Below are 125,617 nucleotides of genomic sequence, written 5' to 3'. Positions count from 1 at the left end.
CCCCACCAAGTCAAAAGTCGATCTTGTGTTCGAGATTACCTTGCAGTTGTATCATGAACTACTGATGAAGAATTAAAACACTAAAATTTTAAATTTCGCGTATATGTAAAATTAATGTGCAATAGGGTTCTGTTGTGAAGAAAATCTAACTACTATTCTAACAGCTGCTCTGATTAGTCGAAAATAAAAATTACTAGTATAAATCAAAGTGTACCAGTATATTTTACCGTAATAAGTTGAGTAATAAGAGATAATTGCCATCTATAAATTTTATTAATATTGTAATTTAGATTTATATTTTAATAAATGTGTTACATTATTTTAAATTTATACGATTTTTACAATATTGGACAACTGCGGCACTTCGCTTAAGCCGTCTTAATTTTTCGATAACATGAGGTGAACGACTTATCGAAGTTTTATTGTATCTTTGCTTTCGAGAACAAATTATTTTTCTTGTCCTTCATTTCATACCTTACCTTGTGGCGTTTTCTTTCTGACGTGGGGGAGTTAGTGGATTTGGTGCACTAGACCAGTGGTTCTCAACCTTTTTTTGTACATGGCCCCCTTTCAACCATTTCTCATTCCTGTGGCCCCCCCTCTTGCGAACTTTTTTTTCCATAAAAACATAAATAAAACATAATTTTATAACTCCCCCCCCCCCCTGTTATCCCATTAGAAGATAGTTATTAAAAAATTGTCTGAAGTATATAAATATGTTTGAATTTAATTTGATTAGTTTTTAATTTATGAAAATAACGAAAGAACAAAATAAACGTAATAAAAAATAAAAAAATAAAAATTATTTTCAATCAATGTAAATTCTGCGCTTGAAGACGACACAAAGTCATCAAGTTACTGTGCTGGATGAAAAATTTGTATTATTTCAAATTAGTTTATTTTTGTGTAAATGATTATGGTTTCGTTTCAGAAAATGTCAGTTGTAGCTTCCAAAATACACATTCCTGTAGTGATAAAAATCGCAAAAAGTGGTAGCAAGCAGTTTTATTAATTTTATTCTCTTCATGCGGATAAAAGTAGTTAAGAGTAGCCACACAGAAATGAATCACAATTGTAAAGTTCAACCTTTCACATCGTTTTCAACAATAATACATGTATCAAGGATATAGGTTCATGTTGTAGCCCCACTATAAACTTAAAAAAATAAACTAAAATACGTGTGAAAAATATTTAAATATTTGTTTGAAACATTCATTCCAGAGAAATCATATGCGCAGTCAGGGTCGGATCAACCATTAAGCAAAATAAGCATGTGCTTAGGGCATCAGTACTGAAGGGGCACCACCAAAAAGATATCATATGGTATTTTCTTTTTAATGCACGATTTTTTTTCAACATCCATCATCCGATGAAGATCCTAAAATTTAAAGAACACTTGATTGTATAGTTGAAGATCATTATCACAAGAATGTCACGAAAGATGAGAATCTAATAACATTGCAAACTAGACTTCACACACATTATTGCTAAGTTTTTCGATTACTTTTTCACAATTTCCATAAAGTACGCCCAGGGCTGTCTTAACATTATCACGCGCCCAAATACAAAGCTATTTTTCTGAGAGAGGCACTACAACCTAGCTAAAAATTCCTACCTACCTATTTGCATATTTACTCTTGAAAATCGGAACCAGGTCTAATTGTCACTTGACACCCCGGAGAAGTGCCCGGATGGGCCCGTGCAGTAGACCAAGTCCTACAGAATACAGGACGTGATTTTTTGTGGGTCATTAATAGATCAACTGTGTAGTTTGATCTATAGAAGTAAAAGAAATGCTACCAGGTGTAAATTACAAATTTGAGAATGTATCTAAGGGGCCGTTCAAGTATTACGTCGTCGTCGATATGGGGGGGGGGGTTTCCGATTTGCTGACTTTTGATGACAAGGGGAGAGGGGAGTGGGTTCGAATAATGTTAACGTCATCAACCACCCTTTATGAAAATATGCGTTAGGATTCAGAGGGGTAGAGCTGATGACGAAATTTTGCTGACGGGGGGGGGGGCAAAAATGGCTAAAAATTTGCTTACGTAATACTTGAACGGCTCCTAAAAAGAAAAAAATACCCAATATATAACGGTGATTCGTCAGAAATAAGATACCTACTGGCAGGGCAACTGGATACTTGGTTAGCCGGGGCAACTACTCATTTAGGCACCCCCCCCCCCCGTAATGCTGAAGGATAGGTTGAATGGTTATATTTGCGCCCCCTTTTGCGATGCGCCGGGGTACCAGACCAACCCGCTCCCCCCACTACTTGCGGGCCTGCCTGTTGATAATATTATGGCCATTATAAGATTCAATGGTTTCTCCTTGGAGTGTTGGTACAGCCTTTATTCATCAACCGTTCGTCGTAGTGGTATGGTTATGACTTTAAAAATTCTCAAAATGTGACCAAAATTTACCCTGTACGAGGTAACCTCCCTATAAAACTTTTTTTATGTAGTTGCTCCCCGACTTACAAACTTTTCGAGTTACGGAAGTAAATCTTGAAGGGGAATTTTTTTTTTCTATTACTCTCATTTTTTCATTATTTCAGGAACGCGTTGATGGTCTGGATCGTAATCAAACACGATCCATTGAGAGGGAATGACATTTAAATTAATTTTATAAAATTCATAAATTATTAATAATAATTAGTGCGTGGTCCACCTGCTGACACTTCATCGTGGCTCGAACCATATTGAACAGACATCAGTTTTTTGCCATATTTAAAGCGCTTCGTCATCATCTCTTTATCAAATATACATTGCAATTCAATAACTTTGATCATTTTTCGAATTTTTTATTGCTGTTTTTGTTTAATTAATGTAAATTAATAGAAGTAAAGGAACCAAGTACTGGAATTCCATGACCCCCCACGAGAGTGGGGCTGACAGGCAGGATCGTCGTGATAGCATCATAGGCCCCCGAGCCAAAGGATTTTTTGGAGGCCCTACCTGAAAAATTCACGAAAAATTCAACTACGTCTCGTTTTTCTGAGGTACCTCTTTTCTTGATGACCTTCGGGCACGGGCCGGGGTGGGGGAAAGCATGCGTTAAGACGGCACTGCTTAAGGTTCGTTTTCAGTTTTGAATCTGGTAACCCTATCTGAAGACCACATAATCCGTGTTTTCACTTATTTGTTCGATCATACATATTGTCCGAATGTTTTTGTGGAAAGAAATAATTATTTTTTCTACATAAAATCGATTGTTGCAAATTTACAATTTTTGTTACCAAAATTTTCGTCTCATAAAAGAATTTTATGCCAAAAAATAACAATGAACTTTTTCCATCTCTCTTTCATCATCGCATGAGTTGCCTGAAATTTCGAGATTAAATGGCAGCACCAATAGTATATAAATCAAGCCTCCGGAGAGAGTATGACGTCAACGGTCTCCGCCTTGGCAGTACTGTGAGAACGGTGTCCTCGAACATCTTTCGTCGGAACATCACGTGACTCGGTGAAAATAAACACGATCCCCCTTTATTTTCTTATGGCATAAATAGGAGTTTAAAACAATGAATTAAAAAATAATTTCAGCATGGACGAGATAATTCCAAAATTAATGAAAGTTATAATTTCAGCATGGACGAGATAATTCCAAAATTAATGAAAGTTATAATTTCAGCATTAAAGAAAGATAATTTCAACATTAATCGAAGAAAATATTCTAGAATTAATGTAAGAGATAATTGCAGCATTGATAAAAGTGATAATTCCAAAATGAATGAAAGAATTAATGAAAGATATAATAATGAAATTAATGAAAGAGAAAATAATAAAATTAATGAAAGAATTAATGAAAGATATAATAATGAAATTAATGAAAGAGAAAATATAAAATTAATGAAAGTAATTTCAGAATCAATGACAGAAATAATTCCAGCATTAATAAAAGAAATAATTTCAGCATTAATGAAAGAAATAATTTCAGCATTAATGAAAGAAATAATTTCAGCATTAATGAAAGAAATAATTTCAGCATTAATGAAAGAAACAAATCCAGAATTGATGAAAGAAATAATTTCAGCATTAATGAAAGAAACAAATCCAGAATTGATGAAAGAAATAATAATTAATAAAGAAAATAATTCCAGAATTAATGAAAGAAAATTCAAGAAATAATGAAGGAAAATTCCAGAATATTAATGAAGGAAAATCCAGAATTGATGAAGGAAAATTCCAGAATATTAATGAAGGAAAATCCAGAATTGATGAAGGAAAACTCAAGCAACTATAAAAGAAATGATTCTCCAGTATTAATGAAATAAATAATTTAATCTTTTTTCATCTCTCTTTAGATGAGTTCTTCTCTCTATCTTTATTTTTATATCTTTAAAACCCAATGTTTAGAGACCGAACTGTACATTTCTATGGACAAATCGACAGGCGGGAAGTTTGTTTTCACCGAGTCCCGTAATTTCTTCGCATTTGATGTCGCTGCAGTCGCGGTGGCTCGATGCTCCCTCCGGTAATATATAATCTCTGTTGTCTGCTTCTCTCCAGGTTACTCGTTTTTGGCGTCTCCTTGAGTCCTGCAAAAATAACTGGACTGGCAGTTCAAACTTCCAGTTCTGTTTGTGAGCTTAGCTTGCAGGGAACCGAACAAACCGTCTGTCGTCTGCTCAATAAGAGGCTCTTAGTTTTGGACGTCTCCTTATGCTCAAATAAAATAACCGACCTTATAGTTTAAATTTACAGTTCAGTTCACGAGCTTTGTTTATAAGGAACTGAGCGGAATAGAGAATATAGTTTTTTTACTTTAAACTTCATAATCACTACGTGAGTCGCTTTTAAATTTGACATTAGATGGCAGCACATTACTATAAAGTGGAGTGTGGAAAAATCACTGAGCTATAAGTAAAGTTTACTTATAGCTCAGTGGGAAAAATTCACTTTTTACGATCTTACCTGTCGTCTGCTTGTGTGGAGGTCCTTGGTTTTGGATGTCTCCTTATGTCGTGAAATTACTGAACTGGAAGTTTGATCCTTCAGGTCAGTTTATAAAGCCAGGTTTCCCTAGGAATAGGTTTGTTGCGCAGCGTGAACCGAATTAGACTATTTCGCGCCGACTGAAACGAGTTACATAATCACGCTACGCGTTTGTGTTTTCCTAGCGAGGCGCATCAGATCAGGGCGGCTATATAAAGTATATGGCTTTGGCATCAGCTACCCTGTCGTCTGCATGCTCCGGTTTGAAGGGAAGGGAAATAAAACACACAAGAGTGAAGAGAATATCGGCAAAACCGCGGCGCAAGACGCATTTGACTCCTCCAGAAGGAGTCAGCCAATAACGCTCAACGTAAAGCGCTGTCGTGAGCCGTATTGTGCTCTGTAGGAAAACAGTGATGCTGCTTTTCTTACTGGTGAGTGGACGGCGTGTCGCGCTGTGCGAATCACGTTGCGCTCGGCACAGGAAACCTGCTCTTAGGAAAACCCGGCTTTAGTAAAATTCTCAAATTACTAGATAGATGACAGCAAAAAACCCTCTTGAACTTCGAATTTCATTAGCACTATGTTGACCATATGGAAATTCAAATATTTTGATCTTTTCGGCTACTTTTGACTCAAAAATTTCCAGGAAGATTTTGTTTGGAAATTTTTTGTAAAGATCTGGCAACAAGTCTGCATAGTTTGTTTACATTTTCGAAATGATCGTGCGACGGTCGGCTTTTTTAAATAGTTCGTTTTCTAGGTATTGTGAAACATAATTATTCAATAAAAATGTATAATAAGCAACTGGTTTTATTGATATCAACCCAATACAATGTAGTTAGTGAGAAGCTGTGGCTCTTGAAAATAATTAATGTAAACAAAAAAATTGAGCTGCTCAATATACCCTTTTTTTTAAATGTAAAGTTGATAAGTTTTTCATTATATAATTGAATAAGCTGTATTTCTTATTTGCGTGATAATATTTCATAATCCGTGTTGACACAGATTTGTACCATTTCGGAAATCACTAATGGAAAACTTAACTAATTACATGTTGATAAACCTTAGTGGTTGGTGATATAAGGCCAGTGTTGATACTGGAACTCGCCACGTTTAATTCGGAATGGCGGGAACAGCTTCGGTATAAGAGGCAGCTTGGCGATTTTCGGCGACTTTTTTTTTTTCGGTGCCAAACATGTCTCCGACGACCCGATCAAAAGTCGCCAAGGCAGTCAGACACATTAAGGGCGCCGAAAAAAAAATCCAATCCACGCATTACATTGTGAAAATCAAGCTCTCAATCTTGAAAAGTATCTGATCTACCAATGGTTTTCAAAATGATGCGGCTATAGGGTGACATCATTTGGAAGAAAAGAGAGGGAGAGAGAATCAGTTAAGACAAAATGGCAGTTGGAAGTTCCCAAAGACGCGCTGGAAACAAGGGAAAACAACAACCAGTGCCATCTGGCTGTATTTTTTTTTATCAGAAAGAACATTCTAGAACAACGACAACCCTGCAGGCAAGGGCAACGTAGTGTACCAGCGCTGGAGACTTATCGTCGGAAAAAAGTCGCCAAATCGGTGTGTCCCTTATACCAAAGCTGTTCCGGCAGTTGAGAAACTGCCCTAGAGAGAGGGACTAGGTCGCTAAGTGAACAAAAGAGTGCCAGAGGGACCAGGTCAGTGAATGACCTATAGAGTTTGAGCATTAGAGTGACTGTCTTGGATAGGGTTACTAGATTTGAAAACTGGGAAAGGAGGATACCTTTGCACACACCTTTAGTAACGTCACCTTTTCCAATTTTCACCACCTACACCACCACTATTCTGACAAACAAAACTAGTCGCAACTGTAATTTTTCCCAATTAAAACAAAACCGCTAAAAAAAGAAAATTCTGGGAATTTTAATGTCTATTGGAATAAAAAGTGATAGGAAAATTATCAGTGAAGGAAAACTACAAAAACGTTGATATCAATAAAGAGATATATGTTTCAAAGTGGAACAGAAATTTCCCTCGGGGAAAGAACCATTAATTCTGGAAACCTGAAAACAAATTTTCGAAGAAAGGCATTTCGAAATTTTTAAAAAAGGTAAATTTTCGAAAAACATAGGAAAATGCTCAAAATGACATAAAAAAAGGTGGACGTCTGTCAACCCCAGTCTTGGAGGTGTTGGCATGCACCAGTTTGTGCTGATTCACGTGACATGTCACTCTAGCGAACCGAAAACTTCTAACGAATTGATATGAAATAACTTGCTGCTGATGTATAAAATAAAAAGCTAACCTTATGGGTTAGACTTGTGGTCTTCAACCTCTCTAGAGCTGCGAGCACTGTTTATGGTCAGCATCAGAAAAAGAGCTCCTGTATGGCACAACACGTGCTTAAACTTTTACCAACATGATGCAGATTCTTGAATGATATGGACTAATTAAGTTGTTTATCGAAGAACTTGCAAGAACTCTTGGGTGGTTTAGCAAGCAAGCACCATATGCAGTTTGTGAGCAATAGATTGAAGATGTATGGGCTAAAACCCTATCATAAGTCCTTGTAAGGGAAGGGAGAAGGCATGTATATAGATATTGCATAGAACCGCTGAACTATATTTTCACACTAATGCAATATGTCGAATTTCGGCCCTGCACCTCATAAACACTCCTCCCAAGACTTTGTAACAAATTCAGGTGCATGCAGGGCCTATCTCAACATCGTCACTGAACATCCGCCCCCCCATAAAAGCTTGATAAATTGATGTTATTTGCTATATAAGATTATCAGAGGCTCCCTGGGAGAAACCATGTGTTAGGTTGGTCTTAAGAAGATGGTCTTTGATAGAAATTACTGTTTTCATGTGAGTGCTTCCCTAAGACAGGTCTGCCAAGACTTTGAAACTTGTTAATATTTGCTCCTCATAGCTGAAAAATCACAATTAAGTACTCTAAAACAATAGGCCTATTTCTCAACCTATGGTCTGCGACAGTGACACAGGTGGACTTGATAATTTAATTCTAAATGAATACAAAATTATTCAATTGTTGTAATTGATACAAGTTATATCTTTATGGATTCGAATGAAAAGTTCATACTTAGGGTGACAACATACTTCATTGAGAAAAGTACAGGATATAGTTAGTTTACAGCACTGTTTTTCACGGGGGGGGGGGGGTGAATATTTTGTAAAAGATCTGCAAGATAATTTTCATTCGCTACTGTTGTGTGAATGACATATTTTGTGTTCTGAAATTGTAATTTATTCATATTTTAATGATATGCTAATTATTAAAAAACAATACATTTTGGATTCTGTGGAGGATAGGCCTATTCACCTTCATGGGGAGGCTACATGGGGAGGGGTTCCACGACATCAAGAGGTTAGGGAAACACTGGTTTACAGTATTACAGTGATTATGTCAGATTACAGTAGCCAAAGAATGTAATTTCGGTCAAATTTGCTGAAATTGTTGGATTGGGAGGAATTAATAAAGAGCTGTTATACAAATTACATAGTGCACAAAAATGTGTATCAAGAAAAAAAGTCATTCATTATGGCTAATGATCATGTTTTATTAAGAAAAATATGTGGAAAATTGAAAGGCGAAATGTGTGTGTGTGTGGTTGCCACCAAAAAACATTGCCATAAATCAACCAAATAACCAACTGTTAAAATTACTGAAAAAATTACTGAAGTGGTGGGCACAAATAATAAAGGGCTTTTGGAAATCACGGTGAATTGAAAATTGAATCATATTTAACTGAAAAAAAAATGCTGAACATGACAAATATATGAGATAAAAACTTATAAACTATAGCTTAATAATCATAATATAATTTATAAATAACAAAAACGATCTTTGTTAAAAGTTTTAGTAAAGATTATACATTTAAATAAGTTTCACATTTAAAAAATGGGATATTTGTATAAAAAATGTCGGAAATGTGTGAAGATACAGGTGTCTCACATAGAGATGTAAAATTCTCGACAATCTTTCGGAGAATATTCTCTGGTAGAAATACTATTATAAATAACTTGAGAATATTCTTATAAGTTCTTGATGAGAATATTCTCCTGTTGTTTATAATATAGTTACATATAATATCCTTGAGAATATTCTCTGGAAGGACTGCTTTCATAAATTACTGGAGAATATTCTTATAGAAAATAATAAGAATTATTCTGAAGTTATTAATAATAGTCCTCCCAGAGAATATTCTCGAATATTCTCCTCGATGAGAATATTTTTCAGTTACCAAAACCAAAATCTTTCCAGAGAGCATTATTAAGAATATATGTAATAACATGTATTATAATAAATAATCTTGATAAATAACTTGAGAATAATAATTATTTTTGATAACAATATTCTCTAGTAATTTATAATAGTAGTCCTTTGAGAGAATATTCTCTGTCTCCGTCTCTCTTCCCATCAAGAAGATGGGAATATTGAAGTTTGTAGACCACAATATTAAAGTTTGGAAGCAAGAAAATTAAACCAACAGGGCTAAATTGCATAACTTTTAAAGAAATGTGAATGATACAAAATTTAAGTATATGTGCATTGAAGAAAACAACAGCTCTGTATCTTAGAATGAAAGTGGTTGTATAAGAATAGCTTCCTTTATCAATCAACTTTTGTTTAATTTCTTTTGTAGTGAACTTATTTCTGAAAATTTATCTAATTTTAAAATAGTTTTTTAAGGTTTTTAATCTAAAAGTTTCTAAAATTTTTATAACCAAACTTTTAAAACCTCTCATCATGACCTGGAGAATAGGTCATGATGAGTTCATGAGAATAGGTTCAAACTAAAGTTGTCATTGGGGGTGATTATACCAAAAATTATTTTGTTGCAAATGTTTCAGGAAATAAAACTGATTTATTTCACAATATAAACAAAATTAGTAAAAAATTTTAAGTTATTTAAAAGAAAAATGAATATTCTCCATTATTCTCCAATTTTTACATCCAGGAGAATATTCTCACCTCACATATTCTCACATCAAATACTGCACATGTGGTCACACTAGTCATGTAAATTAATGGCCCATCGAATTGTTTCAAAAATTTTACTGGTCTTTGGATGTAAAAAAGGTTGAGAAACGCTGCTCTGAAATATACTTATTGTATTGCTTAGGCAAGTTATGGTCCAATAAAGTGTGTTCCTGCATAATTTGATGTGTTCCTGCCTCTTAGTGAAAACAACCTCTATTGCTGATAACAAACAAATTAATATTTGTATTATTATACAATTACATGAATATTTATCTTACAGGATCGCAGTTCTAAGATTATGTAGCATTGAAGCAAAAATCAAAGAGGATGTTTTTACTGGTACGTGAAGTTTATTGCGTAATGTCATAATTAAATTAATATTACTAAACGACATATATCCATTTTGAAAACAGAATTGGTGCATGCTGAAAAATGTGTTTGACATTAACATGAAGTATTCTGTTATTACAGTGATCTCTCACTTACGCGTCTGAACAAGAAAAAAATGATGTATAAGTGAGATGGGTGTATAAGTGAAAAGGAGGACAAAAATGCACTTAAACAATATATAGCATGAAAATTGTGATTTTTCCAAGTACCAAAATAAGACATAAGTATTGGCTTTATTCTTGAAACGTGAGAAAATAACAGTCACCACTCATTTTTACGAACCCACATGAACTTAACAATTGGTTTGTGAAATCGGAACTTTTTGTAAAACAGTGCAGGAAATGAAAAATGGGAGTCACCCACCTTTATGTATGATTTACATAAAATCACTTATTTTTGTTTGTCTCATCGCATCATTTTAGTAAATATAAGACTCCATGGAGTTGATGTAGGATAACTTTCCACGCAAATCTTGCTTCTCTGAAGTATGTTCAGGATGGTGGAACCCCATAAAAATGATCTTTTGCTGGTCTTTCATTAGAGGACTCTATGTAATTTTTTGTAATCCCATACTTTTTGCCATTTCTGTCTTTGTAAGAAGTTTGTGCATTTTCTTAAATTTTTTTTTTTTTTTAATTCATTGTCGGGTACAATCTTTTCGGTTTTGTTGACATTGCCAAGAGGAAAGTAGATGAACAGCAGTTGTCTGAAATAGTGGTTAATCGATTCTCGACTTAGAAATGGCCTATCAATAATCTAATGTATCAGACCATTTCTGAAACCGCTAGTTTATTCTATAATAATGCACAAAAAGTGATTTACGTTATCACAACACATCTTCAATTCATGGTCACCCCCCCCCCTCCCCGTCAACAATCAAACCCTCCTTCCTGTCGCATGCGAAACACCTGCATGTTGATGATGACAAAGTGGTGAACTCTCTATACCTTCCCCCTCTTCTTTTATTTTATTAAATGCCCAATTCAAAGTTTGCTTTTGATTACAACGAACTCGTAGCTGGCTGGAAGAATAAAAATAACTGGGAAAAAAAATAGCAGAAAGAAAGCAAAGTTTGTAAAATATAGATTTGATGGAAATGAGAGTTCGTAAAATAGAGCAGATTTTAACATTAACTCTGGAATACTGTTCAGGACAGAGAACCAGTTCGTAAATTGGAGGTTCATAAAACCGAGCATCAACTGAATTTCTTCATTGAAATCTACATGCCTTGCAATTTAATTGTTACCTTGTTACATTTTAATTTTTTTAAATAATATGAAATTGAAGTAACTTGAAAAACCATTTTTGCTGTTACCAGAAAACTGCTCATGCAATTGGAAGCAAATCGTATCAGTTTCTGCAGTTGTATGTAATGACGAAGAATTTCTAGGGCTTCTCTAAAGCTTTTGCAAATGTGTCATGAACATTTTTTGAAAAAATAAATCTTCTGCATAGATTTCTTCATCTATATCATCCTGCATTTTCTTCAGTGTAGTTCTCAGTTATCATCAAACTTTTATGCTCTCATACCCATTCTGAGATGTAGCAAAGTGAAATAAGCTGGAATGGCTAGGCTAACTCTAAACTGCAGTCTGTAGCCAAAACAAGTAAAACACTTGCTAGGCTGCAATGTCTTATCCCTATAACCATTCTTTCATCGCATCAATTCAACTCGCCCTTTCAGTTGAAATTCCCAGTAGATATTAAGGTCCATATTGTCTCTCATGCAGCGGTATGGTTTGTTAATGCTGATAAGCCTCATAGGACAGAGTGTCATCACCTTGTCCTATGAGACTGTCTATGGATACCAGAATCTCACCTTGAGTTGTACAGAGTCCTGAAGAACTGCTAAAAAAAGGGATTCCAAAAAGAACTCTGTCTGATTGGTCTCAGTCATAAACAGCGATGCAGTCGATGTGTAGAAGGAAGCGAATAGGCTACCCTGTTTAGTACAAATATAAGATATGTAGTTAACACCATAATAACTTTTTCACTAGAAATCTTTTTAGATTCTTTGTAAAAGCCTTTTTTGGGAAAAAAAACCAAAATCCAAATTTTCTGTGACTTGTAATTGAGGGGTACACCATAAAATGAGTCACATAAATGTCCCATAAATGAAAGTTGTATAAATGAATTTTAAAAAAAAAATTATTATTCTCCCATTTCTTTCACCGGAGTGCAGAAAATTGTCTTATAACTGAGAAAGGTCCATTGAACTTCAGGACCCGCTGTATGTCTCTAGGGGCGGGACAGCAATATATATGATTGATTATAACTGAGAAAAATGTATTAAGTGAGAGGGCGTGTAAGAGAGATTACTGTATCAATTTTTATCAGAATTGCATGTGCTCGAGGGTTTAGAAATAAGCATAATACATAATCAAAAATTATACAATGTATGAAATTTTTTCTTTCCAGGTGGAAAAGAAGAAATCTCTATTCCTTATAGGATACAAAGGTAATATTAGTTGTTAATTAATTAGTGACACAGACTTTAAAAAAACTTCTAATCTGGGGATTACATGAATTAATTAGGTTTTTTGTGGTGCTGATGACTAAAATAATATTGATTTTACCTTACCATATGCAATCGTAATGGTTCTTTACCAGTCATCTACATATAAATCTGTATGCTATATAAATTAAAGCAAATTATAAATAACTAAAAGAAAGGAAGAAAAGTTTGTCTTGACAAAATATAAGTTGCTCTTTCTTCCAAACAAATGTTTGATGCCTTTTCTGTGCATGGCAATGGATGTAATGGAAATTTAAAAAAAGTAACAGTAATATCTACTGTTATGTTCTGATTCTAGTGCCTTCATAATCGCTTCAACACATGTATATACATTGTTATATCTTGGTGGGAATTTCTCCCCTTGTTCTCTACTGAACTCACCAAGTTTTTCTAGAAAATTATTGAGTGAGTTCAGAAAACTATTTCAAGCTAAATTATTGCAACCCAGATTCTCGGATTGTATCATAGTTCCCATTCAAATCATGCTAAGAAAACCCTTCTGATTGGCAGAAAGGGATTGACGATTTCATGAAGCCGTGGAATTGAGAATTTCAATTCCTTGGTCTGTTATTGCTCATAATGTGAAGTTTTTTATGATGAAAATTTTTTCTTAAAGAATACAAATATATGTTGTTGAAATTGTGATCTCTTATTATAACAGACTTTCACTGTAGTTGTAAACCAGTAGAAAAATTTCTTTGGCATGAAGTTAGAGTTAGTGATGTTAGAAAATGGATGCGTAAAAACCTTTAATTTTTATTCAATATTTCAGAGGACCTACAGATATCCTGAAAGCTTTGGCTTCGACAGTGAAGAAAGTAAGGCTTGCAACATCATAAGCCTTGTTTTATGTTATTGTGATTTTAATACAAAAGTTTAAAATGTACTTACTTTGTATTAATAAGAAAGTTAAAAACTATATGAATATCTGTGAAAAAATTGTAATCTATTTTATGGCCTGTTTAATGACACCTATCTCGTATGAAGAAATCGATACACACACCTATTAATGTTTTCAGTCTTTTTATTCACTCTATTATGAATGAATTCTGCATTAATGAATGTGTATGTACTATTTGGTCACATTACAATTACATGTTTAATTATTTTATTTTTCATTTTTATTACTTACTGTCATGAGCTAAAAATTTCATCTTTTCAGGATCCTTTAGCTCCACATTTCAAATATGAAGATGATCCATATTTAATTCCTTCTAGTAATGTTTCAAAGGTAAGTTAATGGAGAAAATACTTATATATATATAAGTTACACAGAATCGACCAGTATACCAAGTTTTGGTATACTGGCAACCACAAATTTGTGATGAAAAACCCACAACGTCTAATGTGGGATTGTTTTTAGGTAAAAAAAAAGTCGCTTCTCTCTCTCTCTTAAATCAAACTGAATAGGAGTGCCAATCTACCATCAAATGAGCTCTAAATCTTGCTGATGCTCCAATAACTGAACTGTACCTAATTTCTTAATACCCTTTCATTTATTTGTTTTTTTTCTGGTCAGTGAAGATTCATAAACATGTAAGAATCTCAGTTTTTTGCGTAAATGGATATATTTCATATAAAAACCTTATAACGGTAACTCATGTAGAAAACTGTATAATTAGCATAAGTCGAAACATAACTATTGAAAACATGACTTAAAAAAACATAAAATTATTGATTTTATGTACAGAGTATCAAAATTTATAAAAACAATAAATAACTGAGCTCTATTAAAATAACGCTTTCATTTTTATTGTACTGTGATAAAAATGAAACTAAGATTACACAACTTTTTAAACATGGTATTCATACTGTAATTGTTAACATGATTGCTGGGGGTAAAATATAACTATAACACTCAGCTTGCTTACCATGCCTGATTATTTAAAATTATTTATGAAATAAATAGAGACAAAATTTGTTATCCAAAAGTTCCAGGGTAACTTCATGACAAGTCTTTTTTTATACTCTTAAAGCCATTTAGTACTCTTGTCACCCTAATACTGGCCTGTAGAAATTCTACAGGAGGAGGTTTACAACAAAAAAAATTGCCATTTTTATAGTTTGTTAAATTTCTTTTTCTTCTTTTAAAGTTTAAGAACTGGAAATTTAGTTTTTATGCAGCTTTCAACAATTAAGTAAAAAAATAATTGTAAAAAAAAATATAAAAAAAAATAACTGAAATAAAAATAAATCATTTTATAAGCTGATTTTTCTTCAAATACAGGCGATGGGGGGGGGGGGACCTATTTCTTCATGCCAATTAAAAACAAATCACCTTTAATTTTTTTGATGTAGGAATTTCTTTTATCAAATTTGTACAGCTATGTCCTAATGTTACCCCGTAAAATGTAATATGTTTACATTTTAAAAATTACTGGAAAAACTACATAATTAAAAACTAAATAATTCAATTCGAATAATTACTTTTTTGTTTCCACTTGACATACAATTTTGACTGAGGAACGTTTTAAGAGGTTTCACAGTTATGATTACCACTAAATAGAAGAAATAAGGCGCCAACAATCAAGAGCATCACTCAGAAAATATTTAAGCACCTTAGCTACGACCACATTCTGCCTCAATTACATCACAACATAATTACACCACATTCTGCTAATTGTTGTGAACAATTCTAGATCAAGAACTTGACGATTGCATGAAAACTCAGCCCGCCAAATAATTTCAAACATGAAAATAATGCTAGTTGTAAATTTTTTTTTGCCAGTCATAGTTACCAGAGTTTATGGTATTCATTTATTGTTTAAACATTTGTTTGTTGCATTATTATTGTGTTCCACATTTCAGAGATCCTATGCACTTTCTAAGGAAGCAGGTAAAAAAGCAGCTCGGTATTTTCTGGAGAAGTATCCAGAATTGTTCAAGTGTCATAAATCCGATCCTCATATAAAAGTGAGTGATTAGCTCAATTAGTTATTTCGTATTAGCCAAACTTGCTGTTTGAGTACTTGTAAAAAACATTTTTTGAAATAAAATGATGGTTTACTAAAGATTGTTTTAGAAATGTTTGTATTACAGCCCTTATTATAACATATACATTTAGATATTTTGTGTCTTTTATTGAAGCCATTGTGAAAACTTAACTAAAATTATAATTCAAAGATCTATCATTATCATGCTTTCAGTATAACATGATTTTTTGTCTCTAAAATAGTTTTTATAAACATGGGGATATTATATTGGCCAGTAATCTCATGTTAAGCACTGTGTTTGTATCAATTAAGTTCAATAATAATGTATTTTTTAGGTATAAATGAGAATGTGAATAAATTATTTAATTACTTCATTTCATGAAACCTCATTTGTTCGAGATCATTTTGTTCTAACAATTTTCCAGTTGTGCTTTGTGATTGCCCAAACATTTTGCAATCTAACATTCGTCTATTGAGGAAGCATTTACAGTAATTGGAATTTAGTTGCTTTTCCTGAGTTGGTTAGAATCATCTCGAACTTATACTCTTTCCCTGGAATATGTTTTTTCCGGAAGTTTCTACGGTACCTATATAAAGGGATGCCATCACAAGAGACGAGTCATTGTCATTGAGACTTTATCCTCAATGCGAGATTGTGAATAATTGTAAATAGCAGTTTTCGGTGAATAAATCTGTGACTTCCTGAAAATTGTTTCATCCTCTGATCATTTCAAGGACTTGTGAGAAATTATCCGGAATAATATACACTTTGATGTATCATTATTGCTGAATTTTTTTTTTGGTGTGTGTATCACTCCTTTTTATCTCATGAGTTTTGTATCACCCTGCACATATTTTGTGGTACAAAGAATTACAAAAATAATTTTAGTTATGGAACACACTCAACAATGTGAAGATAAATGTAAAAAAGATAAAAATTACTTTTGGGTGCTATGGGGGTGGGGGAAGGAATATTTCCTTTTATTGCCAGGCCAATATGACATCACTTAAACAATTTTAATGGGTTGACATGAGCATTTATATATTGTATCCTTGTGATTTAGTGAATTTATTTTGATTTGATTATAGCTTATAGTATCATATTTATGTGAATGCAGTTTTATGTTCTTGTTTCTGATCAGGCATATGACCCACCAGTTACTTATACAGAAAAAGATGAAGTGACGGAAGACATTTTGAAATCATGCATAGAAGAAGTAGAACTGGAAAATTCCCTGACTGTGTATAAGCTTCTGAAAGAAAGAAGTATGTGTGCATACTAATGTATAAATAATGAAAGATTCATGCAAAATTGTAAATTGGAACTTCTGCATACGAAGGTATACTTTCTAAGATCTCATCTTATGAATATCGAAGTTGAGAGCGAAACTGCAACGAGTGACAATATGACATATAGCTGCCAAGACTTCCAAATTTTTACCGCAATTGCAAAGAATTCCTACTTTCCTAGAATAAATTATTCTCAAGGAATTAATCTGGAAAAATTTTGTTTCCCCTAATTCAGCTGCTCCAAATGATTTCAAATGTATGATGCTAGTTATCATTGTGCAGAATCACAATGAAATGCTTCATTTTGGTAAGGAAAAGAAGTTTGCCGAATAGCCACTTCGATTCAGTCGAATCATTGAGATAAATTATGCTGGTGATTGTTTGCGCTAAATGATGATAGCTGGTACAATGCTCCATTGTTTTGTGATCAGCCAGCGTGGGAATTATGTTTCAGGATAATTTTTTTGGCCAATTAATAGCAGTAAATTCAGCTTATCTTTTCCCCCATTTGGCATTAATTTTTCACATCCGGTTCTATTTCATACATTTCTTTGATGTGTTTTCTTTTGATCATCATCAGATTTTTTTAGGAGGGTGGAGCATTATCATTGAAAAAGTTTACCTCAACTCACGTCTTATAATGAATTACTTATAATGAATTGAATTTATGTTTACTCCATATCAAGCTGCCTCCTCCTTATTCGGAAACGGGCTATCAATTATAAGCCTGGTGATTATTATAATATCCTCCAGTTTGATTTTTCTGGGCCTAAATGTTTCTCAGTGGGCATGAAAGATGATTTTTTTAAAATTATCTTTAGGTCTTAGTTTAATTATCTCTCTCGTGTGACGAAACAAACTCATCTTTTTTTTTTTTATGTGATACCATTGTAAATATCTTCTACTACTATGGTGAAAAGCATTACTTGAATTTTTGTGATAAAAGAAATTTTATTGAACTCACTGAATAAAATTTTCATTTCATTTTTACAGATTTACCATGCAGTAAGGAAACTCAACAAGCCCTGCTGGAGTTGCTTTGCTTTTATAATAGCACTCAACCACCTAGGGCGGAATATGCTGAGGTGAAGCTCAAACATATTGACATGACATAAAAAATTTATCACTTTTGTCAATTTTTTTCCGTAATTTTATCTCGTCAGTAAAAAGATGTGTAATTTTTTTCTGTTGTTTGTAAATTTTTCTTTTAAATTATGATTTATAGGAGAGGTGGTATAGTCTCAAGGAACGTCCAAAAAATACTTGGAAGTAAGCTTTTATTTTTTTAAAAATAAATTTAGTTTGCAAGTTTTTTTTTTCTTTAGAGACAAAATATTTAGGTTATGCTTAGAATTTCTAAAGATAAACAGTGGAAATGTCTACTTCAGATTGGGACCATTTACTTCTCACATTTTTTTTTGTAACCTTATTTTCTAGAAATTTTACAAATGAGTCTCAACACTAAAATCACCGCCCTAAAATGAAACATGGATTTTCTGCTATAACAATTGGTGCTTTATTAGGCTGAAACATGGGAACAAAAAATATTTATCTGATTTAGGTAAAAAGTATACGTCCTTATGGCACTTGATGCTTAGGGGAAAAACATTTCTGAAGCAATGCTGCATCACATTGTTTGCAAAAATGACATTGAAAGTACATAAAGGTAAATTAAATGGGGGCGATCAAAGTGGTTTGTTTTTACTCAACTCTGTACATTGTCTGCATGTGTGTAAGTGTGCTATTCGTTTTAATTGTTGTAAAATTTTGAGATCTTCAATTGCACACATGAACTTGTCAAGTATTTCTGATTAAACAGTGTTATAGTTATTGTATTTTTATATTTTATCGTTGTATATAATTTTCTTGACTTCTCATATCTTGGCTAGTTTCAAACTTTTACTTTCAGATTATTTTCTGGTTTATTTGTTTTTACTTTGCTGATGCTATAAGGTTCAACTTTATCTTGTGCGATATATTAGATTATCATACATACTTAGTTTTTTTTTTTCTGAGAAAAAGGGTTTCTTCGATCCTTTTTAGTGAATTCACAACAGTACTTAAGAAGTGCTGAATACTTTATGTAAAGAATAAGAGAAAAAATAGACTAGAATGTGGTTCTTTTTGCCTAGTGGTATTTTTCAGAAAAAATTAACAATCTTTATTCATTTTCTTCAACAGGAATAATGGAGAAGCTGATAAGTTGTTCCAGGAGATGGAAAAAGATGCAGATGCATATTCTGCAATGATTAAGGGGAATGCTAAAGTGAGCACTTGTTTGGGATATTTTGCATTCATCATTCATTTTGTATTACTTGCAGACCCCCCCCCCCCCCCAAAATCAGAACGCTGATTGTTCAGCAATAAGCCCTCAGCTGACGACAGAAAATGTTCTTCACTAAAAATTTCCATAATAGTGTTTTCAATATAGTAGAGTTATTTCGCTTTGTTTCCTCAAAAATTTTTCCCAAAATTGCTCTACAGCAACACTGATAGATCTGCAATGTACGTCATAGATTTTGGTACATTTTTCTTTCAGGCCCACAGATTAATCATAATATTGTGATATGCACTGTTGATAAAAGAAAACTTTTCTAATTTAAAATTTTATCCAGAATTTGATGTGTCTGAACTTGAAAATAGAGCTTGAATACATTATTAAATTAAAAAAGCCCACAGATGATTGAGGTATTCATTCAAAATTTAATCATTAGTCAAGCAGAGCTTTGTAAAAAAAAGAGGTTACATCTTTTGGGAAGGTGGTTGTCAGTGTGTGGTAAAGACATGAAAATAGTGTGTTATGTCAGTATACACAGCTGAAATTGTTACTCAGTAATAAATGATTTCAAAATGTTAAACATTCTTTATTAATAAAATTTATACATTAAAATCTCGATAATCCGTCCCGTCCAGTAATCCAGCATTTTCAGGCAGGTTTTCTTTGAGCATAAAAACATGTCAAAGTATGTTTTTGCATAAAAGTTTGTTATTTAAATGGGCTTTGCAATTGACTTCCAGTATCCGGCACACACCCAGGTCTGATATGTGTTGGATTAGCAAGAGTCTACTGTACATTCAGAAAAAAGATCACTTGACACTGGATTTTTAACATTTATTAACCTGTATGATCCCACCCCCATAAAAACATAGAAATTTAAAGAAACATATGGATGGAAATTGGCGTGCTGATGTATTGTGTGCCAATTAAAAATGTATACATTTTTAATTGACACACAATACATCAGCACGCCAATTTCATTAATTAGAGTGGATTTTTAATTAGCTAAAATGGTTAATTGTGGTGAAAATATGCAGTGTTTACTTTGATTTTAATGCTATTTTTAAATAGATGAAATCTTACTCAGCAAAGTTGAATAAGTGTTTTTTTGAATTTTTTATTTCCAATTCCCTCAATTAAGTGCAATTTTATAAAACTCTTAACATGAAAAATTTTAGCAACTCTCAAAAAATGCCACCAACAAGGAATCAAATCTTTCTAGACAAAAAAATATATTTACATAATTGTATTTTGTGCTAGAATGACACTAAAAGATGCACTTTCTAAAATATAAAAAAAAATTGAGGAAAGAAATAGGTATAGTGGGTTTATTGATAATGTATTTGTCATTCATATATTCAAATATGCCATTGAGTGTTAACTGACATTTTTAAATACATGAAAGTCCATTATAACAATAGTTCACAATCACAAAGCAAATTGTTTATAACAGACTTCTCATTATATTATAAGCAAATTTCAATTCATTGCCCGGACAGGTTATAAATTTTTGAAATTTGTTGCTTTATTTTTATTAAAAGGTCTTTTAGATCATTTTGTTCTAATATTAGGGAATTAACAGAATTAAGGGTCGCGCGCGTGAAATAGGTTTTTGGTTTCACAACAGTTGATTCTCTAAAGACATTTCTGCATAAAGTTTCTTTTATTAAAGCAATTTAACCAACCAACTAAAAACAATTAAAATTCTGATGTATTTATTTTTATTATTTATTTGTTTTGAATCACTGCTCACTGACTGTAGGAACTTGATAACATTTTTCTCTTAATGAGAAAGTTTTTTCAGCACATATGTTCAGCCATTCCGAAATGACTTCAAACTGTAAGTTCTGCTGAAATAAGCCCTGTCTGACCATGGTCACTTATTCGTGAAAAAGCCTAAAAATGAGAAAAGGGAGTAAAGAAATTTGCCTTTTTGTGTGAATTCTCTATTAAAAGTAACTCAAATTAATGTTTATGAGGAGCATATGCAAACATAAGCGTCATCCATAATTTCTGACACATTGATAAAGAGAAAGCAAAACTTTCATTTTCTAATTTTTTTGAGGTTATAGTGAAAACTGTCATTTTCAATGCACTAAAACAAAATATCTTTTTTTTGTCTTTTACACTACTCTGACATGACAATCACTTATAAACCACTTGTTATAGCAAGACTTTCATTATAAGCCGTTCTTGTTATATCAGAGTTTCAATGTATTTTTGATGATAATGTAAGGAATTTCTTAATTAGCACTTATGAAACCGTTTTATGATTCATTTGTAATGCTTAAACTATGCAAATAATCTTAGATATATCACTCAATTTATGTAGAGAAATATTCCTTTTTTCTCATACATTATAAATCATTGATAAGCGATTCAGCAGCCAACTAAGCTCATGTTGAAAACAATGATGAGAGCAATTTAAGGGTCAGAAATATTATAGTGTGTGCAGAAAATATTTTCTCCTGTCATCTATTCATATGCATTTTTACAGCCTTGTGAACATAAAAAAGAAATTCCAATTCATTGTTAAAATCTTCATTAGGTTCTTGTAGATTATTTTAGTTTTTTTATTGTATTATATATTCTTGAAAATTATTTTTTGCAGTTCCTGAATGTGGAAAAAGTTGTTAGCTTGTATGAAGAGATGCGTAGCAAAGAATATCAAGGTATATTTTATGAGAAACAAGTTTGTTGGGGAAATACACGGGGGGAAAAAGTTGAATCAGAGATGCAATATAGAATAAGCTGATTTAAAAAATGTTCTTTTAAAATTGTACAAGCTGCATTTTTATTATGAGAAATAATGGTATACAGTCAAACCTCTCTATCTCGAAACTGATGGGGCCGAAATTTTTTTTGAGATAGAGAGTTTCCAGAAAAATAGAGTTTTTTGTAAGAAAGGAAAAGCATGCCAAAAATGGTGAAAACTTTGATTATAAACTAAAAAATTTGTACTGTATTTTACTTCATACTGATGAAATTTATTCGTTGAGTTACACAATCAATGTTTAATCACAACTATATGCAAATACACTAAAATACATTCAAAAAAAAAATTTCGCATGTTTTTTAGTAATGCCCTAATGTTCTGAAATTCCATTTTCAACATTCTTCTGAGATTCTTCGAAATTTGAGTGGTTCATCAGATCTGATTCCTTCACCACTGAGATGATTGGTTCAAAACCCATAGTTTTCTTGAAGCAACTTTGAATTATCAGTTGGCTGACTTTTCGCCATGCTGAACAAGCAATCCACACATGGGGCATCCACCCCTCAGTCAATCACAGTATCCGCCTATGAGCGACAAAATCCATCAACACAATGGGTCATAATACGAACAATCCTTTCTTGTCAGTTTCTTTCACCTCCAGGAAAAGCAAGAAAAGGAATTTTTGTGTTTTCTTTTTATTATCATTGGGTTTGGCCTTCGAGATAGTTTTTCGAAAATTACTTTGAGACAGAGGTGAAAATGCATTGATTTAGTACAGTAAATACAATGATTTTTCATTTTTAGATATGTAGAGTTTTGGGGAAAGAGAGGTTGTTTTAACTGTATATGTTACAGTAAATGTGTGATAAATTGATAATTATGCATAATAACTGGCGATTACAGATAATCACCAATCTTGGCAATTTTGATGAATTTTCTTACATTTATCATCTTTATTGGTGATTACGCATAATTCTGGAATAAAGTTGGCAAGTATGATAAATATAGAAGAAATCTGTGGAAATATCACTTAAATTCAACCACTTTTCAGTTTCTCCTATACTTGATGGGGGCACTACACATATTTTACCATAAAAATTAAATGAAAATAAGAGATATAAAAACATATAAATTATTATCTTGTAATATTAGCTTTCTTAACTTTTATGAACATTTTTCAACATAACATCACCGATTGAATCCATCATCCTAGACTGAAGTTTCAATAAAATGTCTGGTAAATTTAAGTGACTGATGATTTATCAAATTTACCAAATGGTTGGTGATTATGCATAATCATTGAATTTATCACATTTACAAAATAATATTTGTACACCCCTAGAGAAAAGGGAAAAATTATCTTCACTTTCATCACAACATATACGGTCAATGTTTATTTTTATGAATCCATACGGACAGGAAAAAGTAGACCATAAGATCGAAAGTTTGTAAATTGGAGAGACATTTTAAGGAATTGTATATTGTTTGAGACAGGAAAATTAGTTCGTAAAAATGTACAGTTTGTAAATCAGAGGTTTGTAAAATTGAGGGTTGACTGTATATAGGGTTTCCACTCACCCTTTGTGCATTCATGCATAGAACTGACACTACTGTGGTTGCATTATTGAAGTTTGATCGTAATGGTGTCATTTTTCTTGCTTTTGGCCACTCTGGTAGTATAAAAGAAAAACGCAGCAATGGCCCACTTTCTTTGATTTGAAAGTTTACCAAGGGTTGAAATTCATAGGCGTACAATACAATGATATGAGGGGGGGGGGGAGAAGATAATAAGCATCCTCCATACATATAATGATGTAACATGCTCTCTGCTGATTAGTCATTATTCTGCCCACGAAGGCTCTTCATTTGTGCAAATAAATTAAAAAAAAAATGCAGTGCAGATAATTTTTAGCTTTCTTCCTCCCATATGAAAAATTTCATTAAAATTTGTCCCCTGACCCATTTAGTGTCAAAAAAAATTATTGAAGAAATTTGTGTATTAAATGTTTGGTAAATCTGCTAAACGTTTGAAAGAGCCGCCTGGCAGTCCAGTGGTTAGAGCGCTATCTTCTGACTGTGCGGGACTGGGTTCGAATCCTGGTTCGGGCATGGATGGTTTGGTATACCAAATATAACAAATTCCCTGGACAGATTGTAAAGATCTCTTGGGAATACGTGCTGATCACACATTATTAAAAAGTCTCTACAGCGGCTATCATCATCAATTAGTTTCCAAGCTAAACAAGCTGTAGTTTTTTTGATAAAACCTGTTTCTGTTTGATTATTCTAACCAACTATTTTGCTATTGTTCTCCCCCCCAGCCCATTACAATTAACTTGATATTGTGTGAGCTATATAACCATTTTAACACCATCACATCTCCATCTCTAATTTTAGTCATTGCTGGACAGCTAAGAAAATTTCATGAACCCTGTTCTCATCTCTATGTAAGATATACACAAAAGTTGCAGATGTTTTGAATACATTTTTTTTTAGATCAAGCAACGTAGAACTATCTAAGCTGTACATATGCATAACTGCTCCAGGCTGAAAATGTTTTAATGCACACAGAGTTGTTGCTGTGCAGAAGAAATTCACAATATTGTAGATGGTAGCATGATTTTTTTGCCATTGCCATTAATGTGAATTATGTATTTTAATTATGTCAAAATTCTGGGGGCACAGAAAAAATAGATCTGTGCAGATACAAAGAAAGTTAGAGAGCATGTTAATTCCAAGTATACTCTAGCCTAGAATCAAATTACTATAACAATTTTTTATTTATGTAATGAAATTTCATACAGATTATATTACTACCCAGGATTAACTTATTTCTTTTTCATGCTTTTCAATTTTTACTTTCTTTAGGTTCACAAACCTTGTATAATAGTTTATTGAGTGTTGTTCCATTCATGAAACAAGATGGTGATATGCGATGGCAATATGCAATGGTAAGCAGACATTTGTAAAATTATTCTAAATTTTTATTTTTTAAATCTGTGATGCCTAATATTACAGTGAAACCTCAGTATAATGATGCTCTGCGGACGCAGAAAAAATATTGTTGTGGAATTATCATTATATCGAGAGCCAACATTGTCATCACGTGCCACCAAATTTATGCTGTTGTTGATATCTTTTCTAAATCTAAATGTTAGTACCATCAGGAAATGTGCTTTAAAGTATTTATTTATTGTGAAAAACTAATTGATTAGTTGATTAATAAAATTCATCCAGATGCATTGCTCCTGTAAAGAAGATTACCATGTTGCTCACTTTTGTGTCTTACACAGAAAGTAGCAATACTAACTTCAACACATTCGGTGATCATGTAGTACAAAACACCAATTCTATTTGATGCCCTTGGAAGAACTGAAACAAGTGAAGTTAGAATTAAATTCAAGATGATTTTTTTGAGTGCAAACAAAAAAAAAACTGCTGTCATAGAACGGTTTCAAAATTGTATTAAAAATATCATTATAGAGGGGTTTATAGAAGGGTATTGTTATAGCAAGAGAGTTTAACATTAGACTATAGGCAATTCCAAACAATATTTGAAAAAATATCCTTGTAGGATATATCATTATATCGAGTATCGCTGTAGCGAGGTTTCACTGTACATGCTAAAATGTTACATCTAATTTTAATCATTTGAATAATAGAAGCCATTTAATCATTTGTTAAAAGCAGTTTTGCTATTTGTAACAAATTACCTCTCTGGATGATCATTTTTTTATAGCCCGATTTTTTTCTACGACCCTGTTCTCACAATATTAATGTTGATTTTGGCATTTTGACTTTCTTACATCCTGTAGAATCTGGTTTATGGTGATAGGCATTATAGGAAATGTATCTATTAATGGCACAGTAGCTGGGCTACCCTTATACCAGATACGGGGCGTGGTGCAAAAGTAATAGCAGGGCCAGTGGCATCTTTAAAATTTTGGGGCCCTTACCCCTGATTTTATATATTGTGTAGAAAAGGCACATCCAAAGTGCTGAAAAATTTCCATGCAAAAAAATGCAGGCACAATTAAGTTTAAACTAACAAAAAAATTTAATAAAAATTTCGTCCTGAAAAAATTTTATGAAAGAAATAACTTCAAAACCAATTAAAGTAAATGAAAGAAATTGTCTGAGAACTAATCTAATTTCAGAAATGATGAATCGAAAATGAGAGCAATAATTAACAGAGATAATCCCGGCACCCATGAACATTCAGAAAAAATGGAAGAAATATTTCCAGATCTGATGGAAATTTTTTCAGAATAAATGAAGTACTTGACTCCTGACCTGATAAAAATTCAGCATAAACAGAACAAATGAAATATTTCCAGAATTGATGAAAATTCAGAATAAACAGAATAAGTGAAAGAAATACTTCCACAATTTGAAGACATTTAGGAATTCCAGAGTTCACAAAAATTCTGAATTTATTAAAGAAATTATTGCTGTAAGTGTGGGCCCCTAAAATACCACATTGCACATCCCCTAAGGGCAGCTATGCTCAGTAGACTTCATTTTATTCGACTCTCATGAAACATGGATATGCTAGGTTACTTGGAAGACATATCAGTGGCAGTTTTTACATATACTAAATTAGATCATAAGGATTTATACTATAAATAATCAGTCTGACCAAACAAAAGCAAACTCGGTTCATATAAACCTTTGTATCAGGAGTTTGGCAGGATCTGCCTTTGCAGTAGGAGAAGGCATACTGGTGAATTGGGAAGAAAAATAGAGGGGGGAAGTGTGTGACCATACAAGGAATGCCTTCCAGGGAAATTTAGAGTCACTTAGCCTAGAGAGTCACTAGCCCTTCAAAAACTAACATTTAAATTGAAAGAAATTTATTAAAACAGCATATAAAGATATTTTACTTAAGTTTTTGATTCTATTGGGAGGAACAGCATCCCCTTCACATGGTCCCCATGCAAATGCCTCTGTTTTGGCTACAACAAGCGAAATGTTTGATCCCATCCTGTAGGATATCCTGTTCTTATAGTTTGAGTAAATGCATATTTTAGTGTTTGTACAATTGATACACTTTCATTTGTTGTTTGCTGGTTTTTCATTTTTATTTACACAACACATTGGATACATCTACTCAAAGATGAATAATCAAATTCATTTAGGAATTGGTTCAATGCATGAACAGAGATGGCATAACACCTGATTTGAGGACCATGAACGCTCTTTTGAATATAGCGTCTAAGAGCAGAAGATGGCACAAGGCAAAAGCCATAACCATGCAGATATTAGCTGAAATGAAGAAATTGAATATAGGTGAATTTATGCTCAGTATAGTGATACGTAAATGTCAGTAATGTAAATATACAGGGTGCATAGCAAACGGGGTATGGCATGTAACTGGCAAACCGTTGATCCTAGAGTTATACTTTCAATTAGAAAAAGTTTCCAAATAACGTGTAGTAGCTTACTCAGATGTCAATCCTGTTGCAAGGAATTTTATAGTTATTAAACTAAAAAACTTAACTTTTGTACACTCCCTGTGTGCCACAAAACCCAATTAGAAAGTTGTTGCCCCTGTTTCTCTTGATGCCAACCAAAGAAAAATTCCATGTTTCTAAGTGCAATATTCGCTGAGACATTCAAATTCGAAAAATTGAGGAAATTGGGAAAAAGCAGCATTGTTTTTCCGCATTTAATGCTGTGCTTTCCCAAATTTCTCCCATTTTGAATTAAAATATCTCATTGAATATTGCACTTATAAACATCAAACTTTTTTTGTTGGCATCGGGAGACATGGGACAATTACTTTCTAATTGGGGTTGGGGCACACTGAGTCTGCATAAAAAGTTATTTTTTTTTATTTGAATAACTATTCAACCCCCTGAAACATGAATATCATATCTGAGTACTACACAATATTTGGAAATTTTTTCTAACTGGAAGTATACCTCTAGGATCAACAATTCACCAATGAAATGCCATATCTCCTGTTTGCTATGCACTCTGTATATGGGAAATATTTATTGCTATTTTGTGTTTATAAGTCTTTATCGTAACATAATATGAATGAGTGGCATTGTGACCTACAAGTTTTTTCTTCTACTTGAATACAATTCAATTTCTATAGACATAAATGTGTGATCAAAGAATAACATTGATATTTATATATCATGTTTATAACATTCAAATCTTAAGGTAATGAGGAACATGCTGATGAACATTTCTAATGCTATATCTGTGTGAACTTCAATTTATTCTGTTTCTATTCAGAGCCAAGTTTGGGTTCCTATTATCATCTACTGACAGTCTTCTGTGTCAACTGTAAGTTCTCAAACACTTAAGCTTATTCCATTTAGTTTTTTAATCAAATTGGCGTATGGACCATTTATTGTTCAAAAATGAGATTTACCTTTAGTATTTCAAAACCTAAATTCTTCTATGATTTTGAGATCAGTAAAAATTTATAATTAAATTCATTTTTTGTTCAAATTGAAGATTCTTTTAGTCAATTATATTTTCCATGATCTATCTTCTCCATAGCCAGGGATAAAAATAATGCCTTGTCACAGATCTTGCAAAAGATAAAAGGAAAAGAATTTTCCATGGAACATCCAGATGATAGTAAGTTTCATTGGAACAAGTTTTGATCATTTTAAAATGATAGTTACTTTGATTGTTTAACAATGTTTCATGTTAAACGTGAAATTTATTTTAAAAATTGTTTCAGTTTTAAACATACGTTTATGGGTGTGTGCTTCAAACATTGGTAACTTTCATGGGTATTGTTTGTGCAACTTCAGTCCAAGAAATTTTAGTATTTTTTTAATAAAGTCCGAATTTTAAAATTATGAAGGTTTCATGATAATTTTTTTAATAAAGTTTTTGAACTCAACTTACAAATTTATAATATGAAATTACAAGTAATATATAGTGAAAGGGCTCGACAAATCTCAGGTGCCAGTTCGCCATAGCAGCTATAAAATTGGTATTGGCATCTAAAATTTTCTGTATGTGATTGCTAAATTGGAGTACAGGAATGACACAAAATTGTCTGATTTCATGACAGTGTCTCTTTTAACCTATGAAAAGATATAAAAAGAGTACCAGAAAAGTCGAAAAAGCATTATTTAGGACAGTTTCTCTTGAGATTTAAATCGTTCTTGTCTCCTGAGAAATTTGGTTGGTGCCTAAAAATTTTTGCATATAAATTAATCTTTATGAAAGTTTTATCACAATTGATGGAATGTATCATACTATGGAAAGTGCAGCAGGACCAAGGAGTAATATCATTATACAGGGTGCACATAGTTAACTTCTCACACCGCAAATTACTGGCCAGCCGTTAAACCAAGAGGCATAATTCCAATTAGAAAGATTTATCCAAGTAAAGTGTAGAACTCAGATACATCATTTATGTTGGTTATTAAAATATAAAAATTAACTTTTATTGCTGACACCCTGTGCTCAAAAACCAAATTAGAAAGTTGTTAAGCTGTCTCTCCTGATGCCAACAAAAAGTTTCATGTTTTTAAGTGCAGTATTCAATGAGATATTTAGAATTTGAAAAATGGAGAAAAAGTTTGGAAAAAATATCAAAAACAAATACAAAATGCTTTTTACCCTCATTTATGCTGGGTTTTTTTTTCCAACTTTTCTCTGTTTTCTAAAATTCAAATATATCAGTGAATATTGCACTTAAGAATGTGAAAATATTTTTTAGGCATCAGGGGAGACAGTGCAACAACTTTCTAATTGGGGTTTTGATACAGTTTGTATAAGTTAATTTTTATATTTTCATAACTATACAGAACCCCCTTGCAACATTAATGACGTATCAGAGTTCTAAATGTTATTTGGATAATTTTTAATCTGAAGTATGTGTCTAGGATCAATGGTCTCTAGGAGTAATTTGCAGTGCAAGGAGTTAGTTATGCATCCTTTATAGGCAGTTATGAAGGATTTTCACTGTATAGTGATTTAGATAACGAAGATAATTTGCTCAAAAATCACATTAATTAGCCAAAACATGATTTTCTGTCAATTTTTATGGTAGTATCGTGTTTTATTTATTAATTTTTACATTTTTATTCTGCCATCCCTTTTATAAGCGAATGGTGGTTTATTCCTTTTTTGTAAAAAATGAGTTTAATTGGTATGCATCCCAAAAAATGCTCATTCATAGTGAGGTTAATTGCATTCTAAGATTCTGTTTAAAACTTATTTCTTTTTTCAGTACATTTTTTCTCCACAGCCATGGAAATTGTAAGTAGTTTGCTTCTTGGTTTTTAGTATAGGCTCTCTCTCTTCGCGTAATTTTAAAGACATTGCACTCAGCAAAATTTCACTTGGAGTTCAACTTTAACTGTTTTAATCCTGGAAATGAGCAGGCAAATTAATGATATGGCAAAGTTAAATAGACAAAATCGGTTAGATTGACAGGTGCAAATGAATCAAATGTGGATGAAAGGCTCAAACCCCTCTCACCAGAGTTCACTAGTGAACTTTAATGTTTTTTTCTTAACAATTGAGTCTCCATATTTGCAGAATCTAATTCTTCTGAAAGCTGATTTTGCTGTAGTTGGTGGTACTCCATAAATCAGTATATTAAAGTATATTTTTAGTATATCCAAACACATTTCTCTTGCATTGTGAATAGTATATTTTTTCATTCCGTTCCTCAAATCTAAAATTCCTGGATCATCTAAATTTTACTGAGTCATATCAATAGATAATTTCAGATAATGCAATGTATATTTGATTACATTGCATTGATTACTTTGATTTTTGTTTTTTTACTATTATATGTTATTTATAACTGTTGTTACAACACTTTTATATGTATACTGTATTATTATGAGCTTTTTTCCTCCAGTGTAATAAGGTATATGCTAGTAAAGAACTGGCTTACAAACTAAATGACCTTCTGGAACATGGTCAAAACTGTTCATTTTTGGGGAATGCTTTGAACGAGTCCATATATTTGTAAGTATGCATCCTACTTTTTGTATCCTTTGCATGATTTATAAATTTTGGACACAGGTCTTTGTTACATTAAAAACTAGATCTAATCAAAAATTTGATTTTATTATTTCTTGGATGCCATCTCTTCATTTTTCAAGTTTTATGCCTTGAAACAATTTGTAGTTAATTACAATTTGCATGATTGTAAATTAATTTACTTAAATACTAATTTATTAAAAATTAAGTTATTAAATTTTTCAATCTACTATATCACACATAGACGTTCAAGCTGAAGTCACCATGCCCAAAAAAAACTTTTGACAGATTACTGCAGTGGATTAGGATTTCCAATTAATTATTTCATGATATGAACAATTATGAACCGTGAACCCCTGATGATATCTAAACATCAATAAACCTACTGTAGGAGTAGGAAATCTGTAAAATAATTTTTCATAATTGCTCAAACGTTTAAATTAACAAAATTTCAAAATTGGCCTCGTTGACGACTTCTATTGGAACTCCAACAATATAGAACTTATATCAACTTTTAATCATCTTTTATTCACTTTTTCCTTATTAATCTCCTGGAAAATGTTAATTAAAGGGTTTTACTGCAATGAATGACATTTATGAAAAAAAAAATATATATATAAAATTTTTAAAAACTGAATGTTTGAATTTTCTTAAATTAGTAGCTCCCAACCTGCACCTCCCAGGGACTCTGTGGCTGATCCTGAAAATTAATAAAATCTGTAAATTTATTTTAAAAAAACCTAAACGGCTCCACCAAAAAAAATCTAACATGGATAGAAACCTAACAAGGGCTTGTGTCAAAATGGTTTGGAATAGCTGCCTTAAATGAAACATTACTGGTGAAAATAATAACCATACCTCGTACTGCGGCCTACTGTTTGATCAACTTGTATTATTTATGTATATTTATGATGCTGTGTATTATGTTTCAATAGCCTGTGTTTGCCAATCGATAAAATTATTTGTGGTTTGACCCTGGCCAGATCATATATAGATCTCTTGAGTCTATTATGGATATTTGCTTTTGATTCCCCCTCACCATCCCACTGTAATATGTTTGTCTTCCCCCCCCCCCTGTTTTGTATGGTTTGTGTCAATAAATTCTATTCTAATTTTTTTTAAAGAATTTTTGGAATAGATTTTTCCCAAAATCTCCTACCAAACTTGTTTTATTTTAGTCGCCATCTCTTTTTGCTCCTGTGTGCCACAGAAGATATGGAAAAGTTTATGGAAATATATGAAAGATACATACCTAATGTAAGTTTAAATGCCAAAAAAAAAATCATGAATGCATTTATTTATTAATGATTTAAAGATTACTCTTTGTTTGAATTTCAAAACTGGACTCAGTTTTCCAGGTTTAAGACTAGTTGTATTTATGCCTTTTGCCCATTTCAGACATATATCCCAGAACCCAATGTGATGCTTGAGATAATTAAAGCAATTGACTTTTGTGGGTGTTACCAATATCTTCCTCAGATTTCATCAGGTAACTTTCATCTATCCTACAAAATATTTTGCATTTCAACTATTTTTTTGTTAGAAAAATTATTTTCTGGATGTTATGCCGATAAGAAACTGTAGAAAATTTTTTTTGTCTCCTCCAGTAATCAAACCTGGGTCTTCTTGCATTGTCCTCTGGTGTATTGGTTAGTGCATCTGCCCAGTTGTAAGAAGATTCAGGTGTGATTCCTGGCAGAGACAACAAAATTTTCTGTCCAAAGATTTGTATCAGCATAACATTAAAAAACTCTCCTAATGTTCCATATTTTTATGAGCATCTTTTTCTCAGCCACCTCGTTGGGCATTTTGCCTGTTGTGGCATTGTATTTGTACTGCAGGCCGAAAAAACATAATCTGTGTGTGTGTGTGTATATATATATGTTTTCTTAATTTACGAATGTGAATGTTTAAAATAGAGATACTTAACCTTTCATGTTCCACAGGTTACCTTGTGCTAATAAAATGGAGACCATATACCCCTTTACAAACTGATATTCAATATAAAATAATGTAAAAATAAGTTGATCCTTTTTCCTTCAAGCTCACAGACTTCCTGAAACCTCATTAATAGAGCTTGGAAGTTTAGGCACTAAAAATAATTGAAATAGGCAGGCAAAAGACACTAAAAATGCCTAAAATAGGCACTAAAAAGGCATTTATAATTTATGAAGAAAGAAAAAAAAATAAACTAAGGTATTTTAAGGGTACAAAAAATTAGCTGAAAAATTGGTTGCATTTAATCCCTCTACTGCTTTAATTATGGTTTCTAATAACTGCATTATTATTCAAGTTAAACTGATTTCAAGCCCAACATAAAATATTAGTAGATTCTCAGGATTAGGTTCATAACAGGGTAACAGGGCCACCATTACCTACCGGTTGCAGAACCCGTAGAGAAAATGGACTCCTTCAAGTTCTGAATAATTTGCTTTTTTATTGTATTATTTGAAATAATCATTTCTATAGTTGAAACATAGCTACCTTGTTATAAAAATGTAAATTTTTTTACTACTTTTGTATATTATCACATGTATAAGACTCCTTCAAGCGTGGGGCCCTGTGTGACCACATCTGCTGCTCATCTCTGAATGCGACCCTGGTCAGCTTAATCAAATACTAAATATGTATGTAAAATAAGTAGCTGTGGCTGTTTGCTCCTACCCCGCATACGTGATCCGTGACGGATTGATAACCTCTTGGGACAGTCATCGGTCAGCTATACAATGCCTAAGTGAGAGCACATGTTATGTGAAACATGAGGAAAAAATTTCAAATTTTGCTTTTCTTTTTCTAACATTGGCTGCATTCATCTGAAACAAAATCATTCACATCTAACACTATCTGGTCAAAAGTCTTGCCATACTCTAGCAAATTAACTGAAGTAGAAACGACTGACAGACATATCTTTCTGAAAAAATCACCAAGAATCATTGCCTCCCCTTTTTACTTCTTCAGTATAAAGCACATACAAACGAGATGTCTAAAAAACAAAAGTTTATGGTTTGTGTTATTCATGAATTTTTCACATTCACGGCTACTTCTGGAATGTATCCCCACAAATACAGAGGGGATAACTGTATTGATATGATTAACCAAACAAATATATATAATTAGTGTATAAAGATACAAGGTTTTTTTATACTAGTATGAATGCTTTCATAGTTTTAAAGGTATTGTATCAAAATTCTTTAGAATATTAAAAGATCTCATGGTATCAAAACTTCTATTTCACTGATATTTTATGCATAAAGAAATGCTTGTAGAAAACATATAAATTACGTTCCATCACAATTTATGACAATTTTTCATAATATTTAAAAAGTTATTTTTACCCTAGATGTTCTCATGTTTGAACAAACTGAACGTGAAGACGTTTTAAGTGAACTTTTGAAAGTTTCTGCTGGTGCAAAGATGGAAGAAAAAGTGAGTACAATATTTTATTTTGCTATATCAACCTGATTTCTCATTCCTGGTTAGTAGTTATTCTTATAGAAAGAGAATTTATCGTGATAGAATATGGTTGGTCAATGTCTGGCATACCATCATGCTGAGAGGCTCTTTTAAATGTTTGCTACAAAAATTTTCAAAATGGTAGAAAGTATTTAAAAATTGAGAAAGTTTTGTGAAATTGTGCTAAAATAAATAATTTTTATTTTTGAATGAAGACTAACCTTGTAATGCCAATGAAGCCTGAAATGTATAGCCAAGTTTCAAGCCCATATAACAAATCGGACACTTTTCAGTCTCTGAAAAATATTTCAGAAAAACAATTTTCAAAGAAGAAAAAATTCATATTTTCTAATTTTATTGAATTTTTTTTGTGGGGGGAGGAGTCTCTTTAAAATACTGTATATAATTTGTGATAACACAGAGAAACCCCAAATGAAAAGAATGGTAAGAATTGAGCGGTACATGCCAAAATGTACATGTTGGCAAGCATTACATGTAAGATTTCTGTCCTCAATATTGGACTAGTTAGAACAAGAGTGTTCGGTTTTGTTTTGTTTTTTATGACTGCAGGCCATAATGAAATTAAATTTTCAATTGAATAATACAATGAAAACTAAAAATAATAATAAGGATCAGTGGCCTCCTCTCTCAATGGGCTTAGACCAACGTGTCTCTATCCCTCAGCCTAAATTAAACAAAAGCTTTTAATCAATGAATCTTTTTTTTCTCCTTACTGAATTTATTACCGTTTCTTTCTTCTACATTTCATGTAATTTTAATAGTGGCAATTCCATCATTTTATTATTTCAACTGCCCTTTTTAGAAGGGGTTAAAAGAGTTGAAAACGAAGCTTCTAAAAATGTTCGGGGTGCATTCAAAACCTTCAAACTTGTTAGGATGACCCTCATATTGGGACCACAGTTTTTTGGTGTAAATAACCTTCTTGCCTCTGTGTTCGATTTTGACTTTCAGAGAATCCAGAATTATAGGTCTACCTCTCACCAGTTCTAATATTCATAATTTTCCTTAACTAATATATTCATTAAGGTCTAATAATATCAGTTTCAGCTTTATAGTCTGTATAACTCATACAGTCACAATAAGTACCATTACAGGAATGACGTCAAATCATTGGTAGGGGAAAAATAATTGTGCAGAAAATTTTGGGAAACATTTTTTTGTCTGTAAACTCAAACTATGAACTGATTGATTGGTAATTTTCTGAGAAAACTAATTTTTTTTGTATGTACATGACATATACATATCTGCAAGTTTTCTGGATAATTTTTTACTGGCGTGACACAGAAAATGTCCTGCTAGGGCGAGAATTTAGTCCTAAGCTGTCCCTGTTTACTGGTCACATAAGATGACGTCAAGGGCCATAGGGTGAGTATGAATAGCATTGGAAAATTTTTGGCCAAACCTACACTATTGCATTTTAGTTGTGTGCGAATTTGTTTTGACAAAATGTTTGGGAAAAAATATCCAGTATGACAGTAGCTCTCAGACCTTTGCCATCCATGGTTTCCCCTTCCTCAGTCAATGTTTATTTGCGGCTCCCCCCCGGAACAGTCTAACAAAGAATCATTTCCAAGCATTGGATGGGTACATACCAATATCTACAGGTCGCCCCTGACATAGGTTGCCGACATCCCTGGGATCCATGACGCACATTTTCAATGCAGTATGAAAATATGTGGTATTACATATTTATTTTTAGCAATGAATTAATAACATTTTTTTAATATGGATAATTACAGAAACATTATTCTTATTCTTTTAGTATCAAGAATTGGTCACAAAGATGATATGGGAGATATTAGAGAAGTTAGAAACAAGAGCACAGAATCAAATGGTTAAGCGGCTCAGGTAAGTTCATTTATATAACAGCAATCAAACTACACACACCAAGTAAATAATACATTACATAATTTACAAAAACATGTTTTACTACTTAACTTTGTTTTCATTATCCCCTTTTTTTTTGTTTGTAGTTGGACCGGTCAGATGTTGGGAGATATTCTCAGAGTATTTGTGAATGGCAAAGACATGGAAAAAGTGTGGTAAGTGTGTAGAGCATGGTTTACACACTCAATTAGAAAGATTGAATTTTAATTTTTCATCCCACATTTTTTTGTTTACTGTTTGAATTTGGTAAGGGAAGTTGAAAAATATGTTAGGTGCGTGTGGATTTTATACACAGCCAAAATTTGTATTAATTATTCCATCATTAAAAGAAAAACTATAATTTGATGGTTGAATTTGGTACTCGTTTTTGCCATGCATTATGAGTCTAGGAATGATTTACCACCATGTATCAAGATGTTAATGAGTGCATGTTAGAATTGATCTTTTCAGTATTCTCATTTGTGTTTAGCCCGCAGAGAACAAATTTAGCCTACACGTGTGTAGAGATAGACAAAAAGTTGAATGTTCAAGTACAGTGTGGTGTGTAACCCCACATTATATCACATATTGAGATGTTGGAAGTAAAAAAAGCGTATAACAGATGACTTTATTTAGGTTCTAATGTTCGTGAAATTTTTAACAGTGGGTTGTCATCACAAAAGTCCAAAACATCAGAATAAGTCTTATAATGAGGGACTACTGTACTTAGTAGAATTTTTTTTTATGATATTTAAATTATTTTTCAATTATGTGGATGCAGATTTGTCCTTTAAAGGCTTGACCTGCAACACATATTAACTATACACCTTTAATTTACAGGCATGTTGTGCAGAAATTAGCGAAAGATGAAGAATCTATTGTTGGCCATCCAATGTAGGTATTTTTCTTTCAATTTTAATATTTTTTTGAATCGTACCATTTCACAACGAACACAACGTTACAATGGACATAATTGTGTTGGGAAGAAGTGGCCATTTTGTTTGCTATTGTAAATCCATTGATAAGGGGAACTGTAATGGGTAAAACTAAGACAAAATCTTAGCAAAAGAATAGGAGATTCACTGAATTGAACAGGGGGAAATTCAGAATGTTAATTTCAGTGCAAACATTCTAAATTCTGTTGTTTTGTATCAATGTGATTTTATTGTTTTCCATTATATCAATGTTAATAGAAATTTAGTACAGCAGGGCCCTGATGTATCCAAGCTTATGTGTACTGGACTTGCCTCAGATAGCTAAAAATTGGATAATACAAATCTTGATAGATTTTAAGGTTAAATAATGATGTGAATGATGGAACTATGAGTTTTTACACAAAGACTTTTCTAAATTATACTCAAAAGTGCCATAAAAACATCAAATGAATATGAATTACATTATATATTACTGAATATAGAATTACATTAAATAAAGTACTGTATTTCTCTCATACAGTCAAACCTCAATATAATGAATGCTGATTTAACAAATTCCTCTCCAGAATTCTGACAAAAATAAAGGTTAAACCCCCCTATTTAACAAATAAAAGTCTTTGGTGTAACATTTTTTTCAAACTGTCCTTAATTTATCTTTTCTTCATATATCTCATCGCCCAAAACCACAATCTAAAGATTTGACTTTAAGCTTTTCTTTAGAGATCTCCTTTCTGCAATAGGAGGAGGCATTAAAGCCATTTAGGGTATGCTTGGGAAGGTTTCAGTAACCAATTGATGTACACCAATACCATGAAGCATTGAGCTGTCTGCATCTTTAGGTTTCAGTAAAGAAAGTAAGTTACACTTCAAGAGTCTGTGCTCTGTCTTGACAAGAAAAGAATGGCGAGTCATCTAAAGAGAAAACATTTTTCAGTTAGCGGAAAAATAACAATTTTGAGAATTGAATGAAAATGTTGGACGTGACAAACAAAATTTTATTAAGCAATTTTTTCACGTATCCTGACTTTATTCTCAAGTTTATATATGGGTCATTCTCACGAAATAGGAAAAAAAATGTCAACCAAAAAAATCCAAAGAAATTTTTAGGGGCACTTTTTTACTCGATAATAAATGAAATAAAGTCAGCAATGAAGTTTGTTAAAAATTCATGGTGGGAAAAAAAAATTAAATTCAACCATATTAAGAGATATGCAAATCCAACGAGGAATTTTGCCTGTTTCGGCCTTTAACTTGATATTTATGCTTGGCACTCGCAACATGCTCCATCTATTTTAGTAACTCATTTTCACCTTGGACCAAGCATTGATACTCTGAACATTTATTTATTTTTTTGTCAATTGCATTTTCTTTTCTTTTTTTTTTCTCACTCTTTTTTTCATCAGTTCTATAAGGACAACAGATTTTTAATTCGTCTTTGTTTTGCTAGAGCACAAGATGCGCTCTCAAAGCAGTCTTTAGTGAAGCATTACTGCAGCTTAGTATTGCAACCAAGAAATTTTTTTTTAACTTTTTTCCCCATTAACTTTTGATCAAACCTTCCTTCTGGTTACCTAATGCCAGGAGAAAGGCATTTTTACAAATTTTGTAACACTGATCAAAAACTAAGCATGTTGAAAAGATGTGCTTTTCAGAAGTAATAGATGTCTCTGAACTGAAACACATGCTAAAGAGGAAATAATTTTCAATTTTATATATATCTTTCTCACAAAAAAAACAGCCAGGAAAAGGACATTTAATAAAGAGACTATTTTTTCCTAAATAAATCTAATTTGTAAATTAATTTACAATTCTAATTGATTTAAAAGGAGGTTCAAGTGATGGCTGCAATCTTTACCTTCTCAATGCAAAATTTAATAGGTGGCAACTATTGGTGTAGGATTTGGACCAATGTTTTCCAACTATCAGGAATGGAAAAAAAGAAACTGGGGAAAGTTTTAATTTGGCTATAAACTATTGATAAAAAAATATTTAAAATTATATAAAAAAAAGGTGAAATATGAAAGCATACTGGCCCTAAAAATATATATTATTGAAAAAAAAGAATATATTTTTATTTTGAAATGAAAAGTTATCATTTAAAACTTTTTTAAAATGGGCTAGGAACAGCTAGGAGAAAGACATTTCCTTAAGAAATGAAAATTTTTTCATGCAGATTTTGAAAACCTATTGATGAAAAAACGGAGTGGCATCCTCCCAGAAACTGGAATATAACATATACACTCGTGTATAAGCCGAGTTTTTTTGTGAAAAACTTCAGTCCCCAAGTGGGGGGCGTCGGCTTACACTCGGGTCAGTTTTTGATGAGAAAATATCGACCCCCCGCAATCAGTAGTCATTTTTGTAGCAGTGTTCGAGAAACCGACATTATTATTATGAGATATGCTCAAATCCCACAGAACTGATAATGTCAAAGCAGAGGCAAAGAAATCGAAAACATCATTGGTCGGTGGTGTCTAACGTTGATTGTACAGCCTTTAGATGTGATCAGCAACAAGCTCCTCAAAGACTATTTGAGGAATTTGGGGATCGAATGGATGGGGGAGTGTGGAATTCTGTTTCCACCAAAATTATCATCCGATCCTTCAAAAAGTGTTACATCAGCAATGCGATGGACGGAATTGAAGATGATTGATATCCTCTTTGAAAGTGACAATGGACAGCCCAGAGGAAGATAAAAACGAAGATGCCGCACCCCCTATGATGATCTGATGGATTACCATCAGCTTGGAGACGTAGGAGAAACGGATTAAAAAGTTTGAATCATTTTCTACTGTAAATTTCCGTAAGCTATTCATTTTGCGTAGAAAATATAAGAATTTTTTTCTCTGAAATGCACTGATTTTTTTAGGTCGGCTTATACACAGGTTTTTAATTTATTGTGGTTTTGGTGGTCCTGAAATTGGGAGGGGGGGGGTGGGTTGGCTTATACACGAGTATATACGGTAAGTAAAAAGTGACAAAAAAGTTCAGTGTCAAATAAATTTAATGTAAACTGCTGGGGACACAATTTCGTGACAATCACCCATATATTTTTACAATTGTTGTCAGAAATAAGATGCGAGAGCAACCCCAAAGTAAGTAGCATTCAAAAATTGCCATTTTGAGTGTGTTTACACTGCTAATAATTCTACCTCGATTTGACAAATAAAATTATCTGTTTCTTCTGATTCGTTAGAATGGGGTTCGATTGTAAATTATATTTACCTATGTACTTTGAAAATAGTACCTTAGCATAACATAAGAAGCTCTTGCAGCTACTCCCTGAGGCTGTTGTGCCTGTTTTTTGTAGTGCAAAGTGTTTTGCACGTCATTTCACTGCATTGATTTTTCCAAAAGCTAAATGAGAAACATCTGAGATAACCTAATCCTCGTTTAATCGATTTCCCATTGTAATTTAAGAGAAAAAAATATCTTTTTATTTTCATTATCTAAAACAAAATTTTTTTGTTATTCAAGCACTCACATAAACACACACACTCACTCTCTTTGATAAAATCATCTCACTATATTACAGGGCTGGACAAGTGCCAGGTTGCCTAAAAAATTGGTATTGGCACCTAAAATTTTCTTTGTGTAAAGAAATTTTTAGGTTACTAAATTGCAAGCTGAGGGCAACAAAATGTTTCAAATTTATAGCAGCATGTCTGCCAACATGAAAGAGGATCACTATGCCTGAGAAAGTCAAAAGAAGCACGATTTCAGACCTTTTTCTTCAGGCAAAAAGTTTTTTGGCACCTAGATTTTTTCATGATTTGTCCAGCCCAGCTGTATTATCCTATTACATGCAGAAAAAAATAAGCTTCACATGGATTAACAAAATTAGAAGAAACATTGCTTGTGTCTTATTTTGATAAATTCATTTAGTCATATATGTTGCATTGAAATGCGTGATAATGTTCTTGACTAAAATTTTTTCACTTGTGTTTTTTTTTATTTCTGACCTGCTGTTTTTGGTTTAGGTCAGAAATTCTATTGCAAGTCTGTGTCTTTTTCATGAAGGCTGGAGAATTAAAAAAAATGGAGGTTAGAGAAATTTTTTAAAACTCAAATTTCAATGTTGTAATAGATAAATTTTTTCAAAGAGGAAAAAAAAGTTTTAATAATTTGGTTTTTTTTTAAATCTTTGGCACAGCTTCCAATTTTAGACAATGAGAATTAGGGAAGTTTTGGTGTGAATCCAAATTCCGTACAAAAATAAATATAAAGAGGATTTTTGAAAAACAATATATGGATCTTCCATAAATAAAAGTAAAATTTTAGAGATTTTCCCCTTTGCAGAAACATGACATTGTGCAAGCTATCATGATCAGTGATCAATCATTGTTAACCAATAGATTAAATTACCTGTCATTACTACTCTCAAATTAAATCATGCGAATAAAAAAATTGCCATCGGATCTGAAACAAGACATACAGACTTAACAAGATGTATGGTCATATAATATGACTATAAGTCAATAAGTCAATATGACTATAAGTCAGATGACTATAAGTCATCTTATCAATTTCAGAGGCCGAATTAACATTTGGTAAATTCTCCCCCACCCTAAAAATGACACTTTTTTATTATTTGATGCTAAGGCAGAAATTTGCATTCCGCTCGTGACATTATGGGATTAAAAAACAAAAGCGTGTCTTTTTTTTTTTCCTGGTAAATTCTTTCGGAATAATTTTTCCCCCTCCCGGAAGAGCTGGGAGACTTAGCAGCTATGCTTCAGGGATCCTTGTAAAAAATATTTTGTGAAACTGTTTTAAAGTTTGTTTATAACTTTTTAATGTAAACATAATTTTTTTTAATTAAGAGCTCCCAATTACCAATGAAGAAAAACATTACCAAAAAAAGTAAATTTCCTAGTGTTGTTTCAAGAATTTTGGGACCTTCAATCCCTGTCTTAATTAGTTTCCCCTCTCTCTCAATCAGTATGCATGGGCATCTCATACATAAATTCAATAACAGATTAATATATTATTGTATAGTAATCATATTATTCTTATATTAAATACATAGTATGACAAAAGCTTATTTATGGTTCCCATACAAGTTGCTTTAAATTACACTGTGTTGCTTTCAACAGGTTTGTTGGAAATATGCTTCTCGCACATGCCAAGTCAACATTGGTGAAGACATTTTAAAACAAGCTGAAGAACTTGAAAAGTCTGGAGAACTGAAAAGTAAACAAATGTAAGTGCAATATTGTCATGAATACACGTACGTCGTACATGTTTTCATGAAGATTAAATGAAGATTTACCGTTAAATTGCAGTCCAATTATTTTTTTTTTGTTCCAAACCAAGAATGTTTTATGAATTATGTTTTTCTCTATTTTTTCCCAGGGATGCCTTAAAAGCTCTACTGGAAGTAGAACCACAACATGATCAAGAGAATGAGGATTTAGAGCAACAGCAAGAAAAAGTGTAGAATGAGCTTTGTGACAGTTTTTCTTTCCAGCTTTTTTATGAAAATTTGTAATTTAATTTTAGACATGGGAGGAAAAAAAGGAGATAGACAACTTTTTTGTCCCTTATTTTTTCTGATTCGTACCATTGATATCAAAAAGTATAAAGTTATCAAAACACACTATCCTCATAGTCACTTTATTTTTTCTGCATATTTCGATTTCTATATATATATAAAATTGATTTTCTGTGTGTGTGTGTATGTTCTCTATACAAATCTACAATTTTAGATCGATCGTCACCAAATTTTGCATATATACCAAATAGGACCCGACTTGAACGATAGGCTACTTTAAAATTTCGCCAGAGCAGGGCAAATGCCCCAAATGGGTAAAAAAATGTCGGGCAACAATGATTTTTTTGGGCCTCAACAATCACTTTCCAAATGTTTACTTTGGTTACCGTGGTTCCCTAGCAATGCGTTTCAGACGTGTATATGCCTTTACAATGGTTTGTCATTTCTTTAATGCGCCAGTATATTTACAATATATTTTATGCCTTTATAATGATTTCCACTTTTTCAGTAGTCGTCAGAATCTTCAGCATCACTTTGAGGGTCAGGCAAAGGATGATCTCCATAGAAATCAGCCTTAAAATTGCTGATTTAAACTGTATAAATGCGGAAATTTAGTGGGGGTTTCCTGCCACATCAATAATTTTAAGAACTGTATTGAATTCTCAATTTTTGAGATATTGAGTTCGCTTAGAGATAAGAAGCCCAGAAAATTAAATATGAAGTAACTAGCCCGACCTGCTTTTAAGCTGGATATCCATGCAATAACATTGATTGCAATTTTTTATTTATATGTTCTCAAGCATGAAAATTAATGTCTCCTTATTGTCTTTTAATATTCAGTTGCATAAATTCATATAGTTTAGATTGTTTTACAATTAATTATGGGCCCGTAAAGTACATCGAAGAAATTCCACAGTTTCAATTAAGCGTTTTTTAAAGCTGAAATAGGCAGATGGATAACTTGAAGTTCGGGGGGGGGGCAGAATCGGAATACCTAGAACCCCATAAAAGAAAAGAGAAAAAATATATTCATTTCTACGTTTCTTTAAATCTAGATTCGTTTCTTTCATAAGTCGCGCAGGAAGTCGTCATGTTGGTTAACTTAGACACGGTTTGTATGTTCCTCAAAGAAAGAGGGAGATATCAGGTGATCCAAAAAGCCTCATTAAAGAAAACCCTGGCAGCGCCGAGTATTATAGCTAGTGATTTATATCAGCGTTCTTCGACATTTTTACACTTGCAGACCTGTGAAAATGAATAATTTCACAGACTGGGTGAAATGCGAGAAATGATTTGTGGACTTTTGAAAAAAAAATAGGAAAAAAAAACCAAATCTTCTGATGGCAAAGACAAAAATTAGCAAACTATAGGCAGTAATTTATTTATTAAATAAAAAATGTAAAAAATCTTTATTTTAAGTAGTTTGCTTTTTTGATAGAAAATTTTATATAGGCACTACATGGTTTCAACATTATTTATCGGAAACATTTTACAGCATTAACTTTTTTTTTGCATTTCTGTTTGGTTTTTTTTATTAATGGCATGGCTGAACAATTCTATTTAGGCAAACAGAAATTACAGTCATTGATATCAAAAATATCTCCCTCATCCTTCTAGTTGCAGCCCTGGTTATATGCAAAAGTTACTCACCTGAAATTTTGCAGATGGGAATTAAATAATTACCTTATATCAGAGATGTGTTGGGAGATGACAAGTTTTAACAGCAAGTGCTACTTGGGTGCAAGATTTTGAGGGCCTAAGTCACATCCTTCCAACCTCCCCAACAATGTAGCTCCCCAATTATGTATCGGTTAAAAGAATTGAGGAAAAAAACTTGCGGGCCAGTAGAAAATGCTTGTGGATCAGCTGTCGAGGACCATTGATGTGCATGTTCTGCTTACAACTTGATGTTTTCCATGTACATTATGTTATGAATATTAGTGAGTTTGAGAGAGAGAGAACTAATAGACCCCCCCCCCCCCCCCAAATTTCATGAACATGCATTACCCCTTCAAACCTTTTGAACTGTGTTTAATATTCCTTAAAGCTTTTCAACAGATTTTCTCCCAGCTCTGTCTATTGCAATTTCAATTGGGCGAGGCTGACCTTTGGCAAGCTGTACACAGGGCTGCAACTATAAACTGAAGTTCACTCTGTCGTCGTCCTTTTCATAATGTTTAATGAACAAAAGGCCACCTGCCACCTTTCCTTGACTTAGTGTCTAGTCCAAATCCCCTCTTCCTCATCCTTCTAGTTGCAGCCCTGGTTGTATGCAAAAGTTACTCACCTGAAATTTTGCAGATGGGAATTAAATAATTACCTTATATCAGAGATATGTTGGGAGAAGACAAGTTTTAATAGGGAGTGCTACTTGGGCGCAAGATTTTGAGGGGAAAATAATGCTTAGCTGTCATGATAAACATATTAATGTGCCAGAGACATAATTAATGAATTAATTAACCTCAACATTTAGTGTGCCCTTTAACTCCATGTTGGTAGATTTCGTAAGTACATGTTTTTTTTTTAAATTTGAATTTTTACAGTCTGAAAAGCACATATGTCACGGTCCAAATTCAAAGTATAAAGTCTGTGAAGTGACTTGCCCCCTTCTTACATTGCCCAGACCACAAACACTGGCCACTTTAAGAACTTACTAGACTTTGAATATGGGCAGTAATACATACATGAAATTAGACTTCCTTTTTTTTGTATTGATTCCCAAAAATACTTGTATCTCCTCTTTAATTAAGGCTGTATATGATTTGTGATGATGTAGGAACATGCTTTCATGACATCCTAATATTAATGTGTGCTTGGATAACAGCAAAGTGCATCTATTGATGGCAGCCTTTAATAAAAGGGGATCAAGTTTTTTCACCTGCTGTTCTTCAGTCTATAAGTAGCTCAAGACATTTACGAAAAAATAATGGCACTTGAGTGATAAGACATTTTTTTTATTGAAAAATTATAAATATACAGAAGCCACAGGTATTAAAAAATTGCATCTTTTTTGAACAAATGACTTTTTTTTGCAAATTCTGGCAAATATTTTATCAATAAATGTGGTAAAAAATAAAAAATTTATATATATATGTGTATATATATATATAGGGTGCACACATACATAGCAAACAGGGTATATGACATTCTACTCGCGAACTGTTGATCCTAGAGGTATACTTCCAATTAAAAAAGATTCCAAATGTGTAGTACTCAGATATGTCATTTATATTGTAAGGGGTTGTATAGCTATTAAAATAAAAAAAAAATTAACTTATACAGTCCCTGTGTGCCCCAAAACTCAATTAGAAAGTTTTTGCCCTGTCTTTCTTGGTGTCAACAAAAAAAATTCCACGTTTCGAAGTTAATATTTAGTGAGGTATTCAAATTCGAAAAACATAGGAAATTTGGGGACAAACAGCGTTGAATGCAGGTAAAACAGTTTTTCTGCATTTAGAGCTCTTTTTTACCAACTTTCCTCCGTTTTTCTAATTCGAATATCTCAGTAAATATTGCACTTAGAACCGTGGTTTAATTTTTTTGGCATCAGGAGAAACAGGGCAACAACTTTCCAATTGGGATCTGGGGCACATGGAGACTGCATAAGGAGTTAAAAAAATTTTATTTCAATAATTATACAACCCCTTACACTATGAATGATATCTGAGTACTACACATTATTTGGAAACTTTTTTAATTGGAAGTATGCCTCTAGGATCAACGGTTTGCCTGTAAAATGGCATACCCCCTAGTTTGTGCTATGGACCCTGTATATACGTTTGATTATATAACAAGACTCTTCTAACAGAAATGCATGTCGATGAAATTCTGCTTGCTCTTGAATGTCGAACCCCAGGGATTCGCCTTGTCGCTCTGTGATCCAGACGACTTGGAATTGTCGTTTTTGGACGATTTCCAAGTGTTAGTTGACTGCTGGGAGCTTGCAGAATATTTGGTCAGCCAGCTGCCGTAGTCTGAAGGCCTAGGGGAAACAAGAAAAAAAAGATTACCTTTTCTCTTCAAGAACACTTAGTTATCATCCGTATCATGACATGAATAATTTTGCTTTTCCCACATTGTGGCAGCAGTTTGGTGAGAACCCATTTTTGTTTCAACATGATCGGACACTTGCTCCATACTGCAGCTTGTTTTTTGAAATGAGTCATCAGGATTTTGACTGGTCTGCTCAGTCATAAATTCCATTGAGAACCTTTGGGTTGAACTGGAACGTCTTCTGCGAGTCAGGTGGCAACAGCCAAATCTGTGCCAGAACTGGTCTTACCTCCTTTTCGAAAATCGCATGCTGTCCCGATTTAAGAAAGAGTGGCAGTTGTTGTCGCAATCAAACATTGTCCCATTCATTATTAATTTCTGCTGTATGGGGTGGTAAATTAAAACATCAACGTGTCGGAATACTCATGATCAAATAGCGTGTGTATAGAGATTCATGGCTATAGCCAAAGACATCTGAAGCAGATGGAGACAATTCTTGGGATTATTTCAACATAATTTTTCTCGTTTTTGTTTATATCTTTGAAATTGGAAAGGTATTTTATATTGCAATGAATTAAAATACCCTCCTGTTTTTGACTTGTTTATATGCTATATACACCCAGAAGTCAGTGTTCACTTTGGAGTTACGGCATTTTTTTTCAAATTTCTCAAAAAATACTAGGCGAATCGTTCATTAATTTCTGGCGTGTAAAAATAATATTTGAACTCTCATTTTCCAGTGCAGATTTGGTCATGGGTGTTTTTATGCATAGGCGGAGATAGACTTGGAAGTCTGGGGGCGCACGATGATGTCAATTCATATATGCACCATTAGGTCAGTCAACTTCACCTTTGACGCTGGGGGCAACCCCCCCCCCCCGTATCTCCACCCATGTTTTTATGGGACTGACTAAAAATTAAAAAGAAATGTTTGTGATCAACCCTGTATCCAGGGCCGTAACTAGGTTGGGGTAACCGGAGCCCCACGAAAGTTAACATTTGTTTTGCCTAATAATAAGCCTTTCAAGAGAGAGCCCAAGGATAAGTCTGCCCCGTAAAGGCACATTACGGTCCTGCCTGTATCATAAAAAGCTGTAAATGATTTGTAACTTCCCTCTATAAACTAAATATTTTATTAGCTTTGTGCAGTATCCGTATATATTCACGAGGATATAAATATTTCTTTAAAAAATTCCAATTTTCATCAAGTTTTTTGCTTATAACTGGAGCCCGGAAGTTTAGGCACTAAAAATGGACGAAATAGGCTGACAAAAAGGCACTAAAAATGCCTAAAATAGGCACGATAAAAAAGCAATTTTTGGAAGAAAGAAAAAATGATTAAAAACAAAGGTATTAGGGGTCCAAAAAACAGCTGGAAAATCAGTTGCACTTAATCAGTCTATTGTTTTAATTATAGTTCATAATAACTGCATTATTATCCAAGTTAAATTAGTAGCAAGGTGGGTAAGAACTTTCAGAGAGTGGGTCGCGAAAATGTGCAGGCAATAGATCGCTCTCTTGGCACCATCCAGAGATTAGGCCAGTGGCTCTTAACCGCAGTTGCAGAGAAGCTTTTTTGGGAGGTGCGAGATGGGATAATAGACAAGATAATATGCTGACTGATTATTCAGAAAAACTGAATTTCTTTAAAAAATATGAAGTACGCATATTAACATTTTCACAGTGAAATGAATCGCGAAATTTGCTGCAGAAGTTTATTTTTCGGTTAGTAATCATACTTGTTTTGCATTTCCATTAAGGAAAAATACCATTAATACTCGAAATATTTTCCGGAATGTTTAAATTTATACCTCGCGTTAACAGCATGCTCTCTCTCTGCGCTTAGATTTGATACTGCGAAAATGTCAAGAAGTTTAATCAAGTGTCAAAAAACATACATGCATTGTTGTTTTGGCTGGAATCAAAGTGAAAAATACAATTTATTGAATCTTTTTCTCCCAGATTTTGACAAATCTTAAAAAATATGCTTTGTTTTTAGTTTAGTTTTGAATTAATGTTAAAAAAAAAAGACCGAAACTAATTATATAAACCAGTCAAGAATTTAATAACACTTGTATATAAGATAATTTGTAAAAATTAATGTGACTGATTAACCCTTTCAGCGGTATTCCCGAGAGATCTCGTCCAACTTAATCTGCTTTATTTCAGCCACCCTGAAATACTTCGTCTTCTAAAAACGCGTTGAAGTTATTTCTACAACAAAACATGTTTTACATCCCCAAATCCAATCAATCAATTGCGAATGGGTGGAGTCAGCTCTTGTTCAAGGTTAGATAAGAGGAGAAAGAAAAAATACTCCCACAGTATAAATAATACAAAAATATTTTTTTTTACAAAAAGGAGCCGTATTTCTCTTCCTAGAAAGCCACACACGTCATGGCATGAGAGAAATAAAACCGATAGGCGGAGTCAATTTTCTTGTTGTGGGGAGGGGAGGGGGAAGAGCAGTTATAAGCTCGCAATCGGGAAAAAAAATTATTCTTTAAAATAGGTGGCAATTTATGAAGGTTGTGGATTAGGCAGCGTCCAAAGGCTTCTGCATCGCTTTGGACACGTTGTACGCAACGCTGGTGGTTAAATTGATGGCCTATAAAACCTAGTATGTGTATTATCTAGAAAATAAATAGTTACTGCTACTAAAAAATCAACCTGTATAATTAAATTATATAATAAATTTTCCAAGACTCAACTCATTTGAATAACGAAAAGTTGGTTTTATGTGTGTGAGTGCATCAATGGACAAGAACAGAGAGAAATAACGAGGTCACGGCTTACTTCGTTTATCGGGTCACTCCGCTTACGGGGTCATATTTTTCTCTACCAAGAGTGACCCCTTAACGAGGTTTGACTGTAATTAAATGTCATACCAGATAATACAGTAGATGATCTTACCTGCTTTCATCCAATCGTCCATTCTTCTTCGTCATATCGAAACCAAGACCCATTTTATTTCTCTGATCGAAATTCTTCTACCTTAGAACGAATTCCCCACTCTTGCTTCTTTCTGCTCGTCCTTTATAAAAGGCAATCGTTATAAATATATTCTTTGGTTATTTATTGAAGCAGGTACGAGTAAAATAAAAATTGAGCTTTCGTTGATACAAGTCCTGTTTATTTGGACGATGATCAGCAAATAACCAGTTGTTATTGCTGCTGCTTTAAATCCTCTGTATAAGAGAATTGTTTTGTTTGAGATATCCTTTCCTGTATAACTTTGCGGTCAGTTGAGAATTTTCGGTTCTGTCGCTTGAATGCTGTGACGTCACTATTTGGAAGTTTCGAGATTTCAGCTTTAAATGCTGTAATTAGAAATAAAAGAATTTTTAGAGAAATGTTTTAATATGATGGTGAGAAACATATTGCTGATCCATTACAGCTCTTTATGTAATCCTTAAACAGGGCCGGATTAACCATTAAGCAAAATAAGCATCAAGAGAAAATGGGCACCACATAAAAAATGATCAAAATAGTACTTTTTTATTTTTTAATTCCCCCCTCCCCAGCATCAACCATCTGGTAGAAAATCCTAAAATTTTAAGAGTACCTCATTGTGCAGTTGAAGGTCTATCGAAAGGTTGACCAGGGCTACAACTAATTGAAGGTGGGGAGGTGTCTGGTGCCCAGGCTCTGAACCAGGAAGGGTGCAGAACTTACTTGTTTCCGTTTAAAATTGCGGGGACGGGGCACCAACATGGATACAGATCCCAAGTAACAGGATAAATTTTAGTTTCAAAGCAAAGAAACTAAGTTACTTGTGAACAAGAACTCATGCCAATGTTTATTACAATGATTTATAAACGTTTCTCAATAGCACCAAGACCAGCTCGGTTCTGAAATCGAGAAAAATTACAACTGTGTCCAGCACCAGGCCTACAAAACGGTACAAATATTCAATCATTACACTTCGCTCATAGTTTGAAAAATAGATGACAGCACTAAAAATAGATGAACTCGCACAACACTAGATGAGCATTCAGACTGTTAAGTATACGTGCGTACTTCCAGCGCTACTCATGTGGTAGTAAATTGCCCATGAGTTGTGCTCGGTTTGGAAGAATGAAAGCTGTGTCTCGAGTCAAGGCTTCATAGAGCAGTGACTGGCGTATAATGTAGTGTGCAAAGATGTACTAGCAATGACAATCGCTGTCTGAGATTATGGACACTACGTGGGAATCGAGCTGATCCTGGTGCCGCTGCTACTACTACATATATAGTAACGATAACTACCGTAGCGTTGTTACTACCGTAACTACCGAAAGTTCGAGTTTCCTAATAATCCTAGGTGCTGGAATTTTTCGAAATTCCTTCTCAAAGAACGAATACGACTAATTTCGGTTTTAAGGGGTTTTGATCCGAAGGCTGGAATAATCAGTGGTCCCCACAAACCCTCCTATAACGTAAAAAATTCCCATCGGAGCCCAGGTATATGAGGGTTTGACAGATCTAATCTTAGTGAACTACGCCAGAGTGATTCTCAAAGTGTGCGTTGCGTCACTAACCTCACTCGGGGCGTCACGCAGAGTTGGTGTAGTGCAAGGGCTTCACCCGCTGACTCACCGCGGGCTACATTTTCAGTTTCAGCCAGGCCCGCGGGTACTTAGGCTGCACTACACATGTTATCGAAAAGCTCGGCGGGCCACAAGTATCCCGTGGCGGCATATAAATCATTGACATAGCCATGCGTTGAAGACCCCTGTGTAGAGATTCTTTTCTATTTTATTCTGGGGAGCCACTGAACTAAAGCCATTGAATTAAGAACAAAATGGTGGGAGTAAAGAGCAAGAACGAATAGAGAAGTCTAAGAGCACACCCACTCCCCCCCAAAAAAAACCCGTTTTTGGATAATCCGAGTTTTCCGTAATCCGAGGAAGATTCGGTCTTGTTTTCTTGGATTATTATCGAGACTCTACTGTAAGTGGAAAATTGATTTTTATACTGGTTCAACGCAAGGTTAAATTATTATGTAATAATAATATCATTTATACCACGTTATCGTTATTGTCATATTCCACCTCAAAATTACATTGGAATGCTCGGGGCCGTCTTAAAAGAATCATGGCCTCTCCGAGAAAAGTAGTATCCCCTTAAGAACTTAGTTATAAAAAAAGTTCGTTAAATAGAAATTTATAAATCAATTTATATAAAAACGAAGATTGCAACTTACTTATCCGCTTCAACATATATCCTAAACTCTGTAAAAATGTCTATAATCCTAGTTTATTGCTAGACAAGGGAACTTTATAGCATTTTAAAGTTGTTTTCTCGGTGCAATACCAAATTTGCACCAGAAAAACAACTTTAAGGGATTTTCCTCCTCTTTCAGCTTTCCGTGAATGCATTAGCTGGTTATTCATCCCTGCTCTACGACTTTATATTTGATTTTGTTGGAACTTCGACGAATGAGAAGTCGCCAAACGTTGTAAAAGAAAAGGAAACTTGAAAATACCTCGTTACACAGGCGTCCCTCGCTTTACGCGATTATTTGGTTTCCTCAAAAAAATCGCGGAGGCGAGTATACGTTAGAGCTCCAATTAGATGAAATCGCATAAAGTGAGTTGAATTTAACATAGGAAAGATAGGGAAAGAGAAAATCCTTCAAAAGGATTAAAAAATTTAAGGGTTTTTTTTTTTTTAACGAATTAGTTATTCAAAAACTTATGAATAAATCCCGTGAATTTAGGCAACATGAATGAATTAATTGTATTTAATACTTCTTCTGTTTTTCACTGCTTCTGATTGATTCTAGTGAGTGTCAGGGCCATCTTAAGAGCATCATGGGCCCCGGGCCAAGTGATTTTTCTGAGGCCTGTCCTGGCAAATTCTCGAAAATTTGAACCGGTTCTCATTTTTGTGAGGCCCCTCTTCTCTTGAGGCCCCCGGGCCGTTCCCGGGTGGACCCATGCGTTAAGACGGCACTGGTGAGTGTGGATGTTTTCTTGCCTGAACATCCTGCTATAAGATAGGATAATAACTCTTTTTAATGAAACAGTCGAGACTCGGCTGTGACAAGCATTTTTCATCTCCTTATAAAAACTTAAGTAGCATCTAGTAGCAAAGATAGTAAAGCTAGGTAATTTCACATATTTCTCTCAAATATGAAAATTCTAATTTCACTGGAACCGCTTTTTTCGATTAAATTTCTCATGAAATTGTCAATGTGTTAACATTGTTCATCAGTGAGATCTGGTGAGTTGTATCAGAGAATTTCCCTCATATTTGTCTCGTTTACATCATCAAATCCAACGCGCACACACATTTCGACGTCAAAGGATTCAACTATGCTATATCTTCAATTTTCAAGCCCATTTCCAGGACTAAAGTTCTCGAAGCCAAATTTTTCAGGTTGGAATTCCTAAAATCAACTTTTAAAAATCGCGTAAAGCGAGAGATACCTGCATAGAAATGATCTTTCGTGATATGGAAAGTGAGTAACATGCAAACGTCGTTCAAAATCAAGGTACAGTAGAAAATTTCGTTAAATGGAAGTTCGTTTAATGGAGACTGTACCTAACAATTTCATTCTTACTCTCGAAAATCAATTAGCATGAGTGCCCAGGTGAGTCAATGCTACAAGACGGCCTTGGGAGTGCTCATCCAGTCAACAAATGAACTTTGAATAAATTATACAAGAAGTTAGCAGAAAAATATTGAAGCGGTGGAGGCTTGAGCTTAATACTTCAATGGATATCTACTTCATTATTATCAAGACTTCGTTGCCGTAGGCCCAATAGTTTCTTGAATCCCATGAGTCATTACGGGATATAATAATAATTATTTATTTTCCAACCATAAATTGAAATGTTAGAAACACGACATGGAATATAAATTCGATTTTGAATACTTTACACTTCTACTAATAATTCAATTGATTTGCTTACTTGCATTGGGTGCCTGTTGAAATATCCAAATTAGGTTCTTTCACCCGTTTTAAGCCGGACTTTTATGGACTTTATTCTACCGAAGCGTATGATGGTTATTCGACAACGTTTGCGGTTGGATTAAGTGGAAAGTTGATTTTTATACTGGTTCATCGCAAGGTTACAAAATAAATGGAATCTTTTATTTGTTTTATTTTTCCAGAGAAGTTTGTCTGGATTTCTTTTTTATGCCCCATAGAAGAAAAGCCGCGAGAACAAGTTTTGTTTGGAGTCATGTTTTACTGTCAGTGTCTTGAAGGTCATTGAAAAGTCACGGAATCATCAGATGCTCTTACTATTATATTGTGGAGTGTATTTGGGTGTATAGCCATTTTATCTAGAAAACTTTTTCTCGTTTGTGTACCGTCCTCGAAACGCGTATGACGTAAGATGTTACGCTCGTGACGTGCTATTACCATGTTTGCATGCCTAATTGATTTAACTAACACAAGGTAAGGTCTTGACTTTGGGAGTTGTTCTTACACAGTGAAATTTGTTTTTGGTTAAAATTATTTTGTAATTTATTTATGGTTTTTAATTTTTGTAATTTTTTTAACTTGAATTTTTATAATATTATTTGAATTTTTATTAAAATTTATTAAATTTTATTAAACTTTTACACAATTTCTATCATTTTTAATTTGATAACTTTTTTATAATTCCTACTCTTTTATAAATCTATTAAACTTTTATCATTTATTTTTCAATTTGATATTTTTTTTTAATTATCAAATTGATTGATTAATTATCAAATTAAAAGTATAATTCATACTTTTTCAATCAATTCAGTTTATTAAATTTTTATAATTTCTATATTTTTCAATTCAATAATTTTTTTAGTTTCGATTTTTTTTAATATCTACTTTTTTTTAATTTTTACAATTTTAAATTTCTCAATTTTTTTTAATTTCTGCCTTTTTAAAGTTTTACAATTTCTACTATTTTGAATTCAGTAAATTTTTTATAATTTCCACGTTTTCAACCTATTACATTTTTTTATACAATTGATACTTTTTCCAATCTATTAAATTTTTATAATCTCTACTTTTTAATTTATTTTTATTTTTTTTTTATAATTTATACTTCTTCCAATCTATTAAATTCCATCAAGTTTTTACAATTTCTGCCATTTTCAATTTAATAATTTTTTTTATAATTTTTCTAAATTTTTATGATTGCTACTTTTTTAAATTCTTACGGTTTCTAAGATTTTTAATTTAATAACTTTTTTTGAATATATTAATTTTTTTTATATTTTTTTTCATGTTTTATAGTTTCTACTATAAATTTAATATTTTTTATAATTTCAAACTTTTCAATCTATTAACATTTTATTAATTCTTTTATAATTCCTACTATTTTGAATTTTTATTAAATTTTTCTAATTTTTTTAAATTTATTATATTTTTATAATTTCTCTTTTATACGTTTTGATATTTTCATGTTTGTTAAATTTATGTAATTGTTATTTAAAGTTTTTAAGTATTTTCAATAAAGTATAGCTTTCTTTTATTTATCTTTAATTTTCTTTAGTTTACTCATTTGCTTGCATTTTGTTTTCAATTGATTTTTAAATTCTATTCTTTTTGTTTCTTAAATTTTTTAGTTTTCTCTTAAATTTTCGTTTTTTTAATCTCTTCTTATTTAAGCTTTTTTCAATATTTCAATTTTGATTAATCAAAAATATCCCTTCAGATATTTAGTTATGATCACTTTTATAAATTTTAGTTTTTTCAGTTTGTTAAACTTTTTTAGCTTTTTCGTTTTTTTCCCGTTTTTTTTCAATTGTAAGTAATTTTTTTTAAAAACTGATTTGCATTACTTGGATTTTCCTTAAATTATTTAAAAAATATTTAAAAATGTTAAATATATGATTTTAATTGTACCATTACACTTATATATTCAATTTTTTAATTTTTTGTAATTATAGTTTTTATGACTTTTTGCAATCTTTAGGATAATTTTCCGACTAATAACTAATTTTCTTTTGTTGATAATTTGAAACAAAATTAAATATAATATATTCGATATTGAATTATAAGTTTTTATCACAGGCTCATAGGCTATGAAAAAAAAAATTTAGATGCAAAAAAATAAAGTTTTCAAGTGAAATAGGGGGGGGGGGGAACGTGAAATAATTTTATAATTTTGAAAAACTGATCATAAGACTAGGCCCATCCTAATGCATGGTCCCATCCAACAGACCTCTAAGACCTCATTTCAGATGGGCATTTACCTGCAGCAGTAGGGAATTGTATCCGTGGCTTTTCAGAATAGTCTAAAGCCGGATCAAAACCCGGAGCGCTGAGCGGCTTCAATAGGCAGGAAAACTGGTTTTGAGGTGTGGCTAGCACAGCATGGGATATTTTAATGGTCGATTTTTCGTAGACATCCCCTAAACCAGTTTTGCGTAGCTCAGAATAGCGTAGCGCGGCGGATATGGACCCGACTTTACAAAGAACATACATATTTTTTTAAATAAGGACAGCTCACCTCGGCACACATTTTGAGAACCTCTGACCCATAGGATGAGCTTTGGAATGTAAGCTGTTACTTCCACAGCACAGTACGGGGTCGCCTCTCAGAACATCGCTCTTGCATAGGGGTCTGGACAGGTCCAGGGCTTCAACTAGAAAGGAAATTTTTTTCTATCGCCAGCACGTATAGACCCCCGCCTTCCACGGTATTTCGAACGGAAAAAGAATATACTCAGTGCCCTTCCTGGTCCAGCGGGGCACCAGATTGCCCTGCCCTCGTCTAGTTGCGGCCCAAAACATTGCCGTCTTAAGAGCATTATAGCCGACCGAGCCAATTTATTTTTCTGACAGCCTGGCTCAAAATGCCTTCCTACCAATTTGCATTCTTGACCCTCAAAAATTGTAACTAGATCTTATTTTCATGAGACTCCTCTGCACTTGAGGCCTCCGGGTGGGTCCAGAGACTGACCATATTTATAAATTTCCTAAATAAGATCTCAAAATTGTAATGGGATAAAATTTGATTCAATATAAATTGATTGAAATAATCAATTCGATAAGCAGAAAGAGTCTCGCTCCTGTGTGGGTGAGCTTGAATGGGCCCTGGGTGGGTAAGACCGGGGCCCACGAGGAAGAAATATATTGTCCACAGGCAAAAAAAAGGGGTAAGAAACACTGATGTAGTGGATGCGGTTCTTATATTTTACTCTTTCGGTCCAATTATTTAATTAAGTTAATTTCACTGAAGCAATTATTTAATGAAACACATATAACAGTGAAAATAAATACAGTGAAACCTCGATAAAACGCTACTCTGCGGACCCAGAAAAAATATCGTTGTAAAGGAATTTATCGTTATATCGAGCATCATTGTAGCGGGGTTTCATTGTAATGGGAATAATGAAAGTCTAAAAAGGAATTATAAACAATGATATTCAAGTCACACACGGATAGCAGCGCGTGTGCTAATTAGCATTCTAGCAACGTCCGATTCTTGTCGTACGTTACAGTGTCGTGGCCATTACGTCCTTCAGATTGTTCGTTTATTTTCAAAATGACGTCACAGTTGGAAAATGCTGAGATATAATTTTTTTTAACAATTATTCCATTGTTACTAGAAAAACCTGTTCGTTACGTAAGCTTACTTATCCATTTTAATGTAGGGAAAGTTCCAGATATAGAAAACTTTTTCTTTCTAATTATGACCTCATCGAATGATTCTCAAGGCAATTTGAATAAAATTCAGTAAAAAGTTTTCGTGTTTGGCTGACGCTGGACTTGGATGTATCCTCGCTGGGCCGCAAAATATTAGCAATGAAAATAATATTTATTACAATATAATATATATATATGCTCGGTTATAATCAGGGTTGGGAATCGATTAAGATTTCAACTGGTTAATCAAAAATTTTTGATCGATTATTTGAATTTTAATCTGTATTTGTATTTGTATTTGTATTTGTATTTTCAAAGCTAACTACTTATTGCCAACATAGTATTTATAATTACAGTATACAGGGTGCATAGCTAAGATCTCACACAGCGAATTACTGGCGAACCGTTTATCCTAGAGTTCTAAGATTATAGAGTTTTTAGAGTAGGGTAGATCTAGTTAATTCTAATTAGAAAAAATATCAAAATAGAGTGTAGACCTCAGATAAGACACTCATATTACAAGGGACTGTATAGTTATTACAATAAAAAAAAATCACTTTTCAATACGGACACCCTGATGAGAACGTTTTTGCCCTTTTTCTTTTGAGGCGAAAAAAGAAATTCACGTTTCTTAGTGAAATATTCACTGAGATATTTGAGTTCTAAAAAGTTTGTGAAAATTTTGGAAAAAAAAGCATCGAGGGAGGGAAGAGCGCTTTCCGTTGGCTTATTCTGTTTCCCCCCCCCCCCCAACTTTTCTTCGATTTTTGAGAAATCATGAGAAGTTCAGGAATATTTAGCAAAAGCCTGAGAAATGGGAAAAAGTAATCAAGGGAAATGTAAAATATATATTATTTTGCAAAAGTCTCATAGAAAAAGTAAAATATTTTGCGAAAGATATAAAAGGAGGGGAAATTCAGTGAAAACTAAATAAGTTTTATTTGCCGACGATTTATAGAGATAAATAAAAAATTGTCTGGGGGAAAAAAAAAAAGAAGTAAAATGTATGGCAAAAATCTGAGAAATGTTGGGAAATTTTAATCAGAGAAACAGACAAAAATTGGGTCAAGGAAAAATTCAGGGCAAACGCAAAATATTTGCCAGAGTCGGGGAAATGTGGAAATAATTGATATTCGGATATAAGTCGGGGAAAAACCTTCCGAAATTTTTTTTCAATTTCCAGTTTAATATTTTCACTTGTATATATTTTTTTGAGGAGTTTTGGCGAGGAAAATGATCAACCAGACTTTCTGCGATCCCTGGCCCTACAACCCTATCGGCTATGCATGGCATCAATATCCTGCAGCAAGGCCCCCAGGCTAGAGTCTTTAACGAGCCCTCAGACAAGGCTTTTCCTGGGCCCTTCTATAGTGAATTTTTGTGTGAAATAGCAAACAAAAAGCTAAGAATCATTCCGGCTCCCCCGGGCTGGAGTCCTGTTAGCCCCATCCTTGTGGAGGGGTGGGGGCATGCGGCTGTGAATACATATACACACATACGTATATTACAGAAAGCCGCGAAAAATCCTCGTTAGCCAGCCTTCGTTCAGGCATCGGCCCATCAAATTTTTATTGCTCAATAAAAGCACTAGTGAGATAAATCGAGTAATTATTTTTCTGTATATCCAGGTCAACATTCCAAATATAAGAGTCTTCGACTTTGACCAACTCCATCCTCATTGGTCAGTGCTTTACAAATGTTTACAGATGGAAACAAATATGATAAGCGAACAGCTTAATAAGGGTCAAGCCTAAAGAAATTGGATTTCATCTTCCAAATATGGGGGAATTTCAAATCGAATGCAATCAGAATTCACTTTTGTGTCTTTTTAACCCACATCTGACTATCGTCCTACAAGCTTTATTGGCTCTGGCAGGATTCCGTTGTAGATAGTAATGCATAGGCTGACCATATTTCCTGGGGAAAAAAAATACGGGAATTCGCTAATCGTCACCAAAAATGATGCTGGAAAAAAAAATTGAGCAAAATTGCCAATTATTGCTGAAATCATCAAAAAATCGCGGATGGTGGGAAATGAAGAAGCACTATCATAGTGGATCGAAATGAATTCTAAGAAAAGAAGCTTTCAACATGAAAAACATGTGAGATGAATTTTTTTTATGTTTCACAGTTATAATTATCAAAATGTAAGTTGGGAAAATAATTTTAATTTTCGATTTCGGTGAAGAAATAATTTTTCAAGTAAACTTCGTTGAATACGTGAAAAAAACGGACCATTTCTATTAAAAAGTCGGGATGGCTAGAATTACGGGAATGGCCTGGAAGCACTTTGCCATTCTATATATAGGATTTTAACATGGCATTAACGCTCATTCGTTGTGGTCCCAATAACGTCACTAACAGGCGGGTCCAAAATTCATTTTTCACAAAACTGGCCCTTCAAAAATGACAATTGATGTACAAGCAATAAAATCCAGACCGGAAAAAGTCAGGCTCCTCTAATGGAGGTGGCCCTTCAGATAAGATGAAGATATTATTTACGTAAACACACATGGTGGATACTCACTCTTTCAAGGTACGTGATGCAGCTGCGTCAGGACCTTAAGCTCTAGAACGTTTCCGCTGTTACCTTGTCGACTTCCTTTTGCAGTGTTGAGGTTATTGTAAAAGAAACGTCTTCCGAACTCTGGGTCCCAATTATCATGCTCCGCACTTCGCATAAGGGGGCCACGCTTGGGGCTTCAGGGTGGTAAAAATTATTATAACCGAAGTTTCACACTTCGGACGAGAAATATTTTTCTACGCTAGAGGGTGAATCGAATCTCTTCAGTAAGTGTATCTTTTATACACACAGAGAGAGGGGGTTATGGTTATGATAATTTGTTAATTTTTTTAGGATACCTGACCATACGGGCAATCTGCCTAGGAATCACATGGAAATGGCTTTTGAACGGGAGTTAATCCGGTACGAAACGTATTTTTACAGGGATACGTTTAGGCTGGACAGTGGCTGTGTTCGTGTAGAGAATACCAGCTGTGTGAGGAGAGATATTTATCGATACTGTCTGGCCTTCGATGGTGTCAAAGGTCGTTTGTGTGTTTTTTTTTATCCGTTGTTGCCGACCAATCAGATGTCTAAATCTCTTTGGATGCTTCATCAATAGTTTTGAGGGGGCGGGTCACAAATTGAAAGTCTTCACGTGTTAGCTCAGTTACTCTTCCAGAAATCTATCGTGACGATTTACTAGAGATTTTTTTGTGTTTCGTTTTATTATAAAGCCTGATCAGAGGGTTCAGGGTTTTTTGTGAAGTGCGCAGTTCGTGTTTTATTATCATCATGTTTATATACCACTAGTATCGTGGAATTTTATTATTACGTATTATCAATGTCGCACCATGGTCATTCTCTGCATTCGAGGTCAGATTTGACCGAGACTTACCGGTTATAGCGATTCGATTGTTGCTTTCCATTTCTTTTAGAAATTTATATTTTTCTTGAGATGTCGGTGAGTGTTAAACGCTCGGGAAAGAGGAGGGGTTCTTGAGGTAGGAATGCGTTTTTGTGACCGACTTTGATGCCGTTTCTGTTGTACCTCTGTCTCAAGCAAGATTCTGAAAAGAACTGAGCGGTTACTTAACTCGGGAAACCTATGAACATCCTTTGGTGTGTAATGGGTGAGTGTCTTATTCATTTGGTCTGCTACTATTTCTATTCATGGCACCCCCCTACATCCTCCAGCAGGACCCCCTAGGCTACTGCTACTTCAAAACCACACATGCACCTCGTCCATATTCTTCCACGGAACTTCTAACGAATTGGTACACGTTGGAATATGCGTGTACGTGTTGTAAACCTAATGTGAAGTTTTTTCCCGCGTAATTCTTTTTGTTGCCATCTGGCGTCAGTTTTTATAACTATAAGTAAAGTGTGATGATTGAATAATTGCATCGTTGTAGGCCAGATGCTGTCTGTGGCAAGCCCTTTTTACGGGGAGATCGGCTCGCATTCGCGCCTTGAATTTGAAAGCCACGGGAAAGCAACTTCTGCCGACCACCACTGTGTCGACGGTGGGCCTCGTCCTAGGCTACGATCTTCAGCAAGGCTCAGGCCAGATTTTTCACTGCTCCCTGTATAGTGAAGAAAAAAAAATTGTCTCGGGCCAACAGCCCAGCCTGTGGTTCTCAAATACCAGCATTACACATAACAAGCATTACACAGAATCAGACTTCACGTTAGGTTCACAACACATACAGCTTCCGGCATGGCCCAGGTATTCGACCACCTGATAAAACTTCTTCATTAAGACATAGCGGCGGACCATTATCTGGTTAAGAATAGACCCCCCCCCCAGACTGAAGCCCTGTCAACCCTATCTTTGTGGAGGCCCCATGCTACAACCGTACATGCACATCGTATACATTGCTCTGCGAAATTTCTACCGAATAAGTAGTCACAGGAACGTGTTGTGTGTGTCTTCCTCATTTTGAAGCGAGGATGAATTGATCTGTTGGGTTACCGAAGCCTCTAACTCATGATTTATGTGATTCTCAAACAGTTCGGGGAGGAGCTCTGTACACAGAGGAAGATTCTATGAGGATCGAATAGCTCAGGGAAGTTTCTATGAGGCTTCAAGAATTCAGAGAGAGGTTTCTGTGGGGTTCGATCGCATATTTCAGGGAAGTTTGTGTGAGTCTCGAATATTTCAAGGGAAGTTTCTGTGACACTTTAAGAATTCGGAGCACTTTCTGCGAGGCTCTGAGAATTCAGAGATATTTTTGTGAGGCTCTGTAAGAATTCGGCAGCACTGAAAAATCAGACTCAACGCTAGATACGCACTCAGACTGTTATGTACACACACTTGCACTTCTGGCACAAATCACTAGGTAGTAAATTGCCCATAGATGGCGATAAATCGGAGTTGTGCTCGGTTTAAAATAAAAGGAAGGATCGAATTCTTCAAAGTTTGTGTTAGACTCGAACATTACGTTCTGTGAGGCTTGATCAGTGTTTTTTCAGTTTCACTGAGTGGCATTTTTCCGTAAGTCTTTCGAGTAAGACTTAGTAGTAGAAACTTTTTCATGAATGGATATTTTTTCATCGAAAGAAATAGGAACTCGTACATTTATTGGAATAGTTTCTGCTAATACGGCAGCGAGACGGATGAACGGTGTTTAAGGAACAGCTTAAGAGGCAGTCATCGTCGTCATTGGGCATTTGATCTCGTGAAATCCTCTTTCGCGATGAGGATCAGTCAAGTAAAAGGTCATTGCCACGATCGTATTCAATCGAAATTAGAAACTGACCAGTCGTCGCGTCTTCGGATACAGACGGGGTGTAAAGACAGTAATCTGTGTGTGTCGGAAGTAAATACAAGTTATGAATCGGAGCTCTCTGGGACCTTCACATAAGGCTTTCAATAATAATGAGAGGTCAGTCATCCTTCTTAACAGGCTGGTGACGTCTTTTTCGTTCCGGTGAGGTCTTATATTTTGAGAAAGTTTTCGGAATACGTCTTAATAATAACGCATATTTCCACCCTGACTTGAGCCTTCAAGTACATAGGGGAGGGGGGGGGGGGATCCATGAGAGATCTTACACCGTTATTTCCGAGAAAATGTATTTTTTGCAACAACATATGCCATGCAAGTTTGAGGAGCGAATAAGAGCCGATCTCCCCGTTAACAAGTCTCGCCACCGAAAGCAACAGGCCTATACAACGGCAAAATCTTCGATCATTACACTTCACTGATGGTTAGAAAAATTGTTGGCGGATGGAAGCACTGCACATAATAAGAATTATACAGAAATAAACTTCACGTTGGATTCACAACACGTACATTCCAGCATGCACCAGTTCGTTAGAAGTTCTGCAGAGGAATATGGACGAGGTGCATGTGTGTTTTAGTAGTGGCCTTACTTAGCGGTCGTTTACCAGTTGCTTCACTTGCCCATTTGTTTACAAGTTGTCCTATTTAGCCATCGTTAACAATGGCTTCAGCCGGAAATCGTTTACCAACTGCATTGCGTTTACAGGCTTTACTTGGCCATTCTTTGCCAATGGCCTGACTTGGTCATCATTTCAACGATGACTGTGATAATTTGTCAGTAGTTCCCTTTTTTTTTTTTTTTTTTTTTTTTTACGTAGCCAACATTTACTTGCAGCTCAATCGTTCTAATGGTCCTTTTCCAACGCTCCCTCTCTCAACGGTTAAATACTCATGGCAGTTGAGCAAATGGTCAGTAAAGGCTGATTCCTCGGCTTAGTGCAACGACACCCTCCCGTGTGCCGCGACGTGCACTTTGAGCACCTCTACTTTATGGGGGGGGGGGGGGTCCTCAAAGAAAAATTTACCCGGTATACTGTAAATCCTAAATCCACCAGTGATCAAAGATGCACTAGACTCTCGCCAATCCGGTTCATATCAGATCAGTGTGTGCCGGATTACTGGAAGACATTTTGAAAAAGCTCATTCAACCATTTAATTGGCAAGCATTGAAATTTTTTTTATCCAAAGAAAAATTTTGAGGGACTTATATTAAGCAAATGAGATGCCCTTGAATGCTATTACATAACAATAGCAATTTATTGTAAATACTGTATTTAGAATAAGATATGGCACTTCGGGGAACCAGAGGGAGGATTTAACGGCTGTTGCGGGTCCGACTTCACAAGGTCTCGCAAAACCCCAATTTTACACTTTTTCGGGGGGGGGGGGGGGTCGCAATATTTTTTCTTCGCCTTTGGCTTCAACCTACCTTAATCCGCCTCTGCAGGGAATACACTGCATTCATGTAATTTTACACCGATTTTAATGGTTTAAAAATGTCATTTTTATGTTGTCATATTTTATGTTATATTCATCATTATATTGTTTACCAACTTACTTTTCACCATTGTTGGAGAATGCCCAGCACAACAATATGTTTCCTCTACACATGGCGTTTTCCTCTAAAATGCAAGGGTTCACCCCTTCACGATCAGGGACGTAATGTTGCGTCCAAATGCCAGGGGAATCAATTCAATCAAGCTGACCGTTTCTTCAACCTCTTTTCACCTTATCGCGAAGCTTTATTGTAGACCTATGAATTAAACTTCTTATCTCTCTGTAACTCTCTTATCTAATTATCTACTGTCTGTGTATTGTTCTCCCCCCCCCACCCTTATTATTTTTTCTTTCTTCCCTTTTTTTAACGTGCGAACAAGCCTACCATATTTATCGCCTATAAGTCTGATACAGATCATTCAAATTTATCGCCAAAAGCTTGTACGCGCAGGGGGGTTAAAAATCGTTCTTGCTCCGCTTGCGTAGCTGGTCAATTTGTCGCACTCAACTTGTCGCGCTCAACTCGTCGCGCCTCAATTTGTCACGGTACAAGTTTGTCGCAGTATCAATTCTTCGTGGTACAAATTTGTCGCAGCTCCAATTCATCGCGATACAAATTTGTCGCAATACAAATTTGTCGCAGTGTCAATTCGTCGCGGTACAAATTTGTCGCAGCTCCAATTCGTAGCTGTACAAGTTTTCCGCCGTGTCGTCACGTTTTCGTCGTGACGTCAATTTATATATTACAGCGCAGAATCAATTCGACGAACCGTCGATTCTGCTTGTCAAGAAATCGGAGACATGTGCGTATCTTTGAGCCATTCTGCTGGTAGTTATGGAAACTTCACGAACTGCTCACAAGTAAAAGTCAAACATTTTGGGGTTACTTAGAAGAATCAATGCCGAAACGAGCTCTAAATATAAAATACGTTTTTCTGAAAAATACAAGAAAAGCATTTAGCTTTTTAGACAGGAACATTGCCAAATAAAGGACCAAATAATATAAATTCCTGCGCAAAGACATTACAGTGACATGTTTTCCTGTTCTATGGTTCGAAGAAAACTCGCCTAAAAATGCCAGATTACTGGACGGGCCGGATTAGCGCACGGCGGGATTATCAAGAGTGCCTTTTCTATGATTAGAGCCAGGATTATATTCAAATGTATAAGTAAATATGTTGCATATTTTAGCACTTTTCTATAGTTACAGCATATAAATGCGTAAACCCCCCCCCCCCCCTAAGCTCGGTCATACTTCAGTGCTTTTAATATGGAAATTTTTTTTTTCCTTTTTGTACATATTTTTCATAGTTAGTGAAATTTCATTAAGGTAGAAGTTTTCTACTTTGTATTATATTTACGGTACTATTTTACGGTACTTTATTAAAGAAAGAATTTTAAGGCTTATTTTTCTATTTTATTCATATTTTGATATTTTTTAAATGCATATTTTCATAATTTCCATGAATTTTTATTTTTTGACACTTTCAAACGCATGTTTTGTATTTCATTTTTGCGTATAATCCGCCATATGATATTAGATGGATTTGTTTTCATTTTTTCGCACATCTTTTTGATTTCATGGTATGCCTCGGTAGTTTTCAGTGCATATTTAAGCATTTTCAGTGCATATTTAAGCATTTTCAGTGCATATTTAAGAATTTTCAGTGCATATTGCAGCATTTTCAGTGCATATTGCAGCATTTTCAGCGCACATTTCAGCTTTTTTCAATGCATATTTCCAACGTTTTTTAGTTCATATTTTGCCACTTTTTAAATGCATGTAATCCGGGCTCTTATTATGATGCTTCCATTCGTTTAAAGACCTAATTGTTCCAAATCTTCAATTTCATGACGGACCCTTGCCATGATGATGATTCTAATCTTATATTCTTCTTGTAAAGGAAACATTTTTGCTGTTTCTTTTTATTATATTATTATTTCGGATCTGATGATGATGATGAGCACCCTTTTGAGGATAATAAGAAATCCCGGCACAACACGTGATACGTACGTGATTTTGTTTTTTTTTTCTTCCTTTAAACAGACCAATCAGTAGATTGAGTTTATTAATAAACAATTCGCCTTGTTCTTCACGGGGCTTCAGATACGTGCCGAAGTGCACACACATAGGCTTGCTGTGTGCATGCACGCACGCACGGCCCAAAAGCACGCCCACGACGGCAAATCAGATCACTCGTATTTTTACCCTGGCCTCGATTTTTCACATATTTTTCCTTCGAAAGCAATAATTTGACTTTCCTTTCTTTTAGACGTGCACATCCATAAATAAATTTTAAATTCCTCTTTTTAATGCAATGGCGGGCGCATGACGCCATGAATCGTAGAAAATACGTGTATTTTCTTTTCTTTTTTCTTAAGATCGCAAAAAAGTATGGTATCAGATATTCGAGGATGTTTCTTATCGGATAGTGTGCAGGGCCATCCAAATTCTTTCGTACTTCAAGGATTGTGGGGGGATCAGGAAATTTCGCCTCCGAAGTTTCGGCCCCGGTACATTGCGCCCCCGGAAATTTCGCTCCTGACAGTATGAGTGACTGACTGTGTGAGTGATAAAGTGATTAGGTGACTGAGAGACTATATAAGTGGGTTAGTGAATGAGTGACCAAGTGAGCAGGGGCGTAGCCAGAAATTTCGTTCGGGGGGGGGCCCCAAAGTGACAGAACAATGGATTTGGCCATCTTTTTTCCTTTTTTGGGTCATTTTCTCACATTTCGGGGGGGGGGGGACCAGACCCCCCAAGTCCCCCCCACTCGCTACGCCCTTGCAAGTGAGTGTTCGATTGACTGTATGAGTGAGTGAGTGAGTGACCGTATGAATGACCAAGGGAGTAACCGTATGATTATGTGAGTGGATGACTGAATGAGTGACCAAGTGAGTGTTCAATTGACTGTATGAGTGAGTGAGTGAGTGAGTGAGTGACCAAGGGAGTGTTCGATTGACTGTATGAGTGAGTGAGTGAGTGACCGACCGTGTGAATGATCAAGGGAGTAGCCCTATGATTATGCGAGTGTGAGTGACTGTATGAATGATCAAGGGAGTAACCGTATGATTATGCGAGTGTGAGTGACTGTATGAATGATCAAGGGAGTAACCGTATGATTATGCGAGTGTGAGTGACTGTATGGCTGAGTGAATGACCAAAGAGTGATATAACTCACATAATATGGTGTAATAAACATCATAATAATAAAAACATAATATCTCACATGGGGTGTGAAATATCCGGGGCTGAATGTCCAACTCACATAGTCGCTCACTCAGTCACTCATACGGTCATGCACTTGGTCACTTATACCGTCGCTTACTTGGTCACTCACATGGTCATGCGCTCGGTCGCTCATACAGTCATTTACTTGTCACTCATGCAGTCATTCATACGGTCACTCACACTGTCAGGGCAGGCGAAAAGTCAGGAGGCAAATGTCCAACTAACTTGATCACTCACGGGGTCACTCATACAGTCATTCATATCATCACTCACTTGGTACGTATATCATATCGTTACTCATACGGTCAGGACAAATTTGCGGGGCGAAATGTACCGGGGACGAAACATCCCGGAGCGAAATGTCGGGGGCAAAGTTTGAAACTAAAGTTTGAATTTAAACCGATTGTAGAGGGTGTTTTATTGGTCCCAATCACACCACGATTTAGATAAAAGACTAAGATGATGCAATAATTATTTTTTAATTAAAAATAGTACGAAACTGGGAATTAGATGCTTCTTGGCACATTTTTCCAAAACAAAGAAATACGGAGTGTCCCATAAAATACGGCTTATGCGCAGTGGTGTATTTACAGGGAGGGGGGGGGGGAGGAAGTTTAATGGGCTATAGCCCAAGGCGAAAAGTTGAGAGGGGCGCAGAAAATTTAAGGAATGAGTGGCCAAAAAAATTAGTAGAATGGGAGGAGGGTGGCAAAACTTGTATATAACCCTGAATGAATCCACCTCTACCCAGACAGCAAGACTAGGTTAGTGAGCGACCAAAAAAACTGACCTAGAAAGTTTGAAAGCATGTGACTGACTAAAAGAGTGATTTGAGTATGTGAGCATGGGAGTGACCAAAAGAGTGATTTGAGTATGTGAGCATGGGAGTGACTTAGAGACACGGGTGCACTTGCAAGAGTTGGGGGGGGGGGGTGCCAAGCGGGTTAGAGTAGTCAAGAAAATTAGACTAGAATGGGAGAAGGGCAGCAAAATTCGTGTAGGCCACAGGCAGCAAAACCATAGATGAATTTCTGGTCTTGCGGTCACTTGTCTTTATAGGCAACTTCTGGAACATGCCAGAATATCCAGCTACTACAGTTGTTTTCACTTCGAAAAATATAAGGTCCCGGCGTGGATAAATATAAACACAATCAGACTGGCCAAAAGCGCTCTCTTTCGGGTAAATTTTAAACTTTATTTATTGAATAATCTCTCGTTGAGCGCATCCTCGATTATTATGTCTATGAATTTCGTTATTCTTCCGACTGTTAGTTAGAAAATGCTCTGAATATTCCAATTTACTCCTGCCTTAAACGTGAAAAATTGCTTAGTTTGCCAATTTTCTTTCCGGGTTTTAAGGTACATTGTGTGGGTCAAAAGTCTGTTCACGTTTCAAAAATTAATATGAAGCAATAAATCTCACATATTTGTCAGATTTAACGTTTTTTTAGTCAATTTTTCAGCAATTTTAATTGCGATCGGTGATTGTGCCTACTTTTGGCAATATTTTTTTAAATGACAATTGGCAATGCCCCCCCCCAGTATTTTACGAATTATTATTTAAGATCCCAGTCTACCGTATTTTTTTCAACCAAGTATGGTCATTTGAATATTTTTTTACCCTGAAACACTGTACATTTTTGAAAACTGCGATTTGTTGATGCCCTTTACTTCCACACCCTTTTAGCAATTTTAGCAGTAATAAGCAAATTACATTTTAAGCAATGAATTTGAATTTTTTTTTGCAAAATTTAGTGATATCCCGTATTTAAGATTGCAATTTCCTGCATTCGCCTTGATGATGCATGGTGAGAGAACCAAAGTTTCAAGGTATAGTTTTATTTTAACCCATATGGATATCACAAATATCAATTACAACGGAAGAATAGTTTTATCAAGTCTACCTGCGGACCACAGGTTGAGAAACGCTGCTCTAAGGGAATCGGCCAGAACCGCAAATTGACGTTACAGATAAGGTGCCGTCATAACCGAGTTTAACATCACTGTATATAACCTTTTCTGCAAATTATTCACAAGATTTAGAATCAGTTCAAAATTGATTGTTTACGACATGTTATTCTTCGAGATCCTTAGGGGTTTAACAATTAATCCCAACATGTTTATATCCGAAAGAAACACTGCGCATGTTGGTGGCTGACTCAACAGTTCTTGATTCTTTCGCTTTAGATGATCGGCCATCTTTTACGGTAAACATGTGTCAGCTTGCGAAGATGAGAAAAATAGAGAGAGAGACCATCGTAAATTATAGAATAAGAACTTGACCTGTCATGATATCTCGACAAGGAGATGAAGAGGATTAAAAAAAAGGATCGAAATCCAACGTTCAAGGTGAGGAGTCTGCCGAACTCTCTCTTAAACGAGGTGATAAATGTGATAAATGGAAATACACATACTTCAGAGAGTATGTAGAGTATAAATTTACACGTTGGAAGTTTATTTTTAGCATTGAAGAGAATAATATGTAGATTAAGGCAGAGTTTGCGTATGTTTGACATTGAAATCTTTGATCCCTGTTCAAGGACGATCAGGCTGCAGATAGGTTTATATTCACAGGTTAAAATAAAGTAAAACCTCGATATAACGATATTTTGTGGACCAAATATCGTTATAGAGCATGGGGTCTTCAATCTTTCAGACATTGTGGGCCAAGTTAAAACGTTCGTGAAGCCCGAGGGCCACCAAAGTTATACTACTGTATTTAAAACTGCAAGATAGGGCCCGTTCAAGTATTACGTAAGCAAATTTTTAGAAATTGTTGACCCCCTTCCCATTGAGCATTGCCGTCTTAACGCATGGGCCCACCCGGGCACGGCCCGGAGGCCTCAAGAGAAGAGGGGCCTGACAAAAATGAGAACCGGTTCAAATCTTCCAGAATTCGCCAAGTACAGCCTCCAAAAAATCAATTGGCCCGGGGGCCCATGATGCTCTTAAGACGGCCTTGCCCTTGAGTAGTTTCAATATTCTGACACTGCTCAGGCAAATGTAGTGCCCGTCAGTACACTGACACGGATCAGACCTATGTTGTCCCCGTTTTGGTGGACGTATTCCATTGAAACTTAGTATACACGCTATACGGACCACGGGAAAAAAGAAAATGCAATAAAAAAAAATCTCGAAGATTCCAGAAAAAAATTGAATGCTCGTTTCTGAAAGGGTTGTCATATAAAAACCCTTAGAGAAACAAAAACAATAATTCTCGCGTTCAAGTGCGGATTAAACATACCGAAGCAGCCATTTTTAATGACAGCTTGTTCCCGATAGTTTTTTGTGAAGCGCCGCCTATATGACATGATGTCATTTGCATGCGCCACAATCCCACTCTAACGAACCGTGCCCCGTAAATTGAAATTATTGAAACGAATTCGAAGCATTCAAATGAAAAACTCGGTAATTCAATTCCAATATTAATCTACATTGGGGGTATTACACGGTTTGAAATATGAACTCGCGCGGTCCTTTACCAGGACACAACAACTCCTTGGGAAACTGAAAAAAGCCTACTTACTGACTGACTATACCGTTGTGTTATTTTTCCCATTACTCCATGAAAAGCCAGAACAGGAGCTTGTGCTGAAACTGGGAAAATTCACAAATTCTGGATAGTCTTGACCTTTTCCACCTCTTCGAGAATTCCCATTTTTTCGGAGTTGCCACCCCGGCCCCACCTCGCCGACAATTGTTCCACGTCATTTTGTCCCTACCATGCAGGGTTTTGACGCGAGTTTCTCGACCCACCTCATCGACCATACCACTAAAAATACCCAACTGATATGGTCTCCCTACCTAATTCGAGAATTGTGTTTCCAATTTGTGCTTCCGAGCCAATTGAAGTCTTGAAGTTGAATGCACGGATACGGTTTTGAAACCTCTATTTATCCTCTTTGAGATGTTGACAAGAATGCTCCCGAGACTGTTTGGAGAACAATGAGTTCTTTTATAATAATTATTTATTCTTTTCATTATTAATTTTTTTTATTCTTCTAGCATTTCATTCGCAACAGATCGCGTTGAATAATTCTCCATTGTTGGCATTCATTTTCGTTTGGGACGCTGAACAGGGAAGACAGGCGCGGATCCTGGTTGATGTGACGGAAACGGTGCATTGTGTAAATTCGTTTGATTGTTTCGTATGTTACGGGACAGACAAAATTTTGCGTAGTATTTGGCTCTTAGGAGTGGTGATCGTTCAATCGCCTCCCCCCCCTCGAATCCACGATTGAGTGAAGGCGAGCATCTTCAGCAACTACAAATGAAGCCGGGGCTGATATCTTCAGCTGCAAAAAGAACCGAGGCAGACATTTTCAGATTTCAATTGAGTGAAAGTAGTTATCCTCAGCTGTGTAAGGACCAGACAACAGAGCCAGACAACATGAGCCGTGGCCCTCTGTCTTTAGGGGCCGTTCAAGTATTATGTCAGCACATTTTTAGCCATTTTTTTACCTCCTCTCTCTTGCAAAAGTCAGCAAAACTTTGACCCCCTTCCCCCCCCCTTGTCAACAAAATTTCGTCAGCACTGCCCCTACCTCCTAACGTATATTGGTGGGATAAAAAACGATCACGGGAGGGAGGCATAGGGGGCTCATGACGGGGCCCCCAAGACGAGAAATATTTTTTGATGCACAAATTTAAAAACAAAAAAAAATTAAAATTTCGAAAGAAAATACCTTTATATGTTATTATAATAAATTTCTCTGTTAATTTCAATGGCATTTGAAGGGTAAGAACTCAAAATTTCTCTTTAAGAAATTCATTGCGACCCACTTTTTAAACTACATATGGTAAACCCTTGACTCGCGGACCAAATGTGGCTCTGAAGTTTATCTGATGTGGCTTGCCCCCCAAACCTAATTTTGTAAAAATGAACTGAGCGGCACATTTATAAATCGCTTAAATGACCCGTGGCAATATTCCAGAGCATATAAGTGGCCCGTGGCAATATTCCAGAGCATATAAGTGGCCCGTGGCACATTTTCAGATCACTTAAGTAACCCGCGACACAGTTCAAGAACACTTAAACGATCCGTGGCACATTTAGAGATCCCTTGAGTGACACGTAGCACAGTTTTAAAGCATTCAAGCGGCCTCCACAGTGTGGTTCTACATCACTCAAGTTACCCACGGAACATTTCCAGATTACTTAAGTGATACGTGGCACAGTTCCAGAGCACTTAAGCGGCCCGGACACATTTCCAGAGCACTTGAAGGATCCGTGAAACATTTAGAGACCATTAAAGTGGCTCTGTAGGGACCTTATCAGTAGGTAGAATGCTAGTTCAGGTGCCCAATAACTATCGAAACGTTTTTCCGTTTTTGGCGCACCCAGATGTCATTAAGAATATTTCATATCTTCATAAAGGTTGGTTGATGACGTAAGCATTATCCGACCCCTCCCCCCCACCTGTCATCAAAAAGTCAGCAAATCGGAACCCCCCTCCCCCATCGATGCTGACGTAATACTTGAATGACCCCATAGCGTCGATTCACAAGGATTTAATGTAGTAATTTATAGTGACGTCTTGGTGGATAGGCCAACAAGCTCAGACTTTCAGAAAATCATTCTTTTCATTATATACGAATTATTAAATTATTTCTTTAATAAAATATGAATTTCCATTAAGTCATAAATTATTTTCTTTAATAAAATATGAATTTTTATGAATTGGGAAATTAATTTCTTTCATAAAATATTAATTTTCATTCATTAAGAAATGTTTTTTTTTCATCAAATATGAATTTTTCTGAATCCCTAAAATTGTTTCTTTCGTAAATTTTCAAAGATATATATAAATTTTTATTTCCGAAAAAATATTCGTTTAATTATTTTTTATATTTATATTTCGATACTTCTGAAATTATTTTTTTATTAGTTATAAATTTCCATCAATTACAAAATAAAAATAGCAATTAAAATAATAAATAATAATAATAATAATAAAATAATTTCTACTGAAATTATTTCACTAATTCTTGAAATGAGATTTGAGAATTTCTGTAAGTTCTAAACATATTTTATGTTTTTTGTTCCTTTTTCGTATCGTCTTTCGCGATTTTCAGTAGTTATTTTCTCAAAATGTTCGACGGGCCATGGCAAAACACTCCGAAGGTCACATGTGGCCCACGGGCCATGCGTTGAAGGCCCCTGTTGAAGAGGAATTATCGTTATATCGACAGGTAGCAGTTTAACATTAGAAAGTATAGACGTTTCCAAACAAGACTCGAGTATCGTTATATCGAGTATCGTTGTAGCGAGGTTTCATTGTATCATATAAAAATATATATTTATCAAAAAATGTAGTATTGACGATGCATATTAACATTCTTTAACATGACTTTATTCTTATAAAAAAACATTAAAAAGAAATTCATTTCACATGGAAGATTTGTCCATTTGTTTCATTGAATTAATTCTTGAAATAAGGTCGATGATGAAATTTCGTATTCATTTTCCATGCTGGAAAAACAAAAAGAACTGTTAAATTTTATGATTAATACACATTTGAATTTATTGTTTTAGCTTAATCGTATGATTTAAATTCATGATGTAAGATTTTGTATTTATGGAAATCAAGAATGAATATTAATTAATATATTCGAAGTTTTATGTTATATGAGTTACAGAAAAAAAAGATAATGTTTTAACATTACTTGGTTATTAATTCAATTTTATTTTGTAATTACAGAGTACTAAAAAATTTTATATTCTTATGCGACCATTTTGATGGTAAATAACACCGATAAATTTTGATGATTTATACTTAAATTTTGTTGAAGAATTAATATTTTTTTTTATAAAATATGTTTTTGAATTTTTTGAATTACTTTATATTATGCACACGAATTTTCACACTTTCCTTAAAAATATTTTTTTTTTCTTTTCCGTATATTTATCACGCGTATTTGTTTCTCATTTTTACATATTTGTTTCTCATTTTTACATATTTGTTTCTCATTTTTACGTATTTGTTTCTCATTTTTACATATTTATTTTCACTTTCCATTTTTTTTAGTGTTAATTTTAAACTTTTCATTTTCTACTTTTTCATTTCTTTTTTTTTTTTGTTAGTTTTTCTATTTCACTCCTTTTTCCAATCACTCATTTTAAAAATTTTCATTACCTTGCTTCATCCCTTCTTTCATATTTTAAGTCCTTATATTATAAGACCTTTTTATTTTCCAGCGAAACACCTTTCCCCTCCCCTTTTTTTTCCATTTTACACCTATTCTTAAATCTTTTCTAAACTTTTTTTAGCCGTTTTTTTCTTCGTTTTTATAATTTTTAACAATTTTTCTCATTTCACTTTTCTATCCATATGCTGTATTTTTTGATATCTGATGATTCTTCCACGTTTTAACTAATTTTATTTTCATTTTTTTCTATCTAATTTTACCAAATTTTGCATTTTTTAATTATTATTTCAATTTTATTTAGATCAAATTTTATTTTTCAATTTTTTTTTGTCATAATTTTAAATGGTAATTTTTCCCCCAAGATTATTTATTACGCTAATTATTCAAATTATTTTATATAAATTGCACATAATCAGCCTCAAATTATTTCATGTAATTAATTAATTCTGGTTTTTATATATATAGAAGGAAAAAATTAATAATAAATACCCTTGTGGGATATAAGAAAGTTTCCACTCGATCGGAACCGGTGATGCTCTTGGCAATGCAAGCGTAATTGCCCATATCACTCCATTTCAGTTGCCTGATGACCAAATCTCCATTCGCAAAGACCTTAAATACCGAAATTCAGTATAAATGGTGACAAAAGTGATCTCTCAGTGACACAATTCACTCAGTCAAAACTGTCTGAAAAGGCCTCACCTTATACTTTTGACTATCCATGATGGTGTTCCCCTTCGTGTCCCTCCATTCCATGATGGGCTCAGGTGTCCCTTCGGCCCGGCAATATAGTCGTACGTTGCCGCCCATGTATTCCAGTCGCTTCCTACTCCACATGGTGATTTTCGGTGAATGATCTATGAAGTTGAAACGAAGTAGAGAATATTAAATCCCAGAACGCATGGATTCGACGTTAAATGCTGCCTGTGGCATATACTAGTCTTTTTGGCAAACAGATTTTTTGTCTTTTTGAAGACAGATGGCAGCACATCCAGGACGCTAAACACGCATAATTATGACAACATAAATACAGTACGTTAGCGTCACACATATATATGCACAACCTGTATTGGCATGCACCGAACCGTTATAAGTTCCTCAGAGGAATGTTTACGAGACGCATGTGCACGGTTAGTAGTTTTAATCTTCTCAAGGGTTAACTATGAATCTATTTATGCCTTATGTCAGGCACCCAGGCGCCCCCCCCCCCCCATTTATTTTGCGCAGCTTTTGTCTCATTAATACCTTTTGTTTCAGAATGCGGTGGCGTCAGAAGGTTTTTCACCACGCGGAATAGCAACATACCCAGAATAAATTTAGAAGTCAAAGTCGAGAACCCTCAGCCAGGGCCGCCCTTTTAACACGCGGAGCCAGGTGCGAAAATAATTTCGCGTCTCTTTAGCCCCGATTTTATATATTTTTATGGGTGGGGGGTGGGGAGGACAATCAGGCATCCAAAGAGATTCATGCAATATAACAGAATATACAGGAATGCTGAAAAATATCTAATCACCCTCGAAAGTGCAGAATTTATGAAAGAAAAAAATCCCAGAATTAATGAAAAAAATCTCGGAATTTCAGATAATTTCAGAATTGATTAAAATTCCAGAATCAAATCAGTTGAAGCTCAGACACTAAAAAAATTAGTGCGAAACAAAAAATGCATTTGTTTTATATATATTGTAACGTATATTTTTTCACTTCTATTACCGTAAGTATGGGGGGGCCCTCAATCCACGGGGCCCAGTGCCACCGCACCTATAACACACCCCTAAGGGCGGCTCTGCCCACAGCCCTAAAACACTTCTGACGTCCCTAGCAGAATGAAAGAAGGGTGGCAAAACCATAAAAATCCACCTAGATAATTTACTAATATCCGTCCAAAATTGCCTAGACATCAAGAGGGATAGGTCGGTGAACGACCTAAAAATTTACCCTTAGAGAGTGTGCGAGCATGAAAGAGGCAAAAAGATGAAATCTTGAGAGTGTGTGTAAGTATGGGAACGACCAAAAATATGACCTACTTAGAGAGCAAGGAACAAGGTTAGGGAGTAACTGATGAGGAACAACGCCAGTGAGCGACCGAAATAGTGACCTAGAGCAGTGGTTCCCAAGCTTTGGAAGCTCGCAGCCAGATATATATATATTTTTTTTTGTAAGTAAAAAGCAACGGGAAATTAATGGGGGGAAAAAAAATAAAACTGCGAATCTGCGGCCCAGTGTTACTGGTGTCAGAGCCCGATAGTGGGCCACGGCCCGGCGGTTGAGAAACACTGACCTAGTGTGTGGGCAAGCATGAGAGTGACCTGGGAAACCGGGCATTCCACTCAAAAGCAACAATTCAAATTAGTCGCGAGCTTGCAAAGTTTGAGAACCACTGATCTAGAGCAGTGTTTCTCAACCACCGGGCTAGGGCGCGGTAGCGAGCCCTGACACCAGTCACACTGAGCCACAGATTCGCAGTTTCATTTTTCCCCCATTAATGTCCCATTAGTCACGTATATGGCAGGGCCTTTTACTTACAAAAAAATAAATTTACCGGACCGCGAGCTTCCAAAGGTTGAGAACCACCACCACTGCTGCTATTACTAAACCACACATGCATCTCATCCATATTCCTCTGTGAAGCTTCTAACGAATTGGTACATGTTGGAATGTGCACTATCAAGTGAAGTTTGTTTCTGTGTAATGCTTGTTATATAAGTATAATAAGTGTAATGATTGAATAACTGTATCGTTGTAGGAAGATTGAGAACCACAGAGTGTAAAAGCATGTGAGCAACCGAAAGAGTGACTTGAGGGCAAATTGAAAGGGAATGGGGGGGCTAAGCCAACAAACACCATCTATAGCGGAAGGCATCAGCGCAAAACTCGTGTGGTTACGAACTGAAGAAGGTTATCTCACCCATATTTCCATTGGGTACAGCAGGCCGACACGCATGCGCCATCTTTACCCTTTTTTTGTAGTATATCCAATGGCTATAGGTGAGATTATATATATTGTTACGAAGGGTAGAATTTGAAGAGGCTTGGTTAACGCATGCAAGGTTCGCGTGGCATGCGATTGTGATAATAGAAGAACGAGATTCTAAATGGATTCGAAAAGTAGAACGCGAAGGGAGAAGACGTTCGGAAGGCTGCTCTAGTTTAGCAGTAGTTTTAGCAGCTCATGTAAATAAAAGCGAGTATTTGTTCTCGAATCCTCGTTCGTGTGATTGTCTACCCATGTTCAAGTCCTCGGCGAAGAACCCTGGAGAGATCCGCGCGACGGGACGGGTCTGGTGAGAAGAGGTTCGACGAGTGACCCGGCGGCGCGACGTAACAAAACTGGTGTCAGAAGAGCGACGCTGTAAGGACTTGAATGGTCAAGACAAGAGTATGGAGAAGAACGAGACGGGAGAACAGTTCAAGCAGCTGATGGATATGATGGCCCAGATGAAAGTTAGCATGGAGTCCAATATCGCCGCCGTCAACACATCCATCGCTGCTGTCAAGGAGGATATCGTCAATGGTGTGAGGCAAGCCATCGCCGCTGCTTGTGAAGGAAGCGCCTTAAGTCGTGTGTACCATGGCTCACAGCGGCATGGTGGGGAGCGTAGACTGTGCAAGGAAATTGAGTTTCCATGCCAGATGGACATCGACCCTGGAGTCAACGTCAGAATCGTTTGGAGAGATCTGGATCGAAGATTCCAGCAGCGAATTCTGTACGTGGCACCGTCGTTGACCCTACACACAGTCACGGGAGAGAAGGTGACTGTGCGTGGAAAGTTGGAAGTCTCAGCGAGGTTGGTGTCGGTCACCTATCGTCATGCCGTCTTCGCAGCCGACATCCAGGACGCGGGCATCTTCGGACTGGACTTCCTGAAGAAGCATGGACTGTCTTTGGACATTCGGAGTGACCAGTTGTCTAAAATGAAAGAACAAAACGTCGTCCTACTTGGAGGTTGTCACGACGAAGTCCTTCAGCGGAAAGTGATGGCTGTTCCAGAAGCAGGAATCCCCGATGGGAGCATGGACGATGGTGGAATCGGAGCCGTTCTCTTGAGAAGGCCGGGTAGCCGTAAGAGAAGAATCCAGCATCGTGACGGAGCATCGCGGAGAGATGCCGTTGCCATATCGAGGAAACCATGCCCACGGAACTGCCGTCATTGTCTCAAGGTAGAAAGGAAATATAGGTCTGCAGAACCTATTGTGAGGCAGCTACAGTCTCAGGACTTAAGTGACGATCCTTGGAGTGACGAGCACACTCGAAAGGCACAACTGAAAGATCCGGACGTACGAGTGGTCATACACTGGAAAGAATCCACTGGGAATAGACCAGGGTGGCAAGACGTCGTTTCTTCCAGTCCGACCACAAAGAGATATTGGGCCCTCTGGGACTCCTTGGAGATGAGGAACGGCATGCTCTACCGCCGTTGGGAGTCAGAGGCTGGAAAGACTTTCAGATGGCAACTAATCATACCCGAAGGCCGTGTGAAAGAAGTTTTGAAAGGGTCGCACGGAAACGCGACTGATGGGCATTTCGACATCACCAGAATGATACGGAGGATTCGTGTGCGATACTATTGGGACAACTTCAGGACCGATGTGGAGAAGTGGTGTGAAAACTGTGACACCTGTGCCACCCGGAAAAGACCTCCGAAGTGGACTTGTGGCCGACTTCAACGCTACAACGTTCGTGCGCCATTCAAGAGAGTTGCCTTAGACATCTTAGGACCGTTACCTGAAACCCACGATGGTAACAAGTCTGTACTTGTGGTGATGGACTGTTTCACCAATTGGACGGAAGCATTTCCTGTTCCCGATGAGGAGGCCGAGACTCTAGCACAAGTGTTGGTGCGGAATTGGGTGTCTCGATTCGGAGTCCCCATGATGATCTATTCCGATCAGGGTCGAAACTTTACGTCAGCGGTGTTCCTTGAGATGTGCAAACTTCTGGGAATGGAAGAGACGCGTTCTACTCCGCTTCATCCGGAATCCGATGGGATGGTGGAGAAATTCAACAGGACCCTTCTGAATCACCTCTCGTTGTTCGTGTCGAAATACGAACAAGATTGGGACTCGAAGTTACTGCTGCTTTTGCTGACCTATAGGAGTGTCGTCAACGAGGGCAGTGGATTCTCACAGTCACAGATGATCATAGGATGGGATCTTCGGCTGTCGAGTGACCTGCTGTTTGGGCGACCGCAAGATGCTCCACTTCGTATGGAAGAATACGTCGAGGAATTCCAGGAGCACCTTGAGGATGTGCATCGAATCGCCAGAGACAGGATCGACATCGGCCCCGAGAAGATGAGAGTTTGCTACGATGCGAAGGCCCATCTCACGACTTCAAGGAGAGAGACCTTGTCTGGCTTTGGAATCCGAAACGCAGGAAAGAAGGACGTCCGAAACGACGGATAGAAAGGCGTCCGAAACGACGGATAGAAAGGCGTCCGAAACGACGGATAGAAAGGCGTCCGAAACGACAGGAAGAGTGGTGCCCGAAACGACAGGAAGAGTGGTGCCCGAAACGACAGGAAGAGTGGTGCCCGAAGCTCCGGAAAGGAGGATGTCAGAAACTCCACACTTCATGGAAAGGACGTCACCGTGTCAGGAAGAAACGGTGTCCGAAACTTCAGACCTCATGGGAAGGACGCCGTCGTCTTAGGAAGAGACTAGACATCATCGTGATGTGGATTCAAAGGACTCTGAAGTTCAAGGTTGTCTATGTCATCAGACTTACTTATTACCATAAGGACTATGGAGGACTCACCAATTTGAGGACTGAATTGCCCGGGACGTGCAACTTTCGAGGAGGGGGGCAATGTTACGAAGGGTAGAATTTGAAGAGGCTTGGTTAACGCATGCAAGGTTCGCGTGGCATGCGATTGTGATAATAGAAGAACGAGATTCTAAATGGATTCGAAAAGTAGAACGCGAAGGGAGAAGACGTTCGGAAGGCTGCTCTAGTTTAGCAGTAGTTTTAGCAGCTCATGTAAATAAAAGCGAGTATTTGTTCTCGAATCCTCGTTCGTGTGATTGTCTACCCATGTTCAAGTCCTCGGCGAAGAACCCTGGAGAGATCCGCGCGACGGGACGGGTCTGGTGAGAAGAGGTTCGACGAGTGACCCGGCGGCGCGACGTAACAATATATATATAGAGAGCCCCTTTTACATATGTCTATGAAAGCGTCTTAGGTGAGATGGCCTTTTTCAGTGACGTCACGAGCTTTGCACGGAGGCCTTCTGCTATAGATGGGTGTTGGCTAAGCAGGCTATAGCTGACGGCAAATTTCAGGAATGAGTTGTCAAGGACATCAGACTGACCATTTAGTTACGTAGAGCAGAACGAGATCAATATTAACTATTATACTCTTGATCTACATCTCCTTCAACTTTAGGATCAGTAATAGTGCGATCAGTTTTTTTTTTTTTTTTAATTTTTCGCAGAAAATGGCATAGGTAGTCGAAAACTTAATTTCCACAACTTTGGGACACTATCAACATTGGACTGCAGTATGCAGAATGGGGAAAAGGGCGGCAAACGTCCAATAGGTCGCAGCCGTTGAAATCATAAATCTGCCTCTGCCTAGGCCAGGCATCTTCAATCCGTCGCTCGCGAGCACCATGGTGCACTCCGAAGCACCCAGATTGCTCGATACTCGTGTCCGATTCTGTGCTCGCGAGCACTTGAACAAATCAACACTTTGCACCAATTGCGTTCAAAGATTGAAATCATCTAGCTGATTTCATGCATTCGTATGCCAAACTCTCCGGCAAGGGTGCTGCTCTTTTGATGATGGATACAGGCAGTGCTCGTGACTAAAAAAAGGTTGAAGACCACTGGCCTAGTCGGTGTGCAGTTTAAATGTAAAAAGTATTTTAGGCACCATGCGTTCGTAATCTGGACTTGAACTGTCAAAATTCTAGTCAAAGAACTCTGGAATAATTGAGAAAAGCTACTTACTCGTGCTCTGTTTTTGGCAGGCCTTGGCAGATTCGTGCAAACTTGAATTGTCCACGGTCAACTGAACATGAGTGTTGATTCTACTGAAAGGTGTCTCGGCAACACACGTGTATACTCCACTGTCCTCGGGTGTGACGCAGTTCAAATACAATCGTATGTTTGTTGAACTGATTCCAAGGAATGAACCCTCTTCGAGATCCTCTGATTCATAATCCTCTGGAAACATTTGGTCTTCCATCTTAAAATGAATGGACGGAGGGCAATTTCAAATAATAGATGAGTGTTAATTGCAATGCACTTTATATACAGGGTGTCCCATAAATTCGTAAATTGTTTAAAAATTCATAACAATTGAGGGAATCAGATCGGCCACCTACAGATAGAAGGCCTCTGAACACTGCTCGTGATATCAGCAAGTAGTCCATTTTCTATCAGAATATTCAGGGAAAAAATTCCCTGCTAGTATAACCGTTGTGCGGAAAAGAAATGATCGGGCTCAGAATTGGCGATTTCTATGCCCCACATCCAATCACTATGCGGTATGGATTCTACGCCAAAATAAGAAAAAACAAAATAGGATGCTGTGGTTAAAAATGTGGCAAACTTGCTGGTCTTAATGACGTTACAGATGAACTTGGCAACCCGTGCGGAGGCCCTCTATCTCTATGAGGTGCTGATTAGATTCGGTTAGTGAAAAGGTTATTCTCACGAAGGGGGATTTTTATTTAATACAGGAAAAAAAAAATAGTTCAAATTTTTGTCGATAGAAGACAGCACTGCATAAAAGTAAATCACTGGAAATAAACAAGTCAGGTTTCTATAAAATGCATTATGTTCGATTAACAACCGAATTTTCCGGTTACTGGCGGTTACATAAGGTTTCCACTGCGATGTTTTGCACTATTGGTGGATAAAGCTCTATTGGTGAAGTTGTTATACCTTAGCCACGAATCGCTGGCTGAAGCTTCGGACACAAAAGAGATCGAGGAAGTAGTTTTCTACGGAATTCTGTGATTGGCTTTCATGTAGTGCCCTCTATCAGTGAAAATTTGAAGAAAATATTTTTTCTGTACCAAAAACTCGCCTCTCCCTCAGTGAGAATAACTTTTTCGTAAACAGCATTCAAACATATACTTATTCCCTCAATGCTTTATGAATTTTTAAACTATTTACGAATTTATGGGATATCCTGCACAAAATACGTCATACTATTATATATGTATATATGGAATAAGTCTGCAGCTTTTACCAATACACATATGCCGGATAATCTCAATGGCAACAGACTGGGGTTCTGGGCGGTTTGAATGAAAAAAAAAAAGTATATTCTCTCAGATTTTCTGCAATAATACAGTCAACGCACGTTATAACGACCCCACGTCATAGCGATCACTCCATTACAACGACCGGTAGGTTAAGTCCCAAATGTTTTCATGGAACGACTTTTATATATGTTTTACTTTCGATATTACGACCCTCCCAATATAGTGTCCGTTTTCGACGGGTCGAAGATAGTCGTTATATCGAGCGTCGACTGTAATAATAATAGAGTGTTTGAGACACCAGTTCGGCGTGGTTTCAGACCAACATTTATCTTTAGAACTTTTTTCTCTCTGCAGAAATTAGTGAATTGAACAATTTTGAATAATTTGTAGCCTGGGTTGGAGGATCGACGAGGCACTTCGCAGTTCACGCAAGATGGGCCCCAACCACACCACTTCACGAACTCTGGCCATATCACTATATTACAATTTACTGGCGTGAATGAGATGGGTTGGAAATGAAGGCGCTGTCTATCGGTGGTCGCCTAGAGTTCGTTAGGGAAAATATCTTGACTATATCCTCCCTCGGATTCGAACCCGGAACAGCAACCGTCACGGTGGCAGACGAGCATCTTACAACCACGCCACTCGGGCGTCACCGTGGATTAACGGTTTTTATCGTTTTTGATGGAACACTTCGGAAATAGAGTCTTGCATTGAACTATCTCGCATTTATTGGAACAGGCATGGATAGGCTTTCCTACTCACCCAATCTACAGTGATTACTTCCTGTGGGGCAAATTGAAGGACACTGATTTCAGGAATAATCCTGAAGCAATGGGCGAGCTTTAAGGTTTGATCTGTTAGTCATGCGCGTCCGTTGAGGCACTACAGAGGGTGACTGAACATTTCATTCTTCGTTTACGTGCTATCTGTGCGGCGAAAGATAAACATTTTGAATTGATTGTGACGTGATTGCAAAGTGCAATTTTATAGCCCGTTTCTCGAACTCTGTAATGCGACTGCAGCGTACAGCGTCATCTGTCGGCAAAATTTGAAACTATTTTTGAAACTTCAGTAAAAACGGCTTTCAAAATAAACATACCACTTGCTTTATTCTTCTCTTCTATCTATCACCGTTTCCGAGTTATTTCATTTTAAAAACAGGGAGTCCTATGGGACACACCTGCATGTGTAGGCCTATAAATTGCGGTATCGAGCATTGACTAAAGCTGCAGATTTCTTCTGAGTAGCCTACTAATTTCATGCTTACCCTGTGCATAAACACATTTATATTTACAACATCCCCCCCGGGAAAAAGCTTCGATATCTCTGAGATGGGAAGCGGGGTGTGTCCGGTCCTTCAATGAAAATAGAATCCAAAACGGAAGAAGGACTTACCTCGTTCGTTTCTATAGCTTTGCCGTCTTTGAGCCAATGCATGATAGGTGGAGGCGAACCTCCTGCTTGACATTCTAGGACCTCGTTCTCAGAGGACATCGTCGTTAGGTCCCTTGGGGGTTTCTGGTAAAATCTCAGGTGATATTCTCTCGATTTTAGCTTTACATCTTAAGACATAATTGCAATACTGTTAGTAACCGCTTATTGCAAAAATGAAAAAGAGAAAAAATTCGTAAAAATATACGGCAATTATTTTTTTGTGAGTCAGCACTTACCATTTCCTAAATTGTATTGTATGCTCTGAAAAATGAAAAATAGATGATAACTTTAGTTCAATTACCAAAAATACATATATATCAGGATTTTAAGCAACTTCGTGTGGTTAAAACCTTATGATACCAGATGGTATAACAAAAATATTTCTTGAGCCTTTTATAGCCAAGCCCCAAAATCAACAAAAAACAATCAATTTTGTGACCCATGGGTCTATTTTTAATTTGAAAAATGCTCATTATTCCTCATCAACAAATTTTTGGTTTTCAAAATTAGTAAAAGAGTTCAGTAAATGGGTCTACACAGATCCTGAGCCCAGAGTCTTGAAAAAGTTTTGTTTTAAAATTATTTCTTTCATTAATTTTCAGTTAATTCTTCCTCGAGTTAGTTTTCAGCTATCTCTTTAATAAATTTTCAGCTACTATGTCTCTTTCGTTAATTTTCAGTTTTTTCTTAGATTAATTTTCGGTCTTTCTTTCTTTTACTAATTTTCAGCTATATCTTTCATTAATTTCTAGCTGTCTCTTTCGTTAATTTTCAGCTACCGGATATATGATAGAGATTAGCATTAGTTTTCAGTTAGGCTATTTCTTTCTTTTATTAATTTTTTAACAGTTTTTCTGTTCTAGCTATCTCCTTCGTTAATTTTCAGCTATCTCTCTCATTTATTTTCAGTCAGGCTATTTTTTAATTAGGGCATTTTAGGTTATCTTTTTATTAAGTTTCAGTTATTTCTTTCTTTCATTGTTTTTCAGTTATTTCTTTCTTTCATTGATTTTGAGTTATTTCTTTCTTTCATTAATCTTCATTAATTTTCACTTATTACCATCATAAAAAATATAAACCATATATAATCACGGGAACTTTTGAATTAATTCTATAATTATATGAGTTTATGCCTTTCATTAATTTCAAATTTTCATCAGTTATGAACTTAGCGCATATTCCATATTCCTTAGTGCCCATATATTTATTGCAACGCCCCCTTAAACTAGTGGGGCAACAAAAACTATTAACCGGATGGTAAATGGATTTGTACGAGACCCATCTTAGCAACCCCGGCAATAACATTTAAATCGTCTTTGGCGAAGGGGGAGGGGGGGTAGATCAGTTCAGTATGAGAGTATGTTAAATTCATGTAAAGGCACGTGATATTATCGAATATGATGTATCGATGAGAATATGATGGAATACTATTACATCATATTCTCATCGATATGATGTAATATTCATAATAAATAGGTATTATAGGTATTATATAGATATTCATGATAAATAGGGCTAGGATTTCTATGGCTTAGCTTATTCTTTTTATGATTTTACAAATTTCGCTGGTTTTTTTTCCTGATTTGCAGTGAACTTAAGGTATATTTTTACATTTTCAAAGCACTTTTTGTTTTGTAATTTCAGCATTTTCGATAAAAATTGTTCCCCCACTTTTCCCAGGCATCTCAACTTCTTACTGAATGAATGAACGCCAGAACTTTGCCACTGGATTTTTCCCGTTGCCGAGATCTCTTCCAGCCCAGCTTCGTGGCAGAATCTGAAATACTTTATTAACTGAAAAACTTGGAGAGCCGGCAGATTTTCCTATTCCAACAGCCGGTGCGCTACTTATTGATTTTGAACCGCAGCACGTCGACTGCAGAAAATCTACTGTACCATGTTCGTACCCTGCTCGATACGGATCGGTTTAACCAATCCGTAACGATGCCGACTTACAGAATCGAAAACCAGCCGTCACTATGTTTGTACCCTTATTCAATGATTGAGATCAACCCTTTTGGACCCTGGTACCACAAACGTGTGGGTTGCTTTTTCTTTTCACCTCAGGGAGTTAAGCTCTGACTTATATAGTGACTTGATATGGTGAATATGAACTTTAGGGCTTTCATCGTGGGCTTCATCACTTAAAGTTGAACTTCCAGGGTTTTTTTTTTAAGATGGCTTCCAGGAGAAAGTGCCTCCAAGAAAATTGTGGAAAAAAATTTTATGTGATGATATACCCTGCATCATTTTGGCTGAAAAATTTTGAACGAAGTGTGGAATGAATAGCATTTTTGAGTATCAAAAATGCAAAAACATCTCCAAAATTCCAAAAAACAAATGCTTGCTTCTCCAAAGGGTTAAAAGAACTGGTTCTTAGCTGTTCAGGAGATCGGTACATTCATCCTATTCACATAACCCAGTGTTTCCCTAAGTGTGCATCGAGGCTCCTATGGGGCGTTGCAGTGAGCTGAAGGTATGGATTTGTGTGCTTATTTATGTTCTGAAATGGTTCTTTTATACGGGAAAATATCTACCGAACTATTCTATCTGCTGATAAACCATGAATTGGGCAAGGGAGCCGTGGGTGACAAGAGTTTGAGAACTACTGACATAACGGATTCCTCCCCCCACTCCCTTCAAGCTGGAGAAAAAATTTTCAAGCGTAGACTTGTTGTAATCTAGTCTTATACTCTAGCTTGCTTGCCGATCAGGCGTATTCATTGGGACGTTGAGCAAGCTATAGCCCTAGGCGGAAAGTTTGAACAGGACTAAATCTGATGAATGAGTGGTCAAGAAAGTAAGAATTTTAACAATTTTGTCGGGTGACAAAACCATGAATCCGCTTTTGTTGGTGGTCCCCTTAATGACCCCCCCCCCCGCCATAATATTTTCACACATCCTCTATTTTTGGACAAGACCATAACCGGTGGAGAGAGGGCCGACCTGAGAATCTGTCTGCCGCCAGGTCCCCCCCCCCCCTCCTTTGACTCCATCTGTGCAAAAACAAATTCTTAATGCTGGTCTTCCATTTGAAAAAAAGTCTCTCCCCGCATAGAGGAGTTAGGCCTTCAACACAGTACTTATATAAAACATGAAAAATTCAGGCATCTGCTATTTTCACTTCAAAACATGGAAGACAGATGGCAGTCCTCAATGCGAAACAAACATAACTCTGACAACATAAATGCTTCAAGGCCACGCATACACATACACACCACCTTCCTACATGCACCAATTCAGTATAAATCCCACAGAGGAACGTTTACGAGATTCACCATGTACAGTGTAGTAGTAGTCCGAGCAACAACTAATTTTCTAAAATAGTAATGTAGTAATTGCATGAATATTTCTCATTCTCATACACTGGTGAAATAAATTAAGAGAATTTGCATATTTTGTCGAATTTCATGAAAAGAACTGAACTGAATGTAAAACCACTGCTTCTAGACAAAAATGCGAATCTTGTACGTCAAATACGTAAGCGTACACGTGTGTGTAGGCGGAGCCAGTAGAGAAACAGGCTTTATAAGCGCGCGTAAGTAAAGACGCCCCATCGTTCGCTAGCACACCTCGGCGAATTTCTTGGTGTTATTTTGCAGCAACCGGTTAATTTCAAATTGTAACAGTAAAAATGAGTAACCACCAACGTTTAGATGACGGAATCAGGTGGCGAATTGTGGGGAGGCTAGAAGCAGGCCAATCTCAAGTCCAGATTTGTACAGAGTTCAATTTAACGCCCAGCGTCGCGTGTAACTTATGGAAACAGTTCCAGGATACCGGATCCATCGAGAGAAAGCCTGGGCAAGGTCGTCCAAGAGCCACGACGCCCAGAAAAGATCGCCATTTGTAGATTATAACGAGGCGTAACAGGAGTGCTACAGCTTCTCAGCTCTCTCGTGACTTGTATGCAGCCACAGGACCCGTGTATCAAGGGTGACTGTTTCCAAAAGACTTCATGAGAGAGGGTTGTTTGCATGGATCAATGGGCGACCGTTCTCTTCACTGATGAGTCCCGGTTCAGCCTAAGCACCGATTCTAGCTGTACGTTCATATGGAGAGAACCAGGGACCCGCTACCTACCCTCCAATGTCCGCGAAATCGACCATTATGGCGGAGGAGGTTTAATGATCTGGGCAGGCATCATGTTGGATGGCCACACACCTCTCCATGTCTTTGAAAGAGGCAGTGTGACTGGTGTGAGGTATAGGGATGAGGTCTTGGAGCCCTATGTTCACCTTTTCAGGGGTGCAGTTGGCTCTGAGTTCATTTTAATGGACGATAACGCGAGGCCACACAGAGCTCTTCTGACCGACGATTTTCTAGAGAGTGAGGATATTCGCCAGATGGATTGGCCAGCCAGATCTCCAGACCTTAACCCTATAGAGCATGTCTGGGACTCTCTGGGGAGGGCAATTGCAACTCGTAACCCCCCTCCGGCAACCATCCAGGGAATGAAAACAGCGTTGCTGAACGAGTGGGACCAATTGCCACAGGAAATGATAAACTGCCTTATTTCAAGTATGAAATCACGCTGCGAGACCTGTATATCTGTAAGAGGGGACCATAGCCCCTATTAACCCATCTATCAACCCATTTTTTTGTTTATTCTGCAACCGCTGTTTCATACCTTCCGACTCCAACGAGTGTTACGCACGATCATGCGTGCGTATTACAATTATTGAATGGTTATTTGTTTTGTATTGTATGTACGTATCAAATTTCATTAAAATCGGTACAGTAGTTCTAGAGATAATCGACCAAGTCTGCAAATTCTCTTAATTTCTTATACCAGTGTATTATTTTGCTAAAATTAGTATTACCGGAAAAATTAAGAAAAGGAAAATTTTAGGTCTTTTTTTGGCTTTTTTAGGGTATTTTCTTAGTTTTTTTAGCGCATAAATGCATTTTTTACACACGACATTTTTGTAGGTCACAAAAATCCTAGCCCTAGTGATTGACCATAGAAAACATGTGTTTAAAAGAGATCTAGTTATACCTCGGTATCATGACTTTCCGAAAGAGAACTCCTGCAAATGGTCATTGGAACGAGAACGAGCACAACAGAAATGCCGATCGCTTTCCTTGTCATACTTATGATTTACCTGCAAAACAAATATAGTGTATATGCTACTGCCAAAGCCCGAAGTGCGCCCAATTCGCGACGGGGCCGGCCACTTCGCGAATTAGCCGAGTTTTTGCGAAAGTGCGAATTGCAGAAAGGATTCGAACTTTTTAACTTCTTTCGGAATTTCAGCCATTTCGCGAAGTGGCCGGAGATCCCTGGCCAAAGCTCGATTTGCTGATGTAAGACGGCCCTGTAGGAAGCCAAATCCATTTTTTTAATCGCCAACTTGTGATGCATGTCTATATATAGCAGCTATGTTGGATTAGCTCCATGTGACGAAAGAGGAAAAAAAACTGTATAAAAATAATTATACGTATAAAAATATAGTTTTTCTGTCAAATTTTGGGGGAAAAACCTGATTACCACATCGTGACTGCAGTTTGATGCGTTGCCATAACTGACGTGGATATAATTATCACGATGGCGTATGTATACATATGTATACATACGCCAACTTGACGATGATCCCGAATCATGTCTTTTGTTATCGGACTTTGGCCAGGGAATGTCCGAATTTCGGATATTTGCCAGGTGAATATTTGACGAAATTGGCCAATTCGCGAAGTGGCCGGTCCCATCGCTAATTGGGGGATTTGGCAGTAACATATACACGTTTGCAAAAATTATAATATCTGACTACAAATAGATTATTCGGTGATTATAAGAGTAATAGTTGAAATTCAATCCAGATATTCACTGGAGTTTTATTCATCCAATGCCTTGATGGATAACATCCATGGTCAAAGCCATGGATGGCCACAATATAATGAATTCTCATGATATTAGCACGCATTTTCCCATTTTTAAATTCTCTCATCCACTGGTCCCAACACCCTACAGTAAAGTCAGATCGCCCTAAGTGGGCCATGGGAAACACTCATGGGCGGAGATACGGGGGGGGGGGAACGTGGGGGCATTGCCCCCCCCCCCCCAGTGTCAAAGGTGGAGTCGACTGATCTAATGTATTTAGGGGCCGTTCAAGTATTACGTCATCATCGATGGGGGGGGGGGGATTCCGATTTGCTGACTTTTGATGACAAGGGGGGGAGGGGGGTTTGGATAATGCTTACGTCTTCAACCACACTTTATGAAAATATTAGTTAGGATTCAGAGGGGCAGAACTGATGACGAAATTTTGCTGACAAGGGGGGGGGGGGTCAAAAATAGATAAAAATTTGTTAACGTAATACTTGAACGGCCCCTTATGTATACATGAATTGACATCATCATCATCGTGCCCCCCCCCCCAGACTTCCAAGTCCATCTCCGCCTATGGAGGTGATGGCTGGAACCTCTTAGCAGGCCGCATTTAGCAGGAGGTTGTGCACCCCTGATGTAAAACGTTTAAATCCACCCCCCTCCCCCACATTTTTATCAAATTTCTTTCTCTTTTCGATATTTTTCAAAACAAATAATAAATTTTTTTCTAAATTTCTATAACCTTAAAATTTTTTGGCTAATGTTAACAAAACCAATAATAACAACGCTCTAAAAGAAAGGTAAAAATAATAACTGAAATTCAATCAAAAAAAAAAATTAAAATACACGACTGTTCAATAATAACCGATTAATTTGTGGCAATAGATTATGTGATAATCGGAAATTTAACTGCAGAAAATTATAAAATATCGTCTTACCTTGAATTTGATTCTTGACGTGTTCGCATACGGTGTATATCTGAAGTAACGCACACACACTACTACAAAGCAACCCGGGCTTAATAATGACGATAGAAAAATAATAATAATAAATTTATTCTTTGACCAATTATTTACCGGCGACTCTAAGTCTGGCCGACCATCGACACGATTTACCGGCTCGTCGCCGTCTTCGCAAGCCGTTCGTTACTTGGAATCGTTTCTTTTTTGATTCTTTTGCCTCGGGTGATTTGCCGGAAGTGACCGACCGGCCATCGGGATTCTTCAGACTTGAGTCATCACAGTTTACACACACACACACGCTATTTTATTATCCTGTGGTTACCTGATACCATCCACATTTGCTGTTGTTATTAGCTCTTGTTTGTATGGGCGTTACGTGTCTCCACTCCCATTGTTCTCTGGGAGGCTTTTGTTTGGACACCAAATGAGCCTCGTTTGTTCTCACGAGCGCTAATACACGGCATTCTTTGTCTTTGGTTATTTGAGAAGCGTATTGCCTTACTAATGGGGGGCTATGATTTCTCCATTATTATACGTATTTCGATATTTTTAGGTGATGGAAAATTTTTTTCGAGATTTGCAGTTATTGCAAGAAATTTTTCAGGCATTTTTTAGCATATTTTTGCATTTTTAATAACTAATTTTTTTTTTTCGCCTCTGAATTTCAAACCCTTTACAGACAAATCTCGGTAAGTCGAATGTGCAGCGGGCGACGGAAAACGTCGAATTATCGTTAGTTCGATTTTCAGAGTGGGAAAAATAAAGCTTTATTAAAACAACAGCGCTATTTACGAATATCGCGTTAGTGAAACATGTCAAACTTCTGGAGATGAAGAAATTCGAAAAGATAAGTTGTTCTAATTTGTTAATACTTATTTGTTTAATGAGAACATTTACAGATAAACTATAGACGCGCACATACTCTATTATGGAAACGGACAAATACATGATCATTGGCTTACGCAAAGGGGGGCGTTTAGGGGGTTCTAACTCCCCCGCCCCAGCCGAGATTATAGTGGTATTTTGCAGGAAAAAACGTAACCCCCCCCCCTTCAGAAGGAAAACATTTTCGAACCCCACCCCGAGAAAATTCTGCGCACGCCTATGCACATGATACTAATGAAACGGAATTATAAATAAAAAAAATGTGTGTACACACAAGATAATTTTCTCTCGAAAAATGCCGTGATTTTTGACTCCCTCTCTCTCTCTCTCTCTCTCTCTCTCTGTCTCGCTCTTCTCTGTCCTTCTTTCGTGAGATAATCATTCACTTTTTGCAAGCAGACAAATAAAACCGTTAAATGAATCTGCTAAACTCTGTTGTTAAATCCTGAATTCCATTGCTAAATGTTGAATTCTGTTACTAAATGCTGAATGCTACTGCTAAACGCTGCATTCAATTGCTAAATGAGGCATTCAATTGCTAAATGCTGAATTCAATTGCTAAATGCTGAATTCAATTGCTAAATGCTGCATTCAATTGCTAAACGCTGAATTCAATTGCTAAATGCTAAATTCTGTTGCTAAATGTTAAATTCTATTTCTAAATGCTATTTGTTTTAATTTCTTTCATTTCCGAAAACTTCGACTTAAAGCAAGAAATCTTCAAGTTGGGAGAAAATTTTATCACTGAAATACTGAAAAAAATCTGAGGTTGAGTGAAAACTTCGACTTACATAGATATTCGAGTTATCGCGAATCAACTTTATTTGGCCGTGTTGCTCTGAACCACCCAACATGAGTTCCATAAATTTTCAAATAAAAGCATTTCATATTTTGAGCTCGTTCCGGCATTGATGATTCTAAGCGACTCTCACACCCATTCGATTTGGTACTTATGAGCCGTTTATGAATTTCTTATAATTACCAGCAGAATGGCTCAAAGGTACACATGCCTGCTATTTCTTGACAAATCAATGCTACAACGATTTTTAACCCTCGCATTTTGGAAAGAAATACCATGCGTGTAGGAAACATATTGCTGTGCATTCCTCAACAATAATAGAAAAGCAAGTTGGCAAACAATAAATGACATTGAGAAATTGAATTTTCTGTTCAAATTCTGTTCAAATTCAGTTTTGGCAGTTATGCCAAAACTGATATTTGGTAAGAAAAGTGATTTGTCTCCTTCGGGAATAGAACCCGGGTCCCCTCGCATAAAACGCCAACTGCGGCTAAAATTGCTGTAGTTAAGGGAGGCTGCTATGGCTCCACTCAGCGCTTCACGCTACTAATACGTGTTATAAGGAATTGAAAAGTGTGTCTCTGGTGTATTGGTTAGCGCCCTTGCCCGGTATGCAAGGGGACACGGAGGAGACAAATCATTTTTCTTTCCAAATATTAGTTTCGGCATAACATCCAGAAAATAATTTCTCAGTATATTTCAAGCCGAAAAAATATCATCTAATCAATAAATGACATTTTTTATACTACAGTAAAACCTCTCTTTTGTGGACAACGACGAACAAAAAAATTCGTCCGCAAAAGAGAGGTGGCCGTTAATCAGGGGGTTTGGAATGCATACTTTTATTATGCATGGGGGAAATTATTATTTGGTCATAAAAGAGGGGTGATAGCATCTGAGGGGTGTGAGTTAAGAGGGATTTTACTGTATTCAACCCTATATAAATCATATACAGTAAAACCCCTCTTAACGGACACCCCCTCAGATTCGGTCACCTCTATTTTACGGCCAAATAATAATTTCCAGTTGTATAATAAAAGTATGTATGCTTAGTTCCTTTCAAACTGAATTTAATTTTCTTTTTCTTTCTTTCAAACCGAGCACAACTCAGGTCTATCGCCATGGGCAATTTACTACTTAGTGAGTTGTGCCGGAAGTGTAAGTGCGTGTACGTGACAGTTTGAGTGCGTATCTAGTGTTGTGTTTGATTTTTCAGCGCTGCCATTTATATTTCAGAAGTGAATGCGTAATGACAGAATATTTGTACCGTTTGCAGGCCTGTTGCTCTCTGTGGCCAGACTTTTTAACAGGAGATCGGCTCGCATTTACGCCTTGAATTTGGGAATTACAGAAAACCAACTTCGGCCAACCACCACTGTGGCGCTGGTGGGGTTTGAACTCGTGATGAGGGTCCGTCACTATGACCACTCGACCACCTCAGCGGCAAAGAAAACTAAATTTACTATACAATAGGTGAGCGTAATGCGGGTAAGTACTGCGTCGTATTCCTCGAAAAAAATAAATAAAAGCAGTTGAAATTTCCGGTAAGTTGAGCTAACGATAACTCGAAGTATTTCGCCTGTCGCTGCAGGCGATGTTATCGAGATTTGACTGTATGAGGATGACATAATGCCGCTGTTCACTATGCAAGCCTAGCTCTTCCCCGCGGCTTCGCTCGCGTGGATTTGGTAATCTGAAAATTGCTCATCGATGATTCCCCCATATAACATTTGAACACAACATGACTCCCTTGGGGGTGAATTTTCAGAAATCTCTTCTTAAAACATAATACTGGCCAAATTTCATATTTATTGCTTCAGCGGTTTCCACTCGGCCGTGATTGTCCCATATAAACTTTGAACTGCCTGTGACACCTCTAGAGCTTGAAATTTGAAAGTCCGCCTTTCTTTACATCATAAAATAAAACTAGTGACCAAATTTTATATTTATAGCTTCAGCTCCATAAAACCTTTGAAACCCTCCCTTTTAGGGGATTGAATTTAGAAAAATCCCTACGTAGTTAGTCTCTACATTGCAAAATGAAAATACTCGCCAAATTTCATATTTATAGCTTCAGTGGTTTCGGCTCGACGTGATTTCTCAAAATGTAACCTTTGAACCCCGTTATGACACCGCTTAGGGGTTTCTCTTCTTAGTGAGTCTTTACGTCATAAATGAAACTACTGCCCAAATTTCATATTCATGACTTTAGTGGTTTTGGCTCGGCGACGATGAATCAGTCGGTAAGAAGTCAGAATGTGTCTCCTTATATACTGTGCACAGACATACAGAAAACTGGATGTTGTATGAAGACGCTTATTATTATTATTATTATTGGAGAAATGTTGATTCTTTTAGGAAAGAAAAATTCATCTCTACTTCTACCGGGAGTCGAACCCGAGCCTCTGATTTGCCGGACGAGTGCTTTCAACACTATGGAGATGGAAAATTTCTTCCTTGGAGCGTATACAAGCTGAACGGAACCGTGTAATGGACAGTCTGACACGACCAGCTAATAGCGGCACATTGAGAGCACATGTGCGGCAAACGAAGGGACCGGATTCGATTCTCGGTAGAAGCACAGATGAGTTTTTCTTTCTAAAAAAAAACATCTTTCCAAAAAAAAGGCATCTTCACACAACAGTTTTCTGTATATCTGCACATATATACTTATAGTATGCAGTGTGTCCCGTAAGTGCTAATCACTGAGCTATAAGTAAAGTAAAGTTTACTTTATAGCTCAGTGGTGCTAATGTGGCATTTATCTCACCAACCGTCTTTCGTAGAAGTATGATTCGAAATTAAAAAATGCTCAAAAGGCACTCAAAAATTACCCTGTACCCTACTGTACCCACTGACTATATTTCCTCGAGAGAAATACGAGAAATTGTCATTGAAAGTACGGGAAAATACGGGACATTGCCAATTATCGCCAAGAACAATGCCAAAAGTGCACAAAATTGCCAAATATTCCTAAAATGTGAAAAAATTGCAATGGCGGGAAACTAAGCGTTACTGCAAATTGCAATGGATTAAAAGAAATAAAAACGTTCAACAAGACAAATGTGGGAGATTAACGCACTTATTTATAGTTGTAATTATCATAATATAATTTATGAGTTGAAAAATAACTTCAACATTTGACTTCAATAAAGAATAAAAATCCAAGTAGGTGTCATGTAAAAAACGGGATAAACCGGGACGCTTTTGCCAAAAAGTCAGGACAGCCAGAAAAAGAAAGAAAAGCGGGACTGTTCCGGAAAATACGGGACGTATGGTCACCCCACTGTACCCAGTTTTGAGAGTGAAAATATTGCGTGTCACAAAATAAAAAAAATCAACATGACGTTTTTATACGGTTCCCTTGTCCTCTAACTAAAGTGGTTGCCCTGTCTCTTCTAAGGCCAACACAACAAATCAATCCAATGCTCCCAAGCGCAATATTCGTTAAGATATTTGAATTCAAAAATCAGAAGAAAGTTATGAAAGAACAGCAAAAAATAACGGAGATAATAAAAATAATAAAGATAAGATAAAAAAATGATAAGATAAAAATAATAATAAAGATGCAAATATAATGCATCTTTCCTTATTTTATGATGCCCTCTCACAGCTTTTCTTAGATTTTTGAATTAGAATATCTTAGCGAATATTGAACTTAGAAACATGGAAGTTTTTTTTTTTTGGCTTCGGGAGATGCAGGTCAGCAACTTTCTTATAGGAAGTTGGAGCACATTAGACTGTATAATAATTTAGCTTTATTATTTTGTTACATACTGTATTTTCACTCTGAAAATTGGTACAGGGTAGTTTTTGAACACCTTTGAGCTTTTTTTAAACTGGAATCGTACCTCTACAACGGACGGTTGATGAAATAAAGCCGTCCGTTGTAGAGGTTGATGAAATAAAGGCCGTGATAGCACTTACAGGACATCCTGCGTAGTTGTATTCTTAATTTTTACATATGACCATACGTCCCGTATTTTCCGCTTTTCTTTCTTTTTTTGGCCGCCCCGACTTTTTTGCAATAGTGCCCCAGTTTTTCCCGTTTTTTACATGACGCCTACTTGGATTTTCATTCTTTCATTCTTTATTGAAGACAACGATTGAAATTATTTTTTATCTCATAAATTATATTATGATAATTACAACTATAAATAAGAACATTAATCTCCCGCATTTGTCTTATTGAACGTTTTATTTCGTGGAATTCATTTCAATCCACTGCAATTTGCAGAAACGCTTCGTTTCTCGCCATTTCGATTTTTCCGTAATTTCACCTAATTTAGCAACTTTGTGCACTTTTGGCGTTGTTCTTGGCGATAATTGGGAATGTATCGTATTTTCCCGTACTTGGAATCCTAATTTCCTGTATTTCTCTCGAGAAAATATGGTCAGCTCATATATGGCAGCACATGTTAAAATATTTTGCGCTACTGTATTTTTTATTTTTTTGGCTACTTTTGAAGATGATTCTGGGCTGGAAATTTTTTGAGGATCTGGCAACTGTGATTCTGGCAGTCACGGCCGGCCAGACAGCAAATGTAAAAAAAAACAATGGTGGTCGGCTTTATGGTCCTAGTCAAAGCGCTGCGCTTTTGGTCTCTGCAAGCGCTTTGGTCCTAGTAGCCGAGAGCCCTGTATAATTATTATTGCATTGTATGGTGGTCGGCTTGAAAATTTTTCAGCGCTATGTCTCGCCCATCGCTTTTACTTGTTTCAAGGATAAAGTAACCACACCATCAACATTGATTCGGTATGTAACATCGTGACAAATCATCATTATTGTTAATTTAAGCCGGGTTTTCCTAGGAATAGGTTTGTCGCGCAGCGTGAACCGAATTAGACTATTTCGCGCCGAGAGAAACGTGTTACATAACCACGCTACGCGTTTGTGTTTTCCTAGCGAGGCGCATCAAATCAGGGCTGCTATATAAAGTATATGCCTTCGGCAACAGCTACTCCGTCGTCTGCATGCTCCGGTTTGAAGGGACGGGAAATAAAACACAAGAGTGAAGAGAATATCGGCAAAACCGCGGCGCACGACGCATTTGACTCCTCCAGAAGCAGTCGGCCAATCACGCCCGACGTAAAGCGCTGTCGTCAGGCGTGCGCTCTGTAGGAAAACAGTCATACTACTATTCTTATCGGTGGGTGGACGGCGTGTCGCGCTGGGCGAATCACGTTGCGCGCGGCACAGGAAACCTGCTCCTAAGAAAACCTGGCTCTAGTCGAAATATTATAGAGTGAAACCTCTGTTTAATGGTCACCTCCGAACAACGGCCACATTTTGTTGGAACAGAAAGCTTCCCATAGACTTAACATTACAGGTAACCTCCGAATAACGGCCACTTTAGTCAGTCACAGAGTTGGTAGAAAAGAAATACGCATATCGCTTTGAGAAAAAAAAATTTCAAGAGGACTCTTGAAGGGAAAAAAAATTATGCATGCTTTCTTTTTTAGAAGACACTATAAATGTTAGGTTTATATATACAGTCAAACCTCGTTAATGAGTCACTCTTGGGAGCGCAAAAATATGACTTAGCAAGCGGAGTGACTGGTTAAGCGGAGTAAGACATAGCTGTGCCAATTCCTGCCTGAGGATAATTGGGACTTCCAAAAAGTGACCCGGTAAGCAGAGTGACGTGTTATCCGGATGACACACTTTTTATTTTTTGAAAAAATCTTTTACGAGACATTTTGATCGACAATAAACACAAATCAATCAATTTTTTTTAAATAAATTACGCTTAGGTTTGAAGAGATTATGGGTGGAAATTAATTATAATTTTTTATGAATTTTCAGCTGGTTTACACAGAAGAAAAAACGTGCAGCATCAGGCACCCTTTGAAGGACGCAAAGGTGGACCGTAATAGAAAAATCACTATGTGAGCCATTTTTTTCTATAGAAGTTTCATCTTATACAGGGTGATTCGAACCTATTCCAAATGAAATGGGGTGATAGACGAACCCAAGTTGATCATGAAACACCCTACCAATCTTGTCCTACCTCAAACTGTTTTTCAGTTATGATGAATTTATATAGAAAGAAAAAGGCACCAAGTCTGAAACCCGAATTTTGGGGGGGGGGGAAATTCTATAAGGTTTTGTCCTTAAACTTTTCCATTGTGCCAGCTTTTAAAAGAGCTTACAATAAATCCTACCAGTGTTCTGGTTGAGAAGAAATTCAGTCCTTTGTCCGCAAATACATCACTAAAATCAGCATTTGCCAAAGTATATATTCAATGAAAATTCGGAATTGGTGGTTACAGGTATTGTGAAAATTCGATTTTGCAGAAAAATCCTATAAGGTGACATTACCTCTGTTGACAGGATACCTGTATTTAATGGCGAGACTCAAGGGCTGAGAGATTGGACAAGAAAAAATAGAATTGTCGCCAAAACTTACTAAAATCACTTTGACGAATGCAGATTTCAGTGAGGAATTGCAAACAAGCTACTAAATTTCTCCTGTACTACACTGGTGTGAGAAATTAAGAGAATTTGCAGACTTGGTCAATTATCTCTAGAACTACTGTACCGATTTTAATGAAATTTGATATGTACATACATTGATACAATACAAAATAAAAATAACCATTCAATAATTTTAATATACACACATGATCATGCGTAACACTCGTTGGAGTTGGAAGGTATGAAACAGCGGTTGCAGAATAAACAAAAAAAAAGGGTTAATAGGGGGTATGGTCCCCTCTTACAGATATACAAAGGTTTCGCAGCGTGATTTCATACTTGAAATAAGGCAGTTTATCATTTCCTGTGGCAATTGGTCCCACTCGTTCAGCAACGCTGTTTTCATTCCCTGGATGGTTCCTGGAGGGGGGTTGCGAGTAGCAATTGGCCTCCCCAGAGAGTCCCAGACATGCTCTATAGGGTTAAGGTCTGGAGATCTGGCAAATATCCTCACTCTTTAGAAAATCGTCGAGCAGAAGAGCTCTATGTGGCCTCGCATTATCGTCCATTAAAATGAACTCAGGGCCAACTGCACCCCTGAAAAGGCGAACATAGGGCTCCAAGACCTCATCCCTATACTTCACACCAGTCACAGTGCCTCTTTCAAACACATGGAGAGGTGTGCGACCGTCCAACATGATGCCTGCCCAGACCATTAAACCTCCTCCGCCATAACGGTCGATTTCGCGGACATTAGAGGGTAGGTAGCGGGTCCCTGGTTCTCTCCATATGAACGTACGGCGAGAATCGGTGCTTAGGCTGAACCAGGACTCATCAGTGAAGAGAACGGTCGCCCATTGATCCATACTCCAATCTCTATGCTCTCTGCACCATGATAAACGAATTCTCCTGTCCGTAGAAGTGAGCGGGACGCAAACAACCCTCTCTCATGAAGTCTTTTGTAAACAGTCACCCTTGATACACAGGTTCCTGTGGCTGCATACAAGTCATGAGAGAGCTGAGAAGCTGTAGCACTCCTGTTACACCTCATTATAATCGACAAATGGTGATCTTCTCTGGCCGTCGTGGCTCTTGGATGACCTTGCCCAGGCTTTCTCTTGATGGATCCCGGTATCCTGGAACTGTTTCCATAAGTTACACACGACGTTGGGCGTTAAATTGAACTCTCTACAAATCTGGACTTGAGATTGGCCTGCTTCTAGCCTCCCCACAATTCGCCACCTGATTCCGTCATCTAAACGTTGGTGGTTACTCATTTTTACTGTTACAATTTGAAATTAACCAATTGCTGCAAAATAACACCAAGAAATTCGCCGAGGTGTGCTAGCGAACGAAATGCGTCTTTACTTACGCGCGCTTATAAAGCCTGTTTCCCTACTGGCTCCGCCTACACACACGTGTACGCTTACGTATTTGACGTACAAGATTTGCATTTTTGTCTAGAAGCAGTGGTTTTACATTCAGTTCAGTTCTTTTCATGGAATTCGACAAAATATGCAAATTCTCTTAATTTATTTCACCAGTGTAGATTACTGATATGGTTTATTCTAATTTCTTTCGGAAGCTGGTGAAATGGACAAGTTTTTGGTAAATTTGATTGATTGTAGCCAGTAGTAGGGTATTTGCGTAATCTGTGATGAAGAATTTCAGCAATAATTCTATTTTGAACTTTGCCGATCTTTCCGTGCTGGTAGCTCGCCATTAAATCCAGATATATCGATGAAATTGGTATGACTTAATCATAGGCATACACAAAATTTTCTTAAGGGAGGTTTCAGAGTTTTTTCCTTCTGGAGGGGGGGTTGGTGGTTAAGTTTTTTGCTGCAAAATAACACTATAATCTTGGCTCAAGGGGGCGGGGGGTTAACCCCCTTGCATACGCCAGTAGACTTAATAGGACTTTTTTCTGCTATTTCTAGGTATGTAGTTAGTTTGTGTGGTGATCTTTCAGAAATTTCACAAATCCGTGTTTTTTCAGACTTGATGCATTTTTTTCCCCCTATAATTTTTTATAATCGATTATAACTGAACAGTTTGAGATAGCACAGGGTTTGTGGGGTGTTTCAAGATCCACTTTAGCTCGTCTAACACCACTTTCGTATGGCAAAACAGGTCAAATTCCCCCTATACACTTAACTAGTGGGATTCCCGCTTAATTCAGTATTCAGTTTGTTTAGCTGTAGGAAAATCTGTTTTCTGTTCACTGTATCATTTTTTCTGCTATCCCTTTCAAAATGTCAAAGTTCCTTGTTGGCTAGATTCATTCTTCCGTTCCGGCATTATTCCTTCATTATGGCCTTTGAAGTGAGAGCCATAAAAATGCTTGCGCTTCCTGAGGCCCAGAGACAATGGTTTGACTACACTATTCCAGACATTGTTGGACACACAGCCTGAAGTTCTCATTCTCTCAAATTTATACCTGCCCCTCCCATATCTCTCCTCTTAGAATAACTGTAATAAAAGTTGGTATAAAGTATCAAGAAATTCTTTCTTCCATAACAGAGTTCATTATAAAGTGAGTTTAGTTTTAATTTTATCTGTTGAGATTGTTTTTTTTTTTTTGTTCTATTTCTTAATCTTCGATTTCTTCTGTATGTGAAATTATTTTTTCGCTCTGATTTCGGTGTAATTTATTTTTCGCAGTAAGTATTGTGATTCGTTTCTGAATACTAAATTCAAAATGAACACTTTTTTTAGCTATTTTAAGTAGTTTTTTCTTCATTTTTAGTGCGGAAGCATTCAGCAATTCTGATGAAGAGGTTTGAAAGATTTGCTCTGATCCAACGAAAATCACAGGTGAAATTTTTTTTTTTTTTTTTAGATCCAAAAATGTTTGTCTAGTGCAGTGGTTCTCAATCGGGGGCCACAGGATTTTCCAGGGGGGCCACGGATGAAAATCTCGCAAAAGGGGAGCCACGGCTGCTTATAGGGGGGCCACGAAGAAATGGGGAAAATGTGTGTCTAAAAACATTTCATTTCCAACAAAAAAAATATGTAGAATATTTTTCCCATTACTTTCCTTGTTAAAGTAACATTAACATGAGGTGAAAAGGGGGGGGGGAAAGAAAAAGTTTTGCATGTATCTGGGTGGTTTTACGACATACGTTGTGGAGGCTGACAATGCGCCAAGACACAACGTCCATAGAAATAGCTTCGGGCGAAAAGTTTAGTCTTTCTTTTTAGGAGGCTTTCCTTCAGAGGCCTTTGCTCATGAGATGGTTTGATAAAATGGAATTACAGAACCCCCTGGAATAATTGTAAAGACAGGAAATTGTCCGGAGACTTTTCATACAAAGAAGCTGCCATTTAGAAAGCAGACAACGATTTTTTTTTACCATTCATTGATATTCTTTTGGGTGCTGGCTATGGTGATTGTGTAGTAAATGTAATCCTGGAAGAAGAGGGGTTAAAAAAATATTAGTTCGTCAATGTGAGGGGATATGGAACATCCTTCCCAAGCAAATACGGACAGATAGCCATCTAGCATAGAACAAACTCTTCCCAGCTGGACACTGGTTGGTCTGTTGGAGTCAGAAAATCGAATAAAGAATGATTGCTATATGCGTGGTTTTTTTTATGTGCATTGCCACTGCCGAAAAGCAGTATACTATGAAAGCCAGGGAAATCGAATTCCCATTAAAGTAATAATAAAAATAAAAGGAGGAGGAATGGTGTCACCTGTCTTTAAGGGATATTTGTCAACCCCCCCCCCCCCATACCCAGCCACGTACCTAGGCTAGCCAATATGGTCCATAAGGCAGAGTCATAAATACAATTCAAACAAATAAAAATAATAATTTGGACCCGTGATTGGATGGCAGGATAGTTCAACGCCTACTGTAAGAATTTGAGTAGTTAAAGATTAAATTTAGTACTTGAGGCCATAAAACAGTTGGCTGCACAAAAATGCGAAAATCACACACCTGAAACTTCTCTGAAAGTTACCCCCCCCCTCCTCGCCTCATATGATATATCTCAATGAAAATATAAAAAAAAAAATAATTTCTTTGATTAGGTGTGAAATTTTGTAATATAAAAACCCATAAACGGGGAAAAGTACCCACGAAATTCAATTTTTTAAAACTATATTACTGCATAACTTACCTAAGAAACTCTTAAGTGGCATAATATTACTGTTTCTTTAATCCCAAGAATTCTTATGCTATTCCTGTCAGGATTTAAAAGGAAAAAGAGAAAACATAATTTGAAGCACATTTAATATTTAAAAATTAATATCTTATTTTCGTCTATTTCGGTCGTCGTTCGGTCTTATTTTTGTTTGTTTTGCTGATTGGTTTCTATAATGCTGATACAATATATTGAGACCTCCTCTAAGATTAACACCAGCAGCTCTTTAATGGTTTTCTAAAAGGAAGAACTGATATTATACATATGCTGTTCGATACTATCCTATTACCGATACCGTTTCCTATTAACAGCCTTGTATCATTCCAAATAATTTCAATGCACTTTCCTACTCTGCAGGAATAATGTTGTGGACATTAGAAGAAAAAAAATCCTAAAGGGCATATGGCCACATTTTAAATACCTAATTCAAATCCATTTGTTTGAGACTCACTGTGTCTGCTGATTTCTCAGAAAATGCAATGAATTCTGACCTAAGTGTATATATACATTAAAATTTCTGTAGCTGGCTCAATGTATCTCTTCGTATCTGTCAATTTAAAGTTTATGGCTTTTGAGGTCAAAAATTCCGCAAAAATTACTCGGATTTTATACATAGGAATAATTTCCATAGATTTCAAACATTTAGAGTTCAAGTCGAAGTGAAAATGTCAAATACTGTAATTGAAGTTGTGCGTCGCATAGTGGTCAGTTTTTCAAAAATCTCGACCAAAAACCCCCCAAATAAAAGTTTTGTCATTCAACTCTGATTTTTTCACAGGTGAAGAGTGAATACACTCTACCTTCTTGACACGTTTTTTTTCTTTGCTCATCACGCATCTTAGTTTTTGCCCAGAAGGAGCTTCAAGTATATCGCACATCAATCTAAACTTCTTAAAAAATCACTCTCATTCAGAAATTTTGTAGCTCTTCAGGTAATTTTAGGCAGTTAATTTTTTTCTTCAAGTGCGTTATATTTTAATTTATAATACATAATATTAATTAATTATTATGATTAACAATTTATAAATACATTTTTAATTTTGTTTTGGTATTTTTATTAAACAATAAATTATTGTTTCAACCAAATCAAGAATAAGTATTTTAGAAGCTACTGTTAATTGCTCCTGACAACATGCATGAAAGAAGATTTAAGTTGAACAATATCGTGTGGATACAGTCCCTTTGTTAGTTATGATAGAGAAGAAAGGGACGGGAAGGAAAAGAGATAAAAGGGCAACTAGATGGGAGATACCTTTTGCACAAATGCCCGAAGTCCCTATGATCGCAAGTGACACAGTGCGCATTTGTTTATACATCGTGGGAATCCAGGGAGTTGTGTCAGAGGAGATTTATTATGTAGGTCTGTTGGACTGTCCTGTAAAATACAGGACAAAACAATAATACTCATATTATTCGGCAATTGGGCGGGGGAGGCGATCCTTCCCCTTGGGACCTACGTTTGGTCCCACTGCATTATAAGAATAATGCAGAGATATGACAACGCATTTCAGTATAATTAACTCTGACATTAATGATGAATCTCTACTACAGGGGTCTTCAACGCATGACTTGCGGTACACATTTGTCTCTCGGAGCTTTTTGCCCGCCGGTCATTTAACGATTAATTCCAGAATTAATGAAAGAAATTATTTCGGAATCGATTATAGAAATAATTCTAGAATAAATGAAAGAAATAATTTTAGAATTGATGAAACAAATGATTTCAGAATTGATAAAACAAATAATTTTAGAATTGATGAAACAAATAATTTCAGAATGTGTGAAAAAAAATAACTTGTACATCAATGAGAGAAATAATTTCGTAATTTCTGATAGAAATTATTTCACGATCAATAAAAGAATAATTGGGTAATTCTTGAAAAAAATAATTTCAAGAAATATTGAGAAGGAAAATAATTTTAGAATTACTGAAATAAATAATTACATAATCATTTAAAGTAATTTCAACACACTTGAAATTAGTCTCAAAATAAATTAGTTGAAACAGTAGACTTTTCAGAAAGACTTTTCAGAATAATTAATAAGAATTAATTAATAAAATAAATAATTTTAGAATAAATGAAAAGTCTTCAATTATTTTTGTCCCTGTTTGACTCGGGACCCAATTGGCACCTTCTGTTCAGATAACATTAAATTATATGAGTAGGTGGTCCGCAGGCTTCGTAGGAAGTTTCGATTTGACTCGCTATGTCTAAAAGGTTGAAGTCCCCTGCTCTACTTCGATAACTAGCGGCAATCAACTTAAACTAGAAGAAAGAAAGTGTTTCCCTTCCATAATCTATCAACTAAACTAAAAATTAGGTCCAATAATTTTCACACGTCAAAATGAAATTATTTAGTGATTATTTAATTAAGGAATTGCAGTTTTCAAATTTTTTTTTGTTACAAAACAACTGTTTCTTGTTTTTGATACGCACAAAATTAAACAGGAATTTTTTCCCATGTTTCTAAAATAAACGGATCAAAAATGGTGATGGGTTGAAAGTTTTTCGAAAGAGTCGACAAATGTTACGATAAGTGGATAAACGAGAATAGTGTATTGTCGGATAATCAACATGGGTTCAGGAAGGGGAAGTCATGTGTAACTAACCTCCTTTGCTTCTATGATCACGTGATGAAGGCTTTGGGTAAGGGCAAAAATGTAGATGTTGTTTACCTTGATTTCCAGAAGGTGTTCGATCATGTCCAACATTGTAAACTCTTGAAGCGTTTACACGAGATTGGAATTTGGAACAACTTGCTGAAATGGATAGAATCGTGGTTAAGAGATAGGTCGCAATGAGTTGTGGTGAACGGGGAATTCTCTGGTTGGACAGGCGTCAGAAGTGAAGTTCCCCAAGGAAGTGTCCTTGGCCCCATATTTTTTTCACTTTTAATCGTTAAATACGATCAGGGTATCGATGGGATTACTAGCAAATTCACAGATGATGTGAAGCTAATGGGGGTAATCGGGAATCAAAGTGATAAAGAGTCTCTCCATACCAATCTAAACAGGATTGCAGCGTGGGCAAATGAATGGAGTGTGACGTTTAGCGTTGATAAGTGCATGGTCGCTCATTTTGGTTCGAACAACCCACAGTTCTCTTACGAGTTGAATGGTGTCACTATCCCGGATGCAACTAGGGTCACCGATTTGTGAATTCTCATTGACGAGCGGCTTAGGTTTTCTGAACATTGTTCAGCGGTGGTGAAAAAAGCAAATAGAATGCTCAGTCTCATTTTCAAAAAGGTCTCTTCGCGTTCTCCTAAAGTCATTCTTCTGCTTTTTCGAGGCTTAGTTCGTCCTGGACTGGAGTATGCTGTAAGGTTTTGGAGACCATACCTACAGAGGAACATAGACTTGGTTGAAGGGGTGCAGAGAAGAGCTAGGCATGTTTTTATTGGCACACTGGGCTTGAGTTATGAAGAGAGAATTCATTTTTTGAATATGTTTACATTGGATGAACGCAGGTGTTGAGGAGATATGATCGAAGTGTTCAAAATTTTCAATGGGATGGATAGGATGGACTATGAACTTTTAGTACACCGCCAATCGACTGCTTTTACAAGGGGACACCAGTATCGATTGGTGAGGGACAATGCAAGGCTATGGTGTCGCAGGGAATTTTTCTCTAATAGGGTTGCTAATAAATGGAATAGCTTACCCCCAGAGGTAGTAAATTATAACACAATTGACACGTTTAAAAAGAAATACGATAAACATGTAGGGGTAAATCGAGAAGCTATCCATACTTAGAATAAGACAACCATAAGTATTCTTTATGGGCATTGTATAATATTTTATCATGTGTATATATTGTTTACAATTTTTGTTAATTGCATTTTTAATTGGGTTGCTGTATTTTTGAAATATATGGCATCCATATTTTTATGGGCATCTTTTTCTCAGCCACCTCATTGGGCATTTTGCCTGTTGTGGCGTTGTATTTGTATTACAAATTACCGAAAATTAGCTGAGAGGAAGGTTTCTTGGCTTCACTGATTTCTGTTTTCAAAATGAAATTCATTGTTTCATTTTGTGGTTTCAGACAATTTAAAAATTAGTTTATATTGAGTGAATAATTTTGTTTTTAGATTACCCATGGCTTCCTCAGCAGAAAAAAAATGTCGACAATACTCAGTCAAGTATCTTGGCTACAGATTCATTCCATCACCACAAGAGAAAACATTGCCTATGTGTTTGTTATGCATGAACATACTTTCCAATGAAAGCATGTGTCAGTGTAAGTTGCTAAAGCATTTGGAATCGTCTCATAAAGACAAGAAGGATAAACCAGTACAGTATTTTCAAGCATTGAGGGATAAATTTGAAACCAGGTCGACAGTAAGAACAATGTTTTCTCTGAAATCAATTGTAAATGAAAAAGGTTTGATAGCCTCTTACGAGGTATCAAAACTGATAGCCAAGGAAAACAAACCTCACACTGTTGGGGAATCACTGATTTTGCCAGCAGTGTCGGTGGTAATCAAAACTGTCACGAACCAAAATGCTCATGAAGTTATTGAATCCATCCCTTTGAGCAATTCAACAGTGTCGAAATGAATTGATGAAATGGCAGAAGATGTAGAAAACCAATTCATCTCGCAGTTGAAAACCATGAAATTCGCTCTGCAAATTGATGAATCTACATTACCAGATAACACTGCAATACTGATGGCCTATGTTAGATATTTGCATCACAACAAATTGAAAGAAGAAATGCTATTTGCATGCAAACTTAAAACAGATACCAAAGGAGAAAAATTTTTTGAAGAGGTTAAAGCATATTTCAAAGAAAAAGATATCCCTCTTCAGAACATTTTAGCCTGTGCTACAGATGGGGCCGCTGCTATGATGGGAAGATACAGAGGATTCATTGCATATTTGAAAAGTGTTGTACCAGAAGTGTTTTGCATGCTCTGCATAGTTCACAGACAACACTTGGTTTCAAAAAAACTGGCAGGTTGTTTGCACGAGTCACTTCAGATTGTAATAAAAGCAATCAACTGTATTTAATCAAGCTCTCTTCAAGACCGCCTGTTTTGACAGCTATGCGAAGACAATGGTGAGGACTTCACACGTTTGTTGATGCACACTGAAATACGTTGGCTGTCCAAGGGTAACTGCCTTTCCCGTTTTGTAACCGTCTGGCAATCAATTGTTACATTCTTCGAAGACATTGATCGCAAATAAGTGTGGCATATTCTACCTAAGTGATGTCTTCGAAAAGCTCAATTCCTTGAATAAAATGTTACAGGGTAGCCACTGTGACATTTTTTCGAGCAAAGAAATCATCACTGGTTTTCTAAAAAAAGTGAAGCTGTATGCTGCCAATGTTGGACGGCGAGAGTTCGCCCAGTTTCCTTTCGTGGCAGTAATCAGCAATGAACTGAAAGACGATGATGTAATTGTACGATGTGTACGTGGGCCATCTAAAGCAGCTCCATAGTGACATGGAAATTCGTTTCCATGATCTGCTCGAAATGAAAATTCCTTCCTGGGTGGTTAATCCATTTATTGTGGATGTCGAAGATGCTGATATTTCACTACAAGAAGCGCTGATTGACTTACAAAGCAGCATGGCAGAAAAATTATCTTTCGAAAAGGATAAACACAATTTTTGGAGTGCTGCGTCTAAAAACTTCCCACAGCTTTGGGATAAAGTGAAGTTATTTTTCATGGCATTTCCGACTTCTTACCTAGTAGAAATCAGGTTTTAGTCGTGTGAACAATTTGCTCAGCAAAGCAAGAAATCGCCTCAACATAACGGACAGAGGTGATTTACTTTTATCCCTCACATCGATAGAACCAGGTATAAAGAAACTTGTTTCTGGTCATCAAGCACTAAAAATCACTTATTGCATTTTTTACTGTATTGCAATATCCTTTGAAGCCCCTGTACCGTACACCTTTATCTGCCTATACGGTGTTTCTCATCAAGCCGCATATATTTTCCCATGTCTCATTTTTTTATCCCCATTTTTATACTTCACATTTTACTGTACCATGTCATTATTGCATCAATACTTTGTGTATCATAATTTCCGCAACATGACATTTTAGCATCAATTTTGTGCTGCTTTTTTTTCTCGCCTTTTCCTACCCACTGCAAATATGTGATCATTCTCTGCAACGTGACATTTTGGATCAACTTTCTGTATAGCTGTTTCTCGAAGCTCCCAGCTTGGTGCCACCCTACTTTCCTGCATAGCTGTTTCTCGAAGCTCCCAGCTTGGTGCCACCCTACTTTCCTGCATGTTACATTTCATGTCGCACATTGCAAAATGCACAATTTTTTTCAACTGCTGTTTTTGTGTGGCACTACTTTTTTTTGCACCACACTCTCTGCATTAAGAAGACAACATGTATAAATTTTTCGTATATCTGTCTCTCGACCACCAAGCATTGTTACCCACCGTCTATATATAACTATATTTTCTTTTTATGTCTCACACAATACATATGTATGCTTATTTTGGTTTTTTTGCATCACATTCTTTGCATCAAGTTTTCGTAAAGCTTTACTTGTTGGACCTAAGCATTGTGCAGCACTAATATATTTTTTTCATACCGCACATATGTATATATATTTTATATTTTTTTGCATCATATTCTCCGCATCAAGATACTCTCTATGAATATTTCGTGCAGCTGTTCTCGTGGACACCAAGCATTGTGCCGCATTGTACAGCTTAATATATTTTTAATACTGCACGTATGTATAGAACAAATAATAAAAGTGAAGAACAAATAATATGTAATATGTAAAGAACAAATAATATGTAATATGTAAAGAACAAATAATATGTAATATGTAAAGAACAAATAATATGTAATATGTGAAGAACAAATAATATGTAATATGTAAAGAACAAATAATATATAATATGTAAAGAACAAATAATATGTAATATGTAAAGAACAAATAATATGTAATATGTAAAGAACAAATAATATGTAATATGTAAAGAACAAATAATATGTAAAGAACAAATAATATGTAAAGAACAAATAATATGTAAAGAACAAATAATATGTAATATGTAAAGAACAAATAATATGTAAAGAACAAATAATATGTAATATGTAAAGAACAAATAATATGTAATATGTAAAGAACAAATAATATGTAATATGTAAAGAACAAATAATATGTAATATGTAAAGAACAAATAATATGTAATATGTAAAGAACAAATAATATGTAATATGTAAAGAACAAATAATATGTAATATAATATGTAAAGAACAAATAATATATATTTTATATTTTTTTGCATCACATTGTCCGCATCAAGATACTCTATGAATATTTCGTGCAGCTGTTCTCGTGGACACCAAGCATTGTGCCGCACTAATATATTTTTTTAATACCGCACATATGTATGAATATTTTTTATTTTTTTGCATCACATTCTCCGCATCAAGATACTCTCTATGAATATTTCGTGCAGCTGTTCTCGTGGACACCAAACATTGTGCTGCACTGTATAGCTTAATATATTTTTCTATACCGCACATATGTATGCATATATATATACTTTTTTTTGCATCACATTCTCCACATCAAGATACTCTATCAATGTTTCATGCAGCTGTTCTCGTGGACACCAAGCATTATGCCGCACTAATATATTTTTTTAATACCGCACATATGTATATATATTTTATATTTTTTTGCATCACATTCTCCGTATCAAGATACTCTCTATCAATGCTTCGTACAGCTGTTCTTGTGGACACCAAGCACTGTGTCGCACTGTTTAGCTATATTTTCTGTCTCATGTCACGCTGAGGGAGTGTTTGACTGCTGGGGGGGGGGGAGAGACTCATTTGGCCTTGTCACCGACTGGAATTTTTCCCGACACAACCACGTCCTTTGGGAAACTATGCTAAAATCACTTCGGTGACAGAGCCTGCTAGTGTTTGATTTAGTTGTTTAACTTCCTTCCCCTGTATTGTATCACGTATACTGTACTTTTTATTACATACCATTATTTTAATAAATTAAAAAAATAAAAATAAATTCAAACATATATGTTTACAAGCACAATATTTGAACAACTATTTTCTAACGGGGGGGGGGGGAAATTATTGTCACAAGGGGGGCCACAGTAATGAAAAAATGTTGAAAGGGGGCCGTGGGCAAAATAAGGTTAAGAACCACTGGTCCAATGCACAGTTTTCCAACCTTTTTTGCCCCATCTCCCCCCAACGCAATCTGACCCATAGGATCCTATGTTATATCTGTAACTTCTACCGCCCCCCAGGGGGCGTTAACACCCACGTTGGGAATCACTGGTCTAGTGTATCAATTACAATGCAAAAAAAATACAATGTTTTTCACAGGGTTAGGGTTTTAAACAGGGCAAGCGGGATAAACTGTCTAAAACCTCCAAGTTTCAAAATGTTATGTGGAAACCTTTGGATTTTTTTTTTTCATGATACTAACATATTAAAAAAAATACTAGCAGAAAATAAAACTAACTAAATCAAAAATGTTTCAAAAATGTGTCATTTGATTTTTTTTCTAAGTTAATTGTTTCACGAAATTGATAGTTTTAAGCTGGAAATCTGATAGTAAATTAATATCACTCATATAAATGTTTAAATAAACACTTTTAAGAGTATCTTGTTTGTATTTTTGATGCAGGATTTTTTTTTTTTTTTTGCAATTTCAGGAATGCAAATGTTAGTTTGTTTAATGAATAACTCAGCTAATGAATGAACAGAAACCTAAAGGAAATCATAATTCAGCTAACAAATATGATTCGGATTTTGGAGCCTTCAAAAATCTGTTATTTTTTGTAGAAATTGCTCAAAGATCAAATTTAACACATTAGAGTAGGAAGTTTATAATTTTGTTACTTCTCATTGCAAACGTTATATCATATTCAACACAGAAAATTAGTTGTGGACAAGACGACACCAAGAGATGGACATAAAATTACAATGCATATAGGCCTGAAGGACATTTGCTCCTCACTTGGGGTCACGTTCTTGGAGCTTCCCGCATTTACCGATAGGTGGCTTCGTTCGGATGGGATCCATCTAAATAAGAGAGGGGTCTGGGAGGTTTACGATAGTCTTAGGTCAGGTTTTTTACTCCCAGACCACGTAGTCGGGAATGCGGGTTAGTTAATGATAATCACAACAGTACTGACGGGGAATTACCCACCTCTGACTTGGATGGCTTCTCGATTGACAACAAACCACCGGGCAAATTAAAATGTGTGTTAATAAATGCCAGGAGCTTGGGTAACAAGAAAGATTTTTTAGAAACTATGATAGTTGTGGAGGACTTGGATCTTATAGCCATTACAGAATCTTGGGCAAACGATGGGGATGAATCTTTCTTACACATCTCCGGATACGATACTTTTTTGAGAAATAGATCTGATAGGAAAGGGGGTGGAGTGTTGATATACGTGAAATCATGTTTGAAGGCTAGAGAGTGTAACGTGCAGAGAAGTGATATTGAAACCATATGGGTTGAACTTGAGAACAAAAGACGTCATAAGCTTATTGTTGGGGTTTGTTACAATCCACCGAATAGGGATCAAAATTATATCGCCAAAATGCATGATGAAATTTCCTACATGTGTAAGCGAAAGAGGGTTCTCATACTAGGGGATTTCAATTACCCGGGTATTGATTGGGAGAACCTTTCATCTGGAAATCAGTATGAAAGAGACTTTCTTAAGTTGGTGCTCGAAAATTTTTTGTATCAGCATGTATCAGAAGCCACTAGGGGTACTGCTATTTTGGATTTAGTTCTTACTAGTTCTGAGGATCTAGTTGAACATGTTTCGGTGGGGGAAGAGTTTTCTTCCAGTGATCATCGTGTCGTCAGATTTCTCTGTAACTTTTCCTCGGGTAAGGTTGATAACAAAAGACTGGTTCCTTGTTTTCGGAGAACTAACTTTGATGTTTTGCGAAGAAGGTTAGCGGAAGTTTTCAAAGACCGGTTAGAATCAGTAGGGGTGGTAAGTCAATGGGAAGAATTTAGTACGAAGCTGTCCTCTGTTTTGCACGACGTCATACCCTTTGTTCGAAAAAAGCGTGTTTGTACATCACACCCTCTATGGTTCACGGATAGCGTGCGGAACCTTTATCTTGAAAAGAAAAGAGCATTCAGAGAGTATAAAAGTGGACGAGGTGACCTATCATTGTTTACTGATAAAAGAAGACTGTTGAAGAAAGCGATAAGGGATAGTAAAAAGCAAGTTGAATCTAGGTTGGCAGATAACATTGGCTCTGACCCAAAATCATTTTTTCGATACGTCAATAATGGATGTAAGGGGACAGTTGGCCCCCTCTCGATAGGAGGCTCAAAAGTAGAGAGCAATGTAGGCATGTGTAGTGCTTTCAATGACTTTTTCGCGTCGGTTTTTAATGGAGATAATGATATTCGATATACGGGTGTTGCATGGGGTAATAAAACGCTCAACGATATTCAAGTGGAAGACGTGGAGGTCCTAAATCTTCTAAGAAATGTATGTGCAAGCAAAGCACCAGGACCAGATGATATCTATCCCAGGGTTCTCAGGGAAGGTGCTAATGAATTGTTGGGGCCAGTCGCACAGATATACAGGAGTAGTGTTGCTGAGGGTATCGTCCCGAGAGATTGGAAACTGGCTAACGTTGTTCCGATATTTAAGAAGGGTAGTAGAGAAGTGGTGTCTAATTATCGTCCAGTGAGTTTGACGAGCTCCCTCTCGAAAATTTTGGAAATTATCATCAAAAGGCAGTTTGTGAAGTGGATAGACGAGAATAGTGTATTGTCGGATAATCAGCATGGGTTCAGGAAGGGGAAGTCATGTGTAACTAACCTCCTTTGCTTCTATGATTACGTGACTAAGGCTTTGGGTAAGAGCAAAAATGTCGACGTGGTTTACCTTGATTTCCAGAAGGCATTCGATCGGGTCCAACATGGCAAACTCTTGAAGCGTTTACACGAGATTGGAATAGGGGGCAACTTGCTGAATTGGATAGAATCGTGGTTAAGAGATAGGTCGCAACGAGTTATGGTGAACGGGGAATTCTCTGGTTGGACAGACGTCACAAGTGGAGTTCCTCAGGGAAGTGTCCTTGGCCCCATACTTTTTTCACTTTTTATCGATAAACTCGATCAGGGTATCGATGGAATTACTAGCAAATTCGCAGATGATGTGAAGCTAATGGGGGTAATCGGGAATGAAAGCGATAGGGAGTTGCTCCAGACGAACTTAAACAAGATTGCAGCATGGGCAAATGAATGGAGCATGACGTTTAGTGTAGATAAGTGCATGGTCGCTCATTTTGGTTCGAACAACCCACGGTTCTCTTACGAGTTGAATGGTGTCACTATCCCGGATGCAACTAGAGTCACCGATTTGGGAATTCTCATTGACAAGCGACTTAAGTTTTCTGAACATTGTTCAGCGGTTGTCAAAAAATCGAATAGAATGCTTGGTCTCATTTTCAAAAAGGTCTCTTTGCGTTCTCCTAAAGTCATTCTTCCGCTTTTTCGAGGCTTAGTTCGTCCTGGACTGGAGTATGCTGTAAGGTTTTGGAGACCATACCTACAGAGGGACATAGACTTGGTTGAAGGGGTGCAGAGAAGAGCTACGCGTGTCCTTATTGGCACACAGGGCTTGAGTTATGAAGAAAGACTTCATTTTTTGAATATGTTTACATTGGATGAACGCAGGTGTCGAGGAGATATGATCGAAGTGTTCAAAATTTTCAATGGGATGGATAGGATGGACCATGAACTTTTAGTACACCGCCAATCGACTGCTTTTACAAGGGGACACCAGTATCGATTGGTGAGGGACAATGCAAGGTTATGGTGTCGTAGGGAATTTTTCTCCAATAGGGTTGTTAATAAATGGAATAGCTTACCCCCGGAGGTAGTAAATTGTAACACAATTGACACGTTTAAAAAGAAATACGATAAACATGTTGGGGTAAATCGAGAAGCTATCCATTCTTAGAATAAGACAACCATAAGTATTCTTTATGGGCATTGTATAATATTTTATCATGTGTATATATTGTTTGTAATTTGTGTTAATTGCATTTTTAATTGGGTTGCTGTATTTTTTAAACATATGACAACCATATTTTTATGGGCATCTTTTTATCAGCCACCTCGTTGGGCATTTTGCCTGTTGTGGTGTTGTATTTGTATTTGTATTTGTATTAAAACATGTCCCGTTAACTTCAAACCTAAATCTGGCCCTGGTTGTAGTATAGTAAAAGTCTGTTATAACAAGTATGGCTTATAACAACAATCTTGATATAACAAGTGATTTGCAGGTGATTGTCAAAGAGCTAATGTTACAAAAACATCTGCTCATAACGAGATGTCTTTATAATGACAATTTTCCCGTGATTGTGAGCAGTCATTATAATGGACTTTTACCATATTTGTTTTATTCAATGGACCTGTATTTAATTATTGCATTGTTAAAAAAAACATGTTCCTGAGGAAATTTGAATGGTTTTAGGACATATTGGGGCTGCTGATTTTGAAACTGGTGTTGGTTTTGCTGAATTGGCTCTAGTTTTTTGAGATAATGTATACTCCCAACATTTCAATAGTCTTCAGCCACTCATTTTTCCATCAAATTTTCACTTCGAATTTTTTGTTCCTTGTCCTATTTTATTCAATATAATTATTAAATTTATAATTTATATCATGATCAGACATCAGTAGTCTTCATTGGTATTAAGTTTATTATTACACTTCGAATGTGTGATTTATATGCTGCTTTTGTGTATTGCTATTGAAATTTAATTTTCTCTTCATCTCAGAAACTAGAGCCAATCTGGGAAAACCCATGCCTGATTCAGAATCAGCGCCACAAAATCACCCTATTATCACTGAAAAATCTTTCAGAACAAAAGTTGAGCAGTTTGACAAATGTTCTTGTTCCCACATTGCAGTCTGTAAGTCAAGGAATCAGATATCCCTGAACCCAAGGCTATAAATTAAGACTTTCGTCAGGAGGGACAAACTTGATTTTGTCACCTCCCCCCCTCCGCTCACTCTTAAAGTCAATAGTTCTGCCCTCTCTCTCCCCCCCCCCAAAATTGCCGCTTGGAGCAATTGCTTCCTATGCCTTTCCTAGTTTTACTCGAGAATCGGGACACATTTTTTTGAAAAACCATAAAAAATGAATTTAATAAGATGAATTTAAAAAAATACTGTGGTACTCACAAGACAGTTCTCTTTTAATTCCAAAACATATAATAATATACAGGGCTCCCACTAGTCCTACTTTTCCTACTTTTTGGTAAAATGTCCTACTTTCTCAGTTTTGTCCTACTTTTTATCAAATCCTATCGACAAAATTTGTGTAATTAATTTTAATTGAGCAGGAAATCATTGATATATTGCCAAATATTACAAATGTTGGAGAATGCAATTAATGATTCTGCCAAAGCAGAAATTGTATCATTTTTAAGGTTATTTGAGGGGAGTGTATGTAGACCATTTGGTTGATTAATTTTTCATTTGCTTAGTTTGAGGGTTCAAGTATAGTAGTCATTAAAAACTTCTGCCTGGATGGAAAAATAATTTTGTATTTATTACTTCGTGGTCTTGGACAGTAACTAACAGTCATCATTTAAAATGATGGTGCAAATAGGTGAAACAACAGTTTTCATTTCAAAGCAGTTGGATACATAGGCCTATTCTAGGTTTGGTGATTCTGATGCTACCCAATAGCATTCAGTTGACTTTTGTATTTTTAAGGCTTGAAGTGGCATAAACAGTTTTTACAATGCTCAGCAAAGAGTTAGAAATGGAAGTGCTTCATTTGTCAAAAATGATTACACTGGCATTGAAGAGTAAAATATGAACAAATCCCTTCAAAAAATGGACAACGCAGTAAAACTATCTGGTTCACCTTGCCTTATTTACATCAGATCTTGTAATCTACACATTTTGCACTGTGCTTTTGAAAGTGGTCTCTAAGGAATTTTATTAAAAAATCAATGTCATTCTTAAAAAACGTACGTCTTCAAAATTTGCTGTGCATTGTCAAAGAGAGTTGACAAGCTCTGCTTTTTGGAAGACTCCAAAAAGAATGTAATATATATGAGGAGAGACAGCAAAGAATTATCTGTGGTTGCTAGTGCACTGTTTTGGTCAAAAATTTGTTTTGTAACCAAGTCATTTGTCATTTTGCTTTGGCTTGAGTAAATCTTATAGGAAACTGAAATAGTGCTATGAAAAAGAGTTAATTCAAAATTTAAAGAAAAATTTTTGGGGATTTTTTCTCATTGTGCTATGATTATGTTGTCTAAGGGGGTTACCCTTCCCCATCCTACTTTTTAATCCTGCGCTTTCCTACTTTTTCTCATTTTTTGAGTGGGAGCCCTGAATATAGAAGAAAAAAATACTTGAAAATGTAGCGTAAATAAGTGTTGTGCAAACAGAAAAATAGGTTAAGAATTTATCAGTATTAGATTATTTCTTATTTGTATTTATTTTCATTGGTTTTGAGTTTCAAATAAGCCATAAAAATTGTAATCTACATTATTTCATTGTCATTGTTTCATGTGTAAAGTAAAATTTCTGAAGTAGTATGAAATATAATTGATATTTGAAAAGTTTTCTTGACACAGTTATCTCTTGTGAGAAAATATTTTACTTTAATGCAAAGTTTGATTGTGATGTGGTTTCTTATCAACTTATTGCAGTATCTGCTTTTATAAAAGATCCAAGAGATAGCGCATATTGGTACTGTGCTGATGATCCTAGCGTTACTCTGATTCCAGAAGGAAAAGTGGTGGTATGTAAATTTTATGTATTGAAATTGAGTAAAAAGGATCATAATAACATTGAATATGTATTTTTCAAAAATGTTCTGAGATATTCTTAGAGAAATAGATTGTCATGTACTATACATTCTGGATAATCTGCGAAATTTTTTTATACCCGAAATGTGATTTATCTTGCCCAAAACTACAATTTAACATACTCCATTACAATATACTTAGCCTACGAACAAATTTTGACGAATTAATTATTACTTTAACACCTTTGTTGAAATATATAGATGTCTTGGTTTTAAGTGAAATGTTGGTTTATGAAAATGAAATTGCATTGTACAATATCCCCGATTTTTCAAAATTTTTCCAGTGTCATAATGAAAATAGATCTGGAGGGGTTATTGTTTTTGCAAAAAAAATCACTCAATTTCAATCAAATAACACTTGTAACAATGCAAACTGCTGAAATATGTTGTAATTTATAGTGATCTCTTTAAATTGTTGGTTTTTGTTGCACATATAGAACTCATGCATTCTCTTCTGACTGTTTTATATCTGACAATAGTCCGATTTCACTAACACTTAAATATTGGAATGTTGTCCTGATTGGTGATTTGAATATAGATTTATTGAATGATAACGTTGTCATTGAATATCTTGATTTTCTCTATGGTATTGGTTTCCAATGTTTCATCAATAACATAACCAGATCATATTCTAATGGCAGTGGATCATGTATTGACCACGTTTTCATCAGAATGAGCAGAAACATGGAATGTGTTAATTCATTTATCTTCCAATCTAGTTTAACTGATCATTACGCAATTGGTTGTAAATTAAGTTTTATTAACAATACTTACAATTCCAACAAATTGAGAAAGAAATTTATCTCTGTTTATTAAAGGAATTATGAATTTGCATATATAGAAAGTGATCCTAATGTCATTTGACTCTTTCCTAAAAACTCTTGAAATTATCATTATGAATCATACTAAGTGCTTTGATAAACCGGAAAACAGAAGAAAAATAGTTGGGTTACAAAAGAGGTTTTGGATCTTGTAAAACTAAAACAAAGTCTCTATTTGAAATGTAAAAAATTTCCATTTGATGTCTTGGTGAACATTGCCTATAAATCGGTTACTTCTCGTCTTAAAATGAAAGTTACTGAAGCAAAAAATAAATTTTTTCTACATGAATTTAATAAATGCCATACATCACAACAACAATGGAAATTTGTAAATAAAATATTAGGTACCAATGGGTCAAAATAATCATTACCTATGGGAAGGGATCCAATTTTAACTTTGTAATGAAATGGGTACTAATATTATTTAATGTCAAATGGAAATAACTCTTCATATCAAAATTATGTTCCTACCTATTCAATTAACAATAACCCTCAATCTATGATTTTTTCTGAAATAAGTTATATTGAAGTCTCGAATATTATATTTGATATATCTCGAGGTAAAAATTGTTTTAACATCATTAATTCAAAGATACTAAGAGTGCTTCCAAATAATGTGGTTTCTTATGACTCAACTTTTTAATGATTGCATTAGATACTCTATTTTTCCAGATTTTTAAAAATTATAAATGCTACTCCAGCTTACAAATCAGGAGATGTGAATGTTTTTAACAATTATAGAGCAATATCTGTTCTTCCAATATTTTCGAAAGTGTTTGAGATCATCATAAAAAACCGAGTGTTTGACTTCCTCAACAAAACAAAATTCTTTTCTGATAATCAGCATGGGGTTCTACCTAAAAAAATACTGAAACAGCATTATTAACTTTTAGTCAATTTGTCTTTTTATACGTTTTTATACGTTGATAAATCCTGCAAAGTAATAGCAATATTCTTGGATATAAGAAAAGCTTTTGATTCAATAAATCACGATATTCTACTTTCGAAAATGTACTCAATAGGCATCAGGGGTGACACTCAAGATTTGATGAAATCATACTTGAAAAATAGAATTCAAAGAGTCAAATGTTCAAGTTTCTATAGTTCTCTTTTACCAATTAAAAGGGGAGTCCCTCAGGACTCGGTTTTAGGTCCCTTATTGTTTCAAATATTCATAAATGACTTTTGTGACATTGATATTTTTAGTAAAATTATCTGCTTCGCTGATGATACGGTGGTCATGTATGCAAATAATGATCTACTAGAGGTATTGAAACGAAAAATAAATGACAATATTTTAAAATTTTGGAATTGGTTTCTTATTAATTATCTGGAAATTAATATTGAAAAGAGCAAATACATGAAATTTTTTTTCCCTAAGAGATAATCCTCCTGACCCTATTCAATTGATATACCATACTAACCAATGTAATCTCACTTCATGTTCATGTAACTGTCTTGAAGCTGTCAAAAGTATTAAATATCTCTCTTTATTTTGATAATTTAAAATGGAAATCACATGTAAACTTTCTGCATAATAAATTGAGGTATATGATTTTCAAGTTTCCTCATCTTAAAAATCATGTTAACAAAGTGTTCATCAGAAATTTGTATTTTTCATGGTTTCAGTCACACAATATATTGCGGTCTTTGTATATATGGTGGAGATTACAATAGTAATATTCGTCCTATAATTAATCTACAAAAAAGTAATTTGACTAATATATAATGAGTATATATAACACCCAGTCTGATATTCTTTTTCGTAATGCTAACGTTTTAACTGTTCGCCAACTATACTTGCTTAAAGTTGAAATTACTCTGAACAAAAAACAATACCATTTGCCCATGCACACTACGGTAAATCCATGTTGACCAAATTGTATTTTTTCTGTACCACATGCACACAAAAATGTTTTGCAAAAACACTTCATTTTCATAGTGCCAAGGTTTTTCAATTCAATACCATATGCAGACCTGCCAACTCTCCGGATTTAGGCGGGAGACTCCGGATTTTTCATCCTTCCTCCCGCTCTCCGGATTTTTAAAAATTTCTCCAGATTTTCACAGAAAATTAGATTTTTGCGAGCTTTCACGTTGTCGTGACGTCAATGAAAGTTGTCGTCATTAGGGAAAACACACATAGAGGACAGCCGTGGTCATTTCCATCGAGTAGCCATATAAAAAAGTCTTGGTGACCGCATTTAAGCAACTGGCAAAGACTTTAAGTAGCGTTTATCAGGGGCATGACCTTGGTTGCCGAAATTCCTGTATAATCGTTATTGTATTCCATTAACAGCCATGCGGTAAACACAAGTTTTTTCGTCAGCAGCTTTGTATTTTGAAGTTTTTTAATTGTTTCCTCCGATTAAATATGTCTTCAGAAAGAAAATATAAAACTTTAAGCTATATACAGCTAAATATAAAGCTTTTGAGAGTTCATATACTCAAGATTATCAATCACTGATAGCATCCACGAAAAGAAACTTAAGTTTTATGAACAGGATACCTAAATGTGATTTCTCTATTCTGCATGGAAAGACTGACATGGAATTATATTCTGCTGGGGGGGGGGGGGGGGGGGGAGAGAATGGAACTTTTTCATAATTTATTTAAAAAAAATGTTTTCAAAAAAAAAAATTTGAGATTTTTTTTTTGAACAAATCTATGAGTGCCGGGGGGTACCCCCCTTCGGGAAGAATCTCCGGATTTCTGAATTCCAAAAGTTGGCACGTCTGCATATGAAATGCAAACAATTACTAATCTGCCTCATTTCAAAAGAAAGCTTAAAGAATATCTTCACTCAATAAATGATATTGAAATTTATTTTCACATAGTTCAGTAACTGCAAAACTTTTATTGATCTAACTTTTAATGTCTAATTGTGGAAATAGCACTCCAAAAGCCAGCCACAATATATACATGTATATATATATTTCTTCCCCCTTTTTGTACTTCAACGTAATGATTTACTATTTAATTTCTGGATACTTGTACAAATTAACTTGTTTTTGTATTTATCATTGTGTGCGAAGTGTTAACCGGGTGACGCACTAACGAGGTTCGACTGTATATGTTTTTTTTTCTCCCATGAAAAGTTTATATCAGTTTTTGATTTTTCTTCATGATTGTAACCCCAGTATTGGCAGCCATTTGCCTTTTGGGTAGTGTAATTTTTTGAGAATGTAACTGTTATTTAATGAAATGAAAAATTCACATGCATTTTTTATCAATTACTATTTTAGAATACGGAAAAAAAATGTTAGTATGTAAAAAGTTTCATTGTGAAGAAAATGCTGCAAGATACTCAGTATACTTTTCACGATATTATGTTTGAAATCGATTTTTCATTTTATGTTTACTCTGTGTTATGTTTAATTCTGTGTCGTGTTTTTTTTTTACCCGAAAGTGTTTCACCTATGGGGGTAGGGTATGCGGTACCTACTAGGAATTAACATTTCTAGGGTTTTCCTCTATCTCTGGAAAGCCGGAATTGGAGTGCTCAATCCTGGGAATTTTTTGGAATTTGGTTATTGTAAATATATGAAAAATTCAAGTATATTTAGATGTATTTAGTTAGATAGTGTTAATATTAAAAAATTACTAATATTTAAATTTTATTAACTAATGAAATTAATAATTGTGTTTAATTAGCTTTTGTTAGTGAATAACATTGAATAATGAAATTGATCTATAGAAATATTTTTTTTTTCTCTTCTCACTGAAGATTCAACTTAAAAACAAGTCTGTGTTTGGGAGTAGGTTGGATGTATCTTGCGGATTAACAATAATGTTTTAAGCCTAAAATACTATTTAGCAATTGGTGCGGTTGATAAATTATCATGTTTGGACTATTACACCATTATATTCTCATTAATTAGAATAATTATTGCGGCATAAACTATTCTACAATGTGGTTGGGAATGAAATTTGATTAAAATTTCTTCACAAAAATTTACTAAAACTACAGAAAAATCTAGTTCTCCCTTTCAGAGTAATTTCAGTATTTGAAGAGCATTCTATCAAACAATTAGCTACTCTTTATTTAAAAAAAAACAATATTTCATTGTGAATTAGCTTTGAAACAAAGATATCTCGTTGCAAAAGGCTTCACTGGAAATTTTTTCAACATTAACAAATTTCTGAGCTTGTCAATGCTAAAAATAAGAGGCAAGAGATTGATGAGATGCTGCCTAAAAGGTTGAATATACAGGTGTAATTGGTTAAATTTTTTTTATTTATCTATTTAACTTTTGATTAATTTTATCAAAAGCTTATTTATTGCAGCTTCTAGTGATGAAAATTTCTTAGGCATGTGTATTTCAGTACAGAAATATGATCTGGGGTTCTACCTTATTCTTCTTCAGGGATCTCAGGAAATTTGTTCAGATTCATGGGAAATTTCTCGGTTGAATTTTAGGTTCCTGAGAGAAAAATCTTAGCGCTTACAAGTGTTGGGCTGGAAGGGCTCTAAACAAGAGCCTGGGATGACTCTTATCTCTTTCTTTTTTGCTTCTCTGTACACTATTCTAGAGAGCGACTCTGCTGCAGTATGTGAGATTCAGCTTAAGCCTCATATAAAACTTTTTGAGACTTAGTCACATAGGCGTACGCAGAATTTTCTCAAGTAGGGGTTTCAATTTTTTTTCTTCTTGGGGGTTACATTTTTTTTTGTCAAATAGCACTATAATCTTGGCTTGAGGCATTGTTTAAGCTAAATAAAAAAAATTCCTTTAGCAAAAAAGCAAAAATAGGGGGAAAAGCTTTAGCAAAATGCTACAATGCTAATGATTTATCATTGGATGTCTTCTTGCTTCATACCTCCTGTACGCATTTTTGTGAAAGTGGCTACTACTTCTTTCGCATTCTAAAATTCTCTTCCGCATTTTGCAAAAAATGCAACCGTAGCTTAAACCCTGGCTTGAGGTCAATGGCTCATATGGTGTTGCTTAACAGTGATGATTATTGAAATTACCAACTATTTCATTATTACTATTATTATTATTATTTTTTTTTTTTTTTTTTTTTTTGCAGTCTGATGCGGCTTACTTCCTGTTGTATGAACGAGACAATTAGAAGCTGCACAAAAGGGCAAACAAAGATGGGTGTTGGAACTGTGCAAATCACGTCTCACTGACTTAGCAATATCACAGAATGTATATAAATAAATTTTCATTTTCTTTATTATTTGAACGATGTAACAAGTTTGTTTTGTACAGTTGAATCCTGTTATAATGAACTGTAAGAGATCTGAGAAATCACTTCGTAATAACAAAGTTTGTCATAAAGGAATTCCACATTTTTACATTGTTATGTAAACTTATCTGGGTGGGGATTACAAAATTTTTTGTTAAAATGAGATTTCCATTATAATGACATTCATTAAAACAGGAATTGGCTGTATTATGTAACTTTTATCATTAGTGGTTTTCGATGACCATTTTCCATGTTTTGGAAAAAAAAAAATGTGATGAGTTATGGAAGGAACATTCAGCCTGTTGCAACTGCATTTTTCTTATGGAGTCTGGTTACCACTCCAACAAAAAACAACCAACAACCATTTCTTATGGAGTTGTGTCAACTCTTTTCCTAAAGAATATAATGGGGCGGGGGACCAAAATTGTTGTACTCTGAACACACACATAAGCCCTCTCTATTACTCGTCGGCCGCAGAACCCCAGAAATGTCCCTGCAAAAGACTGTTTTCCAAAACTAAACAACTAAAAAAAAAAACGACTGGATAGAGCTCACTCCAGGCCAGTCTTCTAAAAACCTTTTTATTTCATCAGCTTCTGAATTCGGTGGGAACTATATGGCATCTACAGTTCAGAAATTGCTTGTTAAACCTGTCCAATGACGAGCAGTTTTGAGGTATTTTTACTTGCCTTTGCTTAACCAATTTGCATCATTTGAAAAAGTGGTCCATATCACAAAAAAAATTTTTTATTGTATAAAGTTAGAAATATTCATTTTCTCAGTACGGCATCCAAAATATTGGAATCTATCATAAAATGTAAATTATACTCGTTTTTAAATGCTAATAATTTTTTCTCAGAAAATCAACATGGTTTCCTGCCAAACAAAAGCACTGAAACTGCACTAATTGAATTTAGTAAATTTGTAGTTGATAGCTTAGATAACTCAATACAAACAATAGCAATTTTTCTTGATATACGAAAATGTTTTGACAGCATCAATCACAGTATATTGCTTGCTAAATTGTTCCCCCCCCCTCCTTCAATTTCCTTTCTTTTGAGATCGCAGCAATGTGCGACGGTAAGCTAGTAGTTTATAAATTCTATTATCTAAATACTCATTTTTTGCTGTCATATTATTATTCCCTTTTTCATTCTCATCTATTATATGGACTAACTGTTTGGGGCAGTGACTACATCAATACGTTGCGACCTATCATCCAGACCCTAAAGAAAATTATCCGATCACTAACTGTGGCAATTACTCAACTCCGTCGTTCGGTCTCTACCGGCAACTTAACATACTCCCATTGTGGTATTTATACTTTTATAAATCGATTCACCTACTTTCTAAAAAACAACTGTCTCCCCCTTAATTTATCAAGGACATATAAATGGATTAATGGATACAATAACATTCTAAATATTCCCTTGATTCATAAAAACAGTGGAGAAAAACCATTTTACATACCTTATTCCGAAATTTTATAACAAACTGCCGCATGATATTTTTTCCCCTTCCACACTGTTACTGA

At 35.7% G+C, this 125,617-nt stretch overlaps 2 protein-coding genes and 2 long non-coding RNA genes across 7 annotated transcripts; 2 read left to right on the top strand and 2 right to left on the bottom strand.

Moving 5' to 3' along the window:
• The first annotated feature begins 5,625 nt into the window (after window positions 1-5,625).
• LOC149079420 (small ribosomal subunit protein mS39) lies at window positions 5,626-42,901 on the top strand. The gene is made up of 26 exons (XM_089240142.1): window positions 5,626-5,700; window positions 10,210-10,268; window positions 12,738-12,777; window positions 13,607-13,652; window positions 13,997-14,065; window positions 15,643-15,747; window positions 16,910-17,033; window positions 18,051-18,142; window positions 18,283-18,326; window positions 19,239-19,323; window positions 21,947-22,007; window positions 24,920-25,002; window positions 27,190-27,340; window positions 28,298-28,348; window positions 28,568-28,648; window positions 30,261-30,289; window positions 30,900-31,009; window positions 32,203-32,281; window positions 32,423-32,513; window positions 34,365-34,450; window positions 36,261-36,346; window positions 36,472-36,540; window positions 37,205-37,258; window positions 41,280-41,343; window positions 42,396-42,502; window positions 42,655-42,901. The coding sequence occupies exons 1-26, from the start codon at window positions 5,657-5,659 to the stop codon at window positions 42,737-42,739; spliced, it is 1,995 nt and encodes a 664-aa protein (XP_089096268.1). The 5' UTR covers window positions 5,626-5,656; the 3' UTR covers window positions 42,740-42,901.
• A 2,830-nt stretch (window positions 42,902-45,731) lies between these two features.
• LOC149079419 (uncharacterized) lies at window positions 45,732-60,361 on the bottom strand. 2 transcript variants are annotated; one of them, XR_016193666.1, is made up of 3 exons: window positions 59,884-60,361; window positions 49,700-50,106; window positions 45,732-46,775 (listed from the first exon to the last, which is right to left on the bottom strand). It is a non-coding gene; the product is annotated as an uncharacterized LOC149079419 (long non-coding RNA). The 2 variants fall into 2 exon arrangements; XR_016193667.1 differs by lacking the exon at window positions 59,884-60,361 and adding an exon at window positions 53,686-53,826.
• LOC149079417 (uncharacterized) lies at window positions 53,984-124,080 on the top strand. Of its 3 annotated transcripts, XR_016193670.1 has the most exons (6): window positions 53,984-54,176; window positions 93,923-94,119; window positions 98,453-98,535; window positions 101,814-101,881; window positions 117,909-118,000; window positions 123,922-124,080. It is a non-coding gene; the product is annotated as an uncharacterized LOC149079417 (long non-coding RNA). The 3 variants fall into 3 exon arrangements; XR_016193668.1 differs by lacking the exons at window positions 53,984-54,176; window positions 93,923-94,119 and adding an exon at window positions 97,181-97,402; XR_016193669.1 differs by lacking the exons at window positions 53,984-54,176; window positions 93,923-94,119; window positions 98,453-98,535 and adding an exon at window positions 97,181-97,402.
• On the bottom strand, window positions 73,706-91,239 carry LOC149079418 (zwei Ig domain protein zig-2-like). Its single transcript, XM_089239962.1, has 8 exons — window positions 90,939-91,239; window positions 89,173-89,278; window positions 84,410-84,434; window positions 84,135-84,301; window positions 81,472-81,709; window positions 75,226-75,380; window positions 75,013-75,135; window positions 73,706-73,846 (listed from the first exon to the last, which is right to left on the bottom strand). Exons 2-8 carry the CDS (start codon window positions 89,263-89,265, stop codon window positions 73,835-73,837), a joined length of 813 nt encoding a protein of 270 aa, XP_089096088.1. The 5' UTR covers window positions 89,266-89,278; window positions 90,939-91,239; the 3' UTR covers window positions 73,706-73,834.
• Window positions 124,081-125,617: the final 1,537 nt, after the last annotated feature.

The sequence above is a fragment of the Pholcus phalangioides genome, unplaced genomic scaffold (assembly GCF_987345545.1).
Source record: "Pholcus phalangioides strain wild (caught in Gottingen) unplaced genomic scaffold, Ppha-v1.0 ptg000012l_1, whole genome shotgun sequence".
Taxonomy (NCBI): Eukaryota; Metazoa; Arthropoda; class Arachnida; order Araneae; family Pholcidae; genus Pholcus; species Pholcus phalangioides.
Note: the sequence above shows the minus strand (reverse complement) of the source record. Positions and strands in the feature narration are given on the sequence as shown.

Coding starts and splice junctions, on each gene's coding strand:
- LOC149079420 (XM_089240142.1), top strand. CDS start 5,657: ATGATCGTGCGACGGTCGGCTTTTTTAAATAGTTCGTTTTCTAG. Junction 31,010..32,202: donor TTGAACGAGTCCATATATTT/GTAAGTATGCAT, acceptor GTTTTATTTTAG/TCGCCATCTCTTTTTGCTCC. Junction 36,347..36,471: donor CAAATGGTTAAGCGGCTCAG/GTAAGTTCATTT, acceptor TTTTGTTTGTAG/TTGGACCGGTCAGATGTTGG.
- LOC149079418 (XM_089239962.1), bottom strand. CDS start 89,265: ATGACAAGGAAAGCGATCGGCATTTCTGTTGTGCTCGTTCTCGTTCCA. Junction 81,710..84,134: donor AAGCTATAGAAACGAACGAG/GTAAGTCCTTCT, acceptor ATTCATTTTAAG/ATGGAAGACCAAATGTTTCC. Junction 75,381..81,471: donor CTGCCAAAAACAGAGCACGA/GTAAGTAGCTTT, acceptor TCAACTTCATAG/ATCATTCACCGAAAATCACC.